Source organism: Stegostoma tigrinum, unplaced genomic scaffold (assembly GCF_030684315.1).
Source record: "Stegostoma tigrinum isolate sSteTig4 unplaced genomic scaffold, sSteTig4.hap1 scaffold_123, whole genome shotgun sequence".
NCBI classification, from domain to species: Eukaryota; Metazoa; Chordata; class Chondrichthyes; order Orectolobiformes; family Stegostomatidae; genus Stegostoma; species Stegostoma tigrinum.
This window is the reverse complement of record NW_026728072.1, coordinates 753834-898012: the sequence shown is the minus strand read 5'-3', so window position 1 is coordinate 898012 and position 144179 is coordinate 753834. Positions and strand designations below refer to the sequence as shown.

General features: G+C 51.8%; 1 long non-coding RNA gene across 1 annotated transcript; it reads right to left on the bottom strand.

Annotated features, from left to right (window-relative positions):
• Positions 1-74006: 74006 nt before the first annotated feature.
• On the bottom strand, positions 74007-129100 carry LOC132207690 (uncharacterized). Its single transcript, XR_009443707.1, has 3 exons — positions 128950-129100; positions 124428-124537; positions 74007-74162 (listed from the first exon to the last, which is right to left on the bottom strand). It is a non-coding gene; the product is annotated as an uncharacterized LOC132207690 (long non-coding RNA).
• Positions 129101-144179: the final 15079 nt, after the last annotated feature.

Genomic DNA, 144179 nt, shown 5'->3' with positions numbered 1-144179 from the left:
CTATTATTTTCTTCACAGTTGATCACCACATATTTCCAACAATAGATGTTAGGCTGGTTCGGTTGTAGTTATCTTCTTTTTGCCTCTCTCCTTTTTAAATAGGAATGTCACATCAGCATTTTTCCAGCCCTCAGATGCTACTCTCGAATCTAAAACTTTTTGGGAAATTACAATCAATGCATACACCGACTCTGAAGCTCATTGTTCAGAATCTTAGAAAGTAAACCATCACGGCAAAGAGTCTAATCTGCTTTTACTCCATTAGATTGTCTACTACAACTTCTCTCATGGTAGTGATGGTGTGGTAGTGATGTGTTTAATTCCTCCCTGTATTCTTTAGTAATAAGGGGATCCTTGAAGTATCTTCCGCTGTAAAGACTACCCTTTTCTCATTGTCGTTGTTCCTTGATTTAACAATTAACCTGGCCATCTCAGCCGAGCATATAATTAATGGCATTACCTCTAAAACCTTCTCTGCCAAAGTGTTCAATAGATTGCTACAACCTGAAAGAAGTAATTCTTCCCCTAAATTAATAGGCAACCAATTTGAAAATGTGGCCTCTGGTCGTAAAATCTTTCACAATGGGAGTAATCTCTACGGATATACACTATCAAGCCTCTTAAGCATCTTAAATGTTGAAAAAATAAGATTTGTTTCAATCTTATAAACTCCAATGAATGTCGTCCCAGCCCGCCCAGCTTTCCTAAGCATGGCAATCCCCTACGCCATTTCCGAAATCAACCCAGTCAACATGAGGTGTATGGCATCCGCGGCATTCGCTCTGTGGCCGTACATGACTTGTCAGTTACCATCTTGCTGCTACGACTCTACTTCTATGTACGATGCAGTCCTCTGTCCATCCTAACATACTACGCTTGAACACGTGGGCTCTTTTCTTTTGAGACACCTTATGAGCTGTACCTTATCAAATGCTTTGTTGAAATCTCAATGTACGACATCAACTGGTGGTCCTTCGTCAGTAATGTTTGTTTCCTTCTCAAAGCACTGTAGCAAGTTTGTCAAGTATTATTTCCCCTTTCTGAAAGGATGTTAACTCTGTAGGATGTTATAGCACACTCAGTACCCTGTTATTTCATCTTTCATTGCCGGCATGAACATCTTCCCAGGTTGACCTAAATTGGCAATACTTGCTCACTATTTTATTGAAGTATCTTTGTAATAAAGGTGTTATGTTCACAATCTTTCAATCCTCTGAGAATTTTCCACGATCTAAGGATTCTTGGAAGATTATCATCAGTGCCTCCATTGTATCTGTAGTTGCATTGTTCAACATGAGAGGATACAACTCATCATACCCCTTGGATATTTTCTCTACTGATTGGAGTCATGTTTGGAATTCTGTGCAGTGACATTCACTTTTAACAGTTTGCTAAATACTACCAGGAACAGAAATTGTGATCCAGCTGCAACGAAGCTAAAGCTTTCAGCACAGAAGAAAGTCTTTGAATTCATTTTGACCCAAATAACTCCTGAAAAGGGCAATACAATTTGCCTCAGTCCATAAATGTTCTTTCTCCAACATCCTGAGATGCATTATCTGTATTTCTTCAAATTTACCACAGAATCTGTTTCAATCACCCTTTCAGCAATACGCATGACAACAATTCGGCATTCTTAGTCCCCCTGTAGCCTCCGTTGCACATGTGCATTGTTAGCTGATTATTTGTTTGTGTGCCTGCTTTTTTGCTCAAATGGATCAAGTTAAGTTCGTGTTCTTTTGTCATCAGAACTCTTGCCTCCTCACTCTCATCTTCCTTGTTTTATCCCTCTGCTGGAATATTTAATTTGTCGACATATCTGAAATATGTTGTCGAATGGATTGGGTTTTGTGCCATTGCATTCCCCATAGCCCATCTACCCATCCTGTTGCTTGTTCTAACAGTTATTATCTTGCAGAGTGGAAAATGCAGTTTGAAAGCAATGGAACATTATTGATGAACAAGTTGATGCATCAATTGCTGCGATCTTCCAAACTACAAACTCACCTTCGATTCTTTCTCGGTCAGAGCATTATGCCAGCGCACATGAATCGTGTTCTCAATGGGACTTCCAAAACCATGGAATTGAATTTGCATGTTGATTTCTTCTTCCCTCTTCAGAAATGCAAAGTAGTATCGTGGTGAAGCTTCCAAGGCAATGATTGTGTCCTTCAATGAAGGGAAAAGTGACTTTTAGATTCATGGAAGTATTTCAGTACTTCCACATACATGAAATGCAAACATTCTCCCTGCATGCTGACCCAACTCCGCAAGAGTAGGGCATGACCCAGTCTCATTTTATCGAATCTTTCTGATTTTACATGCCACGGGATAATCATTGCAGTGTAACAGAAATGTTGATCATGGAAATTTATCAGTGTTTTAATAAATAATGGCAAATTTTCAACATCTTGCAAGTGCATGAAGGCTCAATCTCATGACACCTTGCCTGCTGCACAAAGACATTCTTACACTGCTTTGAATGTTAGGACTCAAACAAAACACAATCATTACACAAATGCATCAACACGCTACTTTCAATAGGATCTGGCGCAGGCTTGGAGGGCCGAAGCCCCTGTTCCTGTGCTGTAATTTTCTTTGTTCTTTGACCAGATAAAAAGGAATAGGGAGGTGTATAACAGTCATCAAGGGAACAAGAGTCCCTGTCGACGCACGAACGTCAACCAGGCCAACATCCCCAGCACTGAGGCACTGACCATCCTCGATCAGCTACAATGGGCTGGACACTTCATCTGTATGACTGACACGAGACTCTCCCCATGTTCTCATCCCAGCTTGAAAAAAGCAGGCGAGACCCAGATGTGCAGAGGAAGCACTCGGTGATAAACTCAAGTCCTCAATGGTGAAGTGCGACATTCCTGCAGACACCTGGGAATCGCCGGCCTAAGACGGCCCAAAGCCTGAAGAGCACCTGGGAAGGCATCAAACACTTTGCGGCTTGCCTTTGGAAGCAGCGGAAGCCATGCAGCCACACCAACACCTCCCTCACCCCTTCCCACGACTGCCTTCTGCCCCGAGTGCAACAGAGCCGACGGTAGCTGCATCGGTCTGTGCAGCCGGCGGTCAATTCAGCCTGAGAGTGGGAGAGTGTCATCCATATCTGCGAGAAACCACCATGATGATGATGATGTATAGTGTGCAGGGGCATCTCGTCACAGCAAATCAGAGAACAAATACAGGGCAACAGAACACTGGTGACCAAGATTAGGATGAGGGAGAATCTCAAAATCTTCTACAAATGTCTCAGAGGGAAAGAGAAAACCCAGGGAAAACCAGGTCTCATTAGGGATGAAGAGGCAAATGAACGGTTTGAACTGGAGGGCAATGTCAGGTGTTAAACGAGAATTTCACATCAGCTTTTACATGTGAGAAGGAGCACACAATTCTCGGACAGAATTAACAGAGACTGGGGAGATGTTAGGTGTTTTGGTGAATTTAAAATTGGACAAATCCCAGGTTTGGATGAGGTGTATGCCACGATGCCCAGGGAGATGAGAGAAAAAATTCCACTCGCCCTCATACAGAGCTTTCAAAAGTACCAAAGGACTGGAGAACAGGTAACATAGTTCCACTTATCAAAATGCGTGACAAACAAAAAGCAGAGTATTACAGACCGGTGAGTATCACATCAGTAGATAGGAAAATATTGGAGAAAATTCTGAACGGCAGACGTAATTTCCATTTCAAGAAGTGGGGTCTGATCAGCGACCGTCAGCATAGCTTTGTCAGAGGGAGGTCACGCCTCACAAACTTAGATGATTCTTTCAAAGAGGTGACAGAGTGTGCAGATGGGAGTTGATGTCGTGAAAATAGATTTCAGCAAAGACTTGGACAGGGTCCCAAATGGGAGCGTGGCAAAGAAGGTAAAGCTCGGGGGGTCCAGGAAAATACAGCAAGTTGAATCCAAAGTTACAGATTGGTCAAATGGGCAGGTCAACGGTAGATGGAATGTTAACCCTGATCAAGAAGGCAATTTGGACAAACTAACAAGGCAAGGAATCATTCAAAGAAATGCCAGGACACTAGGAAGATCAGAGGAATGGTGTGATCTTGGGGTGCTTGTCCACAGATTCCTGAACATGGAATGGCAGCTTAAAGGGACAGTTCAGAAAGCATCTGGCTCAAGAGCTGTACAGGACTTTTGTTAGGCCCCAGCTGAAGTGCTCAGTGCAGTTCTGGTCTCTCCATTATAGAAAGGAGGTGTTTGCATTTGAGCATGTGTGGAGGACATTCATCAGGATGTTCTGAGGGGGTGAAGCATTTTAACTCTTTGGAGAGTCTGGATAAGTTTGCGTTAGCAATAACTGCCAATGCTGAAGTCTGAGATCACACAGTGTGGAGCTGGAGGAACACTGCAGGCCAGGCAGCATCACTGTTGCCGATCTCTGATTAAAGGTCTAGGCCTGAAACATCAGCTTTTGTGCTCCCGAGATGCTGCTTGGCCTGCTGTGTCCAGCCAGCTCCACACTTTGTTCTCTTGGATTCTCCAGCATCTGCAGTTCCCATTGTCTCTAGCATCACTGTTTTATCTGGATAAGGTTGGATTGTTTTCTTTCGAGTAGAGAAGGTTGAAGGAGGTCCTGAAAAAATTGTTTAGATTAATATGGGTAGGGGCGAGGTAAAAAGAAGGTCCATAATGGGGTCGGTCGGGGGGCGGTGGTGGTAGAGGAAGAGATACATACATTTAAGCTAAAAGCTCAGAAGGAATTTCAGGAAAGAAAAGACACCCAGAAGGTGCTGGGGGGTTGGAATTCATTGTCTGGGACTTCAGTTGAGGTGAATAATCTTTTCACATGAAAGAAAAAGGGTTGGTACAGCACGTAAAATGAAATAACATTCAAGGCAATAGGCCTATTGCTAGAACATGAGCCGAATGTGAACTTAGTGTGGCTTCAGTGGTTACAGACACAATGGAATGAAGTGCTTGTTCAATTCTGTAGAATTCTCTGATTCTATGATTCTGGAGCAGGGGACAGTGAGTGGACAGCACGGGACAGTTCACCTATCTTCTACTTTCTCCATCTTCTGTCTGCCTCCCAACTTCTCACTATTTTTTACAGAATCCCCTTCTCCTCCCCCATTTTTGAAGAAGGGTCTCGATCTGAAACGTCAGCTTTCTTGCTTCTCTGATGCTGCTCGGCCCGCTGTGTTCATCCAGTTCGACACCTTGCTCTCTCAGATTCTCCAGCATTGGCAAGTTCCTACTATCTCTTGAGGAAACTTACTTGTTTTTGCACCCAACCTGTGGTGAGAATGTGGAACGCGCCGACTGTGTGGGTGGTAGAGGCAGAAACCGTGATAACATTTAACAAGTCTGTGATTGGGCATTTGCGATGCCAAGGCATACAAGGCTCTGGGTCGAGTGCTGGGAAATGTGATGAGAATAGTTCGGGACTTGCATCTTGTGAGGGCACATACAATTTGCTGAAGGGTCTGTTCCATTGCCATAGCACTCTATTATGCTGTCCCTCAATGATCCTGTGACAAGCAAGTGAAGGTTTACAGAAACAGGCACTTTTCAAGGACAATGCCAAAAGGAAAAGTGATGCGCAGGCAAAGTGCATGTAAGAATTTAACCAAGGATTAACACCATTGAAGAACTGGAATTTGTGCCAATGCACCAAACCTGCAGATGAAAATGCAGTGTCCAGTTTGATTGCAAACTGCAACAACCACCAGTTCGTAACATGATCAATGGAAATATCTGAATGCCTGTTGTTGTGATCTCAAGCATTTACCTGCGTCGAGTGAAATCCACCACCATAGTTCTGTTGCATCGTTAGCCACCTCGCAATCGGTGTTGCATAGTCAATATCATTCCTTGACAATGCTTGAAGCAAGGCATAAGCAGTGGTTTCCACAGTCATCGCAGAAGCCTGTGCTGCTTCAAGTGGATACGGCTTCTCGTCCTCCAACAATGGAGGCTTTCCAGGAACCAACATCAGAATCTGTCATTTGAGAAAGGGATTGGCTGAGAATAAAGTTTACATCATATAGATTTTTGTTTGCATTTCACCAACACAACAATGGTTTTCTGGTCAAGATCCACCATTGTCTCACCACTGATGTCAATAACATGCTCCATACTTCCCACTCAGTGATGGGTCCTTTTGTTTGGGAAAAATAGGCACCTTCGAATGCAAATGAATCAAGGTGAGCTTTAGTTTCTCATCAGGCTACATGGCAGTTATTACAAGATGTTACGAACAAAAGGTGAAGAGGCAGATGAAACCATTCAGAGCATCAGTCTGGATGATCTTCTTGCCCTCATCCTGAGGAGGCATCACAGATCTTAACTTACACGCAATTCAAGTTATTTCACGCAATGACAAGACTGAATGTTCTGGATACTGCAAATGCCATGGCGCCTGGCAGCATCCGACAAACTGTACTGGAACAATGTGCCCCAAGGTCAGCACACCAACAGTAAATGTTTTCCAGTACATTTTTAAACACTTGCGACACTCACATTTCAGAGAAAGATGACCTATCATGTAATAGTCAGACAAATTGTGCTGACCAATTATGGCCTCAATGTATTCTCAATCATCAGCAAAGTAATGCAACATCTGGATGACAGTGCTGTCAAACAGTTGCACACTAAGGCTCAGTTTACTTTTCGTCAGGCTCACACTTCTCATAACCTCATTCAGGATTTACCACAAATACGATCAGAGATCCTGAGCTTGAAAAGGAAGGAAACTGCAATCTGTCATTTCCACCAAGCCAACTTCTGATTGAATGTGGTGTGAAGCAGACGAATAGAAAATTGAGTCAGTGGCATTCACTGGATACCTGCACTGGTTGAAGTCATGTCTTCATTTGAACCAAAGTGAAGACATGAATGTTCATTGAATATTGTCCAGGTGTCCAGCAGAATTCATGACTTTTCCAACAGTGAAATCAACGATGAGAAAATACAGTGAGACTTGCACAACGATCAGGCTTGGCCTGATAAACGATAAGTAACATTTGCACCACACAAGTGCTAAGCAGCAATCAGCTCCAACAAGAGAGAATATGACCACATGACAAAATTCCATGTCCTTACCTGAACATCATCCTTACATTTTTGTTTTAAATGTACAAGTGCTATCCAAGCCATGCAAGGCTATGCGCCAGGTGTTGGAAATGAGGTTAGAAAAATTCACTGCTTCTCTTTGACTGTCACAGAATCCGTGAGCTTAAGAATTTAATTAAGTCTATCCAAGAGAGTTTCTTGACACAGTATATGGATAGAAGATGGGCCATGCTGGACTTTGTCCTGGTCAGGTAACTGGTGAGAAGTGTGGGAAAGCATTTTGGAAATAGTGATCACAACTCCTTCAATTTTAAGATTGCTATGAAGAAGGATAAGTCAGGACCTTGGGGGAGAGTAAATTATATCAATTTTAGGTAGGAACTGGGGAGTGTTAATTGGGGGGAGCTGTCACATTTGCCATATGGGAATTGTTTAAAGGCCTGCTTATGAGTTTAGGATCAGGAAGGAGGAAGGACAAGGATGGCGAGGTAAAGACCCTTGGATAATTGGGGAGGTTGTGAAGTTAGTCAAAAGGGACAAAAACAGAAATATGTCAGGTTTAGGAAACTAAAATCGAACAGGCTCGACATTAGAAAAAGCAGAAAAAGAAAGGGCGATGAAATGACCTTGGCAAGGAGGGTTGAAGGAAATCCCAAGGCATTCTGTGCATACATCAAAAACAAGGGGATAAATAGTGAGAAAGTAGGATCATTCAGGATAAAGGAGGGAACTTGTGTACGGAAGCAGAGGATATGGGCAAGATCCGAAATGAGTACTGTGCATCACTATTCACTCAGGCGAAGGGTGTGGAGGATAGTGGGATTTGTGTGGAGCATGCTCATACGATAACAGCATTTTGAGATCAAGAAAGAGCATTAAGGTGGATAAGTCCTCAGGACCCAATGGTATCTACTCAAGGATTTTGAGCGAGGTGAGAGAGGAGATTGTCGGGGCATTCAGCAATATCTTTGTATCCTTGGTAACCACTGGAGGGGTACTGGAGGACGAGCAAGTTGCTAAATGTTCTTCTTCTGTTCAAGAAGGTAAATCGGGTCAATCCAGGAAACTATAGACTAGAGAGTCTCTCATCGTTCATTGGGAAGCTATTGGACAGAATTCTTAGGGATTGTATTTATCTGTATTTGGAACAGCATGGCCCAATTAGGGACAGTCAGCATGGCTTTGTGCAGGGCAGGTCATGTCTTACTAAATTGATTGAATTTTTTGAGGAGGTAACTAATGTGATCATTGAAGATAGAGTGGTGGATATTGTTGACATGGATGTTAGCAAGGCTTAAAACAAGGCGCTTCACCGTAGGATCATCCAGAAGATTAAGATCCATGGGGTCCGTGGTCACTTAGCTGCTTGGATTCACAACTGGCTTGCCCAGAGAAGGCAGAGGGTGGTGGTGGAAACGTGCTTTTTAGGCTGCAGATCCAGGACTATTGTGTTCTGCAGGGATCTGTACTGGGACCTCTGCTGTTGTGGTATATATATAAAATGACTGAGGTGACAAGATAGATGGATGGGTTAGTAAGTTTTTAGACGATAGAATGATTGGTAGAGTGGTAGTTAGGGTAGAAAGTCATAAAAGGATACAGAAGGATACAGATCCATTGCAGAAATGGCAAGTGAATTTTAATCCATTAAGTGTGAAGTGCTCCACTTTGGGAAATTAAATGTTAAGGAAAAATATACAGTTAATGGCAGGACCCTGAGCAGCATTTGTGGACACAGGGATCTTGGGATTCAGTTCATAGCTCCCCGAAAGGGGCCACACAAGTTGATAGAGTGGCAAAGAAGACGCATGGCATGCTTGCCTTTATTAGTTCGGGAATCGAGCACAAGAATCAGGATGTCATGTTCCAGCTTTAGAACACTTTGGTTCGGCCTTAAGTATTGCACTCTTAAGAATTGTATCCAATTCTGGTCGTCATGTTACAGGAAGGACGTGGAGGTTTTGAATAGGGTGCAAAAGAGGTTGCCTGGGTTTGAGGGCTTGAGCTAGAAAGGAGAGGCTGGAAAGACTCAGGCTGTTTTCTCTGCAGTGGCAGAGGTTGAGGGAAGACTTGATAGAGGTTTACAAATTTATGACATGCATAGACAGATTCTGACTGTAACCCTTCTCCCAGATTTGAAATGTCTAAAACTGGGGGCATGTATTTAACGTGAGAGCAGGAAAGTTCAAAGGAGATGTCAGAGACAATTCTTATATACAGAGAGTGGTAGGAGTCTGAAAAGCACTGCCGGGGTGGCTGTGGAAGCAGATACAATAGGGCCGTTTAAGACACTTTTATATACGTACATGAATATACAAGGAATGTAGGGATATGAATCAAGGACATTCAGAAGGCTTTAGCTAAATTTGGCATCATGTTTAGCACAACATTGCATGCCAAAGGGCCTGTTCCTCTGCTGAAGTGTTCTTGGATCTATGTTAATCAATGTGACTGGAACCGTAGATCAGAGACAATAGGTTCTACAGCAAGTAGACTTCTCAACATCTGTCCACTGCCGATAAACTCCAAATCCGGGTGTCAATGAAATACTCTTCACTCAGCTGAACGAGTGCGACTCCGACAACACTATCGATAAACGACAGCAATGCAGTCAAATCATCCCACTGATTGATCCCCCTTCTTACGTAAGGTTATAGGAAAACAAGTCAGCCATTCAACCCTTCAAACACTTTCTACCATCCAATGAGGTTATAACTTAATTGTGGCCTACCTCCATATTGCCTTTGGTCCATATCCCTCAATACTGTTTTTCCTTTCGGTCGAACTGAAAATTTACAATTAACAATGGATCTAGAATGAACTGTTGTTTGAGATGGGGAGTTACAATGAGACAATGCACCAATTCATCAAACTCCTTCCACAGTACCTGATAATTGTGTGAACCCTACCACCCAAAAATATTTAAACAGCAGCTCCAGAATCTGCATGTTCCCTGTCAAAATCAGCAGAATCCTGATCTGGAACTGTATGACTGTTACTTCATTTCCACTGAGTAAAAGCAATTCATCTCCTGTCCTCAGTAGTTCATTAATATATTCATACCACGTGCATTGCAGCTAATCAACAGGCCAATTCTCCACAACCTTCTCAACAGCAATTCTGGATGGATAGCAAATGCAGCCCAAGAAAGCAACATCAATGACATGCTCGTGAATTTTAAAAATTATCATGACAATATTTGCGGATTATAACAAATCTCCGACTTCATGACGTCTCAAATCCATTCTCACCCTCTCCCCACTGCTTGGATGTGCATTCATGATTGTGATTTACAAAGAACAGCAACTAATTTGAAACAATTCACTTGCAAAAATAGAACAGAAATCTAGTTTTGTGCAAAACCGATGCAAAACAGATAGTAGCGGATAGCGAAGGGGACTGTTGGAGAATGCAGAATATAGACAGATTGGAGAGTTAGGTGGAGAAATGGCAGATGGAGTTCAATCCGGGCAAATGCGAGGTGATGCATTTTGGAAGATCCAATTCAAGAGCGAACTGTACGGGAAATGGAAAAGCCCTGGGGAAAATTGATGCACAGAGAGATCTGGGTGTTCAGGTCCATTGCACCCAGACGGTGGCAACGCAGGTCAATACAGTGGTCAAGAAGGCATACGGCATGCTTTCATTCATCAGACGGGGTATCAAGTATAAGAGTTGGCATGTCATGTTGCAGTTTTATAGGACTTTGATTCACATTTGGAATACGGCGTACAGTTCTGGTCGCCACATTACCAATAGGACGTGAATACTTTGGAGATGGTGCAGAGGAGGTTCACCAGGATGTTACCTGGTATGGAGGGCACTAGCTCTGAACAGAGGTTGAGTAGATTGGGATTATTTACATGAGAAACACGGAGGTTGAAGGGGGGGACCTGATTGATGTCGACAAAATCATGAGAGGTATCGGCAGGGTGGATAGCAAGAAGCTTTCCATCTCAGAGTGGGGGGATTACTAGACGTCACAATTTCAAGGTGAGAGGGGAAAAGTTTAAGGTATATGAGTGGAAAGTTCTTTATACAGAGAGTCGTGGGTGCCTGAAACGCGTTGTCAACGCAGGCGTTCGAGGCGGGCACAATAGCGTCATTTAAGATGTATCTAGACAGAAACATGAATGGGCAGGGAGCAAAGGGAACAGATCCTTGGAAAACAGGCGACAGGTTTACATAAAGGATCTGGAACGGCGCATGCTTGGAGGGCCAAAGGGCCTGTTCCTGTGCTGTAATTTTCTTTGTTCTTTTCCTCTTTGAAACACTTTGAAGGCTGGCTATCAGCTAGACAACAGCAGCGAAACCTGGGATTCGTCATTAGAAACATGAAGGAGTTTCCAACATCAATTGGAGAGAGAGCGTACTTGAAGATTCAAGTCACTATTTCATCTACAACTTTCCACTCACACCGGTGAAATGCCCTTTCAGAACTACAGTGCACGTTAGTCCAGAACATGCTGCACTCAAGCCACTTCCATTTTTCCACTTCCTGAACTACAATTTGATCCCTTCATTTCCTGGTTTGTTTGCTTTTAATGTTTTTCTCGTCTTGAAGATTTCTACAGTACAAATTTACAGTTGCCCTATTTTAGAAGGATATTATTAAGCAAGAGTGGGCACAGAAGAAATTTACCAGATTGTTGCTGAGCATGGAAGGTTTCAGTGATAAAGGAAGGTTGGGTCAGCTGGAACTTTTTTCACTGGAGCAAAGGGGATAAAAGGTGACCTGATCGAGGTTTATAAATAGGACAAGGCTGAAGGGATATGGGCCACGAAGAGGCAGTTGGGACTAGTTTAGTTTGGGATTATGTTGGACCTAAGGGCCCATTTCCACGCTGTACGACTATGACTCTATAAAATAGGCTGACAAGGTCAAGTAACACATACCGTACCAAAACGAGAAAAAAAAAGCACAGCATCCCCTTCAAATTACATCTCACCACAGGACAAGTTAAGGCCAGGCTACTACATAGAACAAACATCAACACTGCATCTCAAACCTCCAGTGGAATTGAATAGTTTTGCATTTATCTTGATAAGTCAAACCACATTCTGTTCTCCAACCCTCTGGTACTTCCCTTGTGAGAGGAATTGAAAAACTGGTCAGGGCCACTGAGATTTTCTTTGAGGTAACAAGGTGTACAGCTGGACGAAAACAGCCGGCCAAGCAGCATCAGAGCAACAGGAAGGCTGACGTTTCAGGCCTAGACACTTCTTCAGAAATGGAGGAGGGAGAGGGGGTTCTGAAATAAATAGGGAGAGAGCGGGAGGTGGATAGAAGTTGGTTAAAGGAAAAGATAGGTGGACAGGAGACAGGCAGGTCAAAGAAGCATGGATGGAGTGCAGGTGGGAAGTTAGGGAGCAGACAGGGCAGTCCAGAGAGGACGAACAGGTCAAGGGGGCGGGAAGAGGCTAGTAGGTAGGAGGTGGGGGTGGGGCTTGAGGTGGCAGGATGGAATAGGTGGGTTGGTTTTGGGTTGCGGGAGCAGGAGGGCAGATTTTGAAGCTTGTCAAGTCCACATTGATACCACTGAGCTGCAGGGTTCCCAAGCGGAATATGAGGTGCTGCTCCTGCAATCTTCTGGTGGCACTGCAGGAGACCCAGGATGGACATATAATCTGAGGATTGGGAGGGAGAGTTGAAACGGTTCGCAACTGGTAGGTGCAGTTCTTTCGTGCATTAGTGACTTGCAAAGGTCCCGAAGCCTCCGCTTGGTTTCCCCGATGTAGAGGCGGCTACAATGGGAACAGCGAATACAGTATATCACATTAGCAGGTGTGCAGGTGAACATGTGCTTGATGTGGAAATTTCTTCTTGGCCCCTGGGATGGGGGTGAGGGGGGAGGTATCGAGACAGGTGAAGCACTTCCTGCAGTTGCAGGGAAAAGTGCCGCGTGTACGGGGTGCTGGAGGGGAGTGTGGAGTGCATAAGGGAGTCACCTAAGGGTGGCGAGGGAAAAAATGTCTTCGGTGGTAGGGTCAGAGTGCAGATGGCAGAAGTGTCGGCGATGATGCATTGAATCCGAAGGTTGGTGGGGTGGTACGTGAGGGCGAGGAGGACTCTGTTTTGGTTGTTGTTACGGGGAGCGGGTGTGAGGGGTGAGTTGTGGGAAATGTGGGTGACCCGGTCTAGGGTGTTTTCGACCACTGCGGGGGGGTGGGGGGTAGTTGCGGTCCTTGAAAACTAAAACTTCTCTTTCAAATCCTCCCACCTCCTACAGGCAAAGTGGGTGGCCAGGGTATCCACATGGGCCCAAGCTATGCCTGCCTCTTTGCAGGTTACATGGAACGATCCCTCTTCCATACCTACACTGGCCCTAAACCCCATCTCTTCCTCCGTTATATTGATGACCGTATCGGCGCCACTAATGTGGTATGCTGCAAAATGTGCTATGTGGTAATCCTTTCACCATGTATATTTCGTAATCAAACAACAAACTAAAGGAAGACAACAAAATGTGGGGCTGGATGAACACAGCAGGCCCAGCAGCATCTCAGGAGCACAAAAGCTGACGTTTCGGGCCTAGACCCTTCATCAGAGAGGGGGATGGGGAGAGGGCTCTGGAATACATAGGGAGAGAGGGGGAGGCGGACCGAAGATGGAGAGAAAATAATATAGGTGGAGAGGAGAGTATAGGTGGGGAGGTAGGGAGGTGATAGGCCAGTCCAGGGAAGACGGACAGGTCAAGGAGGTGGGATGAGGTTCAGAGGCAGAAAATGGAGGTGCGGCTTGAGGTGGGAGGAAGGGATGGGTGAGAGGAAGAACAGGTTAGGGAGGCAGAGACAGGCTGGGCTGGTTGTGTGATGCAGTGGGGGGAGGGGACGAACTGGGCTGGTTTTGGGATGCGGTGGGGGAAGGGGAGATTTTGAAGCTGGTGAAGTCCACATTGATACCATTGGGCTTCAGGGTTCCCAAGCGGAATACGAGTTGCTGTTCCTGCAACCTTCGGGTGGTATCATTGTGGTATTGCAGGAGGCCCAGGATGGACATGTCGTCTGAGGAACGGGAGGGGGAGTTAAAATGGTTCGCGACTGGGAGTTGCAGTTGTTTATTGTGAACCGAGCGGAGGTGTTCTGCAAAGCGGTCCCCAAGCCTCCGCTTGGTTTCCCCAATGTAGAGGAAGCCACACAGGGTACAATGGATACAGTATACCAACTGCACCTCCCAGTCGCGAACCAATTTAACTCCCCCTCCCGTTCCTCAGACGACATGTCCATCCTGGGCCTCCTGCAGTGCCACAATAATGCCACCCCAAGGTTGTAGTAACAGCAACTCATATTCCGCTTGGGAACCCTGCAGCCCAATGGAATCAACGTGGACTTCACCAGCTTCAAAATCTCCTCTTCCCCCACCGCATCCCAAAAGCAGCCCAGCTCATCCCCTCCCCCCACTGCAACCCAAAACCAGTCCAGCCGGTCTCCGCTTCCCTAGCCTGTTCTTGCTCTCACCCATCCCTTCCTCCTACCTCAAGCCGCACCTCCATTTCCTACCTACTACCTCATCCCGCCTCCTTGACCTGTCCGTCTTCCCTGGACTGACCTATCCCCTCCCTACCTCCCCACCTATACTCTCCTCTCCACCTATCTTCTTTTCTCTCCATCTTCGGTCCGCCTCCCCCTCTCCCCCTATTCATTCCCGAACCCTCTCCCCATCCCCCTCTCTGATGAAGGGTCTACACCTGAAACGTCAGTTTTTGTGCTCCCGAGATGCTGCTCGGCCTGCTGTGTTCATCCAGCTTCACACTTTATTATCTTGGATTCTCCAGCATCTGCAGTTCCCATTATCTCCTGGGGGTTACCACTGACTAGAAACTCAACTAGGCTTGGCACACAAATAGATTGGCTACAAGAGCACATCAGAGGCGAGGAATACTGTGGTGAATAATTTACCTCTTGACTCCCTAAAGCCTGTGCATCGTCGACAAGACACAAGTCAGGAATATGATGGAATACACCCTTCTCGCCTGGACAGGTGCAGCTCCAACATTCAAGAAACTTGACACCTTCCAGGACAAAGCGGCATGCTTGATTGGTCCCATATCCTTTCCCACGACTACTGACACTCAGTAGCAGCACTCTGTACTATCTACAAGATGCACTGCAGAAATTCACCAAAGACTCTCAGACAGCACCTTCCAAATCCACTACCAATTCCATCTAGGACAAGCACAGCAAATACATGGGAACACCACCACATGCCTGTTCCCCTCCGAGCCACTCAGCATCCTGACTTGGAAATATATCACTGTTTTTTTTCCACTGTTGCTAGGTCAAAAGCCTGGAATTCCCTCCCTAACAGCATTGTGGGTCAACCTACAGCATGCGGATTGCAGTGGTTCAAGAAGGCAGCTCACCACCACCTTCCCAAGGGCAACCAGGGACGGGCAATAATGCTGACCCAGATAGTGATGGCCCACGTCCCACAACTGAATAAAAATAAACATAAGAACACACACACAGTAACATGACAACGACTAGAAAATCTGTTTTTTTTTGTTTGCTTTCATGATACTTATTGTGGGAATAAATCCCAGCCAGATTAGCAAGAAGAATGTCCATGATTACATGTGGGATTTTTTGCATCGAGCTGAGAGGGTTAATGTTTCATCTTAATTACAATACCTCAGGCAGTGTAGCACTCTATATGTCGTCCCCTGCTGTGGGATTTGAACCCCTGAACTACCAGGCAATATATCTCATAAATTTCACTTCTGAGGGTAGGAGATAATAACTTGCAGAAACTATCCTGATGTATCAATGGATTTCCCCTTAGACACAGAACCTTTTCATCATGTTTGTGCAGAAATGACCAAGTTTCTGCATTCAAAGGACAAGCAACAGCTAACACTGCTGGAGAGACTCAGAGAGAGAGAGAGAGAGAGAGAGAGAGAGAGAGCACCAAAAGATGAAAGCGCCATGCGAAGAAATTTCAGTGAGAAATGCAAAAACGTTCCAAATGAAAATTCAAACACAGAAAGCACAATTGCAGTATTATACTGAACGCTGAATTTAATGGAAGTGATGGACATTAGGCGAAGAAAAAAATCAACACTGAACGGTTTGTGTCTTGTATTTTATAGCTGTACTAGCATGATAGATTTTCATACAGCTCCTGGTCCATTATTAATTGGTGGGTTTTCAGTGATGGTAGCTATACCCATATTTAAAGCCCACCTCTAGCTGCCCGCAGTGAATTGTATTGAATTATTTATTGTCACTTGCAGTGAATAATACGGTAAGATACAGTGAAAAGCTCCAACTGTTTCCGCAATACAGTGCCATTATGGACGGTCTGAGAATAAAAAGAGTAAAAAGAAAGTTTTTGTTCCACTGCCTCCAGGATGACTCTGAGCCGGCTCACCAAAGACATCTGCACTGCCAGCCCTCTTGCGCCGTCTTGCACCATCTGTGCCAGGTCCACCAACATAGGTGTCGCCACTCTTCAGGAGCCTTGCCACGGGGCTCACATCACTGTCACCAAGTCCCGTGCTCAACACATAATCGCCCCACATACGGGAATTCCCGATTGCAATCCGTCGCCACCTTGCCAATAACCAGGGGTCCCTGCTCCAGGCCTGCAATCAGCGGTGCCTGCCCGCACTGCCACCTTGATGATGCCAGGAGTTCCCACTCTAGGCCCACCACATCCAGGAGTCCCTGGCTCTGCTGGCGACCACCTCGCCAAGAGCCTCGCTCTGGCTGCCTTCACCCAAGGTGTTCTCTTGCCGGTGCCGCCATCTTGAAGCGTGCACAGCAGCTGCTGGCCCCACGTGAGGACGTCCCTGATGCCATTGCCATGGTTTCTGACTGCCAGGAAGCAGCTGCCAGTCTTCACGTGGCCCGTGCTCACTGCAATGTCAATCCGGGTGACTCACACGTCAAAAAGATAATCCAGGAAAAAAAAGCAGAAATAAAAAGAATAAAAAGTGAAAGAAAACAGATGGGAGTGGGTGAGCCCCAGGCAAGAGCCCAGACACAACCCTGCTACTCCCTCCTGGAAGCAGTGCAGTGGTTTCAGGCACTTGAAGAGTTTGAGTAACAGGCTGAGGTCCAGTTCCTGTTCCTATCTCAGCCAGAGATAACAAGGTGTAGAGTTGGATGAACACAGCAGGCCAAGCAGCATCATAGGAGCAGGGAAGCTGACGTTTTGGGCCTAGGCCCTTCTTCAGAAATTTATGAAGAAGGGCCTAGGCCCGAAACATCAGGTCTCCTGCTCCTATGATGCTGCTTGGCCTGCAGTGTTCATCCAGCTCTACACCTTGTTATCTCAGATTCTCCACCATCTGCAGTTCCTACTGCTTATGTCAACCATCTTGTGTGGAAATGTTGTTCACTGCAGAAAATACAACAAATGCAGACTAGCGTGGTGGCTTGCCTGACAGATATCAGGATGCCATTTAGGAGTTTGCGACAAACCAAAAGCTTTTGTCGTCATTTCCTGATGCCAGTCTGTTGTTTCCAGCATGCACTGAGAGACCACTTACTTACTGATTTTCAATCATGAAGGAGCCACGGGTTTCCATGAAAGACACTTGGAACATTGAAGGCAATGCCAGAGGCTCATGTCTTTGGAGTGTTCTGCCAGTCATGTCTAAAATAGACCAGCAGGTGAAGCAAAGTGATAATGGGAACTGCAGATGCTGGAGAATCCAAGATCATAAAATGTGAGGCTGGATGAACACAGCAGGCCCAAGCAGCATCCTGAGATGCTGCTGGGTCTGCTGTGTTCATCCAGCCTCACATTTTATTATTAAGGTGAAGCAAAGGGCAGTTTTCAACCTTAAAAGCTCCAACACGCAGCCACAATCAGCAGCTCTCACTGCACAATGGACGGTTCCTGCTTATTATTTCACGTTTGGAGTGCGCTCTAATGAGTACAGTTCATTTTTAATACACGAATTATTTCAAACATCAATTCAGAATGCGTAAACATTTTTGCATTAATTCAGCTTTAATTGGCCAATTTGCTCTCATAACAAGCATTGTTGCAAAACAATCTGACCCAGATCTGAAAGATTAAAACATCCTGTAAAAGCCAACACATGAGAATTGTTAAGAATGATATTTACTCGTTCACATCACCCATTTGGATCTTTGCAGCTCTTAAAAAGGTGAATCCTGCTCTCTGTGTTTAAATAGGTTTCCAGTGGATGCTTCTGTTGCTGGTCATGAATGCCTCTGTTGGCATTGCAGAGATTTGACTGCTCTGCGCTAACCCTCTACTAATTTTGCATTTATGGGCCTTATATCATACTAATGTACCTATCACAGCAACTTTATTCAGAACTGCAGATCATCCAGCTTGTTTAAATCTGAGCAAGGTGAAGAACTTTGAATATGGGAAAAGAAAAGCATACTTTGTGTATCATTGTCAGCTGTTTATCTCTAGCATTAGAAAGTTAGGCAGTTCTGAACAGTTTGATTAGAAAAGTAGGTCAATCATAATTTCTATTTAAAAAATGGACCGAAAGAGTGGGCACTGCAGGGGATAGGGTGCTTTATTTCCCCATGAGAAGAAAGAAAGCAAAAAGGGGAAAAAATCTCGGCAGTTATGATTCCATTATTTCCCACTCCCAGACTTAGAGTTCCACTGCCTTGAATCAGTATTCAACAACCTTTTGTCATCCAACCATCCTGAGAGACTAATTGGAACAGTCTTAAAGAAAAACTGCATTAGTGCAATGCTTTTCACAAGTTCAGGGCATCTCAAAGCAATCAAAGCCAACGAAATACTTTCTGAATTGTAGTCACCACTGTAAAGTAGAAAACAGCAAACTACTGCAAGCAACAATGTAACCATGTTTTGGCCATGAAAACACAAATTTTGATTGTATTATGATAACTGTTGAGCTCAATGACATTCAAAAAGAAAGCCAGAATTCCATTTAATAGTTAAAAACAGTAACACTACTGAAACTTATATTTTAAAACCTGTACTGCAACAGATGACCAAAACACCATTGATTAAGCATTATTATGAAAGACAACTTAGATTTTGAACTACAAAAAGGATCATTTGCCTTTTAAACTTACCCACACATTGCACATTCCATGCACATTGTAAACCATATGCAGTAGCTCCAACCCTACAATGGATTTGTATTTCCATGTTTTACATTCTAGCAGCTTCAAGTGGCCCTCTCCAGGTACTTCCCTCAATTTTTATAGTTTCCTAATCCACCAGGAGTAGTAAAGTCTATCTCAATGGATTTTCTTCCCCGACCATGTCGAGACAAATCTCCTGCAATCTTTATATCTCTATGCCTATGAAATGCATCTCTTCAACTAGAGTTGGTCTCATACCACAGCCAGTTCACAAAGTCAAGTGATAATGGGAACTGCAGATGTTGGAGAATCCAAGATCATAAAATGTGAGACTGGATGAACACAGCAGGCCCAGCAGCATCTCCGGAGCACAAAAGCTGACGCTTTGGGCCTAGACCCTTCATCAGAGAGGGGGATGGGGTGAGGGTTCTGGAATAAATAGGGAGAGAGGGGGAGGCACACCGAAGATGGAGAGAAAAGAAAATAAGTGGAGAGGAGAGTATAGGTGGGGAGTTAGGGAGGGGATAGGTCAGTCCAGGGAAGACAGACAGGTCAAGGAAGTGGGATGAGGTAAGTAGGTAGGAGATGGAGGTGTGGCTTGGGGTGGGAGGAAGGGATGGGTGTGGTGCAGTCGGTGGAGGGGACGACCTGGGCCCAGTTCGTCCCCTCCCCCCACTGCACCACACAACCAGCCCAGCTCTTCCCCTTCACCCACTGCATCCCAAAAGTTTAGGGAGGCAGAGACGGGCTGGACTGGTTTTGGGATGCAGTGGGTGGAGGGGAAGAGCTGGGCTGGTTGTGTCGTGCAGTGGGGGGAGGGGACGAACTGAACTGGTTTTGGGATGCGGTGGGGAACTAAAAAAAAATTATACAGGTTTTAATCAAACAGAGACACAAAAAAGGAGTGGGTTGGAGGTGACGTTGGTGGTAGGAAAGAGCTCAGAGGGGCAAAATCAAATGATGTTACAAAAGGGGGAATTGGGCAGGTCTGACTCTACGTTGTGGATAAGTGATTGGAAGCTCATCTCAGAGTCACATATGACACCACCGAATGCGCAAACAGGCTCCAGCCTCTGACAGATGCCAGGAAAAGGAATCTGTGGCCAGGAAGCGTAGTTTGTTTTGGGTTTGAAAATAATGGTTTGCAATACAGAATAGAATCACGACAAAAGGGAGATGAAAAATCGAGCACAATATCGGATTCCTCATATAACGAAAATCTCATAACAATGACGTGATTGCAAGCTTTTAGGATCTCTGCCATATATTCATTAAGTGGTCATGGAAAACAATGTTGCATTGTTTGGATACAAGTGCATTTTTACAGTAGAAACATTAGAAAAAAAATTATACTGCAATATAGACAGATTAGAGAGAAGTTAAAAATAGTCTTCTGAACTTAAGTTGATGAAAGCTCCGTTAAGCCGATGGTTATGGATCTGTGCCGTTCTTTGCATTAAATCTGTCAGTGCTGGAATTTCACAGAATCTCAAACAGGGCTTTGGGTCAGCTTGGATTGAGGTGAAGTCCAAGACAAATATACAGCTATTATCACAATTCTCCAGCACAAAATAGCCACAAAACATTTGGAAGCAAACAAGACCCCATTTTCTGTTGTCAAAATTGGTTCTGCACCAACAGAATATACAGATGCAAAGACGGCATTCTGAAAAGATTCAACACTGACCAGTGGGCCGTCTAAAAACTGGATTGAGGCCATTGGCTGTTGTGTGTGAACAGTCCTTCCACCTCTCTGGAAGAAACTTGTGAAAATGGCAAAGGAAATGAGAATGCTTCTTGGCCTGTAGCAATGTAGAACCAATGAGATAAAGGAGAAAAATTGGGTTTCTGATATACAGCGGAAGGGGCAGTATGGTGACTCAGTGGTTAGGCCTCAAGTGCCAGAGACCCAGGTTCGCAGATGAGTGTCTGTGTGCAGTTTGCACGTTCTCCCTCTGTCTGTGTAGGTTTCCTCCAGGTGCTTTGGTTTTCTCCACAGTTCAAACAAGTGCAGGTTAGGTGGATTGGCCATGCTAAATTGTCCATAGTGTCCAGGGATGCGCAAGCTGGGTGGGTTAACCATGGGAAATGCAGGGTGACGGTGATAGGGGGTTGGGTTTGGGTGGGATACTCTTTGGAAGGTCAGTGTGAGCTCAATGGGTCGCATGGTCTGCTTCCATTCTGTGGGGATTCTACGAACTGAATTATCAGTGAGGAGGACCTGATCTTCAAACTTTACATGAGACAAATCAAAATATCTTCCAGCCACACTCTGATAAATGAGCGCATATTAGAAATCAGCATTTAGCATACAAGAGCAGCTACAGCTAAATGCATTGTTACTGTTGATTACTGGCTTTAGATATGTAGAAGTAGTACATCCAACAGATTTTCATGTAGGCAGTGTGGTATTCTGCAAAGCTGCATTTGGTCAGTTGATGAGGACACTACTTCTACAACCTCCTCTTAAACAAGCAGATCTCTGATCTCCTACAACTCAGGCCTTGTGTGCAAGCCTTACTCCTTTGACCCATTGCTGGTCAAGCATTTAGCCATTTCCAACCTGAGGTTTGGAATTCATTCCAGAGACCTCTTTATCCCTGTCTCCTCCTATAAGATACTTCTCAAACACTTTCTTTCACTCAGTATGGCTCCCTGTTTGATTCTGCTCCTCTGACATGCCTTGGGGCTTGGTAGCTATGGCAAAGGCACTATACAAATGCAACTTTGATTACAGATGACAAGTGAATGTGAAGTGTACAGAATCTGTTAGTTCGTGCCAGTTTTAGCAGCTCTGCTGATAGGTTCCTAAAGATTAGCCCTTAGGATCATCCAGACACTTGACTGCATTTACTTAATCCTGGAAAGCATCATTTTGGTCCACTTATCAATAACATTCACACTCGGAGAGAAACAAAAAATGTTGCCAAACCAGAAGTTTGTTGATTTAACAAAACAGAAATAAATCAAGAGTTAAAGAAAAATCTGCTCTCATAAAGACAGATCAGAATATCTGTTTATTTGACAATCATCCAGGACACTAAGGGCAGAGATCTTCACCTCGTCATTGAGCTAGCTAGGAAAACACATTGCATTGAACGGAACTAATTACAATGGGAAACAAAAACACTTGTCAATAGAAGGGTGACAACTGATAGTCGGCATGTGACATTGCTGTGTTGCTGTTGCCAGGTCTATTTAAGTCACCGTAAACCTTTAGGCTCCTTGTGTCTTAGAAACAGCAGCAGCTTTCCTGAATAAAATACTATATCAAAGTCATTAGATTTCTGACAGCCTGGAACAGTAGCAAGGCCAGATTTGAAACAATAGCTGGTTGAAAATAGGCCACATAACAATCTATGCATGAGGTTTTTCTGTACTTGGGATGAAAATCTAATGTCTCATTTAGTTAAAGAACTAAGCAAAACAAAGGTCATTTTAAAAAATTTAAAAATGCAATCAAAGTTCAACAATGAAGAGAAGGAACACTTGCACTCAAACAGGGAAGTTGGTGCTTAATCGTACAAATTGATTGCTTTGGTTTTGTGTGAATTATAATGGCACTTTTACTTCACACTTAATTTTCAACCTTTTGACTGAGGCGGTCAGTCATATCCAGGAAAGTTGAGTTGTGTGTGCACGTGCTCTGTTTTATCTGTCCAGAAAATAAGAACAGGAGGCCATTCAGTCCTTGAACTTCTTCCACTGTTCAATTACATCATGACTGTTCTCTGATTTAACTCCAAAAGCCCAACTTGCTTCAATAAGACTCTTATAAAATCTCAATCACCTTCCAAACTGGTGATCACTACTATTTAGATAAACAAGGAGAACTGACTCATGGGAGCACCACCTTAAAATCACTCACTATACGTACTTGGAACTATATCGCTGCTTCTTTGCTGCTGAGTCAGATCCTTCAAACTCCCTCCCTGACAACACTGTGATGTCCTACACCACATCAAAAGCAGACGTTCAAGAAGGCAGTTCATGACCTTTTTCTCAAGCGCAGATAGGGATGAACAATAAATATGCATTCCAAACTCAAACAGACAAAAAGGATTGATCTCCCACCTCGATAGGTTTTGAGGGGAAGAGCTTTCCAATGCTTTCAGCAACCTTTGTTCAAGAAGTACGTCTGGAACAGCCTAGCTCTGATTTCAAGGTTACACGCTCCTTGAGCTGCAATAGGATGAAACTGACATTGAGGGTCCTGAGCTCGCTGGGCCTGACATCAGTGAGTTCCAGCTGGTTTCAGAGCTCCATGTGTAGAAATTGCATTGTAAATGCATGTTTTGCAATGAGTTCGGAAACCACCCCATCTATCAGCATCACTGAGAGCACTTTCACTGCACAAACTGCCAGCAATTCAGCAAGGCAGCCCCTTTCGCAAGTTCAATAAACAATGATCAGCAAATGTCGACTTTGTCACCAACATCCCATGAGTTATTTTTTTACAAAAACACATTGCAAAACATTGAAATTTCTTTTACCAAGATAAAGATCTTTTACCGCATGACTGTCAACCGGAATTGCCACAGAACATATTCTTGGACTATAATCACACAAGATGTCCAAGTACTGGACTGTTTTCCTCTATTTCCAAAATTTGTTTAATTAAGAAATTGAAGTATTTAAAGAAACACCATTTTCAACGTCCCTGGATTTTTCTCTCACAATCTTCAATCCTCAAGGAATTCCAGAGAAATCCGAGAAGGTTGGAAATCCTACTCTAAGCCATGTTGATTACAGTTCAGCCACATGAAGACCCACAGCAGAAATTTGCAATCCTGAGTAGACATCATCCTCAAATGCAGGGATAGCTGATGATGGTGACTAACAATGGTGGGCTTACAATGGAAGTTAGACAAGTACATGAATAAAAAAGGAGCAGAAGGACGTGCTGATAAAGTGAAGATGAGCAAGGTATGAGGACTCATACGAAGTATAAATAGCAGCTTACCCTAGTTGAGCAGAATGGCCTGTTTCTGTGCTGTCAATTCAACATAATTCTACACAGGAGTCAGGAAATATATCCTACACGATGAAACATTGAGAAGGCCATGATGAGACTGAGCTGGCAAAAACCAATTCTATCATACTCCCATATTAAAAAAACCTGAAGAGTTCTGAGGAATGGTCACTGGACCCGAAACATTAACTCTGTTTTTCCCTTTGCACATGCTGCCAGACCTGCTGAGCTTTTCCAGCATCTTTGTTTTTGTTCTATTATACCCTTTCTGGATAGAAACACAAAAAAATAGGAATAGGAGTAGGCCATTCAGCCCTTTGAGCCAGCTCTGCCATTATGATCGTGCTGGTCATCCAACTCAAGTACCCTGTTCCCTCTTTTAACTATACTGTCTCATCCCTTTCACTGCAGGAACTATGCTTGTCTCCTTCTTGAAAATATTCAATGTATTGGCCCCAGCTGATTTCTTTGGCAGTGAATTCCACAGGCTCACCACTCTCTGCGTGAAGGAATCTCTCCTCATCTAAGTCCTAAATGGCCTACCCATATCTTTACATTATCATTCCTGGTTCTGAACTCCCCACTCCTCAGAAATATCCTTTCTTGGGTTTACTCTGCCTATTCCAGTTAGAATTTTACAGGTGTTTCGGACGCACCCCTCCCCCCCCCCACCCCCAATCTGCTGAACAGCACTGAATACAGTTCTAATTGATCTTGACTCTCTTCATACAACAATCCTGCCATCCCAGGAATCAGTCAATTTCAACCTCAACATTGGATTGAATATTTCATGGTATTATTTCAAGAAATTCAGTAGCAGTGCCCAAGTTTGAATACAGTGTAGGTCAATATTTTTCTCTCAGCTTTGCTTAACAATTCCAGATTATCAGAGGGTATTTGGGATGTTTTTGTCTGCACAATGATATTGGGGCTACAAGAGTTAAAGTGTGGGGCAGGCTGCAAAAACTTGGCTTAATTCCCAAATTTAGAAGATTAGGGAGTTTACAAATTGATCTGCTTAAAATGATTTGATGAGGTATATGAAGAGAAACTATTTTTTTCTGGTCATACAGTCTGAAATAAGGGAATATAATGTTAAACTTAGAGCTAGGCTGTTCAGGCTGATGTCAGAAAGCATTTCTTCACCCACTGCAGAGTTGAATCCTGAAATTGGGACCTCACCCCGACCAACTCAAACCCCCTCAAAAAGCTGTTAAATGTGAGGATCAACTGAAAATCTCAAATCTGAGTTTATTTATTTAGGTAAGGGTAGTAAGGAATACAGAATCAAGTTAGGAAATCTATTTTTTTAAAATTCATTCACGGGACCTGGGAATCTCTGGCTACATTAACATTGATTGTTCATCGATAATCACCTTTGACTACCAGCGAAGGTAGTGAGAAGCATTTTTTGAATCACTGCATGTTCTGAAATGTAGAAACACCACATGAAAGGAATTTCCAGGATTTTGCCCCAGTTGACAGTGAAGGAATAATGATAAATATTTCTGAGTCAGGATTATGTGTGACTCGGAGGGGAACCTGCAGGTGGTGGTGATCCTATGTATCTACTGGCCCAATCCTTCGAGCTGGGAGAGGTCGCAGATTTGGAAGGTACTGTCAAAGGAGCTATAGAGAGTATTTCACTGCTTTTTCCACATGGTAGCTGTCACTGTCCATCCTGTGGTTGGAGGGCATGACTGTTGAAGTTGGTGGATGGGGTACCAATCAAGTGGGTTGTTTTAGCTGGGCTGGAGTCACACTGCTCAAGTATTGTCGGGGTTATACTAATCAAGACAGTGGCCCCAGTTTGCTGTTAGCTGTTTGGATGTGCTGGGAAAGCAGGGCTTAGAGCTGATTTGTTTCTGGGCTGACCTTAGCTCTGTCTATCACTGAATGGCATGCAAGTAGTCCCATGTTGTGGCTTCATCAGGTTGACACCTCATTTTTAGCTATGTCTGGCATTGCTTCTAGCATGTCCTCCTGCCCTTTTCACGGAAGAAGGGTTGTTGCCCTAGTTTGATGGTAAGGGTAGAGTGGGGGATATGTCTGGATGTGATTATGTAAGAGTAAAATTCCGCTGCTGTTGATGCCCCTTCTGAATGCCCAATCTTGAGCTGATGCCCCTTCTGAATGCCCAGTCTTAAGCTGATGCCCTTTTGGAATGCCCAGTCTTGAGCTGCTAGATGTGTTTGAAGCCTGTCCCATCTACCATGGTGTTAGTGCCACATGACAAAATGGAGGGTACACTCAAAGCCAAAACAAGACTTTGTCTCCGCAAAGACTGTGCAGTGGTCTCTCTCACCAATACAATCAGGGACAGACACCTCTTGGTGAGAACAAGATCAAATAGATTTTTCCCTCTTGTTGGTTCTTTCAGCACCTGCCGCAGATCCAGTCAAGCAGGCTCATCCTTTCAGACTTGACCAATTCGATCAGTAGGGTACTTAATGAAACAGTCCAGAGCAGAGTTAGTAGTGAAGTCCGTCACCCAGAGAGCCCTGTGTGCCTTTAACACCCTCAATGCCACCTCCAAGTGATGTTCAACATGGAGCAGCTGTGGAGAAAGGGTGAGGAGTGGTTGTAGGGAGTAATCAGTGGGATGTTTCCTTGCTCATGTTTGATTTGACGCCATCAGACTTCATATGGGCTAGAATCAAAACCAGGGACTCGCAGGGTAATTGCTTCTTGGCTGTAGTTTCTGTGCTACCATCTCTGTCAGGTCTGTCCTGTTGGACCGGGCACACCCAGGGTGGTAATGGTGGTGTCTGGGTTATTGTCTGTCCGCTATGACTCAGTGAGCATGAGAATGACAGGTTGTTGATTGCCTCGTTTGTGGAACAGCTCTCCCTATTTTGGTGCAGATGTTAATAAGGAAGGCTTTGCAGCGTCAGGGGGGGTTAGGTTTACCATTGGTTTGACGCTGACCAGTCAATCTACTTTAGTCCCTTTGTATGGGCTTTGTAGTAGTTTGACTGGCTTGCCGAGCCATTTCAGGGGGCAGTCAAGAGTGAACCATATTGCAATGGGTCTGGAGTCACATGTAAGCCAGTCCAGGTAAAGACAGCAGATGTCGTATCCTAAAGGACACTGGCAAACCAGCTGAATTTTCATGACAATTAGCAATAATTTGATTGCTGCCATTAGTCTCTTTTTTATCTCCAGATTTTATTGAATTAAAATTTCACCATCTGCTGCCTTGGGATTTAAGGCCAATCAACCTTAATCTAACTGCATAATAGCACCAGCTTTAGAATGATGTGTCTTCTAGATATGATATGGTCTGAGTGCTGTCCTATATGTTAGCTCACATAACATATACCACAAAGACTGGGTACTCCTTGAGACAGATGTCTTGAAGTTCATTAACAACACTAACTATTTACACTGCTATAGCATCTCGTACTCATAGTCTGGTTTCAGTGCTTATTGATGTTACTACAAATTACATGCACGTAGCTGACTGAACATGCCAGACTGACCTAATTGTCTGAGAGCTTGACTGAAGGTGAGGTGGGTATCTTTATGCAAGAGTGTTACACATGATGTCAAGTAACTGTTTTAAAGGTACACTGCCTGTCTGCGCTGGAATCTCTGTAATAACAAACAGAAAAGCTGATTGGCCTACACCAGTTCATATGTCAGACAAGGAAAGGCAGCAAGTTAGCCATGATTTGAGGTTTTTTAGTCAATATGCATCTAGCAGTGCAGTGTAGGCACAGCCATTATACAAAAGCAGTGTTGCACTCCAGTATCCCACAAAGTCTTTAACAGGCTGGTAGAGCTTATAGGCACCACTGCAAAGTATTTAATTTCCATCAGATGGTGTCCTTTCAAGTGCAAGAATTTGTTTGCAGACCATCAGTCAAACCTGGCTGTTAAAATTATCCCCATTACTACAAAACACCAATTCTGCAACACTCTTTAAAAGAACTGCTGAGGTGGGAGATCAGCATTTATTCATAGTGATAATGGGAACTGCAGATGCTGGAGAATCCAAGATAATAAAATGTGAGGCTGGATGAACACAGCAGGCCAAGCAGCATCTCAGGAGCACAAAAGCTGACGTTTCGGGCCTAGACCCTTCATCAGAGAGCATTTATTCATACATCTGTTTAAGGTCACGAGTGAGCCGAGCCGAAAAACATCAGGCTCCAAGGTTGGGTACACATAATTCTATGTTTCTTCCCAAATCTGTCCTCCCCGCTACGTCTGCAAAACTATAATTATTCTTGGCATTTAAAAGCCGGAAGAAAAGAGTGGTGTTTAGAAAGGTGGGGGGACGGGGGGGAGAAAGAGGGAGAGCTGCACATCTGATTTGTCATGAAAGGAGAAGCTTCAATTTGTAATTAGATTCAGTGACAGCAGTCGCAAATATGACCATTCTTATCAACAACTCCTCAAGTCAATTAGCTGTAGAGAGCTCTTTTCCAATCGAGTGCTGGAGAGAAAGAGTGATAAAAAGCTGCTTCATTAAAAAAAAGACAGAATTTTAATAGCCTGCCAGAGAAGAGTGGACTCACCTCTTAAAGGAACAATGGCAAACATGGACAGATGATTTTTTTTCAGGCAACTTTAGTTCGTGGGAGTTGTCATGTATTAGAGTGTCATCCCAAACCCTGCAGTAGGTACATTTTTGTTTATTTAAAAATATAATGCTGCTTTATTTGAAATGAAATGTCTGTGTGGATTTCCTCCAGGTGCTCCAATTTCCTTCCACAAGATGTGCAGGTTAGGTGGACTGGCTATTCTACGTTGCCCATAGTGTCCAGGGGTGTGTGGGCTAGCCATGGGAAATGCAGGGTTATAGGGATAGGATGAATTGGGTGGGATGCTCTTTGGAAAGTCGGTGCAGATTCACTAGGCAGAATCTTGTAGGGATTCTATGATTCTAGGAAATTCCAACAAAAGTGAAGTTGTGGTTGATCTGAAGTCAAGGACAATGATGTTGTTGTCAGCAAATATGGCTGCAAGAGAAGTCACCCTTTAAAATGAAATAGCCTTTCTGCCAGCATGAAGCTTATTTCTGAATAGAACAATTAAAACTAATAGCAAACTTGCATAAGTATTGCTTAAGAATGTATTTCTTCAGGAGGGAAGTTTCAAATTGACAGTGTACTTGGCAACATTTCTCAGAAATTATTATGTTTTCTATATGCCAGGATGTCTCAGCTGAGAAAAGGAAAGGCTTTCCAGACCTTGCATCTTGTACCAATATCAAGCACTCCTAGGTCAGGTAGAATATGGGTTGATAGTAGGGAATTGGTCCCATACTGAAAATGTATGACATTATCCATCACATGAACTATTGTTTTAGAGATTCTAAGACTGCCAATGCCGTGCCAAGTAATTCCAAATCAGAATTACAGCAGCAATGGTTTACTTTATGTGGACCAATGAATAATCTAATTGCATATATTTGGTGGTTTTCACCACTGTTCTTTTTCAACTAGCATCCTATCCTCCCCATCTGAAATAAGCATCAACCAAATGCACCAAAATGGACCACATCAGCTGAATAGTTAGTTTCTATGCTGTAAAAATCTATGTAAATGTTAAATCACTCCATTCCCTATTTGTGGGATCTTTCTGTGCATGGGTAGCCACCAGCTTTGTCTACGAATTGTCATTGTACTGTAAGATGATCTACTCTAAGAGTTACTTTGAAGGATTTCTGAGGGCTAGGCATGTTTTTTTTTCTTTCGAAACTGGCTGGCTCGATGGAAGACATTGGAACATATTCATTGGCTTCCATCATTGTAAAAGATTTCTGACTTCCCGTTGCTCACTGAGGACAACTAGTGGCAGAAACTCAGTGCTGCAGCTTTAGCACAGCACTCCATGTGATCTTTCCCAAAATGATCTGAAATGTTGAGGCCACAAGTTCTGAGGTAGGAATGATATTCACAAAGTTCTGACCATGTTCTATCAACTGTGTGCCTATTCTAACAGTTTCCTGTTCTCACAGGCCACCCAACAACTCACAACTTCCCCCAATGACCCGCACCCATACATGCCTCACAGAGGGGATGCAAGATGTTTTAGGCCTCAAAATGGGTCACAGTGGCAAGATGTTTAAGGAGCACTGGCTCATTGGATCCTAACTCAGTTCCCAGTGTGTACACCAGCCACAGACTCCAGTTTTAGACAAATGTGGCTATCTGACATCACTATTAATATGGCACAGTGGCTCAGTGGTTCGCACTGCTGCCTCACAGCACCAGGGACCCAGTTCAATTCTAACCTCTGGCAAATGTCTGTGTGGAGTTTGCACATTCTGCCCTTTGTCTGCGTGGGCTTCCTCTAGGTGCCCCAGCTTCCTCCCACAGTCCAAAGATGTGCAGGTCGGGTGGATTGGCCATGGTAAATTAAGACCGTAAGACCATAAGACATAGGAGTGGAAGTAAGGCCATTCGACCCATCAAGTCCACTCCGCCATTTAAATCATGGCTGATGGGCATTTCACCTCCACTTCCCTGCACTTTCCCCGTAGCCCTTGATTCCTTCTGAGATCAAGAATTTGTCGATCTCTGCCTTGAAGGCATCCAACGTCCTGGCCTCCACTGCACTCCGTGGCAATGAATTCCACAAGCCCACCACTCTCTGGCTGAAGAAATGTCGTCTCATTTCAGTTTTAATTTTACCCCCTCTAAGTTTAAGGCTGTGCCCACCGGTCCTAGTCTCCCCACCTAACGGAAACAACTTCCTAGCGTCCACCCCTTCTAAACCACACACTATCTTGTAAGTTTCTATCAGATCTCCCCTCAACCTTCTAAACTCTAATGAGCACAATCCCAGGATCCTTAGCCGTTCACCATCTGTTAAACCTACCATTCCAGGGATGATCCGTGTGAATCTCCGCTGGACACGCTCCAGGGCTAGTATGTCCTTCCTGAGGTGTGGGGGCCAAATTGACTGTCGTGTCCAGAGATGAGCAGGCTTCGTAAATGCTGGGTTACAGGGATAAGGCAGGTGCGATACTCTGCAAAGAGTTGGTGCTGACCTGATGGGCTGAATAGCCTCTATCAGTACCGTAGGGATTCTGTGGTATCAATTACAAAACTTACACTTCTAAGGGGTTAAGTACAGTAGCTATCTTGAGTTGGACAAGGGACTGAAATTTTGTGCCGTTCTATTTTCAAGGAACTGCCAGAAAACCAGCCCCATTTTACCTCAGTACCAATCACAGACATTAATGCTTTGCTCTGACGTGTTGAAAGAACAAATCAAGTCCTGCTCGGCCCTCTGCAAGTATAGGCAGAATGGTTTTGATCCAGATAGGGAGACCCAGAAACAGTCCAGGGTTCGTTGTTTTGACCATACAGTGGTCTATTCTTTTCTTTAGGTTTTGTCAAATTTTGATGTAACTGGGTGCCTTGCTAAGCCACCCCAGAGAGCAGGCACCCATCGCTGTGGGTATCAAGTCACAAGCAGGGGGCAAGTGACCAGCTAAGAATAGCAGTTAAAGGGTACTAGTGAACCAAATGAGTTTTCACAACATTCAACGTGGTTGCCACTAATTCCATTTCAGTTACTGCCATGGCAGGGTTTGAACCAACGACCTCAGTACATTGCCCTCGTCCTCGGGACTCCTCAGACAGTAAGACTGTCTTCGCCTTGGCGCCTCCCCATTTTCTCAGCACTTCTGTATGATGATGCTTGGCATAAAGGATCCCATGGCTGCTGTTGTCAAGTTTTTCCTGGTATCCTTGCTATTACTGGGATCTTGCTGTGTGCAGCCCTGTCAACCTACATTTCCTCCATCACAACCGCACCTACACTTCAGAAGTGTCTCTTAGGTTGTAACACATCCCAAAATAATGAAATATGCCAAATAAATGCAAGAATTGTCATTTTTTCATCTTTTTGTACAAGGCTAAAACCATGATAAAAGTAAAAGTAGAGGCAAGCTCAAATTAACTTAACTACAAAAGGTTCTGACTACGAGAAGCCACATTGATGCATTGATTAAAATGAATAGCTAGGTCATCAAGCAATAAGGTGAAACACACAAGAATCATGGAGCCAATTAAATTTGTGTTGCATGTGTGACAGGGTCACGGGATCATAACACACTCCTTTACAATGGGCACGTATTTCACAGAATGTTACCCGATCAAAATAAGTCAATTTTTTCTCAGATTGATGCTGCATATAATTAACACAATGGTTTCCATCTGGAAGTGTTTTAACACATGAACATTCTATTTTAATATGGGACGGGAGACAAGAACTTCAATAAAGCCAGTCCATACTGGATGTAAATGCTGTTAAATACAACAAGAATAACTTGTTAATAAAATGTGAGACTGGATGAACACAGCAGGCCCAGCAGCATCTCAGGAGCACAAAAGCTGATGTTTCGGGCCTAGACCCTCCTGAGATGCTGCTGGGCCTGCTGTGTTCATCCAGCCTCACATTTTATTATCTTGGATTCTCCAGCATCTGCAGTTCCCATGATCACTCAAGAATAACTTGTTAATATGTAGTGTTTTTAGAGTCCCAAGTTGCTTCACGAGAAGTCATTGGGTAATTTTTTACATTGAGCTACATCGTGATATATTAGGACAAGTGACCAAAAGGTGAGCACTTTAAGTGAGCAGAAACAGATAGTGGAGATTCAGAGAGAGGTTTGTGAGGGAATTACAATGGTAAGGCAGTAGGAACCTGAAGCTAAAACTGCTGGAACAGTGAAGACAAAGCAAAGTTAAGTACATTTAAGACGTCATTGGACAAGCATATGGAATAGTGTAGGTTAGATGGGCTTCAGATTGGTCTGGCTGGTCGGCACAACATCAAGGGCCGAAGGGCCTCTACTGTGCTGTAATGTTCTATGTTATATTCTATGAAATTAAGGATGTGGAAGAAGCCAGATTTGAAGGAATGAAAGAATCACAGAGAGTTTTAGATTTGGAGGGATTGACCAAGATAAGGAGGAATGGGGCCAAGGAGGGCCTTGGACTGTGTAGCCAAAGACCCGAGTAATATTCTGGGCACCTGGATTCATATCCTGCCGTGACAGACGGTGGAATTTGAATGTAATTTAAAAATCTGGAATTAAGAGTCTAAACAATGACCACGAATCCATCGTTGATTGTCGGAAAAAGCCGTCTGGTTCACAAATGTCATTTAGGGAAGGAAACTGCTTTCCTTACCTGGTCTGGCCTACACGTGACTTCAGACCCACAGCAACATGGTTGACTCTTAACTGGCCTCTGGGCAAATAGGGAAGGGCAATAAATACTGGCTTAACCAGCAACGCCCCCACCCTGTGAATGAATAAATAAAAATTTTGTTTCCCGAATCCTTCAGTTCTCTGATCTTTCTTTGTGTTTCCTTCACTGCTTCATAGGAGGCACAGAGTGACCAGTTCACAAATTACAAAGTCTTTGGCTTATCGGTTAAAAGCAACAGCTTACAACAAGTGTTGAGCGAAACAACTGGTTTTCTTTTAGTTCCAAGTATTATTTACTGCAGAGACAAAGAGAGACTCTACCTTCCATTTCTGAGGCCTGAAGGCTTCCACGGTATCATTCACACCCACAAGCTGTTCACTTTCCCAGGAACCAGAGAGCTGTCGTCAGGCTGATGACCTGTAGCATCCACAACTAGTCACAATTCCACAAACCAATCAGCAACCACAGCATGTACTGCATGATACGGCCCAGGCCATAAGCAGCAGGAGGCTGACTTGGGTTTTCAACTTGTGAAAGAAATAGAAAACTGGGAAAGCTAAAGACAATTTCATTGCATTGAAGAGGGAGTGAATTAGCTGAGAGAATGTGTTTTGAACTTAAATTTCAAAAAGAGGCAAATTATTCCACAAGTAAGTCCATGTAATGGACATAACATTACAGGTTCAATATCTGCCTCAGTTTCGAATACCTTCTACCCCAAGGTACCAACTTGAGGCAAGACATTTTGCTGAGGGGAATCAACAGATCTCCCATTGCTTCCTGGTATGTATGGTGATTAAAGCACTCTATTGGGTAGACAGGGGAAAATGAAATAATTGAATAGGCTAATGGCCTTACTAGAATGCAACAGGATAGAAATCATGCTTCAGTGATATGAAGCTCCAGACAGACCACATCTCAAGAGGAGTTTTGGACACCATGTCTTAGAAAGGATATTCTAACCTTGTAAATGTAGGTTTATCAGAATAATACTTCTAAAAACCGACAAGGGTGAAATAATGAAGAGAGATTACACAAACAAGGGCTGTACCTGCTACAATTCAAAAATATTAAGGCATAAATTGATTGAAGATTTTAAAATAATAAGGGGAAAAGTCGTAAAAAGATGTTTCTGCTCATTTGAAAGTCTACGGCGGCGAGCGTCTTCAAAAAATTTGAGTCAGGCCTTTCAGGAATAATTGTTTTTTACAAAGGGTGGCTGCATTTAGACCTTACTTCACAATTGTCAATTTTTTTTAAAAAATGATTGATTTATTTTTGTTAGCTGAGGGTATCAAAGAACATAGAGCAAAGGTGGCTATACAGAGTTGGGTCACATATTGGCTATGATCTCACAAAGTGGCAGAACAGGCTTGAGAGACTAAATGGCCTCTTCCTGTTCCAATGTTCCGGCTGTTTCATTTGGTTTGGGAATTCTGAACAACACAGCATAAACGTAACATCAGGGCTAGGCCGATCTTGGGCACCGTCAGGAAGCAGCGTTGTACACAGTGTGATGGAAATCTGGAACTCTGACATCCAAAAAGGTTAAATTTCAATTGAAAGTTTCAGAACTGAGAGACTGGTAGATTTTCATTTGGCAAAATGAAGCAATATGGAATCAGGGCAGGTCAATGGAGTTCGGATTCAGTTTGTCCGTTATCTAAGTTAAAGGTAGAATAAGCTTAAGGAGCTGTAAGGCCTCCCATGATACAGAAACACCAGTTTGTGTGTGTCTGAGCAGTTTGCCTTCCTGCCATGACCTGTTCAATTGATTCAGTGATCCACTGGGGTTTAAATGAACAGAGAACAGTAAAATAATGTGAGAATTCATAGTGATAAGGAGATAGAGCCTTACAGTCATTACAAATGAGGGGGGCGTTCCATCAATAGTACTTAATCATCATCCATGAGTAATTCCTTCAATCTATATAAATATCATACTGAACAACAGTTAGATTGTCCTATTCCTATTAATAAAATATAATACTTGAGGCATTTGGAGCCTGAAGAGCATATGAAGCAGACACAGGGCACACAGTAATTCCATCAGAATTATAAAGCAATCAAATAGAGAGAAAATAACATCTAAAATCCAGGTTCACCTATTTTAGTTCTACTGTAAAAATTTGGCCCAATATAATTTTAAAAATTAATATCACGAAAAGCATCATATTAAGTTGTCAAAACATAGTCTTTGAAATTAACCTCGAGCTACAGCTTTGAGAGGTTGACTGAGCTCGGTCTCTTTTCATTGGAGAAAAGGAGGAGGAGAGGGGACCTAATTGAGGTATACAAGATAATGAGAGGCATAGATAGAGTTGAAAGCCAGAGACTATTTCCCAGGGCAGAAATGGCTAGCACGAGGGGTCATAGTTTTAAGCTGGTTGGTGGAAAGTATAGAGGGGATGTCAGAGGCAGGTTCTTTACGCAGAGAGTTGTGAGAGCATGGAATGCGTTGCCAGCAGCAGTTGTGGAAGCAAGGTCATTGGGGTCATTTAAGAGACTGCTGGACATGTATATGGTCACAGAAATTTGAGGGTGCATACATGAGGATCAATGGTCGGCACAACATTGTGGGCTGAAGGGCCTGTTCTGTGCTGTACTGTTCTATGTTCTATGTTCTATGTTCTACAGGGACAATTTGGCAATATTCTACAGTGGTGTACGAATAATATGTTTTCCAGGAGCAAAGCAGAGTCCTCCCACTGAAATACTAATGCACACCTTTATTTTTATCTTTTCTGAATAAAGGCAAAAGTCTATGGTATTTGCATGCAAGAGAAAACACCCTGACCTCTGTATCGTACACACATTGTTTGTGCATCTTATATCATTAAAAAACAAATACTTTATTCTTCCTGTAATTTAAGGTATTATAACGGGCACCCTTGCATTTAGTCTTCACATCGTCAACTTTTTCACTCCTCACCAGTGATTTCTTTGCTGACATTTACAGTAGCATGTAGATGTCCTTTGGTTTCCTACTAATCGGAAACAAAGGCACCAAATGACATGAATCAGTTTCAATTGTGGGTTGACTGTTGATCACAAGTTTTATTGACCATAACTGATATGTGTCAGAGTCGTCAGTTCATCTTATGTCCGTTGAGATTATCGTGGGTTTCATATCACATTGATGTTGCCAATTGAAAATACTATTGTATCTGAGCCCGAGTACATACTGAGTTAATTTGGTTACATTGCTTTATTTTAAAGTTCTGTCTTTCTCAGTTTGAAGAGATTAAAGCAAGACATCATCACCTTGAAACCTCTATGTGATGTACACGCTTCACAAATAATGTTCATTAAAACATTCAAATAGGCCGGCTCCATCATTCAATTGGATTATTGATGATCCCAGCTCAACTTCATCTTCCCACGCTTTGCTCTAAATTCCTTCAAAACCTCACTGAACAAAAGAAAACTATCAGAAAATTTATACAGAGATAGTAGGAACTGCCGATGCTGGAGAATCTGCTGTGTTCATTCAGCTTCACACCATGTTATCAGAAAATTTAAAATGATGCACAAACACAGCCTTCTGGAGAGAATTTCAGATTTCCCCTGTCTTCTGTATAGACAGCTGCTCCTGCTCAGCTTGGGTTCCAATATTAAGTATTAATCTTTTGTTCTGGATTCACCCCAAGAGGAAACAGTTCCTCTATATTTATCCTAATGAATCTATTCATCATGTTAAATATTTTGTTGAGATCAATGTGGACCATCTAAACTGAAGAGATAAGCTATGTCCAGACAACCTGTCTCCATAACTTAACTCTTTAAGCCCTGCTATCATTCTGGTGAATCTACAATTTACCTCCTCAAAAGGCCTTCTCTGAGGCATGCTGACCAAAACTGAACATTGAATTCCAGATGCAGTCTGGCTAAGCTTCATGAATTTGAACTGCCTTGAGATAAAAGCAATCTTTTCTACTTGAAATCTATCCTGTAATGGTCTGTTTGTCTTGACACACCAATCTTTTAAAGCTCCTGGTCTCATCATTAAGGAGATCGGCCTCAGACTTGTCCACATTGCGATGCTTTGACCCATTCCCCTTCTTTTTGTTTCTGCGCTGTATCCTCCTGACTTTTGAAGAGATAACTCGGTGAAAATGCAGAATTTCCTATTGACAGCTTTGTTTTTTCAAATATTATTGAAATTACAACTTCTCCCTGGCATACAGTCCTTCACGGTAAACTCAGCCGGTACAAGAATCGGACTCACACGATTGGTATCATTTTGCATCCCAAACCAGCAATCCAGCCAACTCAGCTAACCAACCAAGTATATGCTGAAATATTTCAAGTTGAATGTTATGGAAAGTGCATTAGAATTCAACTTTCCTCCTTACAACATATTCCGCTCTGAGGCATCTCAGAGAGCAATTTCCGTACTATTAGTATTTACTGCATACATACCATGCCAAACGTACAACCTTCGGGAATCTATGTCGTTTTGGCCACTAGGGTAGAATAGCTAAATGGCTATGGTGATCCTTCCCCAGTACCATCTTTATTTTATATCCACCAAAGGCTCAGGCAGTACAAAAACTGTCTGGTTTGGAACTGAATGACACAGACCAGTCTGTGATATGTTATCTGATCTAAGTGATGAAGAAGACATTACTAGTAATCTCTGCATGCCAGATTAAAGGAAGGAATGGGAATCAGAGCTACCCACAACCGCTGCTCATAAGTGATATCTCTTTTCAAAAGGTTGCTATGCACAGTCACTCGGAGATATCAAGAGCTGCAGATGTTGGAGTCAGAGTCAACACAGTGTGGAGCTGGAGGAACATGACAGGTCGGGCAGCATAAGAGGAGCAGAAAAATTGACGTTTCAGATTTACAGCCCTGATAGAATGTATGGTCACTATTCTGTGCCCTGTGATGCTCCCACTGAGAACAAGTCAATTCTTGGTCTCATGACACTCCTGCAAATAGTGGGTGCTCAATTGGAGAACCAAATCCTGGCAGCTGGTGTTCTTTCTCAAATGTTGGCCTCATATAAGATGTGTGAAAGATATGTGAGCCCTCCGATGTTTGCTGGATGATTGTGCATTCTGCTACATTCAAATACCATGCCTCTTAACCTTAATCTTGAATAGCTTATACAAAGGAATAATGCAATGATGCACATTAGTATTTAAGACTGCAGACTCAGCTTTACTCGTGAAAAAATACATTGCTCATACTTTGCAGTACTGCCTCATTTTAGTTTGTAATTTAATTGTAAAAGGCTACGTTTTGACTAATCATCGTTTCTTAACATAGAACTTCTATTTCACTCCACAAGAAAGGATCTTCAATGCAGCTGAAAGCTGGGTGAACTTCGCTTTGAAATGGTATTATTTCTCTGTCATTTGATAGTGATTGGTTCATCATGAACCACAGCTCTGGTAAATGCCAGTGTCTTCAGTCAGGGAAAAGGATTGGTTTTGTGCCTTCATACATGTGTTCCAATATGGTTATGAAATGCAATTGCGATATTAAAAAGAAACATCCACCAGCTCTGACTATTGGATGTCACAGTCATTCAAATTCACTCACAAGTAATTGGCTACAGCCAGTCATCAAGCATCAATGGGCAGGAGTCTCTTGCTTCTGTCAGGGAGGATCATTCACTCTTCAAACACCAATAAAACATGTCACTCAATGATACAAACTCATCTGATGTTTGTCTGATAGTTCAATAGAATAAAGCACTTTGTTTTCTTTGCCAGAAATTCTTCACTGAACTATAACCCACATTAACCATCAGGATTGTGAGAGTGTGGGGTAGAAATTACATGTAATTCATTCATTTTATTACAGCATCTGGTACTTTCATAACTTTTCTTTCCACTGGTAGATAGGTCAACACATTGAAATATCAAGCACTACTCTGGTTTGATAAGCTCCAGGCTTCTGGAAATAATAATAAATACAGATAAAATAAGGCCAGCCTCCTCCTCCCATCCAATCGCCACTCCAAATACAATGAGCATCTCTGTATTTTAGATCATAGGAGGACTCTGTAAAGCTGCACCTACTCATCCAAATTACACTTAACTGCTCGATGTACCCCACATTATTAAAAAGCACCTAATTTGTATTATCATGACTTCTGCAAAGTGAAGCATGGTGTTTAGTTATTAAATATGGTTGTAATCTCATCATTTTTCTAAATGAAATTATACTATGTCCAATATTATAGAAGCCACTGGAGAATCCTCATGCAACAGAATTCCTCTTCTTTCGTTTTTAAAAAGATGAACAATACATAGTGCCTTATAGTGCATCAAACATTTCAGGAATAGATTGTAAAATTTGAAAGTTACGAATATTAGCTTCAAATCACACAGAAGAATGAGCTGTTGAGAAAATATAACTGGAGCCAACTCTCCGACAGAAATCCACAAATAACTTGCCTTTATATAATCTCTCTCTGAGCTTCAGGACATCTCCAAAGCATTTTTTTCAGCCAAATAAGTACAATATTTGGTGAAGGCCAAACCTTAACTTAATTTCTCACCCAATAAAAAGTACCTCTGACATTGCAGCACTCCTTCAATACTGCAGTGAAACGTGCTCATATCTCTAGAAAGTGACTGAATCCACAACCTTTTGACTCAATGGTGATATTTCTACTAAGCCAATACAGTAACAATGGAATCTGTCATGTACCTTCACATCACAGCTATTTCTTTTCTCCGTGACTTCATCTTGATTGGCAGCTTGTAAAAGTCAGCACCATGCAATACTAGCATAGTAAGTGGCTCCCTACACTCAGAATAGAGAATCTCGAATGAGGATGCAAGTAGATGCCTTAAAGTGGATGCTCCAACTGGAATCTACAAGATACAGTGCAGTAACGCAACAACATTTCTTCAAAGGTTTCTCCAGAACCCACAACATCTACCAACCAGCAGGGCAAGGACAGCAGGCACATGGGGGCATCACTTCTCAGTTTCCCTCCAATCTTCGGATGTACACACAATCCTGACATGAAAATGTTGCCATTCCATCATCTTTACTGATTGAGAATTCTGCAGCTCCCTCCTTATCATCGCTTTGGGAATACTGTGGTTTTGGAAGGCAGCTCAGGAGCATCTGCTCATGAGCAATTAATGATGCCCACATTCAATAAATAAATAATATTTTAAAAAGAGGCATTCAGAATGAATCACCTCTCTTGCCACCTACTTTGCCAATAGTGTTTCTAGGGCAACCCAAGCAGCACAATGAAAGCAAGATGCTCTGAGGCAGGAGGAATGAAGTAGTTTAAAATGGGAAATATTTGCAGTGGTGCAGAGAAAAGACTGGCAAGTGGGGCAGATCAGAAATCTCTTTCCGCCAGTCAACCCAGGCATAATGGATTGAATGGACTCATTCTGTGCTGTACAATTTAATGATTTTAACCATTGTGGGAAGTGGATGGCAAAGCACAAAGCCATCTATACAAAGTCTAAGTGCTTCAACAAGCAGCTAGGCTGCCACATTACTTTCTGATTTATTGTGCAATTCCATTTCTTTGGTTTAATAGCTTTTTTAAAAAATAAATCTGTATGTACTTACAATGTGTTCTGCAAAACCCACAGCAATTGCTATTCTCCTTCCTTGAAGTTATAAGCAGTTTTACGACAAGGTACGAGAGGCAAGCAAAATCAATAAGGCCATACAAAGCAACCAATTCTGTTCAGGCCAGCATTCATTTCCTCAATCTGAATACACCTTTTACTTTCCCTCACCATGATACAGTACATTCCACATGCACCCACAAAAAAACTATTCATTTCCTGAGTTAGATGCTATAACACTTAAAAGACACTTAGAATCGTACATGAACAGGAAAGATTTGGAGAGTTATGGACCAGGAGCAGGCAGGTGGGACTAGTTTAGCTCGAAAATATGTTTGGCACGGGCTGGTTTGACTGAAGAATCTGTTTCCATGCTGTATGATTCTATGACTCTGTTTCTCAAGCAGTTCTCAGAAATATTATAAAAAGATTGAATCTAAAATGAGAAGAACAAAAGGTACTCACATACTCCTTTTTCCTCTCTCCAAGTTTAATAAGTGACACCCAGAAAAAAAGAGTCACAACTTTGGCTATTTGATCTGAGCTTACAAGCTAAGAGATTCTGGACAGCAGCAGGAAGAGGGGTCAACCTATGTGCAGTTGGATGATGGATGTTAGAACGGAATATAGGAACATGTCATTTGAGAGCAACAGAAAGCCATTCAGCCCTTTAACTCTGCTCCACCATTCAGTGGCTGATCTGCTTGTGGACTCAAGCCCCTCTGTCCCTTTTCCCCAAGCCTTCGTCTCCCACATCTATCAAAAAACCATCTAACTCAACCTAGAATAAAGTCAATGGTACAGCCGCCAATACTTTTTGGGGAAGAGAATTCCACAGACCCATACCCCTCTGATGGAAATCCTCCTCGTCTCCATCATAGAAAGAAGACCTCCTGTTCTTAAATTGTACCCCCTTTTTTGAGATTCCCTCACAAGAGGAAACATTTTCCCTGTACACAATGTATCAAGTCCCCTCAGGATTTTATATATTGCCATAGGGTCAATTCTCATTCTTCTAAGTTCCAACCGGTACAGATCCGATCATTCCTCACAGGAGAACCCTATCTTCCCAGGAACAGGTCACAGAGTGGTGTCACAGAATGGCTGCCAACAAACCACAACCGATGTATGAGGGTGGCATAAGACAGACAGAATTGGCACACCATGACAGCAGGTCTCCTGGCAGGAGCGGCTACAAGCAGCAGCTCAATAAGAAGGTGCACTCACAATCTACTGGCAAGTTTCTGAAAATTTGCTCCGAGTGAGTGAATGAGAGCAGGCTGCACAGTGTGGTGTTTACACCATTTTCCTTTCACTCACTATACAGATCAATCATTGGATATTAGCTGCAGCTCAGTGGGTTTCACTCCAACCGTTAAGACAGAATGTCATTGTTCAAGTCAGGATCTATAGACCTGAGAAGAAAATCTCGGCTAACATACCCAGTGCTCCATTGTTGGAGGTGCTGACCTTTGGATGATACCATTCGAACCAACACTCTACCCTTGGAAATTGTGGCTTCAGGTGTCTAGTTGTTCAATACTCGTATTCCCTCTCAGGTAATATAATGCCTCTGTTGTCAAGCAGAGTTATCCTGGTGTTTTGGTCAATACTAAGCTCTGAACTGATATTACTGAAGGGGTTTTCTGGTCACTGTGATGTTGCCGTTTGTGAGATCTCACTGTGCACAAATGGACTGCCATGTTTCCACATTACGACAGTGACTCCAATTCTCAACTATTCTCTTGGCCAGAAGTTGTTTGGGATATCCTAAAGCTGTGAAATGCACAATGTTAAGAAAGAAAGCCTTCTCTTTCTTCCCTTTCATGACCTCAGGACATTCCAAAGCACTTTACAGCCAATGAAGTATTTTGGCAGTAATCAGTTGGTAATACAGAACTTGAAAAATATACATTTTGTTTATCCTTTTCATCTTGCACTTATTGGGGCAATTTGCAAGAAGTGAAGGGAAAAGCTGTACACAAAGAGAGTGCTGATTCATTTGGAAGTGGAACCACATCAATATTTAGGAACAGGTACAGCAAATGGTTGAAGTAAAGATGAATAAAGCAATTACAGTGGACTCTGAGGTGTTTCCACAGGGAAAACACCAGGACTCACTTCTTATTTACTATAATAGTTGATCCTTTTACATTGTATTTGATGTGAATTGTCCTGTTAAGTGCAAGTTGAAAAACTGGAGCAATATATGCCTTTTCTCAGCAGTATTCATATTTTGGAAGTGTAGTCACTATTGCAATGTCAGGAAATGCAGCAGTCAATTTAGGCACAGCAAGCCGCTACAGTTAACAAAGCAATAGCGAGAAAAATTCATTCCCTCCACCAGTGATGGGAAGTAGCAGCTGTGCACATCATCTACAAAATCCCCTGCATAAATTCACCAAGGCTCTTTAGAAACCAACACTTTCATAAATACTACCATCTAGAAGGATAAGGGCAGCAAATTTATGGGAATACCACCACCTGCAAGTTGCCCTCCAAGCCATGGTTCAAGAAGGCAGCTCACCAACACCTTGTCAAGGGCAGCTATGAGTGGGCAATAAATACTGGCCAGCCAGCAGCAGCTCCATTCTAAGAATGAATACAAAAAAACCCCAGGTAATTTATTCAGTGCCAGTTCTTCCTTTCTTTAATGACTATTTAAAGTCTCTATTGATGGTATAACTAAAGCAGCACAAGCCCTTGTTTCCAACTGCTGCATCAAACACATAGAGTTCAAAACGTGCAACCAGAATTAATGACTGAACAGGCAGCCAAGTCAATATTTAGGAATAGGTTAAGCAAGTGGTCAAAGTAAGGATGAATAAACCATTCACTGGAACAGAGTGGGCACATGGGATTAAGACTCATGTCCACGTAGAGGGTAAAATCTTTATACAAAAACGTTGGTTAGAGTGAGTGGCAACTGTTTGCCTTTATTCACGTCTTTAATGGATTCTAAGGCATGTCTCAGAAACTGATACTGCAATAACAAGTAGATAGTAGCAAGGGGAAGAGGGAGGTTTTCATCAGACTGATGTTCTATGTCATGAGCGAACTTCTGGAAGAGCTTTACATTCTACTTCAATATTCAAAGGGGAGATCAAAACCTCTCCAAAGTAACGCCACTGATTATATCAAATGATTATATCAAATATCACAAGGTATACACACACACACACACACACACACACACACACACACAGTATCCATATTGTAATTTCCACGTCATTTTCATTGTGATTGTGTTGAAGGTCAAAAGGCATGGAATTGTCACAGCAAACCTCAAACTGCTGAAGTCTGGCAGAAATCCAAGAATCATCCCAACTGAAATAAAATGCACCTTTCAATCTGTAAAGACATGTCACAGCACAGGAGTTGACATAGGTGCAGTTGGAATTTTGAGTTTTATCATTAAGAGCATAAAAATGTCTCATCATTTTAATTTGTCAATCACTGTATCCGATTTCGATCAGTCACTGCGCGCATTTCCCTCAGTCACTGCATCTCATTTCACTCATTCACTGCATCCCATTTCACGCAGTCACTGCTTCCCATTCCACTCAGTCACTGCATCCCATTTCCCTCAGTCACTGCATCCCATTGCCCTCAGTCACTGCATCCCATTGTCCTCAGTCACTGCATCCCATTGTCCTCAGTCACTGCATCCCATTTCACTCAGTCACTGCATCCCATTTCACTCAGTCACTGCATCCCATTTCATTCAGTCAGTGCGTCACATTTCACTCAGGCACTGTATCCCATTTCCCTAAGTTACTGCACCCCAAGCCCGCTTGGGCACTGCATCCCTATTAACTCAGTCACTCCTTCCCAGTACCTCCGTCACTGCATCCCATTTCACTCAGTCACTGCTTCCATTTCCATCAGTCACTGCATCCCATTACCCTCAGTCCCAGCAGCCATTTCCCACAGACACTGCATTTCATTTCCACCAGACACTGCATCTTATTTCCACCAGTCACTGCATCCCATTTCATTCCCCACTGCATCTCATTTCACGCAGTCACTGCATCGCATTTCACTCAGTCACTGCATCCCATTCCACTCAGTCACTGCATCCCATTCCACTCAGTCACTGCATCCCATTCCACTCAGTCAGTGCATCACATTTCCCTCAGTCACTGCATCCTATTTCCTCAGTCAATGCATCTCCTTTCCACAGTCACGGCAATTCCATTTCACTCAGTCACTGCGTCCCATTTCACTCAGCCACTGCGTCCCATTTCACTCAGTCACTGCGTCCCATTTCCATCAGTCACTGCATCCCATTTCCCACTGTCACTGCATCCCATTTCCCAGTCACTGCATCCCATTTCCCTCAGTCACTGCATCCCATTTCACTCAGCCACTGCATCCCAGTTCACATAGTCACCGCATCCCAGTTCACACAGTCACCACATCCCAGTACACAAAGTTACCGCATCCCATTTCCTTGAGTCACTGCATCCCAGTTCCAACAATCACTGTATCCGATTTCTATCAGTCACTGCGCGCATTTCCCTCAGTCACTGCATCTCATTTCACTCATTCACTGCATCCCATTTCACGCAGTCACTGCTTCCCATTCCACTCAGTCACTGCATCCCATTACCCTCAGTCACTGCATCCCATTAACTTCAGTCGCAGGATCCCATTTCAAACAGACACTGCATCCCATCTCAGTCAGTCACTGCATCCCATTTCCCTCAGTCACTGCATACCATTTCCATCAGACACTGCATCTCATTTCACTCAGTCACTGCATCCCATTTCCGTCAGTCACTGCATCCCTATTAACTCAGTCACTCCTTCCCAGTACCTCAGTCACTGCATCGCATTTCACTCAGTCACTGCATCCCATTTCACTCAGTCACTGCATCCATTTCCATCAGTCACTGCATCCCATTACCCTCAGTCGCAGCATCCCATTTCCCACAGACACTGCATTTCCTTTCCCTTCGTCACTGCATCTCATTTCCACCAGTCACTGCATCCCATTTCACTCCGCACTGCATCCCATTTCACTCAGCCACTGCATCCCATTTCACTCAGCCACTGCATCCCAGTTCACATAGTCACCGCATCCCAGTTCACACAGTCACCACATCCCAGTTCACACAGTCACCGCATCCCACTTCCGTCAGTCATTGCATCCCAGTTCCATCAGTCACTGTATCCGATTTCTATCAGGCACTGCGCGCATTTCACTCAATCACTGCATCTCATTTCACTCATTCACTGCATCCCATTTCACGCAGTCACTGCATCCCATTTCACTCAGTCACTGCACCCCAAGCCCACTCGGGCACTGCATCCCTATAAACTCAGTCACTCCTTCCCAGTACCTCAGTCACTGCATCGCATTTCACTCAGTCACTGCATCCCATTTTACTCAGTCACTGCATCCATTTCCATCAGTCAGTACATCCCATTACCCTCAGTCACTGCATCCCATTACCCTCAGTCGCAGTATCCCATTTCCCACAGACACTGCAGTTCTTTTCCCTTAGTCATTGCATCTCATTTCCACCAGTCACTGCATCCCATTTCACGCCCCACTGCATCCCATTTCACTCAGTCACTGCATCTCATTTCACTCATTCACTGCATCCCATTTCACGCAGTCACTGCATCGCATTTCACTCAGTCACTGCATCGCATTTCACTCAGTCACTGCATCCCATTTCATTCAGTCAGTGCGTCACATTTCACTCAGGCACTGTATCCCATTTCCCTAAGTTACTGCACCCCAAGCCCGCTCGGGCACTGCATCCCTATTAACTCAGTCACTCCTTCCCAGTACCTCCGTCACTGCATCCCATTTCACTCAGTCACTGCTTCCATTTCCATCAGTCACTGCATCCCATTACCCTCAGTCCCAGCAGCCATTTCCCACAGACACTGCATTTCATTTCCACCAGACACTGCATCTTATTTCCACCAGTCACTGCATCCCATTTCATTCCCCACTGCATCTCATTTCACGCAGTCACTGCATCACATTTCACTCAGTCACTGCATCCCATTTCACGCAGTCACTGCATCCCATTCCACTCAGTCACTGCATCCCATTCCACTCAGTCACTGCATCCCATTCCACTCAGTCACTGCATCCCATTTCACTCAGTCAGTGCATCACATTTCCCTCAGTCACTGCATCCTATTTCCTCAGTCAATGCATCTCCTTTCCACAGTCACGGCAATTCCATTTCACTCAGCCACTGCGTCCCATTTCACTCAGCCACTGCGTCCCATTTCACTCAGTCACTGCGTCCCATTTCCATCAGTCACTGCGTCCCATTTCCATCAGTCACTGCGTCCCATTTCCCACTGTCACTGCATCCCATTTCCCAGTCACTGCATCCCATTTCCCTCAGTCACTGCATCCCATTTCCCTCAGTCACTGCATCCCATTGCCCTCAGTCACTGCATCCCATTGTCCTCAGTCACTGCATCCCATTGTCCTCAGTCACTGCATCCCATTACCCTCAGTCACTGCATCCCATTAACTTCAGTCGCAGGATCCCATTTCAAACAGACACTGCATCCCATTTCCGTCAGTCACTGCATCCCATTTCCCACAGTCACTGCATACCATTTCCATCAGTCACTGCATCTCATTTCACTCAGTCACTGCATCCCATTTCGCTCAGTCACTGCATCCCATTTCCCTCAGTCACTGCATCCCATTTCCCTCAGTCACTGCATCCCATTTCCCTCAGTCACTGCATCCCACTTCCCTCAGTCAGTGCATCCCATTTCAATCAGTCACTGCATCCCATTTCAATCAGTCACTGCATCCCATTTCGCTCAGACACTGCATCCCATTTCCGTCAGTCACTCCATCCCATTTCGCTCAGACACTGCATCCCATTTTCGTCAGTCACTCCATCCCATTTCCCTCAGTCGCAGCATCCTATATCCGACAGACACTGCATTTCCATTCCTTAAGTCACTGCATCGCATTTCACTCAGTCACTGCACCCCAAGCCCGCTCGGGCACTGCATCTCTACTAGCTCAGTCACTCCTTCCCAGTACCTCAGTCACTGCATCGCATTTCACTCAGTCACTGCATCCATTTTCACTCAGTCACTGCATCCCATTACCCTCAGTCACTGCATCCCATTACCCTCAGCCACTGCATCCCATTTCCCACAGACACTGCATTTCCTTTCCCTAAGTCACTGCATCTCATTTCCACCAGTCACTGCATCCCATTTCACTCCCCACTGCATCCCATTTCACTCAGCCACTGCATCCCATTTCACTCAGCCACTGCATCCCAGTTCACAAAGTCACCACATCCCAGTTCCGTCAGTCACTGCATCCCAGTTCCATCAGTCACTGTATCCGATTTCTATCAGTCACTGCGCGCATTTCACTCATTCACTGCATCCCATTTCACTCCCCACTGCATCTCATTGCACTCAGTCACTGCATCCCATTCCACTCAGTCACTGCATCCCATTCCACTCAGTCACTGCATCCCATTCCACTCAGGCACTGTATCCCATTTCCCTAAGTCACTGCACGCCAAGCCTGCTCGGGCACTGCATCCCTCTTAATTCAAACACTCCTTCCCAGTACCTGAGTCACTGCATCGCATTTCACTCAGCCACTGCATCCCAGTACACACAGTCACCGTGTCCCAGTTCACACAGCCCCTGCATCCCATTTCAAACAGTCACTGCATCTCATTTCACACATTCAATGCTTCACATTCCACTCAGTCACTGCTTCCCATTTCCCACAATCAGTGCATCTCCTTTCCTCAGTCACTGCATCCCATTTCACTCAGTTACTGCAGGCCATTTCTCTCAGTCACTGCATCCCATGACCATCAGTCACTACATCCCATTACCCTCAGTCACTGCATCACAGTACGCTCAGTAACAGCATCCCATTTCAATCAGTCACTGCATCCCATTACCCTCAGTCACTGCATCCCATTTCACTCAGTCACTGCATCCCATTTCCCGTAGTCACTGCATCTCCTTTCCACAGTCACAGTATCCCATTTCACTCAGTCACTGCATCCCATTCCCCTCAGTCACTACATCCCATTTCACTCAGTCACTGCATCCCATTTCACTCAGTCACCGCATCCCACTTCCGTCAGTCATTGCATCCCAGTTCCATCAGTCACTGTATCCGATTTCTATCAGGCACTGCGCGCATTTCACTCAATCACTGCATCTCATTTCACTCATTCACTGCATCCCATTTCACGCAGTCACTGCATCCCATTTCACTCAGTCACTGCACCCCAAGCCCACTCGGGCACTGCATCCCTATAAACTCAGTCACTCCTTCCCAGTACCTCAGTCACTGCATCGCATTTCACTCAGTCACTGCATCCCATTTTACTCAGTCACTGCATCCATTTCCATCAGTCAGTACATCCCATTACCCTCAGTCACTGCATCCCATTACCCTCAGTCGCAGTATCCCATTTCCCACAGACACTGCAGTTCCTTTCCCTTAGTCATTGCATCTCATTTCCACCAGTCACTGCATCCCATTTCACGCCCCACTGCATCCCATTTCACTCAGTCACTGCATCTCATTTCACTCATTCACTGCATCCCATTTCACGCAGTCACTGCATCGCATTTCACTCAGTCACTGCATCGCATTTCACTCAGTCACTGCATCCCATTTCATTCAGTCAGTGCGTCACATTTCACTCAGGCACTGTATCCCATTTCCCTAAGTTACTGCACCCCAAGCCCGCTCGGGCACTGCATCCCTATTAACTCAGTCACTCCTTCCCAGTACCTCCGTCACTGCATCCCATTTCACTCAGTCACTGCTTCCATTTCCATCAGTCACTGCATCCCATTACCCTCAGTCCCAGCAGCCATTTCCCACAGACACTGCATTTCATTTCCACCAGACACTGCATCTTATTTCCACCAGTCACTGCATCCCATTTCATTCCCCACTGCATCTCATTTCACGCAGTCACTGCATCGCATTTCACTCAGTCACTGCATCCCATTTCACTCAGTCACTGCATCCCATTCCACTCAGTCACTGCATCCCATTCCACTCAGTCACTGCATCCCATTTCACTCAGTCAGTGCATCACATTTCCCTCAGTCACTGCATCCTATTTCCTCAGTCAATGCATCTCCTTTCCACAGTCACGGCAATTCCATTTCACTCAGTCACTGCGTCCCATTTCACTCAGCCACTGCGTCCCATTTCACTCAGTCACTGCGTCCCATTTCCATCAGTCACTGCATCCCATTTCCCACTGTCACTGCATCCCATTTCCCAGTCACTGCATCCCATTTCCCTCAGTCACTGCATCCCATTTCCCTCAGTCACTGCATCCCATTGCCCTCAGTCACTGCATCCCATTGTCCTCAGTCACTGCATCCCATTGTCCTCAGTCACTGCATCCCATTACCCTCAGTCACTGCATCCCATTAACTTCAGTCGCAGGATCCCATTTCAAACAGACACTGCATCCCATTTCCGTCAGTCACTGCATCCCATTTCCCACAGTCACTGCATACCATTTCCATCAGTCACTGCATCTCATTTCACTCAGTCACTGCATCCCATTTCCCTCAGTCACTGCATCCCATTTCCCTCAGTCACTGCATCCCATTTCCCTCAGTCACTGCATCCCATTTCCCTCAGTCACTGCATCCCACTTCCCTCAGTCAGTGCATCCCATTTCAATCAGTCACTGCATCCCATTTCAATCAGTCACTGCATCCCATTTCGCTCAGTCACTGCATCCCATTTCGCTCAGACACTGCATCGCATTTCACTCAGTCACTCCATCCCATTTCCCTCAGTCGCAGCATCCTATATCCGACAGACACTGCATTTCCATTCCTTAAGTCACTGCATCGCATTTCACTCAGTCACTGCACCCCAAGCCCGCTCGGGCACTGCATCTCTACTAGCTCAGTCACTCCTTCCCAGTACCTCAGTCACTGCATCGCATTTCACTCAGTCACTGCATCCATTTTCACTCAGTCACTGCATCCCATTACCCTCAGTCACTGCATCCCATTACCCTCAGCCACTGCATCCCATTTCCCACAGACACTGCATTTCCTTTCCCTAAGTCACTGCATCTCATTTCCACCAGTCACTGCATCCCATTTCACTCCCCACTGCATCCCATTTCACTCAGCCACTGCATCCCATTTCACTCAGCCACTGCATCCCAGTTCACAAAGTCACCACATCCCAGTTCCGTCAGTCACTGCATCCCAGTTCCATCAGTCACTGTATCCGATTTCTATCAGTCACTGCGCGCATTTCACTCATTCACTGCATCCCATTTCACTCCCCACTGCATCTCATTGCACTCAGTCACTGCATCCCATTCCACTCAGTCACTGCATCCCATTCCACTCAGTCACTGCATCCCATTCCACTCAGGCACTGTATCCCATTTCCCTAAGTCACTGCACGCCAAGCCTGCTCGGGCACTGCATCCCTCTTAATTCAAACACTCCTTCCCAGTACCTGAGTCACTGCATCGCATTTCACTCAGCCACTGCATCCCAGTACACACAGTCACCGTGTCCCAGTTCACACAGCCCCTGCATCCCATTTCAAACAGTCACTGCATCTCATTTCACACATTCAATGCTTCACATTCCACTCAGTCACTGCTTCCCATTTCCCACAATCAGTGCATCTCCTTTCCTCAGTCACTGCATCCCATTTCACTCAGTTACTGCAGGCCATTTCTCTCAGTCACTGCATCCCATGACCATCAGTCACTACATCCCATTACCCTCAGTCACTGCATCACAGTACGCTCAGTAACAGCATCCCATTTCAATCAGTCACTGCATCCCATTACCCTCAGTCACTGCATCCCATTTCACTCAGTCACTGCATCCCATTTCCCGTTGTCACTGCATCTCCTTTCCACAGTCACAGTATCCCATTTCACTCAGTCACTGCATCCCATTCCCCTCAGTCACTACATCCCATTACCCTGAGTCACTGCATCCCATTTCCCACACTCACTGCATCCCATTTCCAACAGTGACTGCATCCCATTGCCAACAGTCACTGCAATCCATTTCCAACAGTCACTGCATCCCATTTCCAAGAGTCAGAGCATCCCATTTCACTCAGCCACTGCATCTCATTTCCCTCAGTCACTGCATCCCACATCACTCAATCACTGCCGGCCATTTCACTCATTGACTGCATCCTATTTCACTCTGACACTGCGTCCCATTTCCCTCAGTCACTGCAACCCATTACCATCCGTCACTCCATCCAATTACTGTTAGTCACTGCATCCCATTTCGATCAGTCACAGCATCCCATTTCCACCAGTTACTGCATCCCATTTCACTCAGCCACTGCATCCCATTTCACGAAGACAGTGCATCCCATTTCTCTCAGCCACTGTATCCCATTTCCCTCAGTCACTGTACTCCAAGCCCGCTCGGGCACTGCCTCCCCATTAACTCAGTCACTCCTTCCCAGGACCTCAGTCACTGCATCCCATGTCCCACAAAAACTGCATCCCATTTCCATCAGGCACTGCAGGTCATGTCACTCTGTCACTGCATTCAATTTCCATCAGTCACTGCATCCCATTTCACTCATTAACTGCATCCCATTTCAATCAGACACTGCATCCCATTTCACTCAGTCAGTGCATCCCATTCCACTCAGTCACTGCATCCCATTCCATTCAGTCACTGCATCCCATTTCACTCAGTCAGTGCATCACATTTCACTCAGGCACTGTATCCCATTTCCCTAAGTCACTGCACCGCAAGCCCGCTCGGGCACTTCATCCCTATTAATTCAGTCACTGCTTCCCAGTACCTGAGTCACTGCATCGCATTTCACTCAGCCACTGCATCCCAGTTAACACAGTCACCGCATCCCAGTTCACACAGCCACTGCATCCCATTTCTAACAGTCACTGCATCTCATTTCACTCATTCAATGCTTCACATTCCACTCAGTCACCGCTTCCCATTTCCCACAGTCACTGCATCTCCTTTCCTCAGACACTGCAACCCATTTCACTCAGTCACTGCAGGCTATTTCCCTCAGTCACTGCATCCCATTACCATCAGTCACTACATCCCATTACCCTCAGTCACTGCATCCCAGTACGCTCAGTCACAGCATCCCATTTCCCTCAGACACTGCATCCCATTTCCATCAGTCACTGCATCTCATTTCACTCAGTCACTGCATCCCATTTCCCACATTCACTGCATCCCATTTCCCTCAGTCACTGCATCCCACTTCCCTCAGTCAGTGCATCCCATTTCACTCAGTCACTGCATCCCATTTCACTCAGTCACTGCAACCTATTTCACTCAGTCACTGCATCCCATTTCGTTCAGTCACTGCATCCCATTTCCGTCAGTCACTCCATCCCATTTCCCTCAGTCGCAGCATCCCATTTCCCACAGACACTGCATTTCCATTCCTTAAGTCACTGCATCCCATTTCACTCAGTCACTGCACCCCAAGCCCGCTCGGGCACTGCATCCCGATTAATTCAGTCACTCCTTCCCAGTACCTCAGTCACTGCATCCCTTTTCACTCAGTCACTGCATCCGTTTCCATCAGTCACTGCATCCCATTACTCTCAGTCGCAGCATCCCATTTCCCACAGACACTGCATTTCCTTTCCCTAAGTCACTGCATCTCATTTCCACCAGTCACTGCATCCCATTTCACTCCCCACTGCATCCCATTTCACTCAGCCACTGCATCCCATTTCACTCAGCCACTGCATCCCAGTTCACATAGTCACCGCATCCCAGTTCACATAGTCACCGCATCCCAGTTCACACAGCCACTGCATCCCATTTCACTCAATGCTTCACTTTACACTCAGTCAGGGCATCCCATTTCCATCTGTCACTGCGTCCCATTTCCTCAGTCACTGCATCTCCTTTCCACAGTCACGGCAATCCAATTTCACTCAGTCACTGCATCCCATTGCCCGCCGTCACTGCATCCCATTGTCCTCATTCACTGCATCTGATTCCCCTCAGTCACTGCATCCATTTTCACAAAGTCACTGCATCCCATTCCCCTCAGTCACTGCATCCCATTACCCTCAGTCACTGTATCCCATTACCCTCAGTCACTGCATCCCATTACCCTCAGTCACTGCATCCCATTTCCCTCAGACACTGCATCCCATTTCCCTCAGACACTGCATCTGATTTCCATCAGTCACTGCATCCCATTTCCCTCAGTCATTGCATCCAATTTCCCACATTCACTGCATCTCCTATCCCTCATTCACTGCATCCCATTAACCACAGTCACTGCATCGCGTTGCCCTCAGTCACTGCATCACATTACCCACAGTCAGAGCATCCCATTTCCCACATTCACTGCATCTCCTTTCCCTCAGTCAATGCGTCACATTCCACTGAGTCACTGCATCCCATTACCCTGAGTCACAGTATGCCATTTCCCACAGTCACTGCATCTCCTTTCCCTCATTCACTGCATCCCATTTCCATCAGTCACTGCATCCCATTTATCTCAGTCACTGAATCCCATTTATCTCAGTCACTGAATCCCATTTCCCTCAGTCACTGCATCCCATTCCCCACAATCACTGAATCCCATTTCCCTCATTCACTGCATCCCATTTCACTTAGTCACTGCATGTCATTTCACTCAGTGACTGCATCCCATTTCCCTCAGTCACTGCATCCCATTTCACTCAGAGACTGCATCCCATTTCACTCAGAGACTGCATCCCATTTCACTCAGTCACTGCATCACATTTCACTCAGTCACTGCATCACATTTCACTCAGTCACTGCATTCCATTTCCCTCGGTCACTGTTTCCCGTATCTCACAGGCGCTGCATTCAATTTCCCACACTCACTGCATCCCATTTCCCATAGGCACAGCATCTCCTTTCCCTCAGTCTCTGCATCGCATTTCACTCAGTCAATGCTTCCCATTTCCCTCAGTCACTGCATCTCATTTCACTCAGTCACTGCATCTCATTTCACTCAGTCACTGCATCCCATTTCACTCAGGCACTGCATCCCATTTCACTCAGGCACTGTATCCCATTTCCCTCACGCACTGCACCCCAAGTCCGCTCGGGCACTGCATCCCCATGAACTCAGTCACTCCTTCCCAGGACCTCAGTCACTGCATCCCATTTCCCTCAGTCACTGCATCTCCTTCACCACAGTCACTGCATCCCATTCCCCACAGTCACTGAATCCCATTTCCCTCATTCACTGCATCCCATTTCCATCAGTCACTGCATCCCATTTATCTCAGTCACTGCATCTCATTCCCCACAGTCGCTGCACCCCATTCCCCACAGTCACTGCATCCCTTTCCCCACAGACACGGCATCCCATTCACTTGAGTCGCAGCATCCCATTTCAAACAGACACTGCATCTCCTTTCCCTCAGTCACTGCATCCCTATTCACACAGCCACTGCATCCCAGTTCACACAGCCACTGCATCCCATTTCACACAGCCACTGCATCCCATTTCACACAGCCACTGCATCCCATTTCACACAGCCACTGCATCCCATTTCACTCCATGCTTCACCTTACACTCAGTCAGGGCATCCCATTTCCATCCGTCACGGCAATCCCATTTCACTCAGTCACTGCATCCCATTACCTTCAGTCGCAGGATCCCATTTCCCTCAGTCACTGCATCCCATTTCCCTCAGTCACTGCATCTCCTTTCCACAGTCACGGCAATCCTATTTCACTCAGTCACTGCATCCCATTTCACTCAGTCACTGCATCCCATTTCACAGAGTCACTGCATCTCCTTTCCATCAGTCACTGCGTCCCATTTCACTTCGTCACTGCGTCCCATTTCCATCAATCACTGCATCCCATTTCCCAGTCACTGCATCCCATTACCATCAGTCACTACATCCCATTACCCTCAGTCACTGCATCACAGTACGCTCAGTCACAGCATCCCATTTCCCTCAGACACTGCATCACATTCCCATCAGTCACTGCATCCCATTTCCATCAGTCACTGCATCCCATTTCACTCAGTCACTGCATCCCATTTCACTCAGTCACTGCATCTCCTTTCCTCAGTCACAGTATCCCATTTCACTCAGTCACTGCATCCTATTCCCCTCAGTCACTGCATCCCATTACCCTGAGTCACAGTATGCCATTTCCCACAGTCACTGCATCTCCTTTCCCTCAGTCACTGCATCCCATTTCCCATAGTCACTGCATCCCATTTCCAACAGTCACTGCATCCCATTTCCAAGAGTCAGTGCATCCCATTTCCAAGAGTCAGTGCATCCCATTTCACTCAGCCACTGCATCCCATTTCCCTCAGTCACTGCATCCCACTTCACTCAATCACTGCAGGACATTTCACTCATTGACTGCATCCTATTTCACTCTGACACTGCGTCCCGTTTCCCTCAGTCACTGCATCCCATTACCGTCCGTCAATCCATCCAATTACTGTCAGTCACCGCATCCCATTTCCCACAGTCACTGCATCCCATTTCCACCAATTACTGCATCCCATTTCACTCAGCCACTGCATCCCATTTCACTCAGCCACTGCATCCCATTTCACTCAGCCACTGCACCCCATTTCACTTGGCCACTGCATCCTAGATCACACAGTGACTGCATTACAGTTCGCACAGACACTGCAGCCCATTTCACACAGTCACTGCATCCCGTTTCACACAGTCACTGCATCCCATTACCCTCAGTCAGAGCATCCATTTCCCTCAGTCACTGCAGCCCATTTCACTCAGTCACTGCATCTCCGTTCCCTCAGTCACAGCATCCCATTTCCATGAGTCACTGCATCGCATTCCCCTCAGTCACTACATCGCATTCCCCTCAGTCACTACATCGCATTCCCCTCAGTCACTACATCGCATTTCCATCAGTCATGCATCCCATTTAGCTCAGTCACTGCATCCCATTTCACTCAGTTACTGCATCCCAGGTCACTCAGTCACTGCATCCCAGGTCACTCAGTCACTGCGTCCCATTTCAGACAGTCACTGCATCTCCTTTCCTCAGTCACTGCATCCCATTTCACCAAGTCACTGCTGCCCGTTTCACTCAGTCACTGCGGCCCATTTAACAGTCACTGCATCCCATTTCCACAGTCACTACATCCCATTACCCTCAGTCACTGCATCACAGTACGCTCAGTCACAGCATCCCATTTCCCTCAGACACTGCATCACATTCCCATCAGTCACTGCATCCCATTTCCATCAGTCACTGCATCCCATTTCACTCAGTCACTGCATGCCATTTCCCATAGTCACTGCATCTCCTTTCCTCAGTCACAGTATCCCATTTCACTCAGTCACTGCATCCTATTCCCCTCAGTCACTGCATCCCATTACCCTGAGTCACAGTATGCCATTTCCCACAGGGACTGCATCTCCTTTCCCTCAGTCACTGCATCCCATTTCCCATAGTCACTGCATCCCATTGCCAACAGTCACTGCAATCCATTTCCAACAGTCACTGCATCCCATTTCCAAGAGTCAGTGCATCCCATTTCACTCAGCCACTGCATCCCATTTCCCTCAGTCACTGCATCCCACTTCACTCAATCACTGCAGGACATTTCACTCATTGACTGCATCCTATTTCACTCTGACACTGCGTCCCGTTTCCCTCAGTCACTGCATCCCATTACCGTCCGTCACTCCATCCAATTACTGTCAGTCACCGCATCCCTTTTCCCACAGTCACTGCATCCCATTTCCACCAATTACTGCATCCCATTTCACTCAGCCACTGCATCCCATTTCACTCAGCCACTGCATCCCATTTCACTCAGCCACTGCACCCCATATCACTTGGCCACCGCATCCTAGATCACACAGTGACTGCATTACAGTTCGCACAGACACTGCAGCCCATTTCACACAGTCACTGCATCCCATTTCACACAGTCACTGCAACCATTTCCCTCAGTCACTGCAGCCTATTTCACTCAGTCACTGCATCTCCGTTCCCTCAGTCACAGCATCCCATTTCCATGAGTCACTGCATCGCATTCCCCTCAGTCACTACATCGCATTCCCCTCAGTCACTGCATCCCATTTCCATCAGTCATGCATCCCATTTAGCTCAGTCACTGCATCCCATTTCACTCAGTTACTGCATCCCAGGTCACTCAGTCACTGCGTCCCATTTCAGACAGTCACTGCATCTCCTTTCCTCAGTCACTGCATCCCATTTCACCAAGTCACTGCTGCCCATTTCACTCAGTCACTGCGGCCCATTTAACAGTCACTGCATCCCATTTCCACAGTCACTGCATCCCATTCCCCTCAGACACAGCATGCTATTTCCCACAGTCACCGCATCGCCTTTCCTCCGTTACTGCATCCCATTGCACTCATTCACTGCATCCCATTGCACTCAGTCACTGCAACCCATTTCGCACAGTCACTGCAGCCCACTTCACGCAGTCACTGCATCCCATTTAAGAGTCACTGCATCCCAAAACCGTCAGTCACAGCATGCCATTTCTCTCAGTCACAGCATGCCATTTCCCACAGTCACTGCATCTCCTTTCCCTCAGTCACTGCATCCCATTAACCTCAGTCACTGCATCCCATTAACCTCAGTCACAGCATCCCATTTCACTCAGTCACTGCATTCCATCTCCCACCGTCACTGCATCCCATTCGCCACAGTCACCGCATCCCATTTCCCAAATACACAGAATCACCTTTCCCTCAGTCACTGCCTCCCATTACCCTCAGTCACAGCATCCCATTTCACTCAGTCACAGCATCCCATCTCCATCAGTCACTGCATCCCAGTTCACACATTCACTGCAGCCCATTTCACTCAGTCACTGCATCCCATTTCACTCAGACACTGCAACCCATTTCCCACAGTCACTGGATCCCATTTCCCTCAGTCACTGCATCCCATTAGACATAGTCACAGCATCCCCGTTTACTCAGTCACTGCAACCCAGTTCAATCAGTCTCGGCATCCCATTCCCCTCAGTCACTGCATCCCATTACCCTCAGACACAGCATGCCATTTCCCACAGTCACTGCATCTCCTTTCCATCAGTCAACGCATCCCATTTCCATCAGTCACTGCATCCCATTTCCATCAGTCACTGTATCCCATTTCCCTCAGTGACTACAACCCATTTCCCGCAGTCACTACAACCCATTTCCCGCAGTCACTGTATCCTATTTCACTCAGTCACTGCATCTAATTACCCTCAGTCACTGCATCCCAGTTCACACAGTCACTGCATCCAATTTCACTGAGTCACTGCATCCCGTTTCACTGAGTCACTGAATCGCATTTGTTGTTCTCACTTGAATGCAATGGTCATGAATCTCCTCCAATGGCTGGTCATGTATTTCCAATGTAAAATTTTACCAAGTTTTGATTTTCAATTTTGATTACATGTGTCTCCTCTATTCTATAAGATGCTGCAATAAACTCAAATTTGACGAATCATAATTCAACCACCATTACCGACAGAGTTAATTTCATCAAACAGATCCAATTAGAATTGTCACATTCCCAAATCCTGATTCAAGTTTTTCTAATTATGGGCCACGTGGTTAAGAAAAAAGACACTTAGAATCAGAGAGATGTACAGTCGGGAAACAGATCCTTTGGCCCAATTTGTCTATGTTGATCAGATATCCTAAATTAATTTAGTCCCATTTGCCAGCATTTGGCCCATATTCCTCTCAACCCATCCTATTCATATACCCATCCACATGCCTTTTAAACGTACAAGCCTCCACCACTTCCTCTGGCAGCTCACTCCATACATGCATCACTATGAAAAAAATCCGGTCCATTTTAAATCTTCCCTCTCTCATTTTTAACCTATTCCCTCCAGTTTTGGATTCCAGCAACCCGGGGAAAAGATCTTGGCTGTTCGCTCTATCCACGTCCCTCGTAATTGTATAAACTTCTATATGGTCAGCCCTGAACTCCAAAGTTCCTAGAAATAGCTGCCTGTTCAAGCCCACGCTATACCTTCAACCTCCGATGCTCATAACATCCTTGTAGATCTTCTCTGAACCCTTTCAAGTTTACAACATACAAGAATACAGCGCAGAACAGGCCCTTCGGCCCTCAATGGTGCGCCGACATCCTTCCTCTCGCAAGGAGACCAAAATCGATTGCGGTATTCCAAAAGCAGCCGAACCAACGTCCTATATGGCTGCTAAGTGATCTACCAACTCCTATTCTCAATGCACTGACCGATAAAGGCGAGCACACCAAATGTCTCCTTCATATCCTTTCTACCGGTGGCTGTACTTTGATGGAACTACGAAACTGCACTCCAGTGTCTCTTTATTAAGCAACACTCCCCACAACCTTCAGTGTATACGTGCTGCCCTGATTTGCCTTTCCAAAATGGAGCACCTCACATTTGTCTAACCTCAACACCATCTGCCATTCCTCAGTTTATTGGCCCTTGTCAATGTCCCATTGTATTCTGAGGTGACCTTCTTGGCTGGCTACTACACCTTCAATCATTGGGAAACTTACTAACCACACCTTCTATTTTCATATCCAAATCATTGCATCACTTCAACTCCCCCTCCCACTCCCTGAATGACATGTCCATCCTGGGCCTCTTCCAGTGTCACAACCAGACCACCCAGAAACTGGAGGAGCAGCACCTCACATTCCGCCTCGGGAGCTTCCAACTCAATAGCCTCAATGTGGACTTGGCCACCCTCAAAATCTCCCCACCCGCCAAGCCTCATCCCAAGACTAGTTCCTCCCCTCATCCCCGCCTCCATGACCTGTCTGCCTTCTTTCCCACCTATCCACTCCTCCCACCTCACTGACCTACTCCCACCACTGCTTGGAATTATTCTTCTTTTCACACTTCATCAGCTCGACGTTATTTCTAAAATCTATTTTCCAATTGTTGGAAAAAGTGAGATAAAGAGAAGTAAAAGAAGTTACATTCTTACCACTCGGGAAATCTCTGAATATTCTTCTGTTGAAAGGCCGCCAAGGAACGATGCAATTCTTTTGTCACAAACGCTGTGAGGGAGACATCTTTTTCGGTTCCACTAACTCCACCCTAAGGAAGACAAACCCATGTAACATATCTAGTGACTTAAAGCATACTCTATTGTTGCCCAAGGTGGAGAGCTGGATGAACACAGCAGGCCAAGCAGCATCAGAGAAGCAAGAAAGCTGATGTTTCGGGACGAGACCCGACTTCAGAAAATTGGCGCTGGAGAATCTGAGATAACAAGGTGTAGAAACGGATGATACTGCTTGGCCTGCTGTGTTCATCCAGCTTTACACCTTCTTATCTCAGATTCTCCAGCATCTGCAGTTCCTACTACCTCTATTGTTGCCCTTTCACTTTACTGAACTAATATGAGCCAGTAGTTTTGTTTAGGCTCGTGTAATCTTACGGTTATTGGTCTGTACAAAATCCTGAATTAATTTTGATCGACTGACGGGAGGGGAGATGAATTTTATAGAAATTTTTGTTTTCTACCAATTTGCAGAGGGCATCGTGGGCGATTGAAGGACAGTGTTATTATCCTCCAGGTCTGTGGACTGCATCATTACCAACTTGACCATTTGCATATACATACAGTATTCATTATGTACCAATGAAACATAATAAACCAATACTGTGTACTAAAAACAACCCTCACATATCAATGGAAATTTAAATATTTATCATAGAGTTTGAAGAATTGAATTCAATGATACAAAGCAAAAACCAGTGAAGATGAGTGCAGTTGGTCAGCACTTTTGCCACTAAGTGGAGGTTGGCAATTTGAGGCCACCCAGGAACAAGCAAGCTCTGTCTAACTCCAAGGGCAGCACGGTGGCTCAGTGGTTAGCACTGCTGACTCACAGCGCCAGGGACCCAGGTTCGATCCCACCGTTGGGCGATCTTCTGTGCGGAGTTTGTACATTCTGCCCATGCCTGCATGGGTTCCTGCTGGGTGCTCTGGTTTCCTCCCACAGTCCAAAGATGCGCAGGCTCAATGTATGGGCCATGCCAAACTTGCCCATTGTGTTTAGGGATGTGTAGATTAGGTGTGTTAGTCATGGGAAATGTAGGGTTACTGAGGAAAGGGTCGGGGGATGAGTCAGGGTGAGACGCTCTTTGGAGGGTGACCGTGGACTTCTTGGGTCAAAAGGGGCTTGTTTCCACACCGTAGGGATTCTATGATATGGAAGTATCTTTTGAAGTGGACATTCATGGGTATGCTACAACAGAGACCTTGAAATACTGCACAACAAATATTTGGAACTAGACTGTCAATTCAGACAGAGCATCAAAAAAGGTCATGGAAGTTGTCACTGATATAAAGCAGGATTGATGAAAATCCAGCAGGAAATGGTGTCAAAAGGCACAGTATCTTTTATTCATCTCCAGTTATTTTGTCCAAGGCACTGGATGCTGGCAGGATTGAAACATTTAAGAAATGCTTCACAAATCACATATAAGGACCTGCACATCTTTGAACAATGGGAGGAAACTGCAGCACCATGCAGAAGCCCCTCGCAGACGCGGGGAGGACATGTCAATTCCACACAGATAGTTACCCAAGACTGGAATCTCAATTGGCTCCCCAGTGCATGAGCAGCTCTGACCACTGAGCAACTACCTTGCCCAGAAGGGGTTTTATAAGCGCATACATTATTTCCATTCAGAGTTGGGGTAAGACAGATCCAATCCTCTATGTCCAATCAAAATAACATATTGTAGATATCATGACAACAATCACAAATGATTTTGAACAAGTAAATCAAAAAACTTGAAATAGTTTCCAAGCCTAAATACTAGATATGTTGCAGTTAAGATGAATAGCACAACAACAAAAAGGCCATATTTTATGTGACGATCGGTAACACTTGAAAACTTGCAACAATTTGTCTCCAGTAGTGCTCTGAAGTGGCTTGATGGTGCACGCCTTCATTCACTGGAATGAAACTTCAAAGATCACAAATTCTCCTTCAATACCGTGTTTTAACAGTGACTGCATCAACCTGTGTTTATGCGCCTGACTGGAAACCCACACAACATGCATAAGCAAAAAAAAATCTAAGGTGATAGGAGAAAAAAATGTATGTATGCAACGTCTTTGAAAAGCAATTATTTGTAGCAGCTGCAAGCCCATAAGGAATCTCGTTTCGCAGATTATATTCATTTGCACTGCAGGTCATGCCAGTCAGAATCAGTTTTCGTTTCATGACAGATAACTAAAATGTCCATTACAATGAACTTTGGTTGATCAGAAGATTTTAAGTATGGGCTATGTCTTGTGTGAGCTGATGGCATTAGGGGATGGAGAAGGTACATGCACTGCTGGCATCTTGACACCATTGAATGAGCAAGCGTGGACGCAAAGGTTGTAACAGGTAACAATTGGACAGGCAATATCTTTTGAGCTCCTTCCCAGCAGGCCTGTAATACTCTAAAGCTGTGCTAGACCCTCACTTCCTCCACCTTACGTACGCTGCCTTTTCTTTTTGACAAGAAGCACCTCTGTACCCGTCATCCAAGGCTCCTTAATCTTACCCCTTCTACCCTGTCTCAGAGGAACAAATTTATACATCACTCGCAACAACTGCTCCTTGAACAGCCTCCACATGTCTGCTGCGCCCTTTCTGTGGAACAATTGCTCCCAATCTGTACTTCCCAACTCCTGTCTGACAGCATCATAGTTTCCTTGACCCCAGTGAAAGATCTTCCCCTGGTAACTGCTCCTTTCCCTTTCCATGGCGATGGTAAATGGGAGGCTCTTGCGGTCACTGTCGCCAAAGTGTTCTCCCACCACGAGATCTGACACCTGTCCTGGCTCATCCCCAGCACCAAATCCAAAATGGCCTCCCCCCTCGTCGGCCTGTCCACATACTGAGTCAGGAAACCCTCCTGAACACACCTGACAAAAACGGCTCCATCCAAACCATCTGCACTAAGGAGGTTTCGATCTATATTGGGAAAGTTGAAGTCACCCATAACAACAACCCTGATACGTTTGCACTTTTCAACAATCTGCCGGCCAATGAGTTCTTCGATCTCCCAACTGCTATTTGGGGTCTGTAGAAAACCCCCAGTGAAGTGACTGCTGCCTTGCTGTTCCGAACTTCCACCCACACTGACTCAGTCGACAAACCTTCCTTGGCAACCTCAGCCCATACAACCGCAGTAGACGAGTCCTCAAAGGTTCTTTCAGCCGCCGTTATACTGTCCTTGACCAACAAAGCCACACCTCCCCCTCTTTTACCACCTTCCCAGACCTTAATGAAAGATCTAAACCCGAGAACCTGCAACATCCATTCCTGACCCTGCTCTATCCATGCCTCCGAAATGGCCACAACATCGAAGTCCCAGGTACCTATCCAAGCTGCAAGCTCACCTACATTATTCCGGATACTCCCGGCATTAAAGTCGTCACACTTCAATCCAGCTTGCTGTCTGCCAGCACACTTCTGTGACAGTGAGGTCCTGACCATGTCCTCCCTATGCTCATCCTCCTGTGTACTAGGACTACACCTCAGTTTCCCATCCCCCTTCTGAGCTCGTTTAAATCCAACCGAATGACACGAGCCAATTTCCCACCCAGGATATTCGTGACATCACAGACCCTGGCACCTGGTAGGCAACACACCAATCGTGAGTCTCTTTCGTTCCCGGCAAATCTTCTATCAGTGCCTCTAACTATTGAGTCCCCAATGACTATCACTCTCTTCCTATCCCCGCTTCCCTTCTGTGCAAGAGGGACAGACTCTGTGCCAGAGACCTGCACCCTACTGCATACCCCTGCTAAGTCATCCCCCGGAACAGTATCCAAAATGGTATAGTTGTTTTTCAGGGGAGCTACTGCAGGGGATTTCAGGGGAACGACCACAGGGGAAGGTTAGTCAAGCTACACCGAGTAAACGTGCATTTTTGGCTGAAGAAACATGTGTTTCAATGTGAGCTAATGGAAGAAGCCATGGAGTCAATGCTAAACATTTCGACAATAAGACAACCATTCTTGAAAGCAGCATACAGCGTGAAAAAGAAATGAGCTGCTTTAATATCCACTTAAAATTTATGTGGAATATCAGATGGAATTTTCTTATTGACTCCATTGTGCAATCATGTCAATCTAAAAATGTTAACTGCATTAATTAATACTAACCAGAAACGGACTTTGTAGTAAAGGGTTTGACGATTTTCTGTATCTGGAACATCCCTTTTCCTTCTCCAACGAAGATCGTACCAACCTATGGTACCAAACTGTGAGTCAAACGGATGGGACACATAATCTTTAAATTCCTCATCAAAACAGTCTAATCGTATGGTTCTGTGCAATAAAAGAGAAAGAATAAACATGTTTCCCACAATTTTGCTGATGTGTACGAACAGAACGCTCAAATTCAAAAAGTTTGGGCTGGCATGTCTGCTTCCTCCAGCCTGTTTAAACTGTTCCATTCAATGTGAAATTTGTGCTAAGTTTTAGCACACAGGTCTATGTGATCTGCGCCACCACCTTCTATTAGTCATACATGCTTTCCCCCTCTTCCTGTAATACATTCCTTGAAGTGTTCAATGAGATTTTGATTTTAAATCTTATTGTCATATTCTTTTGATTCTCAAGCATCAATGAATCTGATGTTGCCGCCATTCCATGCAGTGCACAGCACGTCAAACAGGAGTCTTACTGTTGCCATGAGCACTGAGGTAGTATGGGGTCACAACTGTCTCATAGTTCGGAATGAAATTCTACATATAGGGCTATGAAGAGTCATGCAGTTAATTTTATTTGACATGCTATTTCTTTTCTTCACAAATATGCTGGATTTAAAGTGATCTTCACACTCATTTAAAATGAATTCAATATCCAACCATCTGTAAAACTAGCATATCCAAATTTTAATTTGAGTTCAGTGTTACACAAATATATGACTTTTTTAAAAATTATGTTCGAGTCAACATTAACATTTCATTCCCTGACAGCGGGTGAACTTACTTTTAAACTCCAATTTTCCTTCGGCATTAATGGAGAGATGAGCCTTTTTGCAAGCACCGAAAGTCTCCACCAGTTTAAGCTAAAACTTGCGAAACTGTAAGTTTCACAAATATGTTCCTATTAAACACTAATTCCTATTGAAGCAGTATGAGCTAAATTCATTCAACTGGACAGCAAAAACGGTCAAGATTTTAAAAGCAAGCAACTATTTTGAAGTCACTCTTCGAACTAAATTCCATCTTGGTGTGTGAGAGTCCATAGGTTCCTCACTCTCAACGAACCATTCAACTGTCATGCAATTACTGAAACACACAGACAAAAAACATCAACGTTAACAGTCACTAAGATTTTGAGAGTGATTTGGAATTCGTATTCAATACCCCCTGGGGAAAATCTGTTCCAATCTGGATAGTACTCACTTATTACCATCCCACCTACCTTCCCCAGCACCTCCTCCCACTCCACGCTATTTGTTTCTGAGCTCCCTTCCACCCTCCATTTCTCAGGAAGGGTCCTGATCCAAAACCTCAACTTTCTTGAGCCTCTGATGCTGCCTGCCCTGCTGTGTTCCTCCAGCTCCACAATGTGTTATCTCAGACACCAACATTGGCAGTTCTTACTATCTGGATAACTCATTCTCACCTTGTCACAAGTGAGTTATACTCATTATCTTTTCAGATTACGCATGTACATGTATATACATAAATATACATATCACACTTTTATGCCTGAACCACTAACCTAGAGGATATTTTAAAAGAGTCTCTTCATATCTGCATGAAAGAGAAATCATCAAGGTCATAACTTTCATTTCAGGAATAACTCGAACATTCAAAGTACTCACAGTCAGTGTCCCATTTCCTTGACCAGTCAATTTGATGTGAATCTTTCTTCCAAGTGGAAACTATAACAGCAATTATATTTGAGAATCAAACTCTTCATTGCATCACCAATATTTCCTTGTCTGTTTGAAACATAAGATAATGAAATAATCATGGACAGATTGGCCAACAGTGTAATTTAATGTGTGTTATGGCAACTCAAAATCACAACCATTGAAGTGATCTTTAAAAAGCTGTTGTTATACAACAGAGCACTTTTTGAGATGCAGTGATGAACATACTTCCTGAGATGCAAATAATATATGCCAAATTAATTCCAAAGAATACCTTTACAATTAAAAAGAAGCTAAAAATCTCTTTACATTGCGAAGCTTGACAGATTGCTATTAGTCAATGGAAATCGTTCAGAACAATTATTTATTCCCAGATGAAAAGGAAGTGTATACATTTCATGACAACAAAATGTGAGGCTGGATGAACACAGCAGGCCAAGCAGCATCTCAGGAGCACTTTTGTCCTCCTGAGATGCTGCTTGGCCTGCTGTGTTCATCCAGCCTCACATTTTGTTGTCTTGGATTCTCCAGCATCTGCAGTTCCCATTATCTCGTATACATTTCATTTTCACATCTTATCCAAGAGAGAAAAAAAAAACACCTTCATGAATGCATTGTCAAACAAGAAGACTCACAAAAAAAGCCATTTGGCCCATTGAATATTCCTCCATCATTCGGTGAGATCATGGTTGATCTCATTACATTTATCATGACACAGCACTTCCACCAAACCCTCCTTATAGCTAATACATTCCGATCCAAGTAACATCCCGGTAAATCTCTGTTTCTGGGCCATGCCTTGTCTTTCTAAATATTTTTTCAGTCATCTGCAAATTTAGCCACAGCACATGCACCTCTTTCCTCCAAGTCATTAATAAACAAGCACAAGAGCTGTGGTTCCTTCAGCGCGACCTCATTTCTTACTGACAAGCCAACCCTGGCATCTCTGTCCATTTGTATCGGAGATAATGGGAACTGCAGATGCTTCAGAATCCAAGATAACAAAGTGTGGATCAGGATGAACACACAGAAGTAGAAGGGTCTCGGCACAAAACGTCAGCTTTTACGCTCCTGAGATGCTGCTTGGCCTGCTGTGCTCATCCAGCTCCACACTTTGTTATCTCTGTTCATTTGCCTGTTCTTTCTATCGGACATGAATCATTGGCTATTTCGTTCCCAACACTTATCCCCTAACAACCACCTCTCTGTGATACCCAGAGTGATGTATCTGTCAATTTCAATCTGCACCACAAACTCATTCACTTTGTTTCATACACTCCCTGCAATTCAATACAAGATCTTCAGTCCGGCATTTACAGCCACCCTTCTTATCTGCTGCAGCTGAAGTGAGACTCCTGACCATTTCCAAACTTTTTGTCCTATTACTTGCTCTGGAAACTTTGCTGAGCACTTACCAGCTTCTAACTTTTTCCACAATTTTCCATGCAACTGCGCTCACCCACTCCACACTTTTTATTTTTACGCCCTAGCCCCAGGCCTAGCTCTGTATTTTGCGAGGATACTTGTCCCAATATGATTCTCGTCGAGCCTATAACACCAGAACGACTCCCTCCTTCCCCGTACCGATGCCAATGTCCCATGAATTCAAACACATTTCTGCCATGCCACCATTTGAACAATGTACATCTATAATTATGTTCACACCGTGCCAAATTGCTCAGATAATAATCCAGAGATTATTACCATTCTGGTTCTGCTTTCTCACCTCAGCACCTCGGTGCTCATAATCCCTCAGGAGAACCTCTTTCCTCTTTCTTCCATATCAATGGTACCTGTGTGGACCACGATAGCTGGATTTCTACTCCTCGCACTTCAAGTTCCTTTGTAGCCGAGATGGAATCTCCTGAACCTGGGCACCAGGCAGGCAACACTACTTTCGAGACTCTCGATCCTGGTCACAACGAACAGTGTTCATTCCCCTAACTATACTACCTCTGATTATAACTACATTTCACTTTTTATCCCCTCCTGAATGTCCCACCTATACCACAGTGCTACAGTCAGTTTACTCATCTTCCCTATACCCTGCACTCTCATTCACACACGAAGAAAGAATCTCAAACCTGTTCGATAAGATCAAAGGCCAAGGTTCCTTCTGCACTACATCCTGGATCCTTCCACCTGCCCTGTTCTGTGTCATTGGCCACTGACCGAGTTTCAGCTAGTTAATCTAAGGTGTGTGACTGCCTCCTGAAGCACAGCATTCCCTGGTAACTCTGCCCCACATGATTTGTTGATTGGTCAAAACTGAGATTCCAGTTCATCAACCCTGAGCTGGAGTATGGGGCCTGACCACTCGCCCGTCATGTAGGTACAAATCATCATCTGGCCTGGCATCTCCATTTCAATTACTTCGATCTTAATTTGATTTGAAAACATTCTGGTCTTTTAGTTTGTAGCCTGTAAATATTTCTCCGATTTACTTTCAATCTGAAAGCTACCGATAATAGATTCTTAAACCAGTAGCGATCACCAACCAATGAACCTGGTTCACCCTCTCGGTCCCTGATTCTGGCTTCAATTCACCCTGTCTCAAAAAAAAATGCTTATGAACTATCAGGCAAAAAAAGCAAGCAAATGGCACCTCTTACACTCTGCACTGACTTACCGCATTGCCACCAAGTTCCCCAAAATATATATTCACTTGGTGCATTTCACTCGAGATGTGATCTCTTCTTCCAGAACATGCAAAGCATACTGATCCATAGCAATATACTACATTCAAAACCTCAGCTCTTAGCTTATTACTTTTGTGTACATTCTCAATGCTTTCTCCAAGTCCAAACACAACACATTTACTGGTTTTCCTCTGTTAATTCTCCTCCCAAAACTTCCTCCAAAAACCCAAACAAATTAGCCAGACATAATTTCTCTTTCATCAGGCTATGGTGATTCTGTTTGATTAGATTATGATTTTCCAAATGTCCTGCTATTATTCTCTTCATAGTTGATTGCCACACATTTCCAACAATATTAGACTGGTTCGGTTGTAGTTATCTTCTTTTTGCCTCTCTCCTTTTTAAATAGGGACATCACATCAGCATTTTTCCAGCCCTCAGATGCTTCTCGAGAATCTGAACCTTTTTGGGAAATTACAGTCAATGCATATACCGACTCTGAAGCTCATTGTTTAGAATCTTAGAAAGTCAACCATCACGGCGAAGAGTCCAATCTGCTTTCACTCCATTAGATTGTCTACTACAACTTCTCTCATGGTAGTGATGGTGTGGTAGTGATGTGTTTAATTCCTCCCTGTATTCTTTAGTAATAAGGGGATCCTTGAAGTATCTTCCACTGTAAAGGCTACCCTTTTCTCATTGTCGTTGTTCCTTGATTTAAAAATTAACCTGGCCATCTCAGCCGAGCATATAATTAATGGCATTACCTCTAAAACCTTCTCTGCTAAAGTGTTCAATAGATTGCTACAACCTGAAAGAAGTAATTCTTCCCCTAAATTAATTGGCAACCAATTTGAAAATGTGGCCTCTGGTCGTAAAATCTTTCACAATATTAAGGGAGTGCTGCACTGTCACTGGAGGCCCCAAACCCCACCTCTTCCTCCGGTACATTGATGACTGTATCGGTGCCGCCTCTTGCTCCCCAGAGGAGCTCAAACAGTTCATCCACTTCACCAACACCTTCCACCCCAACCTTCAGTTCACCTGGGCCATCTCCAGCACATCCCTCACCTTCCTGGACCTCTCAGTCTCCATTTCAGGCAACCAGCTTGTAACTGATGTCCATTTCAAGCCCACCGACTCCCACAGCTACCCAGAATACACCTCCTCCCACCCACCATCCTGCAAAAATTCCATCCCCTATTCCCAATTCCTCCGCCTCCGCCGCTTCTGCTCCCACGATAAGACATTCCACTCCCGCACATCCCAGATGTCCAAGTTCTTCAAGGACCGCAACTTGCCCCCCACAGTGATCGAGAACGCCCTTGACCGCATCTCCCATATTTCCCGCAACACATCCCTCACACCCCGCCCCCACCACAACCGCCCCAAGAGGATCCCCCTCGTTCTCACACACCACCCCACCAACCTCCGGATACAACGCATCATCCTCTGACACTTCCGCCATCTACAATCCGACCTCACCACCCAAGGCATTTTTCCATCCCCACCCCTGTCTGCTTTCCGGAGAGACCACTCTCTCCGTGACTCCCTTGTTCGCTCCACACTGCCCTCCAACCCCACCACACCCGACACTTTCCCCTGCAACCGCAGGAAAGGCTACACTTGCCCCCACACCACCTCCCTCACCCCTATCCCAGGCCCCAAGATGACATTCCACATTAAGCAGAGGTTCATCTGCACATCTGCCAATGTGGTATACTGCATCCACTGTACCCGGTGTGGTTTCCTCAACATTGGGGAAACCAAGCGGAGGCTTGGGGACCGCTTTGCAGAACACCTCCGCTCAGTTCGCAACAAACAACTGCACCTCCCAGTCGCAAACCATTTCCACTCCCCCTCCCATTCTTTAGATAACATGGCCATCATGGGCCTCCTGCAGTGCCACAATGATGCCACCCCAAGGTTGCAGGAACAGCAACTCATATTCCGCCTGGGAACCCTGCAGCATAATGGTATCAACGTGGACTTCACCAGTTTCAAAATCTCTCCCACCACATCCCTAAACCAGCCCAATTCGTCCCCTCCCCCCACTGCACCACACAACCAGCCCAGCTCTTCCCCTTCACCCACTGCATCCCAAAACCAGTCCAACCTGTCTCTGCCACCCTAATCTGTTCTTCCTCTCACCCATCCCTTCTCCCACCCCTAGCCGCACCCCCATCTACCTACTAACCTCATCCCACCTCCTTGACCTGTCCGTCTTCCCTGGACTGACCTATCCCCTCCCTACCTCCCCACCTATACTCTCTCCACCTATCTTCTTTTCTCTCCATCTTCAGTCCGCCTCCCCCTCTCTCCCTATTTATTCCAGAACCCTCACCCCATCCCCCTCTCTGATGAAGGGTCTAGGCCCGAAACGTCAGCTTTTGTGCTCCTGAGATGCTGCTTGGCCTGCTGTGTTCATCCAGCCTCACATTTTGTCATCTTGGATTCTCCAGCATCTGCAGTTCCCATTATCTATGGTGATTCTGTTTGATTAGATTCTGATTTTCCAAATGCCCTGCTATTATTTTCTCCATAGTTGATTGCCACATATTTCCAACAATTGATGTTACGTTGTTTCGGTTGTAGTTATCTTCTTTTTGCCTCTCTCCTTTTTAAATAGGTATGTCACATCGGCAGTTTTCCAGCCCTCAGATGCTTCTCTGGAATCTAAACCTTTTTGGGAAATTACAATCAACGCAGACACCGACTCTGAAGCTCATTGTTGAGAATCTTAGAAAGTCAACCATCACGGCAAAGAGTCTAATCTGCTTTCACTCCATTAGATTGTCTACTGCTACTTCTCTAATGGTAGTGATGGTGTGGTAGTGATGTGTTTAATTCCTCCCTGTATTCTTTAGTAATAAGGGGATCCTTGAAGTATCTTCCACTGTAAAGACTACCCTTTTCTCATTATCACTGATAATGGGAAGCTCAGATGCTGGAGAATCCAAGATAACCAAGTGTGAAGCTGGATGAACACAGCAGGCCAAGCAGCATCTCAGGAGCACAAAAGCTGACGTTTCAGGCCTCGACCCTTTTCTCATTATCATTGTTTCTTGATTTAAAAATTAACCTGGCCGTTACAGCCTAGCATATGATTAATGGCATTACCTCGAAAACCTTCTTGGCTAAAGTGTTCAATAGAGTGCCACAACCTGAAAGAAGTAATTCTTCCCTGAATTAATAGGCAACCAATTTGAAAATGTGGCCTCTGGTCGTAAAATCTTTCACAAATGGGAGTAATCTCTACGGATATACACTATCAAGCCTCTTAAGAATCTTACATGTTGAAAAAATAAGATTTTTTCAATCTTATAAACGCCAATGAACGTAGTCCCAGCCTGCCCAACTTTCCTAAGCATAGCAATCCCCTACGCCATTTCCGAAATCAACCCAGTCAACATGAGGTGTATGGCATCCGCGGCATTCGCTCTGTGGCCGTACATGACTTGTCAGTTACCATCCTGCTGCTACGACTCTACTTCTATTTACGATGCAGTCCTCTGTCCATCCGAACAAACTACCCTTGAACACATGGGCTCTTTTCATTTGAGACACCTTATGAGCTGTACCTTATCAAATGCTTTGTTGAAATCTCAATGTACTACATCAACTGGTGGTCCTTCATCAGTAATGTTTGTTTCCTTCTCAAAGCACTGTAGCAAGTTTGTCAAGTATTATTTCCCCTTTATAAAAGGATGTTAACTCTGTAGGATGTTATAGCACACTAAGTACCCTGTTATTTCATCTTTCATTGCCGGCATGAACATCTACCCAGGTTGACCTAAATTGGCAATACTGGCTTGCTATTTTGTCGAAGTATCTTTGTAATAATGGTGTTATGTTCACAATCTTTCAATCCTCTGAGAATTTTCCACAATCTAAGGATTCTTGGAAGATTATCATCAGTGCCTCCATTGTATCTGTAGCTGCATTGTTCAACATGAGAGGATACAACTCATCATACCCCTTGGATATTTTCTCTACTGATTAGAGTCATGTTTGGAATTCTGTGCAGTGACATTCACTTTTAACAGTTTGCTAAATACTACCAGGAACAGAAATTGTCATCCAGCTGCAACTAAACTAAAGCTTTCAGCACAGAAGGAAGTCTTTCAATTCATTATGAACCTAATAACTCCTGTAAAGGGCAATACAATTTGCCTCAGTCCATAAATGTTCTTCCTCCAACATCCTGAGATGCATCATCTGTATTTCTTCAAATTTACCACAGATTCTGTTTCAATCATCCTTTCAGCAATACGCATGACAACAATTCGGCATTCTTAGTCCCCCTGTAGCCTCCGTTGCACACGTGCATTGTTAGATGATTATTTATTTGTGTTCCTGCTTTTTTGCTCGAATGGATAAAGATAAATTTCTGTTCTTTTGTCATCAGAGCTATTGCCTCCTCACTCTCATCTTCCTTGTTTTATCCTGTGCTGGAATATTTAATTTGTTGACATATCTGAAATATGTGGTTGAATGGATTGGGTTTTGTAACATTGCATTCCCCATAGACCATCTACCGATACTGTTGCTTGTTCTAACAGTTATTATCTTGCAGAGTGGAAAATGCAGTTTGAAAGCAATGGAACATTATCGATGAAGAAGTTGATGCATAAATTGCTGCGATCTTCCAAACTACAAACTCACCTTCAATTCTTTCTCGGTCAGAGCATTGTGCCGGCGCAAATGAATCGTGTTCTCAATGGGACTTCCAAAACCATGGAATTGAATTTGCATGTTGATTTCTTCTTCCCTCTTCAGAAATGCAAAGTAGTATCGTGATGAAGCTTCCAAGGCGATGATTGTGTCCTTCAATGAACGGAAAAGTGACTCTTAGATTCATGGAAATATTTCACTACTTCTATAGACATGAAAGGCAAACATTCTCCCTGCATATGACCCAGTCTCATTTTATCGTATCTTTCTGATTTTACATGCCACGGGATAATCATTGCAGTGTAACAGAAATGTTGATCATGGAAATTTATCACTGTTTTCATAAATAATGGCAAATTTTCAACATCTTGCAATTGTATGAAGGCTCAGTCTCATCACAACTCGCCTGCTGCACAAAGACATTCTTGCACTGCTTTGAATGTTAGGGCTGAAACAAAACACAATCATGACACAAATGCATCAACACCCCACTTTCAACAGGATCTGATATCCTTGCCAGGCACTGGAGGGGTTGCGGAGACTGGTGAGTGGATAAAGTCGTTCCTCTGTTCAAGCAGGAAAACAGGAACTTTCCAGGAAACTACAGACTGGTGAGTGTCTCATGTCTCAAAGGTATGGCTAATAAGGGACAGCCAGCATGGCATTATGCGGGGCAGGTTATGTCTAACCAAGTCAGTTGAAGTTTTCAAGGAGGTGACAAGGGTGATCAATTAGGGCAGAACAGTTGATAACATATACATGGATTTTACGAAGGTTTTCAACAAGGTCCCTCATGGTATGCTCATCCAGAAGATTAAGATCCATGAGATCCGTGGTGACTTGGCCTGCCCATATAAGGCAGACGGTAGCGGTGGAAGGCTAACAAAGAGAACACAGCAGGCCAGGCAGCATCAACAATGTCAGCTTTCCTGTTCCTCTGATGCAGCCTGACCTGCTGCGTTCCTCAAGCTCCACACTTGGTTATCTCTGATTCCAGCATCTACAGTTCTTGCCGTCTCAGTGGTGGAAAGCTGTTTTTCTGGCTGCAGCTCAGTGACGAGTGGTGTTCCGCATCGATGTGACTTCTGCTGTTTGTGATATATGTAAATGACTTGGTTGCAAATGTAGATGGGGGATTCGTAAGTTTGCAGATGATATAAGGACCAGTGGACTTGTGGACAGCATGGAAGGTTGTCAAAGGACACAGCAAGATACAGACCAATTGCAAACACGAGCGGAGAAATGGCCGATGGAATTTAATCTGGGCAGGCATGAGGTGTTGCATTTTAGGAGACCAAGTGTTAAGGAAAGGGATACACAGTTAACGGCAGGACCCCAAACAGCAGTGATGTCCAGAGGGATCTTGGGGTCCTAGACCATAACTCCCTGACAGTAGCCACACAAGTAGATAGGGTGGTCAAGAAGGCATATCGCATGCTTGCCTTTATTCATAGGGGAACTCAGTGCAAGAGTCAGGATGTCACATTGCAGCTTTACAAGACTTTGGTGAGACCACACAGAGTATTGCATTCAATTCTGGCCGCCACATTACACTAAGGACGTGCAGGCTTTGGACAGGGTGCAGAAGAGATTTACCAGCATGCTGACTGGAATAGAGGGTATGAACGAGAGGGAGAAGCTGGAAAAACTCTTCGTTTTCTCTGGAGCAGTAGAAGCTGAGGGCAGGCTTGATAGAAGTCTACAAAATTAGGAGATACATAAATACAGCTAACGGTCAGAAAATTTCTCCCCCGGAGTTGAAGTGTCCACTATTAGGGGGCATGCATTTAAGCTGAGAGGGGGGGAAGTTCAAAAGAGATGTGAGGGGCAAATATTTCACACTGAGCATGTTAAAAGTGTGGAATACATTGCCCGGGGTGGTAGTGGATGCAGATACGATGAAAGCATTTAAAAGGGACTTTTAGTTAAGTGCACGAATATGCAAGGAATGGAGGACTATGGATCAAGGACAGGCAGAAGGGATTATTTCATTTGTTGTCATGTTTGGCCCAACATGGTGGGCCAAAGGGCACATTCCTGTTGCTGTCGTGTTCCAAGTTTTATGCTCACCTGTGTCATGATTGCAAAAAGTAGGATTGGGAAGAATTTTTGAGAAGCGTTTGTGAACATTATTTCATGTAAGGACAAATGGGATAAGGATTAGGTGACACAGCACAATCAGATCTTGGAGCCCATGATGAATCATAGGGACCTCACAAGCACCAATGATCAGAGGGATCTCAGGATCTTGATGTGCATGCCTGTTGATCCCCCAATGTAATGGACCAGGTCGTTGAAGTGGTTTGGAAGGCAGATTGGATACTTGTCTTTATTAGACTTAATATTAAGTGGTAGAGTTTCAGAATAGGCAGGGTATGTACAACACTGTTGGGCCGAACCAACATTAAGTCAACGATGAGAAAATACAGTGAGACTTGGACAACGATCAGGCTTGGCCTGATAAAGGATAAGTTACATTTGCACCATACAAGTGCTAAGCAGCAATCAGCTCCAACAAGAGAGAATATGACCATATCAAAAAAATTCCATGTCCTTACCCTCACATCATCGTTACATTTATTTTTTTTTGATGTGCAAGTGCAATCCAAGCCATGCAAGGCTACGGGCCAGGTGTTGGAAATGAGGTCAGAACAATTCAGTGCTTGTTCTTGACTGTCACAGAATCTGTCAGCTTATAATGTATTTCTCCTGTATTGTAGACTACTGAGGTGCTTGGCTATCCACTAAACCAAGGTTAACACTGATCTAAAACTAAACTGGGTCAGTTATATAATCAGCAGTAGCCAGGTCCATAGTACAAACCACCCTGCTGTGGGACAGAGTAAGGCAAATCCAAGTGAGCGAACGTGGTTGGAGACTCATTCGTTGGGGGCATAGATTCTGTTGCCACATTTGAGACACAAGGGCCGCGTGTTGCTTCCCTGGTGCCAAGGTCAAGGACATCTCTGAGTGGTTGCAACAAATTCTTAAAGGGGAGGGTGAGCAGCCAGAGGCCACGGGGCACGTTGGTACCAATGACATAGGCCGAAAGAGGGATGACATCCTGCGGACTATGTGCAAGGAGTTAGCAAAGAGGCTGAAAGGCAGGACCGAGAGGGTAATAATTTATGGGTTGCCATGAGTGCCACATGTTAGTGAGCTAAGTCATAGAAAGATAGGTGAGATGAATGCATGGTTAAGGAGCTGGCACAGGGGGCAGGGTTTCCGGTTCATGGATAATTGGGACCGTTTCTGAGCAAGGGGTGACCTGTCTAAGAGGGATGGGAGGCAAGACGCTGTCAGCGGGTCAGGACAGAGGGGGCAAGTCGTTGTGAGCGGGTCACGACGGAGGGAACAAGTGCCTGTGAGCAGGACAGGAAGGAGGGGCAAGTCGCTGTGAGCAGGTCAGGGCTGCGGGGGCAAGTCCCTGTCAGCGGGACAGGTCTGCGGGGGCCAGTCCCTGTCAGCGGGAGAGGGCTGCGGGGGTCAGTCCCTGTCAGCGGGAGAGGGCTGCGGGGGCCAGTACCACTGAGCGCGACAGGACTGCAGGGGGCAAATCGCTGTGAGCGGGTCAGGGATTGGGAGCCAGTCCCTCTGAGCGGGTCAGGACTGCAGGGGGCAAATTGCTGTGAGCGGGTCGGGGCTGCGGGGGCCAGCCGCTGTGAGTGGACAGGGCTACGGAGGCCAATCCCTGTGAGCGGGACAGGGCTGCGGGGGCCAGTCCCTGTGAGCGGGTCAGGGCTGCGGGGGGGCAGTCCCTGTGAGCGGGTCAGGGCTGTGGGGGCCAGTCCCTGCGAGCGGGTCAGGACTGCGGGGGCCAGAGCCTGTGAGCGGGTCAGGGCTGCGGGGGAAAATCGCTGTGACCGAGAGGGCTGCAGGGGACAGTCCCTGTGAGCAGGTAATGGCTGCGGGGGCCAGTGCCTGTGAGAGGGTCGGGGCTGCGGGGGCCAGTGCTTGTGAGCGGGTCAGGGCTGCGGGTCCAGACCGTCTGAGCGGGTCAGGGCTGCAGGGGGCCAGCCCCTGTGAGCGGGTCAGGGATGTGGGGGCGAGCCCCTGTGAGCGGGTCAGGGCTGCGAGGGCAAGTCCCTGTCAGCGGGACAGGACTGCGGGGTAAATCGCTGTGAGCGGATAAGGGCTGTGGGGGCCAGTCCCTGTGAGCGGGTCAGGACTGCAGGGGGACTGTCCCTGTCAGCGGGACAGGACTGCAGGGGGCAAATCGCTGTGAGCGGGTCAGGGCTGCAGGACCCAGTCCCTGTGTGCGGGTCAGGGCTGCGGGGGCCAGAGCCTGTGAGCGGGTCAGGGCTGCGGGGGGCCAGTCCCTGTGAGCGCGAAAGGACTGCAGGGGGCAAATCACTGCGAGCGGGACAGGGCTGCGGGGGCCAGTTCATGTGAGCGGGTCTGACTGCAGGGGGCCAGTCCCTGTGAGCGGGTCAGGGCTGCGGGGGCCAGTAACTGTGAGGGGGTCAGGGGTGCGGGAGAAAATCGCTGTGACCGGGAGAGGCCTGCGGGGGACAGTCCCTGTGAGCAGGTCATGGCTGCGGGGGCCAGTTCCTGTGAGCGGGTCAGGGCTGCGGGGGCCAGTGCCTGTGAGCGGGTCGGGGCTGCGATGGGCCAGTGCTTGTGAGCGGGTCAGGGCTGCGGGTCCAGTCCCTGTGAGCGGGTCAGGGCTGCAGGGGGCCTGCCCCTGTGAGCGGGTCAGGGATGTGGGGGCGAGTCCCTGTGAGCGGGTCAGGGCAGTGGGGGCCAGTCCCTGTGAGCAGGTCAGGGCTGCGGGGGCCAGACCCTGTGAGAGGGTCAGGGCAGCGGGGGCGAGACCCTGTGAGCGCGAAAGGACTGCAGGGGGAAAATCACTGCGAGCGGGTCAGGGCTGTGGGGCGAACCCCTGTGAGCGGGTCAGGGCTGCGGGGGCCAGTCCCTGTCAGCGGGACAGGTCTGCGGGGGCCAGTCCCTGTCAGCGGGAGAGGGCTGCGGGGGTCAGTCCCTGTCAGCGGGAGAGGGCTGCGGGGACCAGTACCACTGAGCGCGACAGGACTGCAGGGGGCAAATCGCTGTGAGCGGGTCAGGGATCGGGGGCCAGTCCCTCTGAGCGGGTCAGGACTGCAGGGGGCAAATCGCTGTGAGCGGGTCGGGGCTGCGGGGGCCAGCTGCTGTGAGTGGACAGGGCTACGGAGGCCAATCCCTGTGAGCGGGACAGGGCTGCGGGGGCCAGTCCCTGTGAGCGGGTCAGGGCTGCGGGGGGGCAGTCCCTGTGAGCGGGTCAGGGCTGTGGGGGCCAGCCGCTGTGAGAGTGACAGGAATGCAGGGGCCAGTCGCTGTGAGCGGGTCAGGGCTGCAGGGGCCAGTCGCTGTGAGCGGGTCAGGGCTGCGGGGGCCAGTCCCTGTGAGGAGGTCAGGGCTGCGGGGGCCAGTCCCTGTCAGCGGGACAGGACTGCAGGGGGCAAATCCCTGTTAGCGGGTCAGGGCTGTGGGGGCCAGTAACTGTGAGGGCGTCAGGGGTGCAGGGGAAAATCGCTGTGACCGGGAGAGGGCTGCAGGGGACAGTCCCTGTGAGCAGGTAATGGCTGCGGGGGCCAGTGCCTGTGAGAGGGTCGGGGCTGCGGGGGCCAGTGCTTGTGAGCGGGTCAGGGCTGCGGGTCCAGTCCCTCTGAGCGGATCAGGGCTGCAGGGGGCCAGCCCCTGTGAGCGGGTCAGGGCTGCGAGGGCAAGTCCCTGTCAGTGGGACAGGACTGCGGGGTAAATCGCTGTGAGCGGATCAGGGCTGTGGGGGCCAGTCCCTGTGAGCGGGTCAGGACTGCGGGGGCCAGTCCCTGTGAGCGGGTCAGGGCTGCGGGGGCCAGTCCCTGTGAGCGGGTCAGAGCTGCGGGGGCAAGTCACTGGGAGCGGATCAGGGCTGTGGGGGCCAGTCCCTGTGAGCGGGTCAGGACTGCGGGGGCCAGTCCCTGTGAGCGGGTCAGGGCTGCGGGGGCCAGTCCATGTGAGTGGGTCAGAGCTGCGGGGGCAAGTCACTGGGAGCGGATCAGGGCTGCGGGGGCCAGTCCCTGTGAGCGGGTCAGGGCTGCGGGGGCCAATCCCTGTGAGCGGGTCAGGGCTGCGGGGGAAAGTCCCTGGGAGCGGGTCAGGGCTGCGGGGGAAAGTCCCTGTCAGCGGGACAGGACTGCGGGGTAAATCGCTGTGAGCGGATCAGGGCTGCGGGGGCCATGCCCTGTCAGCGGGACAGGGCTGCGGGGGCCAGTCATTGTCAGCGGGACAGGGCTGCGGGGGCCAGTCCCTGTCAGCGGGAATGGACTGCAGGGGGCAAATCACTGTGAGCGGGTCAGGGCTGCAGGGGGCAAGTCGCTGTGAGCGGGTCTGGGCTGCGTGGGCCAGTCCCTGTGAGCGGGTCAGGGCTGCGGCAGCCAGTCCCTGTGAGCGGGTCAGGGCTGCGGGGGCAAGGCCCTGTGAGCGGGTCAGGGCTGCAGGGGGCAAGTCGCTGTGAGCGGGTCTGGGCTGCGGGGGGAAGTCCCTGCGAGCGGGTCAGGACTGCGGGGGCCAGTCCCTGTGAGCGGGTCAGGGCTGCGGGGGCAAGGCCCTGCGAGCGGGTCAGGGCTGCGGGGGCCAGTCCCTGTGAGCGGGTCAGGGCTGCGGGAGCCAGAGCCTGTGAGCGGGTCAGGGCTGCGGGGGCCAGTCCCTGTGAGAGGGTCAGGGCAGCGGGGGCCAGTCCCTGTGAGAGGGTCAGGGCAGCGGGGCCAAGTCACTGTGAGCGGGAAAGGACTGCGGGGGACAGTTCATGTGAGCGGGTCTGACTGCAGGGGGCCAGTAACTGTGAGGGGGTCAGGGGTGCGGGGGCCAGTCCCTGTGAGCGGGTCAGGGCTGCGGGGGCCAGTGCTTGTGAGCGGGTCAGGGCAGCGGGGGCCAGTCCCTGTGAGCGGGTCAGGGCTGCGGGGGCAAGTCGCTGTGAGCGGGTCAGAGCTGCGGGGGGCAAGTCGCTGTGAGCGGGTCAGGGCTGCGGGGGCCATTCGCTGTGAGCGGGTCAGGGCTGCGGGGGCCATTCCCTGTCAGCGGGACAGGGCTGCGGGGGCCAGTCACTGTCAGCGGGACAGGGTTGCGGGAGCCAGTCCCTGTCAGCGGGACAGGGCTGAGGGGGCCAGTTGCTGTCAGCTGGACAGGGCTACAGCGGCCAGTCCCTGAGAGCGCGACAGGACTGCAGGGGGCAAATCGCTGTGAGCCGGTCAGGCCTGCGGGGGCCAGCCGCTGTGAGAGCGACAGGAATGCGGGGGCCAGTCCCTGTGAGCGGATCAGGGCTACAGCGGCAAGTCGCTGTCAGAGGGACAGGGCTGCAGGGGGCAAGTTGCTGTGAGCGGGTCTGGGCTGCTTGGGCCAGTCCCTGTGAGCGCCAAAGGACTGCAGTGGGCAAATCGCTGTGAGCGGAACAGGGCTGCGGGGGGCAAGTCCCGTGCGCGGGTCAGGGCTGCGGGGTCAGTCCCTTTGAGCGGGTCAGGGCTGCGGGGGCCAGTTCCTGTGTGCGGGTCAGGGCTGCGGGGGCCAGAGCCTGTGAGCGGGTCAGGGCTGCGGGGGCCAGTAACTGTGAGGGGGGCAGGGGTGTGGGGGAAAATCGCTGTGACCGGGAGAGGGCTGCGGGGGACAGTGCCTGTGAGCAGGTCATGGCTGTGGGGGCCAGTGCCTGTGAGCGGGTCGGGGCTGCGGGGGCCAGTTCCTCTGAGCGGGTCAGGGCTGCAGGGGGCCAGCCCCTGTGAGCGGGTCAGGGATGTGGGGGCGAGCCCCTGTGAGCGGGTCAGGGCTGCGAGGGCAAGTCCCTGTCAGCGGGACAGGACTGCGGGGTAAATTGCTGTGAGCGGATCAGGGCTGTGGGGGCCAGTCCCTGTGAGCGGGTCAGGACTGCAGGGGGACTGTCCCTGTCAGCGGGACAGGACTGCAGGGGGCAAATCGCTGTGAGCGGGTCAGGGCTGCAGGACCCAGTCCCTGTGTGCGGGTCAGGGCTGCGGGGGCCAGTTCATGTGAGCGGGTCGGACTGCAGGGGGCCAGTCCCTGTGAGCGGGTCAGGGATGTGGGGGCGAGTCCCTGTGAGCGGATCAGGGCTGCGGGGACCAGTCCCTGTGAGCGCGAAAGGACTGCAGGGGGCACATCGCTGTGAGCAGAATAGGGCTGCGGGGGCCAGTCCCTGTGAGCGGGTCATGGCCGCGGGGGGCCAGTCCCTGTGAGCGGGTCAGGGCTGCGGGGGCCAGTGCCTGTGAGCGGGTCGGGGCAGTGGGGGCCAGTGCCTGTGAGCGGGCCGGGGCTGCGGGTCCAGTCCCTGTGAGCGGGTCAGGGCTGCAGGGGGCCAGCCCCTGTGAGCGGGTCAGGGCTGTGGGGGCGAGCCCCTGTGAGTGTGTCAGGGCTGTGGGGGCCAGTCCCTGTGAGCGGGTCAGGGCTGCGGGGGCCAGTCCCTGTGAGTGGGTCAGGGCTGCGGGGGCAAGTCCCTGTGAGCGGGTCAGGGCTGCGAGGGCAAGTCCCTGTCAGCGGGACAGGACTGCAAGGGGCAGGTCCCTGTCAGCGGGACAGGACTGCGGGGGGCAAGTTGCAGTGAGCGGGTCAGGTCTGCGGGGGGCAAGTCACTGTGAGCGGGTCAGGGCTGCAGGGGGCAAGACGCAGTGAGCAGGTCAGGGCTGCGGGGGCAAGTCCCTGTCAGCGGGACAGGACTGCGGGGGGCAAGCCGCAGTGAGCGGGTCAGGGCTGTGGGGGCCAGTCCCTGTCACCGGGTCAGGGCTGCGGGGGCCAGTCCCTGTGAGTGGGTCAGGGCTGCGGGGGCAAGTCCCTGGGAGCGGGTCAGGGCTGCGAGGGCAAGTCCCTGTCAGCGGGACAGGACTGCGGGGGGCAAGTCGCAGTGAGCGGGTCAGGGCTGCGGGGGCAAGTCGCAGTGAGCGGGTCAGGGCTGCGGGGGCCAGTCCCTGTGAGCGGGTCAGGTCTGCGGGGGCCAGTCCCTGTTAGCGTGTCAGGGTTGCGGCGGGCCAATCCCTGTGAGCGGGTCAGGGCTGCGGGGGGCATGTTGCAGTGAGCGGGTCAGGGCTGCAGGGGCCAGTCCCTCTGAGGGGGTCAGGACTGCGGGGGCAAAGTCGCACTGAGTGGGTCAGGACTGCGGGGGGCCAGTTCCTGTGAGCAGGTCAGGGCTGCGGAGGACAGTTCCTGTGAGCGGGTCAGGGTGTGGGGACCAGTCCCTGTGAGTGGGTCAGGGCTGCGGGGGAAAAGTCGCAGTGAGTGGGTCAGGGCTGCGGGGGGCAGTGTCGCAGTGAGCTGGTCAGGGCTGCGGGGGGCCAGTCCCCGTGAGCGGGTCTGGGCTGCGGGGGCAGGTCGCAGTGAGCTGTTCAGGGCTGCGGGGGGCAGGTCGCAGTGAGCGGGTCAGGGCTGCGGGGGGCCAGTCGCAGAGAGCGGGTCAGGGCTGCGGGGGCAAGTCCCAGTCAGCGGGACAGGACTGCGGGGGTCAAGTCGCAGTGAGCGGGTCAGGGCTGCGGGGCCAGTCGCAGTGAGCGGGTCAGGGCTGCGGGGGCCAGTCGCAGTGAGCGGGTCAGGGCTGCGGGGGCAAGTCAATGTGAGCGGGACAGGACTGCGGGGGCAATTCCCCATGAGCGGGTCAGGGCTGCAGGGTGCAAGTCGCAGTGAGCGGGTCAGGGCTGCGGGGGCCAGTCCCTGTGAGCAGGTCACGGCTGCGGGGGCCAGTCACTGTGAGCAGGTCACGGCTGCGGGGGCCAATCCCTGAGAGCAGGTCAGGGATGCGGGGGCCAGTCCCGGTGAGCGGGTCAGGGATGCGGGGGCATGTCCCTGTCAGCGGGACAGGACTGCAGGGGGGCAGGTCCCCGTCAGCGGGACAGGACTGCAGCGGGGCAGGTCGCAGTGAGCGGTTCAGGGCTGCGGGGGCCAGTCCCTGTGAGCGAGTCAGGGCTGCGGCTGAGAGTCCCTGTGAGCGGGTCAGGGCTGCGGCGGGCCAGTTCCTGTGAGCGAGTCAGGGCTGCGGCTGAGAGTCCCTGTGAGCGGGTCAGGGCTGCGGCGGGCCAGTTCCTGTGAGCGGGTCAGGGCTGCGGGGTGCAAGTCGCAGTCAGCGGGTCAGGGCTGCGGGGTGAAAGTCGCAGTGAGCGGGTCAGGGCTGCGGGGGGAAAGTCGCAGTGAGCAGGACAGGGCTGCAGGGGCAAGTCCCTGTCAGTGGGACAGGACTGCGGGGGGCAAGTCGCAGTGAGGGGGTCAGGGCTGCGGGGTGCAGTGTCGCAGTGAGCGGGTCAGGGCTGCAGGGGCAAGTCCCTGTCAGTGGGACAGGACTGCGGGGGGCAAGTCGCAGTGAGGGGGTCAGGGCTGCGGGGTGCAGTGTCGCAGTGAGCGGGTCAGGGCTGCAGGGGCAAGTCCCTGTCAGTGGGACAGGACTGCGGGGGGCAAGTCCCCGTCAGCGGGTCAGGGCTGCGGGGTGCAAGTCGCAGTGAGCGGGTCAGGGCTGCGGTGCCAAGTCCCTGTCAGCGGGACAGGACTGCGGGGGGCAAGTCGCAGTGAGCGGGTCAGGGCTGCAGGGGGCAGTGTCGTAGTGAGCTGGTCAGGGCTCTGGGGGGCAAGTCGCAGTGAGTTGGTCAGGGCTGCGGGGGGGCCAGTCGCAGTAGGCGGGTCAGGGCTGTGGGGGCCAGTCCCTGTGAGCTGGTCAGAGCTGCGGGGGCCAGTCCCTTTCACCGGGTTAGGGCTGCGGGGGGCAGTGTCGCAGTGATGCGGTCAGGGCTGCAGGGGCAAGTCCCTGTCAGCGGGTCAGGGCTGCGGGGGGCAAGTTGCAGTGAGCAGGTCAGGGCTGCGAGTGGCAGTGTCGCAGTGAGCGGGTCAGGGCAGCGGGGGGCAAGGCCCCGTGAGCGGATCAGGGCTGCGGGGTGCGAGTCGCAGTGAGCGGGTCAGGGCTGCGGGGGGGCCAGTCACAGTTAGCGGGTCAGGGCTGCGGGGGGCCAGTCGCAGTAGGCGGGTCAGGGCTGTGGGGGCCAGTCCCTGTGAGCTGGTCAGAGCTGCGGGGGCCAGCCCCTTTCACCGGGTTAGGGCTGCGGGGGGCAAGTCGCAGTGAGCGGGTCAGGGCTTGGGGGACCGGTCCCCGTAAGCGGGTCAGCGCTGCGGGGGGCCGGTCCCCCTGAGCGGGTCAGGGATGCGGGGGGAAGGTCGCAGTGAGCGGGGAGGTCTGCGGGGGGCAAGTCGCAGTGAGCGGGTCAGGGCTGCGGGGGGCAGTGTCACAGTGAGCGGGCCAGGGCTGCGGAGGCCAGAACCTGTGAGCGGGTCAGGGTGCGGTGACCAGACCCGGTGAGTGGGTCAGGGCTGCGGGGAGAAAGTCGCAGTGAGTGGGTCAGGGCTGCGGGGGCCAGGTCGCAGTGAGCGGGTCAGTGCTGCGGGGGACCAGTGGCAGTGAGCGGTCAGGTCTGCGGGGGGCCAGTCGCAGTGAGCGGGTCAGGTCTGCGGGGGGCCAGTCGCAGTGAGCGGGTCAGGGCTGCGGGGGGCATTGTCGCAGTGAGCGGGTCATGGCTGCTGGGGGCAAGTCGCAGTGAGCGGGTCAGGGCTGCGGGCGGCAAGTCGCAGTGAAATGGGTCAGGTCTGCGGGGGGCAAGTCGCAGTGAGCGGGTCAGGTCTGCGGGGGCTCGTCCCTGTGAGCGGGTCAGGGGTGCGGCGGGCCAGTCCCTGTGAGCGGGTCAGGGCTGCAGGGGCCAGTCGCTGTTAGTGGGTCACAGCTGCGGGGGCCAGGGCTGCGGGGGCCAGTAACTGTGAGGGGGTCAGGGGTGCGGGGGAAAATCGCTGTGACCGGGAGAGGGCTGCGGGGGACAGTGCCTGTGAGCAGGTCATGGCTGCGGGGGCCAGTGCCTGTGAGCGGGTTGGGGCTGCGGGTCCAGTTCCTCTGAGCGGGTCAGGGCTGCAGGGGGCCAGCCCCTGTGAGCGGGTCAGGGATGTGGGGGCGAGTCCCTGTGAGCGGATCAGGGCTGCGGGGACCAGTCCATGTGAGTGGGTCAGGGCTGCGGGGGCCAGTGCCTGTGAGCGGGTCGGGGCTGTGGGGGCCAGTGCCTGTGAGCGGGTCGGGGCTGCGGGTCCAGTCCCTGTGAGCGGGTCAGGACTGCAGGGGGCCAGCCCCTGTGAGCGGGTCAGGGCTGTGGGGGCGACCCCCTGTGAGCGTGTCAGGGCTGCGGGGACCAGTCCCTGTGAGTGGGTCAGGACTGCAGGGGGACAGTCCCTGTCAGCGGGACAGGACTGCAGGGGGCAAATCGCTGTGAACGGGTCAGGGCTGCAGGGCCCAATCCCTCTGAGCGGGAGAGGGCTGCTGGGGCCAGTCCGTGTGAGCGGGTCAGGGCTGCGGAGGCCAGGCCCTGTGAGCGGGTCAGGGCTGCGGGGGCCAGCCGCTGTGAGCGGGGCAGGGCTGCGGGGCCAGTCCCTGTGAGCGGGAGAGGGCTGCTGGGGCCAGACCGTGTGAGCGGGTCAGGGCTGCGGGGGCCAGGCCCTGTGAGCGGGTCAGGGCTGCGGGGGCCAGCCGCTGTGAGCGGGGCAGGGCTGCGGGGCCAGTCCCTGTGAGCGGGAGAGGGCTGCTGGGGCCAGACCGTGTGAGCGGGTCAGGGCAGCGGAGGCAAGGCCCTGTGAGCGGGTCAGGGCTGCGGGCGCCAGTCCCTGTGAGCGGGGGTCAGGGCGGCGCGGGCAAGTCCCTGTGAGTGGGTCAGGGCTGCGGGGGAAAGTCCCTGGGAGCGGGTCAGGGCTGCGAGGGCAAGTCCCTGTTAGCGGGACAGGACTGCGGGGTAAATCGCTGTGAGCGGATCAGGGCAGTGGGGGCCAGTCCCTGTGAGCGGGTCAGGACTGCAGGGGGACAGTCCCTGTCAGCGGGACAGGACTGCAGGGGGCAAATCGCCATGAGCGGGTCAGGGCTGCAGGGCCCTATCCCTGTGAGCGGGTCAGGGCTGCGGGGGCCAGTCCGTGTGAGCGGGTCAGGGCTGCGGGGGCAAATCGCTGTGAGCGGGTCAGGGCTGCGAGGGCCAGGCCCTGTGAGCGCGAAAGGACTGCAGGGGGCAAATCGCTGTGAGCAGAATAGGGCTGCGGGGGCCAGTCCCTGTGAGCGGGTCATGGCCGCGGGGGGCCAGTCCCTGTGAGCGGGTCAGGGCTGCGGGGGCCAGTGCCTGTGAGCGGGCCGGGGCTGCGGGTCCAGTCCCTGTGAGCGGGTCAGGGCTGCAGGGGGCCAGCCCCTGTGAGCGGGTCAGGGCTGTGGGGGCGAGCCCCTGTGAGCGTGTCAGGGCTGTGGGGGCCAGTCCCTGTGAGCGGGTCAGGGCTGCGGGGGCCAGTCCCTGTGAGCGGGTCAGGGCTGCGGGGGCAAGTCCCTGTCAGCGGGACAGGACTGCAAGGGGCAGGTCCCTGTCAGCGGGACAGGACTGCGGGGGGCAAGTTGCAGTGAGCGGGTCAGGTCTGCGGGGGGCAAGTCACTGTGAGCGGGTCAGGGCTGCAGGGGGCAAGACGCAGTGAGCAGGTCAGGGCTGCGGGGGCAAGTCCCTGTCAGCGGGACAGGACTGCGGGGGGCAAGCCGCAGTGAGCGGGTCAGGGCTGTGGGGGCCAGTCCCTGTCACCGGGTCAGGGCTGCGGGGGCAAGTCTCTGGGAGCGGGTCAGGGCTGCAGGGGGCCAGCCCCTGTGAGCGGGTCAGGGCTGTGGGGGCGAGCCCCTGTGAGCGTGTCAGGGCTGTGGGGGCCAGTCCCTGTGAGCGGGTCAGGGCTGCGGGGGCCAGTCCCTGTGAGCGGGTCAGGGCTGCGGGGGCAAGTCCCTGTCAGCGGGACAGGACTGCAAGGGGCAGGTCCCTGTCAGCGGGACAGGACTGCGGGGGGCAAGTTGCAGTGAGCGGGTCAGGTCTGCGGGGGGCAAGTCACTGTGAGCGGGTCAGGGCTGCAGGGGGCAAGACGCAGTGAGCAGGTCAGGGCTGCGGGGGCAAGTCCCTGTCAGCGGGACAGGACTGCGGGGGGCAAGCCGCAGTGAGCGGGTCAGGGCTGTGGGGGCCAGTCCCTGTCACCGGGTCAGGGCTGCGGGGGCAAGTCTCTGGGAGCGGGTCAGGGCTGCAGGGGGCCAGCCCCTGTGAGCGGGTCAGGGCTGTGGGGGCGAGCCCCTGTGAGCGTGTCAGGGCTGTGGGGGCCAGTCCCTGTGAGCGGGTCAGGGCTGCGGGGGCCAGTCCCTGTGAGCGGGTCAGGGCTGCGGGGGCAAGTCCCTGTCAGCGGGACAGGACTGCGGGGGGCAAGCCGCAGTGAGCGGGTCAGGGCTGTGGGGGCCAGTCCCTGTCACCGGGTCAGGGCTGCGGGGGCAAGTCTCTGGGAGCGGGTCAGGGCTGCAGGGGGCCAGCCCCTGTGAGCGGGTCAGGGCTGTGGGGGCGAGCCCCTGTGAGCGTGTCAGGGCTGTGGGGGCCAGTCCCTGTGAGCGGGTCAGGGCTGCGGGGGCCAGTCCCTGTGAGCGGGTCAGGGCTGCGGGGGCAAGTCCCTGTCAGCGGGACAGGACTGCAAGGGGCAGGTCCCTGTCAGCGGGACAGGACTGCGGGGGGCAAGTTGCAGTGAGCGGGTCAGGTCTGCGGGGGGCAAGTCACTGTGAGCGGGTCAGGGCTGCAGGGGGCAAGACGCAGTGAGCAGGTCAGGGCTGCGGGGGCAAGTCCCTGTCAGCGGGACAGGACTGCGGGGGGCAAGCCGCAGTGAGCGGGTCAGGGCTGTGGGGGCCAGTCCCTGTCACCGGGTCAGGGCTGCGGGGGCAAGTCTCTGGGAGCGGGTCAGGGCTGCAGGGGGCCAGCCCCTGTGAGCGGGTCAGGGCTGTGGGGGCGAGCCCCTGTGAGCGTGTCAGGGCTGTGGGGGCCAGTCCCTGTGAGCGGGTCAGGGCTGCGGGGGCCAGTCCCTGTGAGCGGGTCAGGGCTGCGGGGGCAAGTCCCTGTCAGCGGGACAGGACTGCAAGGGGCAGGTCCCTGTCAGCGGGACAGGACTGCGGGGGGCAAGTCGCAGTGAGCGGGTCAGGGCTGCGGGGGCAAGTCGCAGTGAGCGGGTCAGGGCTGCGGGGGCCAGTCCCTGTGAGCGGGTCAGGTCTGCGGGGGCCAGTCCCTGTGAGCGTGTCAGGGTTGCGGCAGGCCAATCCCTGTGAGCGGGTCAGGGCTGCGGGGGGCATGTTGCAGTGAGCGGGTCAGGGCTGCAGGGGCCAGTCCCTCTGAGGGGGTCAGGACTGCGGGGGCAAAGTCGCACTGAGTGGGTCAGGACTGCGGGGGGCCAGTTCCTGTGAGCGGGTCAGGGCTGCGGAGGACAGTTCCTGTGAGCGGGTCAGGGTGTGGGGACCAGTCCCTGTGAGTGGGTCAGGGATGCGGGGGAAAAGTCGCAGTGAGTGGGTCAGGGCTGCGGGGGGCAGTGTCGCAGTGAGCTGGTCAGGGCTGCGGGGGGCCAGTCCCCGTGAGCGGGTCTGGGCTGCGGGGGCAGGTCGCAGTGAGCGGTTCAGGGCTGCGGGGGGCAGGTCGCAGTGAGCGGGTCAGGGCTGCGGGGGCAAGTCAATGTGAGCGGGACAGGACTGCAGGGGCAATTCCCCATGAGCGGGTCAGGGCTGCAGGGTGCAAGTCGCAGTGAGCGGGTCAGGGCTGCGGGGGCCAGTCCCTGTGAGCAGGTCACGGCTGCGGGGGCCAGTCACTGTGAGCAGGTCACGGCTGCGGGGGCCAATCCCTGAGAGCAGGTCAGGGATGCGGGGGCCAGTCCCGGTGAGCGGGTCAGGGCTTCGAGGGCATGTCCCTGTCAGCGGGACAGGACTGCAGGGGGGCAGGTCCCCGTCAGCGGGACAGGACTGCAGCGGGGCAGGTCGCAGTGAGCGGTTCAGGGCTGCGGGGGCCAGTCCCTGTGAGCGAGTCAGGGCTGCGGCTGAGAGTCCCTGTGAGCGGGTCAGGGCTGCGGCGGGCCAGTTCCTGTGAGCGGGTCAGGGCTGCGGGGTGCAAGTCGCAGTCAGCGGGTCAGGGCTGCGGGGTGAAAGTCGCAGTGAGCGGGTCAGGGCTGCGGGGGGAAAGTCGCAGTGAGCAGGACAGGGCTGCAGGGGCAAGTCCCTGTCAGTGGGACAGGACTGCGGGGGGCAAGTCGCAGTGAGGGGGTCAGGGCTGCGGGGTACAGTGTCGCAGTGAGCGGGTCAGGGCTGCAGGGGCAAGTCCCTGTCAGTGGGACAGGACTGCGGGGGGCAAGTCGCAGTGAGGGGGTCAGGGCTGCGGGGTGCAGTGTCGCAGTGAGCGGGTCAGGGCTGCAGGGGCAAGTCCCTGTCAGTGGGACAGGACTGCGGGGGGCAAGTCGCAGTGAGCGGGTCAGGGCTGCGGTGCCAAGTCCCTGTCAGCGGGACAGGACTGCGGGGGGCAAGTCGCAGTGAGCGGGTCAGGGCTGCAGGGGGCAGTGTCGTAGTGAGCGGGTCAGGGCTGCGGTGCCAAGTCCCTGTCAGCGGGACAGGACTGCGGGGGGCCAGTCACAGTTAGCGGGTCAGGGCTGCGGGGGGCCAGTCGCAGTAGGCGGGTCAGGGCTGTGGGGGCCAGTCCCTGTGTGCTGGTCAGAGCTGCGGGGGCCAGCCCCTTTCACCGGGTTAGGGCTGCGGGGGGCAAGTCGCAGTGAGCGGGTCAGGGCTTGGGGGACCGGTCCCCGTAAGCGGGTCAGCGCTGCGGGGGGCCGGTCCCCCTGAGCGGGTCAGGGATGCGGGGGGAAGGTCGCAGTGAGCGGGGAGGTCTGCGGGGGGCAAGTCGCAGTGAGCGGGTCAGGGCTGCGGGGGGCAGTGTCACAGTGAGCGGGCCAGGGCTGCGGAGGCCAGAACCTGTGAGCGGGTCAGGGTGCGGTGACCAGACCCGGTGAGTGGGTCAGGGCTGCGGGGAGAAAGTCGCAGTGAGTGGGTCAGGGCTGCGGGGGCCAGGTCGCAGTGAGCGGGTCAGTGCTGCGGGGGACCAGTGGCAGTGAGCGGTCAGGTCTGCGGGGGGCCAGTCGCAGTGAGCGGGTCAGGTCTGCGGGGGGCCAGTCGCAGTGAGCGGGTCAGGGCTGCGGGGGGCATTGTCGCAGTGAGCGGGTCATGGCTGCTGGGGGCAAGTCGCAGTGAGCGGGTCAGGGCTGCGGGCGGCAAGTCGCAGTGAAATGGGTCAGGTCTGCCGGGGGCAAGTCGCAGTGAGCGGGTCAGGTCTGCGGGGGCTCGTCCCTGTGAGCGGGTCAGGGGTGCAGGGGCCAGTCCGTGTTAGTGGGTCACAGCTGCGGGGGCCAGTCCCTGTGAGCGGGTCAGGGCTGCGGGGGCCAGTCCTTGTGAGCGGGTCAGGGCTGCGGGGGGCAAGTTGCAGTGAGCGGGTCGGGGCTGCAGGGGACAGTCCCTCTGAGGGGGTCAGGGCTGCGGGGGGCAAGTCGCAGTGAACGGGTCAGGGCTGCGGAGGACAGTTCCTGTGAGCGGGTCAGGGCTGCGGGGGAAAGTCGCAGTGAGCGGGTCAGGGCTGCGGGGGCAAGTCCCTGTCAGCGGGACAGGACTGCGGGGGTCAAGTCGCAGTGAGCAGGTCAGGGCTGCGGGAGGGCATTGTCACAGTGAGCGGGTCAGGGCTGCGGGGGCCAGTCGCAGTGAGCGGGTCAGGGCTGCGGGGGCAAGTCAATGTGAGCGGGACAGGACTGCGGGGGCAAATCCCCATGAGCGGGTCAGGGCTGCGGGGTGCAAGTCGCAGTGAGCGGGTCAGGGCTGCGGGGGGGGCCAGTCGCAGTGAGCGGGTCAGGGCTGCGGGGGCAAGTCCCTGTCAGCGGGACAGGGCTGCGGGGTGCAAGTCGCAGTGAGCGGGTCAGGGCTGCGGGGGCCAGTCGCTGTGAGCGGATCAGGGCTGCGGGGGGCAAGTCGCAGTGAGCAGGTCAGGTCTGCGGGAGGCAAGTCGCAGTGAATTGGGTCAGGGCAGCGGGGGGCAAGGCCCCGTGAGCGGATCAGGGCTGCGGGGTGCGAGTCGCAGTGAGCGGGTCAGGGCTGCGGGGGGGCCAGTCACAGTTAGCGGGTCAGGGCTGCGGGGGGCCAGTCGCAGTAGGCGGGTCAGGGCTGTGGGGGCCAGTCCCTGTGAGCTGGTCAGAGCTGCGGGGGCCAGCCCCTTTCACCGGGTTAGGGCTGCGGGGGGCAAGTCGCAGTGAGCGGGTCAGGGCTTGGGGGACCGGTCCCCGTAAGCGGGTCAGCGCTGCGGGGGGCCGGTCCCCCTGAGCGGGTCAGGGATGCGGGGGGAAGGTCGCAGTGAGCGGGGAGGTCTGCGGGGGGCAAGTCGCAGTGAGCGGGTCAGGGCTGCGGGGGGCAGTGTCACAGTGAGCGGGCCAGGGCTGCGGAGGCCAGAACCTGTGAGCGGGTCAGGGTGCGGTGACCAGACCCGGTGAGTGGGTCAGGGCTGCGGGGAGAAAGTCGCAGTGAGTGGGTCAGGGCTGCGGGGGCCAGGTCGCAGTGAGCGGGTCAGTGCTGCGGGGGACCAGTGGCAGTGAGCGGTCAGGTCTGCGGGGGGCCAGTCGCAGTGAGCGGGTCAGGTCTGCGGGGGGCCAGTCGCAGTGAGCGGGTCAGGGCTGCGGGGGGCATTGTCGCAGTGAGCGGGTCATGGCTGCTGGGGGCAAGTCGCAGTGAGCGGGTCAGGGCTGCGGGCGGCAAGTCGCAGTGAAATGGGTCAGGTCTGCGGGGGGCAAGTCGCAGTGAGCGGGTCAGGTCTGCGGGGGCTCGTCCCTGTGAGCGGGTCAGGGGTGCGGCGGGCCAGTCCCTGTGAGCGGGTCAGGGCTGCAGGGGCCAGTCGCTGTTAGTGGGTCACAGCTGCGGGGGCCAGGGCTGCGGGGGCCAGTAACTGTGAGGGGGTCAGGGGTGCGGGGGAAAATCGCTGTGACCGGGAGAGGGCTGCGGGGGACAGTGCCTGTGAGCAGGTCATGGCTGCGGGGGCCAGTGCCTGTGAGCGGGTTGGGGCTGCGGGTCCAGTTCCTCTGAGCGGGTCAGGGCTGCAGGGGGCCAGCCCCTGTGAGCGGGTCAGGGATGTGGGGGCGAGTCCCTGTGAGCGGATCAGGGCTGCGGGGACCAGTCCATGTGAGTGGGTCAGGGCTGCGGGGGCCAGTGCCTGTGAGCGGGTCGGGGCTGTGGGGGCCAGTGCCTGTGAGCGGGTCGGGGCTGCGGGTCCAGTCCCTGTGAGCGGGTCAGGACTGCAGGGGGCCAGCCCCTGTGAGCGGGTCAGGGCTGTGGGGGCGACCCCCTGTGAGCGTGTCAGGGCTGCGGGGACCAGTCCCTGTGAGTGGGTCAGGACTGCAGGGGGACAGTCCCTGTCAGCGGGACAGGACTGCAGGGGGCAAATCGCTGTGAACGGGTCAGGGCTGCAGGGCCCAATCCCTCTGAGCGGGAGAGGGCTGCTGGGGCCAGTCCGTGTGAGCGGGTCAGGGCTGCGGAGGCCAGGCCCTGTGAGCGGGTCAGGGCTGCGGGGGCCAGCCGCTGTGAGCGGGGCAGGGCTGCGGGGCCAGTCCCTGTGAGCGGGAGAGGGCTGCTGGGGCCAGACCGTGTGAGCGGGTCAGGGCTGCGGGGGCCAGGCCCTGTGAGCGGGTCAGGGCTGCGGGGGCCAGCCGCTGTGAGCGGGGCAGGGCTGCGGGGCCAGTCCCTGTGAGCGGGAGAGGGCTGCTGGGGCCAGACCGTGTGAGCGGGTCAGGGCAGCGGAGGCAAGGCCCTGTGAGCGGGTCAGGGCTGCGGGCGCCAGTCCCTGTGAGCGGGGGTCAGGGCGGCGCGGGCAAGTCCCTGTGAGTGGGTCAGGGCTGCGGGGGAAAGTCCCTGGGAGCGGGTCAGGGCTGCGAGGGCAAGTCCCTGTTAGCGGGACAGGACTGCGGGGTAAATCGCTGTGAGCGGATCAGGGCAGTGGGGGCCAGTCCCTGTGAGCGGGTCAGGACTGCAGGGGGACAGTCCCTGTCAGCGGGACAGGACTGCAGGGGGCAAATCGCCATGAGCGGGTCAGGGCTGCAGGGCCCTATCCCTGTGAGCGGGTCAGGGCTGCGGGGGCCAGTCCGTGTGAGCGGGTCAGGGCTGCGGGGGCAAATCGCTGTGAGCGGGTCAGGGCTGCGAGGGCCAGGCCCTGTGAGCGCGAAAGGACTGCAGGGGGCAAATCGCTGTGAGCAGAATAGGGCTGCGGGGGCCAGTCCCTGTGAGCGGGTCATGGCCGCGGGGGGCCAGTCCCTGTGAGCGGGTCAGGGCTGCGGGGGCCAGTGCCTGTGAGCGGGCCGGGGCTGCGGGTCCAGTCCCTGTGAGCGGGTCAGGGCTGCAGGGGGCCAGCCCCTGTGAGCGGGTCAGGGCTGTGGGGGCGAGCCCCTGTGAGCGTGTCAGGGCTGTGGGGGCCAGTCCCTGTGAGCGGGTCAGGGCTGCGGGGGCCAGTCCCTGTGAGCGGGTCAGGGCTGCGGGGGCAAGTCCCTGTCAGCGGGACAGGACTGCAAGGGGCAGGTCCCTGTCAGCGGGACAGGACTGCGGGGGGCAAGTTGCAGTGAGCGGGTCAGGTCTGCGGGGGGCAAGTCACTGTGAGCGGGTCAGGGCTGCAGGGGGCAAGACGCAGTGAGCAGGTCAGGGCTGCGGGGGCAAGTCCCTGTCAGCGGGACAGGACTGCGGGGGGCAAGCCGCAGTGAGCGGGTCAGGGCTGTGGGGGCCAGTCCCTGTCACCGGGTCAGGGCTGCGGGGGCAAGTCTCTGGGAGCGGGTCAGGGCTGCAGGGGGCCAGCCCCTGTGAGCGGGTCAGGGCTGTGGGGGCGAGCCCCTGTGAGCGTGTCAGGGCTGTGGGGGCCAGTCCCTGTGAGCGGGTCAGGGCTGCGGGGGCCAGTCCCTGTGAGCGGGTCAGGGCTGCGGGGGCAAGTCCCTGTCAGCGGGACAGGACTGCAAGGGGCAGGTCCCTGTCAGCGGGACAGGACTGCGGGGGGCAAGTTGCAGTGAGCGGGTCAGGTCTGCGGGGGGCAAGTCACTGTGAGCGGGTCAGGGCTGCAGGGGGCAAGACGCAGTGAGCAGGTCAGGGCTGCGGGGGCAAGTCCCTGTCAGCGGGACAGGACTGCGGGGGGCAAGCCGCAGTGAGCGGGTCAGGGCTGTGGGGGCCAGTCCCTGTCACCGGGTCAGGGCTGCGGGGGCAAGTCTCTGGGAGCGGGTCAGGGCTGCAGGGGGCCAGCCCCTGTGAGCGGGTCAGGGCTGTGGGGGCGAGCCCCTGTGAGCGTGTCAGGGCTGTGGGGGCCAGTCCCTGTGAGCGGGTCAGGGCTGCGGGGGCCAGTCCCTGTGAGCGGGTCAGGGCTGCGGGGGCAAGTCCCTGTCAGCGGGACAGGACTGCGGGGGGCAAGCCGCAGTGAGCGGGTCAGGGCTGTGGGGGCCAGTCCCTGTCACCGGGTCAGGGCTGCGGGGGCAAGTCTCTGGGAGCGGGTCAGGGCTGCAGGGGGCCAGCCCCTGTGAGCGGGTCAGGGCTGTGGGGGCGAGCCCCTGTGAGCGTGTCAGGGCTGTGGGGGCCAGTCCCTGTGAGCGGGTCAGGGCTGCGGGGGCCAGTCCCTGTGAGCGGGTCAGGGCTGCGGGGGCAAGTCCCTGTCAGCGGGACAGGACTGCAAGGGGCAGGTCCCTGTCAGCGGGACAGGACTGCGGGGGGCAAGTTGCAGTGAGCGGGTCAGGTCTGCGGGGGGCAAGTCACTGTGAGCGGGTCAGGGCTGCAGGGGGCAAGACGCAGTGAGCAGGTCAGGGCTGCGGGGGCAAGTCCCTGTCAGCGGGACAGGACTGCGGGGGGCAAGCCGCAGTGAGCGGGTCAGGGCTGTGGGGGCCAGTCCCTGTCACCGGGTCAGGGCTGCGGGGGCAAGTCTCTGGGAGCGGGTCAGGGCTGCAGGGGGCCAGCCCCTGTGAGCGGGTCAGGGCTGTGGGGGCGAGCCCCTGTGAGCGTGTCAGGGCTGTGGGGGCCAGTCCCTGTGAGCGGGTCAGGGCTGCGGGGGCCAGTCCCTGTGAGCGGGTCAGGGCTGCGGGGGCAAGTCCCTGTCAGCGGGACAGGACTGCAAGGGGCAGGTCCCTGTCAGCGGGACAGGACTGCGGGGGGCAAGTCGCAGTGAGCGGGTCAGGGCTGCGGGGGCAAGTCGCAGTGAGCGGGTCAGGGCTGCGGGGGCCAGTCCCTGTGAGCGGGTCAGGTCTGCGGGGGCCAGTCCCTGTGAGCGTGTCAGGGTTGCGGCAGGCCAATCCCTGTGAGCGGGTCAGGGCTGCGGGGGGCATGTTGCAGTGAGCGGGTCAGGGCTGCAGGGGCCAGTCCCTCTGAGGGGGTCAGGACTGCGGGGGCAAAGTCGCACTGAGTGGGTCAGGACTGCGGGGGGCCAGTTCCTGTGAGCGGGTCAGGGCTGCGGAGGACAGTTCCTGTGAGCGGGTCAGGGTGTGGGGACCAGTCCCTGTGAGTGGGTCAGGGATGCGGGGGAAAAGTCGCAGTGAGTGGGTCAGGGCTGCGGGGGGCAGTGTCGCAGTGAGCTGGTCAGGGCTGCGGGGGGCCAGTCCCCGTGAGCGGGTCTGGGCTGCGGGGGCAGGTCGCAGTGAGCGGTTCAGGGCTGCGGGGGGCAGGTCGCAGTGAGCGGGTCAGGGCTGCGGGGGCAAGTCCCAGTCAGCGGGACAGGACTGCGGGGGTCAAGTCGCAGTGAGCGGGTCAGGGCTGCGGGGCCAGTCGCAGTGAGCGGGTCAGGGCTGCGGGGGCCAGTCGCAGTGAGCGGGTCAGGGCTGCGGGGGCAAGTCAATGTGAGCGGGACAGGACTGCAGGGGCAATTCCCCATGAGCGGGTCAGGGCTGCAGGGTGCAAGTCGCAGTGAGCGGGTCAGGGCTGCGGGGGCCAGTCCCTGTGAGCAGGTCACGGCTGCGGGGGCCAGTCACTGTGAGCAGGTCACGGCTGCGGGGGCCAATCCCTGAGAGCAGGTCAGGGATGCGGGGGCCAGTCCCGGTGAGCGGGTCAGGGCTTCGAGGGCATGTCCCTGTCAGCGGGACAGGACTGCAGGGGGGCAGGTCCCCGTCAGCGGGACAGGACTGCAGCGGGGCAGGTCGCAGTGAGCGGTTCAGGGCTGCGGGGGCCAGTCCCTGTGAGCGAGTCAGGGCTGCGGCTGAGAGTCCCTGTGAGCGGGTCAGGGCTGCGGCGGGCCAGTTCCTGTGAGCGGGTCAGGGCTGCGGGGTGCAAGTCGCAGTCAGCGGGTCAGGGCTGCGGGGTGAAAGTCGCAGTGAGCGGGTCAGGGCTGCGGGGGGAAAGTCGCAGTGAGCAGGACAGGGCTGCAGGGGCAAGTCCCTGTCAGTGGGACAGGACTGCGGGGGGCAAGTCGCAGTGAGGGGGTCAGGGCTGCGGGGTACAGTGTCGCAGTGAGCGGGTCAGGGCTGCAGGGGCAAGTCCCTGTCAGTGGGACAGGACTGCGGGGGGCAAGTCGCAGTGAGGGGGTCAGGGCTGCGGGGTGCAGTGTCGCAGTGAGCGGGTCAGGGCTGCAGGGGCAAGTCCCTGTCAGTGGGACAGGACTGCGGGGGGCAAGTCGCAGTGAGCGGGTCAGGGCTGCGGTGCCAAGTCCCTGTCAGCGGGACAGGACTGCGGGGGGCAAGTCGCAGTGAGCGGGTCAGGGCTGCAGGGGGCAGTGTCGTAGTGAGCGGGTCAGGGCTGCGGTGCCAAGTCCCTGTCAGCGGGACAGGACTGCGGGGGGCCAGTCACAGTTAGCGGGTCAGGGCTGCGGGGGGCCAGTCGCAGTAGGCGGGTCAGGGCTGTGGGGGCCAGTCCCTGTGTGCTGGTCAGAGCTGCGGGGGCCAGCCCCTTTCACCGGGTTAGGGCTGCGGGGGGCAAGTCGCAGTGAGCGGGTCAGGGCTTGGGGGACCGGTCCCCGTAAGCGGGTCAGCGCTGCGGGGGGCCGGTCCCCCTGAGCGGGTCAGGGATGCGGGGGGAAGGTCGCAGTGAGCGGGGAGGTCTGCGGGGGGCAAGTCGCAGTGAGCGGGTCAGGGCTGCGGGGGGCAGTGTCACAGTGAGCGGGCCAGGGCTGCGGAGGCCAGAACCTGTGAGCGGGTCAGGGTGCGGTGACCAGACCCGGTGAGTGGGTCAGGGCTGCGGGGAGAAAGTCGCAGTGAGTGGGTCAGGGCTGCGGGGGCCAGGTCGCAGTGAGCGGGTCAGTGCTGCGGGGGACCAGTGGCAGTGAGCGGTCAGGTCTGCGGGGGGCCAGTCGCAGTGAGCGGGTCAGGTCTGCGGGGGGCCAGTCGCAGTGAGCGGGTCAGGGCTGCGGGGGGCATTGTCGCAGTGAGCGGGTCATGGCTGCTGGGGGCAAGTCGCAGTGAGCGGGTCAGGGCTGCGGGCGGCAAGTCGCAGTGAAATGGGTCAGGTCTGCCGGGGGCAAGTCGCAGTGAGCGGGTCAGGTCTGCGGGGGCTCGTCCCTGTGAGCGGGTCAGGGGTGCAGGGGCCAGTCCGTGTTAGTGGGTCACAGCTGCGGGGGCCAGTCCCTGTGAGCGGGTCAGGGCTGCGGGGGCCAGTCCTTGTGAGCGGGTCAGGGCTGCGGGGGGCAAGTTGCAGTGAGCGGGTCGGGGCTGCAGGGGACAGTCCCTCTGAGGGGGTCAGGGCTGCGGGGGGCAAGTCGCAGTGAACGGGTCAGGGCTGCGGAGGACAGTTCCTGTGAGCGGGTCAGGGCTGCGGGGGAAAGTCGCAGTGAGCGGGTCAGGGCTGCGGGGGCAAGTCCCTGTCAGCGGGACAGGACTGCGGGGGTCAAGTCGCAGTGAGCAGGTCAGGGCTGCGGGAGGGCATTGTCACAGTGAGCGGGTCAGGGCTGCGGGGGCCAGTCGCAGTGAGCGGGTCAGGGCTGCGGGGGCAAGTCAATGTGAGCGGGACAGGACTGCGGGGGCAAATCCCCATGAGCGGGTCAGGGCTGCGGGGTGCAAGTCGCAGTGAGCGGGTCAGGGCTGCGGGGGGGGCCAGTCGCAGTGAGCGGGTCAGGGCTGCGGGGGCAAGTCCCTGTCAGCGGGACAGGGCTGCGGGGTGCAAGTCGCAGTGAGCGGGTCAGGGCTGCGGGGGCCAGTCGCTGTGAGCGGATCAGGGCTGCGGGGGGCAAGTCGCAGTGAGCAGGTCAGGTCTGCGGGAGGCAAGTCGCAGTGAATTGGGTCAGGTCTGCGGGGGGCAAGTCGCAGTGAGCGGGTCAGGTCTGCGGGGGCCAGTCCCTGTGAGCGGGTCAGGGCTGCGGCAGGCCAGTCCCTGTTAGCGGGTCACGGCTGCGGGGGCCAGTCCCTGTGAGCGGGTCAGGGCTGCGGGGGGAAAGTTGCAGTGAGTGGGTCAGGGCTGCAGGGGGCAAGTCGCAGTGAGCGGGTCTGGGCTGCAGGGGCAAGTCGCAATGAGCAGGTCAGGGCTGCGGGGGGCCAGTCCCTCTGAGCAGGTAAGGGATGCGGGGGCCAGTCCCTGTGAGTGGGTCAGGGCTGCGGGGGCATGTCCCTGTCAGCGGGACAGGACTGCCGGGGGGCCAGTCCCTGTGAGCGAGTCAGGGCTGCAGCAGGCCAGTCCCTGTGAGCGGGTCAGGGCTGCGGGGGGCAAGTCGCAGTCAGCGGGTCAGGGCTGAGGGGGGCAAGTCGAAGTGAGTGGGTCACGGCTGCGGGGGGCGAGTCCCTGTGAGCGAGTCAGGGCTGCGGCGGCCAGTACCCGTGAGCGGGTCAGGGCTGCGGGGGGCAAGTCGCAGTGAGCGGGTCAGGGCAGCGGGGGCAAGTCCCTGTCAGCGGGACAGGACTGCAAGGGGCAGGTCCCTGTCAGCGGGTGAGGACTGCGGGGGGCAAGTCGAAGTGAGCAGGTCAGGGCTGCGGGGGACAAGTCGCAGTGAGCAGGTCAGGGCTGCGGGGGGCCAATCGCAGTGAGCGGGTCAGGGCTGCGGGGGGCCAGTCCCTGTGAGCGAGTCAGGGCTGCGGCGGAGAGTCCCTGTGAGCAGGTCAGGGCTGCGGCGGCCAGTCCCTCTGAGCGGGTCAGGGCTGCGGGGGACAGTCACTCTGAGCGGGTCAGGGCTGCGGGGGCCAAGTCCTCTGAGCGGGTCAGGGCTGCGGGGGCCAAGTCCTCTGAGCGGGTCAGGGCTGCGGGGAACAGTCCCACTGAGCGGGTCAGGGCTGCGGGGGGCAGTGTCGCAGTGAGCGGGTCAGGGCTGCGGGGGCCAGTCCCTGTCAGCGGGACAGGGCTGCGGGGGGCAAGTCCCAGTCAGCGGGACACGACTGCGGGGGGCAAGTCACAGTGAGCAGGTCAGGGCTGTGGGGGGCAAGTTGCAGGGAGCGGGTCACGGCTGCGGGGGGGCAGTGTCGCACTGAGCGGGTCAGGGCTGCGGGGGGCAAGTGGGGGACAGTCCCTCTGAGCGGGTCAGGGCTGCGGGGGACAGTCCCTCTGAGCGGGTCAGGGCTGCGGGGGCCAATCCCTCTGAGCGGGTCAGGGCTGCGGGGGCCAGTCCATCTCAGCGGGTCAGGGTTGCGGCGGCCAGTCCCTCTGAGCGGGTCAGACCTGCGGGGGCATGTCCCTGTCAGCAGGACAGGACTGCGGGGGGGCAAGTCCCTGTCAGCGGGACACGACTGCGGGGGGAAAGTCGCAGTGAGCGGGTCAGGGCTGCGGGCGGCCAGTCGCAGTGAGCGGGTCAGGGCTGCGGGCGGCAAGTCCCTGTCAGCGGGACAGGACTGCGGGGGGCAAGTCGCAGTGAGCGGGTCAGGCCTGCGGGGGACAAGTCGCAGTGAGCGGGTCAGGGCTGCGGGGGGCCAGTCCCTGTGAGCGGGTCTGGGCTGCGGGGGGCAAGTTGCAGTGAGCAGGTCAGGACTGCGGGGGGCAAGTCACAGAGAGTGGGTCAGGGCTGCTGGGGGCCAGTCCCTGTGAGCGGGTCTGGGCTGCGGGGACCAGTCCCTGTGAGCGGGTCAGGGCTGCGGGGGGCCAGTCCCTGTGAGCGGGTCAGGGCTGCGGGGGGCAAGTGACAGTGAGTGGGACAGGACTGCGGGGGGCAAGTCCCTGTCAGCGGGTCAGGACTGCGGGGGGCAAGTCGCAGTGAGCGGGTCAGGGCTGCGGGGGGCAAGTCGCAGTGAGCGGGTCAGGGCTGCGGGGGGCAAGTCGCAGTGAGCCGGTCAGGGCTGCGGGCGGCCAGTCCCTGTGAGCGGGTCTGGGCTGCGGGGGGCAAGTTGCAGTGAGCAGGTCAGGACTGCGGGGGGCAAGTCACAGAGAGTGGGTCAGGGCTGCTGGGGGCCAGTCCCTGTGAGCGGGTCTGGGCTGCGGGGACCAGTCCCTGTGAGCGGGTCAGGGCTGCGGGGGGGCCAGTCCCTGTGAGCGGGTCAGGGCTGCGGGGGGCAAGTGACAGTGAGTGGGACAGGACTGCGCGGGGCAAGTCCCTGTCAGCGGGTCAGGACTGCGGGGGGCAAGTCGCAGTGAGCGGGTCAGGGCTGCGGGGGGCAAGTCGCAGTGAGCGGGTCAGGGCTGCGGGGGGCAAGTCGCAGTGAGCCGGTCAGGGCTGCGGGCGGCCAGTCCGCGTGAGCGGGTCAGGGCTGCGGGGGGCAGTGTTGCAGTGAGCGGGTCAGGTCTGCGGGGGCAAGTCCCTGTCAGCGGGACAGGACTGCAAGGGGGAAGTCCCTGTCAGCGGGTCAGGTCTGCGGGGGGCAAGTTGCAGTGAGCGGGTCAGGACTGCAGGGGGCAAGTCGCAGTGAGCGGGTCAGGACTGCAGGGGGCAAGTCGCAGTGAGCGGGTCAGGGCTGCGGGGGCTAGTCCCTCTGAGCGGATCTGGCTGCGGGGGCCAGTCCCTCTGAGCGGGTCAGGGCTGCGGGGGCCAGTCCCTCTGAGCGGGTCAGGGCGGCGGGGGCCAGGCCCTCTGAGCGGGTCAGGGCTGCGGGGGCCAGTCCCTCGGAGCAGGAGACAGTGACACCTGTCCAAGTCAGGCAGGGAATCCACTTCCATCAGTCACCACACCCTATTCCCCACAGTCACTGCATCCCATTTCAGTCAGTCACTGCATCCCATTACACTCAGTCACTGCATCCCATTTCACTCAGTCACTGCATCCCATTTCACTCAGTCACTGCATCCCTTTTCTCTCAGTCACTGCATCCCTTTTCCCTCAGTCACTGCATCCCATTTCATGGAGACAGTGAATCCTATTCAACTGTGACAGTGAATCCATTTCCATCAGTCACCGCACCCTATTCCCCACAGTCACGGCATCACATTACACTCAGTCACTGCATCCTATTTCACTCAGTCACTGCGTCCCATTTCACTCAGTCACTGCGTCCCATTTCCCTCAGTCACTGTATCCCGTTTCTCACTGACGCTGCATTCAATTTCCGTCAGGTACTGCAACCCATTTCCTCAGTCACTGCCTCCCATTTTCCACATTCACTGGATCTCCTTTCCCACATTCACTGCATCTCCTTTCCCTCACTCACCGCATCGCATTTCGCTCAGGCACTGCATCGCGTTTCCCTCAGTCACTGCATCCCATTTCCCTCCGTCACTGCGTCCCATTTCACTCCGTCAGTGCGTCCCATTACCCTCAGTCACTGCGTCCCATTTCACTCAGTCACGGCATCACATTTCACTCAGTCACTGCCTGCAATTTCCTCAGTCACTGCCTCCTATTTCACTCAGTCACTGCCTCCCATTTCACTCAGTCACTGCCTCCCATTTCACTCAGTCACTGCCTCCCATTTCACTCAGTCACTCCGTCCCATTTCAGTCAGTCACTCCCATTTCAGTCAGTCACTGCATCCCATTTCACGCAGTCACTGCATCCCATATCCCATAGTCACTGCATCTCCTTTCGTCAGTCACTGCATCCTATGTCACTCAGTCACTGCATCACATTTCCCACGTTCACTGCATTTCCTTTCCCTCAGTCACTGCATCCCAATTCACTCAGCCACTGCATCCCATTTTACTCAGCCACTGCATCCCATTTCACCCAGCCACTGCATCCCATTTCACTCAGCCACTGCATCCCATTTCACTCAGCCACTGCATCCCATTACCCCAGTCACTGCATCCCATTATCCCAGTCACTGCATCCCATGTCCCCACAGTCACTGCATCTCATTTCCCTCAGTCACTGCATCCCATTTCAATCAGTCACTGCCTCCCATTTCACTCAGTCACTGCCTCCCATTTCACTCAGTCACTGTTTCCCATTTAACAGAGACAGTGAATCCTATCCAAGTGAGACAGTGAATCCATTTCCAACAGTCACCGCACCCTATTCCCCACAGTCACGGCATCACATTTCCCTCAGTCACTGCGTCCCATTTAACTGAGACAGTGAATCTCATTGAACTGAGACAGTGCATCCCATTACCCTCAGTCACTGCATCTCTTTTCCCTCAGTCACTGCATCTCTTTTCCCTCAGTCACTGCATCTCATTTTCCTCAGCCACTGCATCCCATTTCACTCAGCCACTGCATCCCATTTTACTCAGCCACTGCATCACATTTCACTCAGCCACTGCATCCCATTTCACTCAGCCACTGCATCCCATTTCACTCAGCCACTGCATCCCATTACCCCAGTCACTGCATCCCATTATCCCAGTCACTGCATCCCATGTCCCCACAGTCACTGCATCTCATTTCCCTCAGTCACTGCATCCCATTTCAATCAGTCACTGCCTCCCATTTCACTCAGTCACTGCCTCCCATTTCACTCAGTCACTGCCTCCCATTTAACAGAGACAGTGAATCCTATCCAAGTGAGACAGTGAATCCATTTCCAACAGTCACCGCACCCTATTCCCCACAGTCACGGCATCACATTTCCCTCAGTCACTGCGTCCCATTTAACTGAGACAGTGAATCTCATTGAACTGAGACAGTGCATCCCATTACCCTCAGTCACTGCATCTCTTTTCCCTCAGTCACTGCATCTCTTTTCCCTCAGTCACTGCATCTCATTTTCCTCAGCCACTGCATCCCATTTCACTCAGCCACTGCATCCCATTTCACTCAGCCACTGCATCCCATTTCACTCAGCCACTGCATTACATTACCCTCAGTCACAGCATCCCAATTCACTCAGTCACTGCCTCCCATTTCACTCAGTCACTGCATCCCCTTACCCACAGTCACTGCATCACATTACCCTCAGTCACAGTATCCCATTTCCATCAGTCACAGTATCCCATTTCCATCAGTCACAGCATCCCATTTCACGCAGTCACTGCCTCCCACTTCACGCAGTCACTGCCTCCCACTTCACGCAGTCACTGCCTCCCACTTCACGCAGTCACTGCCTCCCACTTCACGCAGTCACTGCATCTCCTTTTGCCATTAACTGCATCGCATTTCACTCAGTCACTGCATTACATTACCCTCAGTCACAGCATCCCAATTCACTCAGTCACTGCCTCCCATTTCACTCAGTCACTCCCTCCCATTTCAGTCAGTCACTCCCTCCCATTTCAGTCAGTCACTCCCTCCCATTTCCCTCAGTCACTGCATCCAATTTCCCACATTCACTGCATGTCCTTTCCCTCAGTCACTGCAGCCCATTTAACGGAGACAGTGAACACTATTCAGCTGAGACAGAGCATCCGTTTCCGTCAGTCACCGCACCCTATTCCCCACAGTCACCGCATTCCATTTCCCTGGTCACTGCTTCCCATTTCACTCACTCACTGCATCCCATTTCACTCTGTCACTGCACCCATTTCAGTCAGTCACTCCCTCCCATTTCAGTCAGTCACTCCCTCCCATTTCCCTCAGTCACTGCATCCAATTTCCCACATTCACTGCATGTCCGTTCCCTCAGTCACTGCAGCCCATTTAACGGAGACAGTGAACACTATTCAGCTGAGACAGAGCATCCGTTTCCGTCAGTCACCGCACCCTATTCCCCACAGTCACCGCATTCCATTTCCCTGGTCACTGCTTCCCATTTCACTCACTCACTGCATCCCATTTCACTCTGTCACTGCACCCATTTCAGTCAGTCACTGCATCCCATTTCAGTCAGTCACTGCATCCCATTTCAGTCAGTCACTGCATCCCATTTCAGTCAGTCACTGCATCCCATTTCACTCAGTCACTGCATCCCATTTCACTCAGTCACGGCATCCCATTTCACTCAGTCACGGCATCCCATTTCACTCAGTGACTGCGTCCCATTTCACTCAGTGACTGCGTCCCATTTCACTCAGCCACTGCCTCCCATTTCACTCAGCCACTGCCTCCCATTTCACTCAGTCACTGCCTCCCATTTCACTCAGTCACTGTATCACATTACCCTCAGTCACAGTATCCCATTTCCATCAGTCACAGCATCCCATTTCACTCAGTGAGTGCATCCCATTTCACTCAGTCACTGCCACCCATTTCACTCAGTCACTGCCTCGCACTTGACTCAGTCACTGCATCTCCTTTTACCATTAACTGCATCGCATTTCACTCAGTCACTGCATTACATTACCCTCAGTCACACCATCCCAATTCACTCAGTCACTGCCTCCCATTTCAGTCAGTCACTCCCTCCCATTTCAGTCAGTCACTCCCTCCCATTTCAGTCAGTCACTCCCTCCCATTTCCCTCAGTCACTGCATCCCATTTCCCTCAGTCACTGCATCCCATTTCCCTCAGTCACTGCATCCCATTTAACGAAGACAGTGAACACTATTCAGCTGAGACAGTGCATCCGTTTCCGTTAGTCACCACACACTATTCCCCACAGTCACCGCATTCCATTTCCCTCGGTCACTGCTTCCCATTTCACTCAGTCACTGCATCCCATTACCATCCATCACTGCATCCCATTTCACTCAGTGACTGCATCCCATTTCACTCAGTCACTGCATCACATTTCACTCAGTCACTGCTTCCCATTTCACTCAGTCACTGCTTCCCATTTCACTCAGCCACGGCATCCCATTTCACTCAGCCACGGCATCCCATTTCACTCAGCCACGGCATCCCATTTCACTCAGCCACGGCATCCCATTTCACTCAGCCACGGCATCCCATTTCACTCAGCCACTGCATCCCATTTACATCAGTCACTGCATCCTATTTCACGCTGTCACTGCATCCCATTTCACGCAGTCACTGAATCCCATTTCCCTCAGTCACTGCATCACATTCCCCACAGTCACCGCATCCCGTTTCCCATAGACACGGGATCCCACTTCACTCAGCCACTGCGTCCCATTTCCCTCCGTCATTGCATCCCATTTCCCACAGTCACTGCATCTCCTTTCCTCAGTCACAGCTTGCCATTTCTCACAGTCACTGAATCACCTTTCCCTCAGTCACTGCATCCCATTCCACTGAGGCACAGCATCCCATTTCACTCAGTCACTGCATCCCATTTCACTCAGCCACTGCATCCCATTCCACTCAATCACTGCTCCCTATTTCACTCAATCACTGCAACCCGTTTCCAAAAGTCACTGCGTCTCCTTTCCTTCAGCCACTGCATCCCAATTCCCTCAGTCACTGCATCCCATTTCACGCAGTCACTGCATCCCATTTCACTCAGTCACTGCATCCCATTTTACTCAGTCACTGCATCCCATTTCACTCAGTCACTGCATCCCATTTCACTCAGTCACTGCATCCCATTTCACTCAGTCACTGACTCCCATTTCACTCACTCACTGACTCCCATTTCACTCAGTCACTGACTCCCATTTCACTCAGTCACTCCCTCCCATTTCAGTCAGTCACTCCCTCCCATTTCCCTCAGTCACTGCATCCAATTTCCCACATTCACTGCATGTCCTTTCCCTCAGTCACTGCAGCCCATTTAACGGAGACAGTGAACACTATTCAGCTGAGACAGAGCATCCGTTTCCGTCAGTCACCGCACCCTATTCCCCACAGTCACCGCATTCCATTTCCCTGGTCACTGCTTCCCATTTCACTCACTCACTGCATCCCATTTCACTCTGTCACTGCACCCATTTCAGTCAGTCACTGCATCCCATTTCAGTCAGTCACTGCATCCCATTTCAGTCAGTCACTGCATCCCATTTCACTCAGTCACGGCGTCCCATTTCACTCAGTCACGGCATCCCATTTCACTCAGTCACGGCATCCCATTTCACTCAGTCACGGCATCCCATTTCACTCAGTGACTGCGTCCCATTTCACTCAGTGACTGCGTCCCATTTCACTCAGCCACTGCCTCCCATTTCACTCAGTCACTGCCTCCCATTTCACTCAGTCACTGCATCCCATTTCACTCAGTCACTGCATCACATTACCCGCAGTCACAGTATCCCATTTCCATCAGTCACAGCATCCCATTTCACTCAGTGAGTGCATCCCATTTCACTCAGTCACTGCCACCCATTTCACTCAGTCACTGCCTCGCACTTGACTCAGTCACTGCATCTCCTTCTAACATTAACTGCATCGCATTTCACTCAGTCACTGCATTACATTACCCTCAGTCACACCATCCCAATTCACTCAGTCACTGCCTCCCATTTCAGTCAGTCACTCCCTCCCATTTCAGTCAGTCACTCCCTCCCATTTCCCTCAGTCACTGCATCCCATTTCCCTCAGTCACTGCATCCCATTTAACGAAGACAGTGAGCACTATTCAGCTGAGACAGTGCATCCGTTTCCGTTAGTCACCACACACTATTCCCCACAGTCACCGCATTCCATTTCCCTCGGTCACTGCTTCCCATTTCACTCACTCACTGCATACCATTTCAGTCAGTCACTGCATCCCATTTCACTCAGTCACTGCATCCCATTACCATCCATCACTGCATCCCATTTCACTCAGTGACTGCATCCCATTTCACTCAGTCACTGCTTCCCATTTCACTCAGTCACTGCTTCCCATTTCACTCAGTCACTGCTTCCCATTTCACTCAGCCACGGCATCCCATTTCACTCAGCCACGGCATCCCATTTCACTCAGCCACTGCATCCCATTTACATCAGTCACTGCATCCTATTTCACGCTGTCACTGCATCCCATTTCACGCAGTCACTGAATCCCATTTCCCTCAGTCACTGCATCACATTCCCCACAGTCACCGCATCCCGTTTCCCATAGACACGGGATCCCACTTCACTCAGCCACTGCGTCCCATTTCCCTCCGTCATTGCATCCCATTTCCCACAGTCACTGCATCTCCTTTCCTCAGTCACAGCTTGCCATTTCTCACAGTCACTGAATCACCTTTCCCTCAGTCACTGCATCCCATTCCACTGAGGCACAGCATCCCATTTCAGTCAGTCACTCCCTCCCATTTCCCTCAGTCACTGCATCCCATTTCCCTCAGTCACTGCATCCCATTTAACGAAGACAGTGAACACTATTCAGCTGAGACAGTGCATCCGTTTCCGTTAGTCACCACACACTATTCCCCACAGTCACCGCATTCCATTTCCCTCGGTCACTGCTTCCCATTTCACTCACTCACTGCATACCATTTCAGTCAGTCACTGCATCCCATTTCACTCAGTCACTGCATCCCATTACCATCCATCACTGCATCCCATTTCACTCAGTGACTGCATCACATTTCACTCAGTCACTGCATCACATTTCACTCAGTCACTGCATCACATTTCACTCAGTCACTGCATCACATTTCACTCAGCCACGGCATCCCATTTCACTCAGCCACGGCATCCCATTTCACTCAGCCACTGCATCCCATTTACATCAGTCACTGCATCCTATTTCACGCTGTCACTGCATCCCATTTCACGCAGTCACTGAATCCCATTTCCCTCAGTCACTGCATCACATTCCCCACAGTCACCGCATCCCGTTTCCCATAGACACGGGATCCCACTTCACTCAGCCACTGCGTCTCATTTCCCTCCGTCATTGCATCCCATTTCCCACAGTCACTGCATCTCCTTTCCTCAGTCACAGCTTGCCATTTCTCACAGTCACTGAATCACCTTTCCCTCAGTCACTGCATCCCATTCCACTGAGGCACAGCATCCCATTTCACTCAGTCACTGCATCCCATTTCACTCAGCCACTGCATCCCATTCCACTCAATCACTGCTACCTATTTCACTCAATCACTGCAACCCGTTTCTAAAAGTCACTGCGTCTCCTTTCCTTCAGCCACTGCATCCCAATTCCCTCAGTCACTGCATCCCATTTCACGCAGTCACTGCATCACATTTTACTCAGTCACTGCATCCCATTTTACTCAGTCACTGCATCCCATTTCACTCAGTCACTGCATCCCATTTCACTCAGTCACTGCATCCCATTTCACTCAGTCACTGCATCCCATTTCACTCAGTCACTGCCTCCCATTTCACTCAGTCACTGCCTCCCATTTCACTCAGTCACTGCCTCCCATTTCACTCAGTCACTGCCTCCCATTTCACTCAGTCACTGACTCCCATTTCACTCAGTCACTCCCTCCCATTTCAGTCAGTCACTCCCTCCCATTTCAGTCAGTCACTCCCTCCCATTTCAGTCAGTCACTCCCTCCCATTTCCCTCAGTCACTGCATCCAATTTCCCACATTCACTGCATGTCCTTTCCCTCAGTCACTGCGGCCCATTTAACGGAGACAGTGAACACTATTCAGTTGAGACAGAGCATCCGTTTCCGTCAGTCACCGCACCCTATTCCCCACAGTCACCGCATTCCATTTCCCTGGTCACTGCTTCCCATTTCACTCACTCACTGCATCCCATTTCACTCTGTCACTGCACCCATTTCAGTCAGTCACTCCCTCCCATTTCAGTCAGTCACTCCCTCCCATTTCCCTCAGTCACTGCATCCAATTTCCCACATTCACTGCATGTCCGTTCCCTCAGTCACTGCAGCCCATTTAACGGAGACAGTGAACACTATTCAGCTGAGACAGAGCATCCGTTTCCGTCAGTCACCGCACCCTATTCCCCACAGTCACCGCATTCCATTTCCCTGGTCACTGCTTCCCATTTCACTCACTCACTGCATCCCATTTCACTCTGTCACTGCACCCATTTCAGTCAGTCACTGCATCCCATTTCAGTCAGTCACTGCATCCCATTTCAGTCAGTCACTGCATCCCATTTCAGTCAGTCACTGCATCCCATTTCACTCAGTCACGGCATCCCATTTCACTCAGTCACGGCATCCCATTTCACTCAGTCACGGCATCCCATTTCACTCAGTCACGGCATCCCATTTCACTCAGTGACTGCGTCCCATTTCACTCAGTGACTGCGTCCCATTTCACTCAGCCACTGCCTCCCATTTCACTCAGCCACTGCCTCCCATTTCACTCAGTCACTGCCTCCCATTTCACTCAGTCACTGTATCACATTACCCTCAGTCACAGTATCCCATTTCCATCAGTCACAGCATCCCATTTCACTCAGTGAGTGCATCCCATTTCACTCAGTCACTGCCACCCATTTCACTCAGTCACTGCCTCGCACTTGACTCAGTCACTGCATCTCCTTTTACCATTAACTGCATCGCATTTCACTCAGTCACTGCATTACATTACCCTCAGTCACACCATCCCAATTCACTCAGTCACTGCCTCCCATTTCAGTCAGTCACTCCCTCCCATTTCAGTCAGTCACTCCCTCCCATTTCAGTCAGTCACTCCCTCCCATTTCCCTCAGTCACTGCATCCCATTTCCCTCAGTCACTGCATCCCATTTCCCTCAGTCACTGCATCCCATTTAACGAAGACAGTGAACACTATTCAGCTGAGACAGTGCATCCGTTTCCGTTAGTCACCACACACTATTCCCCACAGTCACCGCATTCCATTTCCCTCGGTCACTGCTTCCCATTTCACTCAGTCACTGCATCCCATTACCATCCATCACTGCATCCCATTTCACTCAGTGACTGCATCCCATTTCACTCAGTCACTGCATCACATTTCACTCAGTCACTGCTTCCCATTTCACTCAGTCACTGCTTCCCATTTCACTCAGCCACGGCATCCCATTTCACTCAGCCACGGCATCCCATTTCACTCAGCCACGGCATCCCATTTCACTCAGCCACGGCATCCCATTTCACTCAGCCACGGCATCCCATTTCACTCAGCCACTGCATCCCATTTACATCAGTCACTGCATCCTATTTCACGCTGTCACTGCATCCCATTTCACGCAGTCACTGAATCCCATTTCCCTCAGTCACTGCATCACATTCCCCACAGTCACCGCATCCCGTTTCCCATAGACACGGGATCCCACTTCACTCAGCCACTGCGTCCCATTTCCCTCCGTCATTGCATCCCATTTCCCACAGTCACTGCATCTCCTTTCCTCAGTCACAGCTTGCCATTTCTCACAGTCACTGAATCACCTTTCCCTCAGTCACTGCATCCCATTCCACTGAGGCACAGCATCCCATTTCACTCAGTCACTGCATCCCATTTCACTCAGCCACTGCATCCCATTCCACTCAATCACTGCTCCCTATTTCACTCAATCACTGCAACCCGTTTCCAAAAGTCACTGCGTCTCCTTTCCTTCAGCCACTGCATCCCAATTCCCTCAGTCACTGCATCCCATTTCACGCAGTCACTGCATCCCATTTCACTCAGTCACTGCATCCCATTTTACTCAGTCACTGCATCCCATTTCACTCAGTCACTGCATCCCATTTCACTCAGTCACTGACTCCCATTTCACTCAGTCACTGACTCCCATTTCACTCAGTCACTGACTCCCATTTCACTCAGTCACTGACTCCCATTTCACTCAGTCACTCCCTCCCATTTCAGTCAGTCACTCCCTCCCATTTCCCTCAGTCACTGCATCCAATTTCCCACATTCACTGCATGTCCTTTCCCTCAGTCACTGCAGCCCATTTAACGGAGACAGTGAACACTATTCAGCTGAGACAGAGCATCCGTTTCCGTCAGTCACCGCACCCTATTCCCCACAGTCACCGCATTCCATTTCCCTGGTCACTGCTTCCCATTTCACTCACTCACTGCATCCCATTTCACTCTGTCACTGCACCCATTTCAGTCAGTCACTGCATCCCATTTCAGTCAGTCACTGCATCCCATTTCAGTCAGTCACTGCATCCCATTTCACTCAGTCACGGCGTCCCATTTCACTCAGTCACGGCATCCCATTTCACTCAGTCACGGCATCCCATTTCACTCAGTCACGGCATCCCATTTCACTCAGTGACTGCGTCCCATTTCACTCAGTGACTGCGTCCCATTTCACTCAGCCACTGCCTCCCATTTCACTCAGTCACTGCCTCCCATTTCACTCAGTCACTGCATCCCATTTCACTCAGTCACTGCATCACATTACCCGCAGTCACAGTATCCCATTTCCATTAGTCACAGCATCCCATTTCACTCAGTGAGTGCATCCCATTTCACTCAGTCACTGCCACCCATTTCACTCAGTCACTGCCTCGCACTTGACTCAGTCACTGCATCTCCTTCTAACATTAACTGCATCGCATTTCACTCAGTCACTGCATTACATTACCCTCAGTCACACCATCCCAATTCACTCAGTCACTGCCTCCCATTTCAGTCAGTCACTCCCTCCCATTTCAGTCAGTCACTCCCTCCCATTTCCCTCAGTCACTGCATCCCATTTCCCTCAGTCACTGCATCCCATTTAACGAAGACAGTGAGCACTATTCAGCTGAGACAGTGCATCCGTTTCCGTTAGTCACCACACACTATTCCCCACAGTCACCGCATTCCATTTCCCTCGGTCACTGCTTCCCATTTCACTCACTCACTGCATACCATTTCAGTCAGTCACTGCATCCCATTTCACTCAGTCACTGCATCCCATTACCATCCATCACTGCATCCCATTTCACTCAGTGACTGCATCCCATTTCACTCAGTCACTGCTTCCCATTTCACTCAGTCACTGCTTCCCATTTCACTCAGTCACTGCTTCCCATTTCACTCAGCCACGGCATCCCATTTCACTCAGCCACGGCATCCCATTTCACTCAGCCACTGCATCCCATTTACATCAGTCACTGCATCCTATTTCACGCTGTCACTGCATCCCATTTCACGCAGTCACTGAATCCCATTTCCCTCAGTCACTGCATCACATTCCCCACAGTCACCGCATCCCGTTTCCCATAGACACGGGATCCCACTTCACTCAGCCACTGCGTCCCATTTCCCTCCGTCATTGCATCCCATTTCCCACAGTCACTGCATCTCCTTTCCTCAGTCACAGCTTGCCATTTCTCACAGTCACTGAATCACCTTTCCCTCAGTCACTGCATCCCATTCCACTGAGGCACAGCATCCCATTTCAGTCAGTCACTCCCTCCCATTTCCCTCAGTCACTGCATCCAATTTCCCTCAGTCACTGCATCCCATTTAACGAAGACAGTGAACACTATTCAGCTGAGACAGTGCATCCGTTTCCGTTAGTCACCACACACTATTCCCCACAGTCACCGCATTCCATTTCCCTCGGTCACTGCTTCCCATTTCACTCACTCACTGCATACCATTTCAGTCAGTCACTGCATCCCATTTCACTCAGTCACTGCATCCCATTACCATCCATCACTGCATCCCATTTCACTCAGTCACTGCATCACATTTCACTCAGTCACTGCATCACATTTCACTCAGTCACTGCATCACATTTCACTCAGTCACTGCATCACATTTCACTCAGCCACGGCATCCCATTTCACTCAGCCACGGCATCCCATTTCACTCAGCCACTGCATCCCATTTACATCAGTCACTGCATCCTATTTCACGCTGTCACTGCATCCCATTTCACGCAGTCACTGAATCCCATTTCCCTCAGTCACTGCATCACATTCCCCACAGTCACCGCATCCCGTTTCCCATAGACACGGGATCCCACTTCACTCAGCCACTGCGTCTCATTTCCCTCCGTCATTGCATCCCATTTCCCACAGTCACTGCATCTCCTTTCCTCAGTCACAGCTTGCCATTTCTCACAGTCACTGAATCACCTTTCCCTCAGTCACTGCATCCCATTCCACTGAGGCACAGCATCCCATTTCACTCAGTCACTGCATCCCATTTCACTCAGCCACTGCATCCCATTCCACTCAATCACTGCTACCTATTTCACTCAATCACTGCAACCCGTTTCTAAAAGTCACTGCGTCTCCTTTCCTTCAGCCACTGCATCCCAATTCCCTCAGTCACTGCATCCCATTTCACGCAGTCACTGCATCCCATTTTACTCAGTCACTGCATCCCATTTTACTCAGTCACTGCATCCCATTTCACTCAGTCACTGCATCCCATTTCACTCAGTCACTGCATCCCATTTCACTCAGTCACTGCCTCCCATTTCACTCAGTCACTGCCTCCCATTTCACTCAGTCACTGCCTCCCATTTCACTCAGTCACTGACTCCCATTTCACTCAGTCACTCCCTCCCATTTCAGTCAGTCACTCCCTCCCATTTCAGTCAGTCACTCCCTCCCATTTCCCTCAGTCACTGCATCCAATTTCCCACATTCACTGCATGTCCTTTCCCTCAGTCACTGCGGCCCATTTAACGGAGACAGTGAACACTATTCAGTTGAGACAGAGCATCCGTTTCCGTCAGTCACCGCACCCTATTCCCCACAGTCACCGCATTCCATTTCCCTGGTCACTGCTTCCCATTTCACTCACTCACTGCATCCCATTTCACTCTGTCACTGCACCCATTTCAGTCAGTCACTCCCTCCCATTTCAGTCAGTCACTCCCTCCCATTTCCCTCAGTCACTGCATCCAATTTCCCACATTCACTGCATGTCCGTTCCCTCAGTCACTGCAGCCCATTTAACGGAGACAGTGAACACTATTCAGCTGAGACAGAGCATCCGTTTCCGTCAGTCACCGCACCCTATTCCCCACAGTCACCGCATTCCATTTCCCTGGTCACTGCTTCCCATTTCACTCACTCACTGCATCCCATTTCACTCTGTCACTGCACCCATTTCAGTCAGTCACTGCATCCCATTTCAGTCAGTCACTGCATCCCATTTCAGTCAGTCACTGCATCCCATTTCACTCAGTCACGGCATCCCATTTCACTCAGTCACGGCATCCCATTTCACTCAGTCACGGCATCCCATTTCACTCAGTGACTGCGTCCCATTTCACTCAGTGACTGCGTCCCATTTCACTCAGCCACTGCCTCCCATTTCACTCAGCCACTGCCTCCCATTTCACTCAGTCACTGCCTCCCATTTCACTCAGTCACTGTATCACATTACCCTCAGTCACAGTATCCCATTTCCATCAGTCACAGCATCCCATTTCACTCAGTGAGTGCATCCCATTTCACTCAGTCACTGCCACCCATTTCACTCAGTCACTGCCTCGCACTTGACTCAGTCACTGCATCTCCTTTTACCATTAACTGCATCGCATTTCACTCAGTCACTGCATTACATTACCCTCAGTCACACCATCCCAATTCACTCAGTCACTGCCTCCCATTTCAGTCAGTCACTCCCTCCCATTTCAGTCAGTCACTCCCTCCCATTTCAGTCAGTCACTCCCTCCCATTTCCCTCAGTCACTGCATCCCATTTCCCTCAGTCACTGCATCCCATTTCCCTCAGTCACTGCATCCCATTTAACGAAGACAGTGAACACTATTCAGCTGAGACAGTGCATCCGTTTCCGTTAGTCACCACACACTATTCCCCACAGTCACCGCATTCCATTTCCCTCGGTCACTGCTTCCCATTTCACTCAGTCACTGCATCCCATTACCATCCATCACTGCATCCCATTTCACTCAGTGACTGCATCCCATTTCACTCAGTCACTGCATCACATTTCACTCAGTCACTGCTTCCCATTTCACTCAGTCACTGCTTCCCATTTCACTCAGCCACGGCATCCCATTTCACTCAGCCACGGCATCCCATTTCACTCAGCCACGGCATCCCATTTCACTCAGCCACGGCATCCCATTTCACTCAGCCACGGCATCCCATTTCACTGAGCCACTGCATCCCATTTACATCAGTCACTGCATCCTATTTCACGCTGTCACTGCATCCCATTTCACTCAGCCACGGCATCCCATTTCACTGAGCCACTGCATCCCATTTACATCAGTCACTGCATCCTATTTCACGCTGTCACTGCATCCCATTTCACGCAGTCACTGAATCCCATTTCCCACAGTCACTGCATCTCCTTTCCTCAGTCACAGCTTGCCATTTCTCACAGTCACTGAATCACCTTTCCCTCAGTCACTGCATCCCATTCCACTGAGGCACAGCATCCCATTTCACTCAGTCACTGCATCCCATTTCACTCAGCCACTGCATCCCATTCCACTCAATCACTGCTCCCTATTTCACTCAATCACTGCAACCCGTTTCCAAAAGTCACTGCGTCTCCTTTCCTTCAGCCACTGCATCCCAATTCCCTCAGTCACTGCATCCCATTTCACGCAGTCACTGCATCCCATTTCACTCAGTCACTGCATCCCATTTTACTCAGTCACTGCATCCCATTTCACTCAGTCACTGCATCCCATTTCACTCAGTCACTGCATCCCATTTCACTCAGTCACTGACTCCCATTTCACTCAGTCACTGACTCCCATTTCACTCAGTCACTGACTCCCATTTCACTCAGTCACTCCCTCCCATTTCAGTCAGTCACTCCCTCCCATTTCAGTCAGTCACTCCCTCCCATTTCAGTCAGTCACTCCCTCCCATTTCCCTCAGTCACTGCATCCAATTTCCCACATTCACTGCATGTCCTTTCCCTCAGTCACTGCAGCCCATTTAACGGAGACAGTGAACACTATTCAGCTGAGACAGAGCATCCGTTTCCGTCAGTCACCGCACCCTATTCCCCACAGTCACCGCATTCCATTTCCCTGGTCACTGCTTCCCATTTCACTCACTCACTGCATCCCATTTCACTCTGTCACTGCACCCATTTCAGTCAGTCACTGCATCCCATTTCAGTCAGTCACTGCATCCCATTTCAGTCAGTCACTGCATCCCATTTCACTCAGTCACGGCATCCCATTTCACTCAGTCACGGCATCCCATTTCACTCAGTGACTGCGTCCCATTTCACTCAGTGACTGCGTCCCATTTCACTCAGCCACTGCCTCCCATTTCACTCAGTCACTGCCTCCCATTTCACTCAGTCACTGCATCCCATTTCACTCAGTCACTGCATCACATTACCCGCAGTCACAGTATCCCATTTCCATCAGTCACAGCATCCCATTTCACTCAGTGAGTGCATCCCATTTCACTCAGTCACTGCCACCCATTTCACTCAGTCACTGCCTCGCACTTGACTCAGTCACTGCATCTCCTTCTAACATTAACTGCATCGCATTTCACTCAGTCACTGCATTACATTACCCTCAGTCACACCATCCCAATTCACTCAGTCACTGCCTCCCATTTCAGTCAGTCACTCCCTCCCATTTCAGTCAGTCACTCCCTCCCATTTCCCTCAGTCACTGCATCCCATTTCCCTCAGTCACTGCATCCCATTTAACGAAGACAGTGAGCACTATTCAGCTGAGACAGTGCATCCGTTTCCGTTAGTCACCACACACTATTCCCCACAGTCACCGCATTCCATTTCCCTCGGTCACTGCTTCCCATTTCACTCACTCACTGCATACCATTTCAGTCAGTCACTGCATCCCATTTCACTCAGTCACTGCATCCCATTACCATCCATCACTGCATCCCATTTCACTCAGTGACTGCATCCCATTTCACTCAGTCACTGCTTCCCATTTCACTCAGTCACTGCTTCCCATTTCACTCAGTCACTGCTTCCCATTTCACTCAGTCACTGCTTCCCATTTCACTCAGCCACGGCATCCCATTTCACTCAGCCACGGCATCCCATTTCACTCAGCCACTGCATCCCATTTACATCAGTCACTGCATCCTATTTCACGCTGTCACTGCATCCCATTTCACGCAGTCACTGAATCCCATTTCCCTCAGTCACTGCATCACATTCCCCACAGTCACCGCATCCCGTTTCCCATAGACACGGGATCCCACTTCACTCAGCCACTGCGTCCCATTTCCCTCCGTCATTGCATCCCATTTCCCACAGTCACTGCATCTCCTTTCCTCAGTCACAGCTTGCCATTTCTCACAGTCACTGAATCACCTTTCCCTCAGTCACTGCATCCCATTCCACTGAGGCACAGCATCCCATTTCAGTCAGTCACTCCCTCCCATTTCCCTCAGTCACTGCATCCCATTTCCCTCAGTCACTGCATCCCATTTAACGAAGACAGTGAACACTATTCAGCTGAGACAGTGCATCCGTTTCCGTTAGTCACCACACACTATTCCCCACAGTCACCGCATTCCATTTCCCTCGGTCACTGCTTCCCATTTCACTCACTCACTGCATACCATTTCAGTCAGTCACTGCATCCCATTTCACTCAGTCACTGCATCCCATTACCATCCATCACTGCATCCCATTTCACTCAGTGACTGCATCACATTTCACTCAGTCACTGCATCACATTTCACTCAGTCACTGCATCACATTTCACTCAGTCACTGCATCACATTTCACTCAGCCACGGCATCCCATTTCACTCAGCCACGGCATCCCATTTCACTCAGCCACTGCATCCCATTTACATCAGTCACTGCATCCTATTTCACGCTGTCACTGCATCCCATTTCACGCAGTCACTGAATCCCATTTCCCTCAGTCACTGCATCACATTCCACACAGTCACCGCATCCCGTTTCCCATAGACACGGGATCCCACTTCACTCAGCCACTGCGTCTCATTTCCCTCCGTCATTGCATCCCATTTCCCACAGTCACTGCATCTCCTTTCCTCAGTCACAGCTTGCCATTTCTCACAGTCACTGAATCACCTTTCCCTCAGTCACTGCATCCCATTCCACTGAGGCACAGCATCCCATTTCACTCAGTCACTGCATCCCATTTCACTCAGCCACTGCATCCCATTCCACTCAATCACTGCTACCTATTTCACTCAATCACTGCAACCCGTTTCTAAAAGTCACTGCGTCTCCTTTCCTTCAGCCACTGCATCCCAATTCCCTCAGTCACTGCATCCCATTTCACGCAGTCACTGCATCCCATTTTACTCAGTCACTGCATCCCATTTTACTCAGTCACTGCATCCCATTTCACTCAGTCACTGCATCCCATTTCACTCAGTCACTGCATCCCATTTCACTCAGTCACTGCCTCCCATTTCACTCAGTCACTGCCTCCCATTTCACTCAGTCACTGCCTCCCATTTCACTCAGTCACTGCCTCCCATTTCACTCAGTCACTGCCTCCCATTTCACTCAGTCACTCCCTCCCATTTCAGTCAGTCACTCCCTCCCATTTCAGTCAGTCACTCCCTCCCATTTCCCTCAGTCACTGCATCCAATTTCCCACATTCACTGCATGTCCTTTCCCTCAGTCACTGCAGCCCATTTAACGGAGACAGTGAACACTATTCAGCTGAGACAGAGCATCCGTTTCCGTCAGTCACCGCACCCTATTCCCCACAGTCACCGCATTCCATTTCCCTGGTCACTGCTTCCCATTTCACTCACTCACTGCATCCCATTTCACTCTGTCACTGCACCCATTTCAGTCAGTCACTGCATCCCATTTCAGTCAGTCACTGCATCCCATTTCACTCAGTCACTGCGTCCCATTTCACTCAGCCACTGCCTCCCATTTCACTCAGCCACTGCCTCCCATTTCACTCAGCCACTGCCTCCCATTTCACTCAGTCACTGCCTCCCATTTCACTCAGTCACTGCATCCCATTTCACTCAGTCACTGCATCACATTACCCTCAGTCACAGTATCCCATTTCCATCAGTCACAGCATCCCATTTCACTCAGTGAGTGCATCCCATTTCACTCAGTCACTGCATCCCATTTCACTCAGTCACTGCATCACATTACCCTCAGTCACAGTATCCCATTTCCATCAGTCACAGCATCCCATTTCACTCAGTGAGTGCATCCCATTTCACTCAGTGACTGCCACCCATTTCACTCAGTCACTGCCTCCCACTTCACTCAGTCACTGCCTCCCAATTCACTCAGTCACTGCCTCCCACTTCACTCAGTCACTGCCACCCATTTTACTCAGTCACTGCATCTCCTTTTGCCATTAACTGCATCTCATTTCCCTCAGTCACTGCATCCCATTTCCATCAGTCACTGAATCCCATTTCCCTCAGTCACTGCATCACATTCCCCACAGTCACCGCATCCCGTTTCCCATAGACACGGGATCCCACTTCACTCAGCCACTGCGTCTCATTTCCCTCCGTCATTGCATCCCATTTCCCACAGTCACTGCATCTCCTTTCCTCAGTCACAGCTCGCCATTTCTCACAGTCACTGAATCACCTTTCCCTCAGTCACTGCATCCCATTCCACTGAGGCACAGCATCCCATTTCACTCAGTCACTGCATCCCATTTCACTCAGCCACTGCATCCCATTCCACTCAATCACTGCTACCTATTTCACTCAATCACTGCAACCCGTTTCTAAAAGTCACTGCGTCTCCTTTCCTTCAGCCACTGCATCCCAATTCCCTCAGTCACTGCATCCCATTTCACGCAGTCACTGCATCCCATTTCACTCAGTCACTGCATCCCATTTTACTCAGTCACTGCATCCCATTTCACTCAGTCACTGCATCCCATTTCACTCAGTCACTGCATCCCATTTCACTCAGTCACTGCATCCCATTTCACTCAGTCACTGACTCCCATTTCACTCAGTCACTGACTCCCATTTCACTCAGTCACTCCCTCCCATTTCAGTCAGTCACTCCCTCCCATTTCAGTCAGTCACTCCCTCCCATTTCAGTCAGTCACTCCCTCCCATTTCAGTCAGTCACTCCCTCCCATTTCCCTCAGTCACTGCATCCAATTTCCCACATTCACTGCATGTCCTTTCCCTCAGTCACTGCGGCCCATTTAACGGAGACAGTGAACACTATTCAGTTGAGACAGAGCATCCGTTTCCGTCAGTCACCGCACCCTATTCCCCACAGTCACCGCATTCCATTTCCCTGGTCACTGCTTCCCATTTCACTCACTCACTGCATCCCATTTCACTCTGTCACTGCACCCATTTCAGTCAGTCACTCCCTCCCATTTCAGTCAGTCACTCCCTCCCATTTCCCTCAGTCACTGCATCCAATTTCCCAAATTCACTGCATGTCCTTTCCCTCAGTCACTGCAGCCCATTTAACGGAGACAGTGAACACTATTCAGCTGAGACAGAGCATCCGTTTCCGTCAGTCACCGCACCCTATTCCCCACAGTCACCGCATTCCATTTCCCTGGTCACTGCTTCCCATTTCACTCACTCACTGCATCCCATTTCACTCTGTCACTGCACCCATTTCAGTCAGTCACTGCATCCCATTTCAGTCAGTCACTGCATCCCATTTCAGTCAGTCACTGCATCCCATTTCACTCAGTCACGGCGTCCCATTTCACTCAGTCACGGCGTCCCATTTCACTCAGTGACTGCGTCCCATTTCACTCAGCCACTGCCTCCCATTTCACTCAGCCACTGCCTCCCATTTCACTCAGCCACTGCCTCCCATTTCACTCAGTCACTGCCTCCCATTTCACTCAGTCACTGCATCCCATTTCACTCAGTCACTGCATCACATTACCCTCAGTCACAGTATCCCATTTCCATCAGTCACAGCATCCCATTTCACTCAGTGAGTGCATCCCATTTCACTCAGTCACTGCATCCCATTTCACTCAGTCACTGCATCACATTACCCTCAGTCACAGTATCCCATTTCCATCAGTCACAGCATCCCATTTCACTCAGTGAGTGCATCCCATTTCACTCAGTGACTGCCACCCATTTCACTCAGTCACTGCCTCCCACTTCACTCAGTCACTGCCTCCCACTTCACTCAGTCACTGCCTCCCACTTCACTCAGTCACTGCCACCCATTTTACTCAGTCACTGCATCTCCTTTTGCCATTAACTGCATCTCATTTCCCTCAGTCACTGCATCCCATTTCCATCAGTCACTGCATCCCATTTCCATCAGTCACTGCATCCCAGTTCACTCAGTCACTGCATCCCAGTTCACTCAGTCACTGCATCCCAGTTCACTCAGTCACTGCATCCCATTAACTTCAGTCGCAGGATCCCATTTCAAACAGACACTGCGTCCCAGTTCACAGTCACTGCATCCCATTTCACACAGCCACTGCATCCCATTTCACTCAGTCACTGCAGCTCATTTCACTCAGTCACTGCATCCCATTCCCATCAGTCACTGCATCCCATTACCCTCAGTCACTGCATCCCATTACCCTCAGTCACTGCATCCCATTTCCCGCAGTCACTGCATCCCATTTCCCGCAGTCACTGCATCCCATTTCCCGCAGTCACTGCATCCCAGTTCACTCAGTCACTACATCTCCTTTCCATCAGCCACTGCATCCCATTGCCCACAGTCACTGCATCCCATTTCCCTCAGTCACTGCATCCCATTTCCATCGGTCACTGCCCCCATTTCCTTCAATCACTGCATCCCATTCCACTCAGTCACTGCATCCCATCTCACTCAGTCACTGCATCTCCTTTCCCTCAGTCAGTGCATCTCCTTTCTCGCAGTCACTGCATCTCCTTTCCTGCAGTCACTGCATCTCATTACCCTCAGTCACTGCATCCCATTACCCTCAGTCACTGCATCCCATTACCCTCAGTCACTGCATCCCAGTACCAAGAGTCACTGCATCCCATTTCCCACAGTCAGTGAATCTCCTTTCCCTCAGTCACTGCATCCCATTTCCCTCAGTCAGTGCATCCCATTTCCATAAGTCACTGCATCCCATCTCCACAAGCCACTGCATCCCATTTCACTGAGTCACTACATCCCGTTTCACAGAGTCACTGAATCGCATTTGGTGTTCTCACTTGAATGCAATGGTCATGAATCTCCTCCAATGGCTGGTCATGTATTTCCAATGCAAAATTTTACCAAGTTTTGACTTTCAATTTTGATTACATGTGTCTCCTCTATTCTATAAGATGCTGCAATAAACTCAAATTTGATAAATCATAATTCAACCACCACTACCTACAGAGTTAATTTCATCAAACAGATCCAATTAGAATTGTCACATTCCCAAATCCTGATTCAAGTTTTTCTAATTATGGGCCACGTGGTTCAGAAAAAAGACACTGAGAATCAGAGAGATGTACAGTCGGGAAACAGATCCTTTGGCCCAATTTGTCTATGTTGACCAGATATCCTAAATTAATTTAGTCCCATTTGCCAGCATTTGGCCCATGTTCCTCTCAACCCGTCTTATTCATATACCCATCCACATGCCTTTTAAACGTACAAGCCTCCACCACTTCCTCTGGCAGCTCATTCCATAACTGCACCACTATGAAAAAAATCCGGTCCATTTTAAATCTTCCCTCTCTCATTTTTAACCTATTCCCTCCAGTTTTGGATTCCAGCAACCCGGGGAAAAGATCTTGGCTGTTTGCTCTATCCACGTCCCTCGTAATTGTATAAACTTCGATATAGTCAGCCCTGAACTCCAAAGTTCCAAGAAATAGCTGCCTGTTCAAGCCCACGGTATACCTCCAACCTCCGATGCTGGTAACATCCTTGTAAATCTTCTCTGAACCCTTTCAAGTTTACAACAGACAACAATACAGCGCACAACAGGCCTTCGGCCCTCAATGTTGCGCCGACATCCTTCCTCTCGCAAGGAGACCAAAATCGATTGCAGTATTCCAAAAGCAGCCGAACCAACGTCCTACATGGCTGCTAAGTGATCTCCCAACTCCTATACTCAATGCACTGACGAATAAAGGCGAGCACACCAAATGTCTCCTTCATATCCTTTCTACCGGTGGCTGTACTTTGATGGAACTACGAAACTGCATTCCAGCGTCTCTTTATTAAGCAACACTCCCCACAACCTTCAGTGGAAACGTGCTGCCCTGATTTGCCTTTCCAAAATGTAGCACCTCACATTTAGCTAACCTCAACACCATCTGCCATTCCTCAGTTTATTCGCCCTTGTCAATGTCCCATTGTATTCTGAGGTGACCTTCTTGGCTGGCTACTACACCTTCAATCATTGGGAAACTTATTAAACACACCTTCTATTTTCATATCCAAATCATTGCATCACTTCAACTCCCCCTCCCACTCCCTGAATGACATGTCCATCCTGGGCCTCTTCCAGTGTCACAACCAAACCACCCAGAAACTGGAGGAGCAGCACCTCATATTCTGCCTCGGGAGCTTCCAACTCAATAGCCTCAATATGGACTTGGCCACCCTCAAAATCTCCCCACCCGCCAGCCTCATCCCAAGACTAGTTCCTCCCCTCATCCCCGCCTCCATGACCTGTCCGCCTTCTCTCCCACCTATCCACTCTTCCCACCTCACTGACGAACTCCCACCACTGCTTGGAATTATTTTTCTTTTCACACTTCATCAGCTCGACGTTATTTCTAAAATCTATTTTCCAATTGTTGGAAAAAGTGAGACAAAGAGAAGTAAAAGAAGTTACATTCTTACCACTCGGGAAATCTCTGAATATTCTGTTGAAAGGCCGCCAAGGAACGATGCAATTCTTTTGTCACAAACACTGTGAGGGAGACATCTTTTTCGGTTCCACTAACTCCACCCTAAGGAAGACAAACCCACGTAACATATCTAGTGACTTAAAGCATACTCTATTGTTGCCCAAGGTGGAGAGCTGGATGAACACAGCAGGCCAAGCAGCATCAGAGAAGCAAGAAAGCTGATGTTTCGGGACGAGACCCTACTTCAGAAAATTGGCGCTGGAGAATCTGAGATAACAAGGTGTAGAGCCGGATGATACTGCTTGGCCTGCTGTGTTCATCCAGCTTTACACCTTCTTATCTCAGATTCTCCAGCATCTGCAGTTCCTACTACCTCTATTGTTGCCCTTTCACTTTCCTGAACTAATATGAGCCAGTAGTTTTGTTTAGGCTCGTGTAATCTTACGGTTATTGGTCTGTACAAAATCCTGAATTAATTTTGATCGACTGACGGGAGGAGAGATGAATTTTATAGAAATTTTTGTTTTCTACCAATTTGCAGAGGGCATCGTGGGCGATTGAAGGACAGTGTTATTATCCTCCAGGTCTGCGGACTGCATCATTACCAACTTGACCATTTGCATATACATACAATATTCATTATGTACCAATGAAACATAATAAACCAATACTACGTACTAAAAACAACCCTCACATATCAATGGAAATTTAAATATTTATCATAGAGTTTGAAGGATTGAATTCAATGATACAAAGCAAAAACCAGTGAAGATGAGTGCAGTTGGTCAGCACTTTTGCCACGAAGTGGAGGTTGGCAGTTTGAGGCCACCCAGGAACAAGCAAGCTCTGTCTAACTCCAAGGGCAGCACGGTGGCTCAGTGGTTAGCACTGCTGACTCACAGCGCCAGGGACCCAGGTTCGATCCCACCGTTGGGCGATCTTCTGTGCGGAGTTTGTACATTCTGCCCATGCCTGCATGGGTTCCTGCTGGGTGCTCTGGTTTCCTCCCACAGTCCAAAGATGTGCAGGCTAGGTGTATGGGCCATGCCAAACTTGCCCATTGTGTTTAGGGATGTGCAGATTAGGTGTGTTAGTCATGGGAAATGTAGGGTTACTGAGGAAAGGGTCGGGGGATGAGTCAGGGTGAGATGCTCTTTGGAGGGTGGCTGTGGACTTCTTGGGTCAAAAGGGGCTTGTTTCCACACTGGAGGGATTCTATGATATGGAAGTATCTTTTGAAGTGGACATTCATGGGTATGCTGTAACAGAGACCTTGAAATACTGCACAACAAATATTTGGAACTAGACTGTCAATTCAGACATAGCATCAAAAGAGGTCATGGAAGTTGTCACCGATATAAAGCAGGATTGATGAAAATCCAGCAGGAAATGGTGTCAAAAGGCACAGTATCTTTTATTCATCTCCAGTTATTTTGTCCAAGGCACTGGATGCTGGCAGGATTGAAACATTTAAGAAATGCTTCACAAATCACATATAAGGACCTGCACATCTTTGAACAATGGGAGGAAACTGCAGCACCTGGCAGAAGCCTCTCGCAGACGCGGGGAGGACGTGTCAATTCCACACAGATAGTTACCCAAGACTGGAATCTCAACTGGCTCCCCAGTGCATGAGCAGCTCTAACCAGTGAGCAACTACCTTGCCCAGAAGGGGTTTTATAAGCGCATACATTATTTCCATTAAGACAGATCCAATCCTCTATTTCCAATCAAAATAACATATCGTAGATATCATGACAACAATCAGAAATGATTTTGAATAAGTCAATCAAAAAACTTGAAATAGTTTCCAAGCCGAAATACTAGATATGGTGCAGTTAAGATGAATAGCGCAACAACAAAAAGGCCATATTTTATGTGACCATCGGTAACACTTGAAAACTTGCAACAATTTGTCGCCAGTAGTGCTCTGAAGTGGCTTGATGATGCACTCCTTCATACACTGGAATGAAACTCCAAAGATCACAAATTCTCCTTCAATACCCTGTTGTAACAGTGACTGCATCAACCTGTGTTTATGGGCCTGACTGGAAACCCACACAACATGCAAAAACAAAAAAAAATCGAAGGTAATAGGAGAAAAAAATGTATGTGTGCAACGTCTTTGAAAAGCAATTATTTGTAGCGGCTGCAAGCCCATAAGGAATCTCGTTTCGCAGATGATATTCATTTGCACTGCAGGTCATGCCAGTCAGAATCAGTTTTCGTTTCATGACAGATAACTAAAATGTCCATTACAATGAACTTTGGTTGATCAGAAGATTTTAAGTAAGGACTATGTCTTATGTGAGCTGACAGCATTCGGGGATGGAGAAGGTACACTCACTGCTGGCATCTTGACACCATTGAATGAGCAAGCGTGGACGCAAAGGTTGTAACAGGTCACAATTGTACAGGCAATATCTTTTGAGCTCCTTCCCAGCAGGCCTGTAATACTCTAAAGCTGTGCTAGACCCTCACTTCCTCCACCTTACGTACGCTGCCTTTTCTTTTTGACAAGAAGCACCTCTGTACCCGTCATCCAAGGCTCCTTAATCTTACCCTTTCTTACCTGTCTCAGAGGAACAAATTTATACATCACTCGCAACAACTGCTCCTTGAACAGCCTCCACATGTCTGCCGCGCCCTTTCTGTGGAACAATTGCTCCCAATCTGTACTTCCCAACTCCTGTCTGATAGTATCATAATTTCCTTGACCCCAGTGAAATATCTTCCCCTGGTAACTGCTCCTTTCCCTTTCCATGGCTATGGTAAATGTGAGGCTCTTGCGGTCACTGTCGCCAAAGTGTTCTCCCACCACGAGATCTGACACCTGTCCTGGCTCATCGCCGAGCACCAAATCCAAAATGGCCTCCCCCCTCGTCGGCCTGTCCACATACTGAGTCAGGAAACCCTCCTGAACACACCTGACAAAAACGGCTCAATCCAAACCATCTGCACTGAGGAGGTTTCAATCTATATTGGGAAAGTTGAAGTCACCCATAACAACAACCCTGCTACGTTTGCAATTTCCAACAATCTGCCGGCCAATGAGTTCTTCGATCTCCCAACTGCTATTTGGGGTCCGTAGAAAACCCCCAGTGAGGTGACTGCTGCCTTGTTGTTCCGAACTTCCACCCACACTGACTCAGTCGACAAACGTTCCTTGGCAACATCAGCCCATACCGCCTCAGTAGACGAGTCCTCAAAGGTTCTTTCAGCCGCCGTTATACTGTCCTTGACCAACAAAGCCACACCTCCCCCTCTTTTACCACCTTCCCAGACCTTAATGAAAGATCTAAACCCGAGAACCTGCAACATCCATTCCTGACCCTGCTCTATCCATGTCTCCGAAATGGCCACAACATCGAAGTCCGTGGTACCTATCCAAGCTGCAAGCTCACCTACATTATTCCGGATACTCCCGGCATTAAAGTCGTCACACTTCAATCCAGCTTGCTGTCTGCCAGCACACTTCTGTGACAGTGAGGTCCTGACCATGTCCTCCCTACGCTCATCCTCCTGTGTACTGGGACTACACCTCAGTTTCCCATCCCCCTTCTGAGCTCGTTTAAATCCAACCGAATGGCACTGGCCAATTTCCCACCCAGGATATTAGTGCCCCTCTGGTTCAAGTGGATATCGTCCTGTTTGTACAGGTCCCACCTTCCCCAGAATGAACCCCAATTGTCCATGTACCTGAAGCCCTCCCACCTGCACCATCCCTGCAGCCACGTCTTCAGCTGAAATCTCTCCCTGTTCTTTGCCTCGCTATCACGTGGTACGGTGACAAACTAGTGACGACCACTCTGTTTGTTCTCGCTCTCAACTTCCACCCTCGCTCCCTGAAATCCTGCCTGACATCCCTATCCCTCTTTCTACCTATGTCGTTGGTGCCTACGTGTCCCACGACTTGGGGCTGGTCAACCTCTCCCCTCAGGACCCTAAACACATGATCCGAGACATCACAGACCCTGGCACCTGGTAGGCAACACACCAATCGTGAGTCTCTTTCGTTCCCGGCAAATCTTCTATCAGTCCCTCTAACTATTGAGTCCCCAATGACTATCACTCTCTTCCTATCCCCGCTTCCCTTCTATGCAAGAGGGACAGACTCTGTGCCAGAGACCTGCACCCTACTGCATACCCACTGCCAACTCGTCCCCCGGAACAGTATCCAAAATGGTATAGTTGTTTTTCAGGGGAGCGACCGCAGGGGATTTCAGGGGAACGACCACAGGGGGAGGTTAGTCAAGCTACACCGGGTAAACGTGCATTTTTGGCTGAAGAAACATATGTTTCAATGTGAGCTAATGGAAGAAGCCATGGAGTCAAAGCTAAACGTTTTGACAATAAGACAACCATTCTTAAAAGCAGCAGACAGTGTGAAAAAGAAATGAGCTGCTTTAATATCCACTTAAAATTTATGTGGAATATCAGATGGAATTTTCTTATTGACTCCATTGTGCAATCATGTCGAGCTAAAAATGTTAACTGCATTAATTAAAACTAACCAGAAACGGACTTTGTCGTAAATGGTTTGACGATTTTCTGTATCTGGAACATCCCTTTTCCTTCTCCAACGAAGATCGTACCAACCTATGGTACCAAACTGTGAGTCAAATGGATGGGACACATAATCTTTCAATTCCTCATCAAAACAGTCTCATCGTATGGTTCTGTGCAATAAAAGAGAAAGAATAAACATGTTTCCCACAATTTTGCTGATGTTTACGAACAGAATGCTCAAATTCAAAAAGTTTGGGCTGGCATGTCTGCTTCCTCCAGCCTGTTTAAACTGTTCCATTCAATGTGAAATTTGTGCTAAGTTTTAGCACACAGGTCTATTTGATCTGCGCCACCACCGTCTATTAGTCATACATGCTTTCCCCCTCTTCCTGTAATACGTTCCTTGAAGTGTTCAATGAGATTTTGATTTTAAATCTTATCGTCATATTCTTTTGATTCTCAAGCATCAATGAATCTGATGTTGCCGCCATTCCATGCAGTGCACAGCACGTCAAACAGGAGTCTTGCTCTTGCCATGAGCACTGAGGTAGTATGGGGTCACAACTGTCTCATAGTTCGGAACGAAATTCTACATATAGGGCTATGAAGAGTCATGCAGTTAATTTTATTTGACATGCTATTTCTTTTCTTAACAAATATGCTGGATTTAAAGTGATCTTCACCCTCATTTAAAATGAATCCAACGTAAAACCAGCAAATCGAAATTTTAATTTGAGTTCAGTGTTACACAAATATATGACTTTTTTAAAAATTATATTCGAGTCAACATTAACATTTAATTCCCTGACACCGGGTGAACTTACTTTTAAATTCGAATTTTCCTTCGGTATTAACGGACAAGTGAGCCTTTTTGCAAGCACCGAAAGGCTGCACCAGTTTATGCTAAAACTTGCGGAACTGTAAGTTTCACAAATATGTTCCTATTAAACACTAATTCCTATTGAAGCAGTATGAAGCCAAATTCATTCAACTGGACAGCAAAAACGGTCAAGATTTTAAAAGCAAGCAACTATTTTGAAGTCACTCTTCGAACTAAATTCCATCTTGGTGTGTGAGAGTCCATAGGTTCCTCACTCTCAACGAACCATTCAACTGTCATGCAATTACTGAAACACACAGACAAAAAACATCAACGTTAACAGTCACTAAGATTTTGAGAGTGATTTGGAATTCGTACTAATTCCCCCCTGGGGAAAATCTGTTCCAATCTGGATAGTACTCACTTATTACCATCCAACCTACCTTCCCCAGCACCTCCTCCCCCTCCACGCTATTTGTTTCTGAGCTCCCTTCCACCCTCCATTTCTCAGGAAGGGTCCTGACCCAAAACCTCAACTTTCCTCAGCCTCTGATGCTGCCTGACAAAACGTCAGCTTTTACGCTCCTGAGATGCTGCTTGGCCTGCTGTGCTCATCCAGCTCCACACTTTGTTATCTCTGTTCATTTGCCTGTTCTTTCTATCGGACATGAATCATTGGATATTTCGTTCCCAACACTTATCCCCTAACAACCACCTCTCTGTGATACCCAGAGTGATGTATCTGTCAATTTCAATCTGCACCACAAAGTCATTCACTTTGTTTCATACACTCCCTGCAATTCAATACAAGATCTTCAGTCTGGCATTTACAGCCACCCTTCTTATCTGCTGCAGCTGAAGTGAGACTCCTGACCATTTCCATACTTTTTGTCCTATTACTTGCTCTGGAAACTTTGCTGAGCACTTACCAGCTTCTAACTTTTTCCACAATTTTCCATGCAACTGAGCTCACCCACTCCACACTTTTTATTTTTACGCCCTAGCCCCAGACCTAGCTCTGTATTTTGCGAGGATACTTGTCCCAATATGATTCTCGTCGAGCCTATAACACCAGAACGACTCCCTCCTTCCCCATACCGATGCCAATGTCCCATGAATTCAAACACATTTCTGCCATGCCACCATTTGAACAATGTACATCTATAATTATGTTCACACCGTGCCAAATTGCTCAGATAATAATCCAGAGATTATTACCATTCTGGTTCTGCTTTCTCACCTCAGCACCTCGGTGCTCATAATCCCTCAGCAGAACCTCTTTCCTCTTTCTTCCATATCAATGGTACCTGTGTGGACCACGATAGCTGGATTTCTACTCCTCCCACTTCAAGTTCCTTTGTAGCCGAGATGGAATATTCTGAACCTGGGCACCAGGCAGGCAACACTACTTTCGAGACTCCCGATCCTGGTCACAACGAACAGTGTTCATTCTCCTAAATATACTACCTCTGATTATAACTACATTTCACTTTTTATCCCCTCCTGAATGTCCCCCCTGTACCACAGTGCTACAGTCAGTTTACTCATCTTCCCTATACCCTGCACTCTCATCCACACACGAAGAAAGAATCTCAAACCTGTTAGATAAGATCAAAGGCCAAGGTTCCTTCTGCACTACATCCTGGATCCTTCCACCTGCCCTGATCTTTGTCATTGGGCACTGACCGAGTTTCAGCTAGTTAATCTAAGGTGTGTGACTGCCTCCTGAAGCACAGCATTCCCTGGTAACTCTGCCCCACATGATTTGTTGATTGGTCAAAACTGAGATTCCAGTTCATCAACCGTAAGCTGGAGTCTGGGGCCTGACCACTCGCCCGTCATGTAGGTACAAATCATCATCTGGCCTGGCATCTCCATTTCAATTACTTCGATCAGCGTGGGCCAGTCGCAGTGAGCGGGTCAGGGCTGCGGGGACAAGTCCCTGTCAGCGGGTCAGGGGTGCGGGGGGCAAGTCGCAGTGAGCGGGTCAGGGGTGCAAGGGGCAGTGTCGCAGTGAGCGGGTCAGGGCTGCGGGGGCAGTGTCGCAGTGAGCGGGTCAGGGCTGCGGGGGGCAAGTCGCAGTGTGCGGGTCAGGGCTGCGGGGGCAAGTCGGAGTGAGCGGGTCAGGGCTGTGGGGGGCCAGTGGCAGTGAGTGGGTCAGGGCTGCGGGGGCAGTGTCGCAGTGAGCGGGTCAGGGCTGCGGGGGACAAGTCGCAGTGAGCGGGTCAGGGCAGCGGGTGCAAGTCCCTGTCAGCGGGACAGGACTGCAAGGGGCAGGTCCCTGTCAGCGGGACAGGACTGCGGGGGGCAAGTCGCAGTGAGCGGGTCAGGTCTGCGGGGGGCAAGTCACACTGAGCGGGTCAGGGCTGCGGGGGGCAAGTCGCAGTGAGCGGGTCAGGGCTGCGGGGGGCCAGTCGCAGAGAGCGGGTCAGGGCAGCGGGTGCAAGTCCCTGTCAGCGGGACAGGACTGCAAGGGGCAGGTCCCTGTCAGCGGGACAGGACTGTGGGGGGCAAGCGGCAGTGAGCGGGTCAGGGCTGTGGGGGCCAGTCCCTGTCACCGGGTCAGGGCTGCGGAGGGCCAAGCCCTGTGAGCGGGTCAGGGCTGCGAGGGGCAGGCCGTCTGAGCGGGTCAGGGCTGCGGGGGGCAAGTCGCAGTGAGCGGGTCAGGGCTGCGGGGGGCCAGTCCCGGTAAGCGGGTCAGGGATGCGGGGGTCAGTCCCTGTGAGCGGGTCAGGGCAGCGGGGGGCAACTCACAGTGAATGGGTCAGGGCTGCGGGGGCAAGTCCCTGTCAGCGGAACAGGACTGCGGGGGGCCAGTCCCTGTGAGCGGGTTAGGGCTGCGGGGGCCAGTCCCTGTGAGCGGGTAACAGCTGCGCGGGCCAGTCCCTGTGAGCGGGTCAGGGCTGTGGGGGGCAAGTCGCAGTGAGCGGGTCAGGGCTGCGGGGGCCAGTGCCCCTGAGCGGGTCAGGTCTGCGGGGGGCAAGTCGCAGTGAGGGGTCAGGGCTGCGGGGTGCAAGTCGCAGTCAGCGGGTCAGGGCTGCGGGGGGAAAGTCGCAGTAAGCGGGACAGGGCTGCAGGGGCAAGTCCCTGTCAGCGGGACAGGACTGCGGGGGGCAAGTCGCAGTGAGGGGGTCAGGGCTGCGGGGTGCAGTGTCGCAGCGAGCAGGTCAGGGCTGCGGGGGCAGGCCCTCTGAGCGGGTCAGGGCTGCGGGGGGCAAGTCGCAGTGAGCGGGTCTAGGGTGCAGGGGGCATTGTCGCGGTGTGAGGGTCAGGGATGCAGGGGCCAGTCCCTGTGAGCGGGTCAGGGCTGCGGCGGCATATCCCAGTCAGCGGGACAGGACGGCAAGGGGGCAGGTCCCTGTCAGCGGGACAGCATTGCAGGGAGGCAGGTCGCAGTGAGCGGGTCAGGTCTGCGGGGGGCAAGTCGCAGTGAGCGGGTCAGGGCTGCGGGGGGCCAGTCCCCCTGAGCGGGTCAGGTCTGCGGGGGGCAAGTCGCAGTGAGCGGGTCAGGGCTGCGGGGGGCAAGTCGCAGTGAGCGGCTCAGGGCTGTGGGGGCCAGTCCCTGTCACCGGGTCAGGGCTGCGGAGGGCCAATCCCTGTGAGCGGGTCAGGGCTGCGAGGGGCAGGCCGTCTGAGCGGGTCAGGGCTGCGGGGGGCAAGTCTCAGTGAGCGGGTCAGGGCTGCGGGGGGCCAGTCCCGGTAAGCGGGTCAGGGATGCGGGGGTCAGTCCCTGTGAGCGGGTCAGGGCTGCGGGCGGCAACTCGCAGTGAGTGGGTCAGAGCTGCGGGGGCAAGTCCCTGTCAGCGGAACAGGACTGCGGGGGGCAAGTCGCAGTGAGCGGGTCAGGGCTGCGGGTGGCCAGTCCCTGTGAGCGCGTCAGGGCTGCGGCGGGCCAGTCCCTGTGAGCGCGTCAGGGCTGCGGGGGCCAGTCCCTGTGAGCGGGTCACAGCTGCGGGGGCCAGTCCCCCTGAGCGGGTCAGGTCTGTGGGGGGCAAGTCGCAGTGAGGGGTCAGGGCTGCGGGGTGCAAGTCGCAGTCAGCGGGTCAGGGCTGCGGGGGGAAAGTCGCAGTAAGCGGGACAGGACTGCGGGGGGGCAAGTCGCAGTAAGCGGGTCAGGGCTGCAGGGGCAAGTCCCTGTCAGCGGGACAGGACTGCGGGGGGCAAGTCGCAGTGAGGGGGTCAAGTCGCAGTGAGGGAGTCAGGGCTGCGGGGTGCAGTGTCGCAGCGAGCGGGTCAGGGCTGCGGGGGCAGGCCCTCTGAGCGGGTCAGGGCTGCGGGGGGCAAGTCGCAGTGAGCGGGTCTGGGGTGCGGGGGGCATTGTCGCGGTGTGAGGGTCAGGGATGCAGGGGCCAGTCCCTGTGAGTGGGTAAGGGCTGCGGGGGCCAGTCCCTGTGAGCGTGTCAGGGCTGCGGCGGCATGTCCCAGTCAGCGGGACAGGACTGCAAGGGGGCAGGTCCCTGTCAGCGGGAGAGCACTGCAGGGGGGCAGGTCGCAGTGAGCGGGTCAGGTCTGCGGGGGGCAAGTCGCAGTGAGGGGTCAGGGCTGCGGGAGGCTGGTCGCAGTGAGCGGGTCAGGTCTGCGGGGGGCAAGTCGCAGTGAGGGGTCAGGGCTGCGGGAGGCTGGTCGCAGTGAGCGGGTCAGCTCTGCGGGGGGCAAGTCGCAGTGAGCGGGTCAGGGCTGCGGGGGGCCAGTCCCCCTGAGCGGGTCAGGTCTGCGGGGGGCAAGTCGCAGTGAGGGGTCAGGGCTGCGGGAGGCTGGTCGCAGTGAGCGGGTCAGCTCTGCGGGGGGCAAGTCGCAGTGAGCGGGTCAGGGCTGCAGGGGCCATTCCCTGTGAGCAGGTCAGGGCTGCGGGGGCAGGCTCTCTGAGCGGGTCAGGGCTGCGTGGGGCAAGTCGCAGTGAGCGGGTCTGGGGAGCGGGGGGCAATGTCGCACTGAGCGGTTCAGGGCTGCGGGGGGCCAGTGCCTGTGAGCGGGTCAGGGCTGCGGGGGCATGTCCTTGTCAGCGGGACAGGACTGCAGGGGGGCCGGTCCCTGTCAGCGGGACAGGACTGCAGGGGGGCAGGTCCCTGTCAGCGGGACAGGACTGCAGGGGAGCAAGTCGCAGTGAGCGCGTCAGGGCTGCGGGGACCCATCGCAGTGAGCGGGTCAGGGCTGCGGGGGACCAGTCCCTGTGAGCGGGTCAGGGCTGCGGGGGCCAGTCCCTGTCAGCGGGACAGGACTGCGGTGGGCAGTGTCGCAGTGAGCGGGTCAGTGCTGCGGGGGCCAGTACCTGTCACCGGGTCAGGGCTGCGGGGGGCAAGTCGCAGTGAGCGGGTCAGGGCTGCGGGGGGCCGGTCCCCCTGAGCGGATCAGGGCTGTGGGGGGCAGTGTCGCAGTGAGCGGGTCAGGGCTGAGGGGGCAAGTCGCAGTGAGGGGGTCAGGGCTGCGGGGGGCAAGTCGCAGTGAGCGGGTCAGGGCTGAGGAGGGCAGTGTCGCAGTGAGCGGGTCAGCTCTGCGGGGGGCAAGTCGCAGTGAGCGGGTCAGGGGTGTGGGGGGCCGGTCCCCCTGAGCGGATCAGGGCTGTGGGGGGCAGTGTCACAGTGAGCGGGTCAGGGCTGCGGGTACCAGTCCCTGTCAGCAGGACAGGACTGCAGGGGGCAAGTCGCAGTGAGCGGGTCAGGGCTGCGGGAGGCAGGGTCGCAGTGAGCGGGTCAGCTCTGCGGGGGGCCAGTCGCAGTGAGCGGGTCAGGGGTGCGGGTACCAGTCCCTGTCAGCAGGACAGGACTGCAGGGGGCAAGTCGCAGTGAGCGGGTCAGGGCTGCGGGGGGCAAGTCGCAGTGAGGGGTCAGGGCTGCGGGAGGCTGGTCGCAGTGAGCGGGTCAGGGCTGCGGGGGGTCAGTACCTGTGAGCGAGTCAGGGCTGCGGCGGCCAGTCCCTGCGAGCGGGTCAGGGCTGGGGGGGGCAGTGTCGCAGTGAGCGGGTCAGGGCTGCGGGGGGCAGGTCGCAGTGAGCGGGTCAGGTCTGTGGGCAACAAGTCGCAGTGAGCGGGTCATGGCTGCGGGGGCCAGTCCATGTGAGCGGGTCGGCGCGGTGGGGGCCAGTCCCTCTGAGCGGGTCAGAGCTGCGGGGCCAAGTCGCAGTGAGCGGATCAGGGCTGTCGGGGGCAGTGTCGCAGTGAGCGGGTCAGGGCTGCGGGGGGTAGTTCGCAGTGAGCGGGTCAGGGCTGCAGGGGGCCATTCGCAGTGAGCGGGACAGGACTGCGGGGGCAAGTCGCAGTGAGCGGGTCAGGACTGCGGGGGGCAAATCGCAGTGAGCGGGTCAGGTCTGCGGGGGGCAAGTCACAGTGAGCGGGTCAGGGCTGCGGGGGGTAGTGTCGCAGTGAGCGTGTCAGGGCTGCGGGGGACCGGTCGCCCTGAGCGGGTCAGGGCTGCCGGGGGCAAGCCGCAGTGAGCGGGTCAGGGCTGCGGGGGGCCAGACGCAATGAGCGGGTCAGGGCTGCGGGGGCAAGTCCCTGTCAGCGGGACAGGACTGCAGGGAGCAAGTCGCAGTGAGCGGGTCAGGGCTGTGGGGGCCAGTCCCTGTGAGCTGGACAGGGCTGCGGGGGCCAGTCCCTGTCACCGGGTCAGGGCTGCGGGGGGCAAGTCGCAGTGAGCGGGTCAGGGCTGTGGGGGGCCGGTCCCCGTGAGCAGGTCAGGGCTGCGGGGGGCCGGTCCCCCTGAGCGGGTCAGGGCTGCGGGGGGCCAGTTCCTGTGAGCGGGTCAGGGCTGCAGGGGCCAGTCCCTGTCACCGGGACAGGACTGCAAGGGGCAGGTGGCAGTGAGCGGGTCAGTGCTGCGGGGTGCCGGTTTGCGTGAGCGGGTGAGGGCTGCGAGGGGCCGGTCCCCCTGAGCGGGTGAGGACTGCGGGGGTCAGTGTCGCAGTGAGCGGGTCAGGGCTGCGGGGGGCAGGTCGCAGTGAGCGGGTCAGGGCTGCGGGGGGCCATTCGCAGTGAGCGGGTCAGGGGTGAGGGGGGCAGTGTTGCAGTGAGCGGGTCAGGACTGCGGGGGGGGCAGGTCGCAGTGAGCGGGTCAGGACTGCAATGGGCATGTCCCTTTCAGCGGGACAGGACTGCGGGGGCAGGTGGCAGTGAGCGGGTCAGGACTGCAAGGGGCAAGTCCCTGTGAGCGGGTCAGGGCTTTGGGGGGCAAGTCGCAGTGAGCAGCTCAGGGATGCGTGGGGCAAGTCGCAGAGAGCGGTTCAGGGCTGCGGGGGCCAGTCCCTGTGAGTGGGTCAGGGCTGCGGGGGCCAGTACCTCTGAGCGGGTCAGGGCTGCCGGGGCAAGTCCCTGTCAGCGGGACAGGACTGCAAGGGGCAGGTCACTGTGAGCGGGTCAGGACTGCGGGGAGCAGGTCGCAGTGCGAGGGTCAGGACTGCAAGGGGCAAGTCCCTGTGAGCGGGTCAGGTCCGCGGGGGTCAAGTTGCAGAGAGCGGGTCAGGGCTGCGGGGGCCATTCCCTGCGAGCGGGTCAGGGCTGCAGGGGCAGGCCCTCATAGCGGGTCAGGGCTGCGGGAGGCAAGTCGCAGTGAGCAGGTCTGGGGTGCGGGGGGCAATGTCGCATTGAGCGGGTCAGGGCTGCGGGGGGCAAGTCAACGTGAGCGGGTCAGGGCTGCGGGGGGCAGTGTCGCAGTGAGCGAGTCAGGGCTGCGTGGGGGCCGGTCCGCGTCAGTGGGTCAGGGCTGCGGGGGGCCGGTCCCCCTGAGCGGGACAGGGCTGCGGGGGGCAAGTCCCTGTCAGCGGGTCAGGGCTGCGGGGGTCAGTCGCAGTGAGCGGAACAGGGCTGCGGGGGGCAAGTCGCAGAGAGCGGGACAGGGCTGAGGCGGGCAGTGTCGCAGTCAGCAGGTCAGGGCTGCGGACGCAAGTCGCAGTGAGCGGGTCAGGGCTGCGGGGGGCAAGTCGCAGTGAGCGGGTCAGGGCTGCGGGGGGCAAGTCGCAGTGAGCAGGTCAGGGCTGCGGGGGGCAAGTCGCAGTGAGCGGGTCAGGGCTGTGGGGCGCCGGGACCCCAGAGCGGGTCAGGGCTGCGGGGGGGCAGGTCGCAGTGAGCGGGTCAGGGCTGTGGGGCGCCGGGACCCCTGAGCGGGTCAGGGCTGCGGGGGGGCAAGTCGCAGTGAGCGGGTCAGGTCTGCGGGGGGCAAGTCGCAGTGAGCGGGTCAGGGCAGTGGGGGGCCAGTCGCTGTGAGCGGGTCAGGGCTGCGGGGTCAAGTCATTGTCAGCGGGACAGGGCTGCGGGGGGCAAGTTGCAGTGAGCGGGTCAGGGCTGCGGGGGGCCGGTCCCATTGAGCGGGTGACGACTGCGTGGGGCAAGTCGCAGTGAGCGGGTTAGGGCTGCGGGGGCAATTCCCCGTCAGCGGGTCAGGGCTGCGGGGGGCAAGTCGCAGTGAGCGGGTTAGGGCTGCGGGGGGGTCGGTCCCCGTGAGTGGGTCAGGGCTGCGGGGGGCCGGTCCCCAAGAGCGGGTCAGGGCTGCAGGGGGCTTGTCGCAGTGAGCGGGTCAGGTCTGCGGGGGGCAAGTCGCAGAGAGCGGGTCAGGGCAGCGGGGGCCAGTCCCTGTCAGCGGTACAGGGCTGCGGGGGCAAGTCCCCGTGAGTTGGTCAGGGCTGCGGGGGGGCAAGTTGCAGTGAGCGGGTCAGTGCTGCGGGGGCCCAGTCCCTGTGAGCGGGTCAGGGCTGTCAGCGGGACAGGACTGCGGGGGGCTAGTCGCTGTGAGCGGGTCAGGGCAGAGGGGGGCCATTCCCTGTGAGCGGGTCAGGGCTGCGGGGGCCAGTCCCTGTGAGCGGGTCAGGGCAGCGGGGGCCAGTCCCTGTCAGCGGGACAGGACTGCGGGGGGCAAGTCGCTGACAGCGGGACAGGGCTGCAGGGGGCTTGTCGCAGTGAGCGGGTCAGGTCTGCGGGGGGCAAGTCGCAGAGAGCGGGTCAGGGCTGCGGGGGGCCAGTCGCAGAGAGCGGGTCAGGGCAGCGGGTGCAAGTCCCTGTCAGCGGGACAGGACTGCGGGGGGCAAGCGGCAGTGAGCGGGTCAGGGCTGTGGGGGCCAGTCCCTGTCACTGGGTCAGGGCTGCGGAGGGCCAATCCCTGTGAGCGGGTCAGGGCTGCGAGGGGCAGGCCGTCTGAGCGGGTCAGGGCTGCGGGGGGCAAGTCCCGGTAAGCGGGTCAGGGAGGCGGGGGTCAGTCCCTGTGAGCAGGTCAGGGCTGCGGGGGCCAGTCCCTGTGAGCGGGTCACAGCTGCGGGGGGCAAGTCGCAGTGAGCGGGTCAGGGCTGCAGGGGCCAGTCCCCCTGAGTGGGTCAGGTCTGCGGGGCGCAAGTCGCAGTGAGGGGTCAGGGCTGCGGGGTGCAAGTCGCAGTCAGCGGGTCAGGGCTGCGGGGGCAAGTCCCTGTCAGCGGGACAGGACTGCGGGGGTCAAGTCGCAGTGAGGGGGTCAGGGCTGCGGGGTGCAGTGTCGCAGCGAGCGGGTCAGGGCTGCGGGTGGCCAGTCCCTGTGAGCGCGTCAGGGCTGCGGCGGTGAGTCCCTGTGAGCAGGTCAGGGCTGCGGGGGACAGTCCCTGTGAGCGGGTCAGGGCTGCGGGGGCCAAGCCCTCTGAGCGGGTCAGGGCTGCGGGGGACAGTCCCTCTGAGCGGGTCAGGGCTGCGGGGGGCCGGTCCCCGTGAGCGGGTCAGGGCTGCAGGGGAACGGTCCCCCTGAGCGGGTCAGGGCTGCGGGGGGCAGGTCGCAGTGAGCGGGTCAGGTCTGTGGGGGGCAGGTCGTACTGAGCGGGTCAGGGCTGCGGGGGCCAGTCCCCGGGAGCGTGTCAGGGCTGCGGGGGCCAGTCCCTCTGAGCGGGCGAGGGCTGCGGGGGCCAATCCCCGGGAGCGGGTCAGGGAGGCAGTCCCTCTGAGCTGGTCAGGGCTGCGGGGGCAAGTCCCTGTCAGTGGGTCAGGGCTGCGGGGGCAAGTCCCTGTCAGCGGGTCAGGGCTGCGGGGGCCAGTCCCTCTGAGCGGGTCAGGGCTGCGGGGGCCAGTCGCTGTCAGAGGGTCAGGGCTGCGGGGGCCAGTTCCTGTGAGCGGGTCAGGGCTGCGGGGGCCAGTCCCTGTCAGCGGGACAGGGCAGCGGGGGAACAGTCCGCGTGAGTGGGTCAGGGCTGCGGGGGGCAGTGTCGCAGTGAGCGGGTCAGGGCTGCGGGGGGCAAGTCGCAGTGAGCGGGACAGGACTGCGGGGGTCAAGTCGCAGTGAGCGGAGTCAGGGCTGCGGGGGCCCAGCCCTCTGAGCGGGTCAGGGCTGCGGGGGCCAGTCCCTCTGAGCGGGTCAGGGCTGCGGGGGCCAGTCCCTCTGAGCGGGTCAGGGCTGCGGGGGACAGTCCCTCTGAGCGGGTCAGGGCGGCGGGGGACAGTCCCTCTGAGCGGGTCAGGGCGGCGGGGGACAGTCCCTCTGAGCGGGTCAGGGCTGCGGCGGCCAGTCCCTCTGAGCGGGTCAGACCTGCGGGGGCATGTCCCTGTCAGCAGGAAAGGACTGCGGGGGGAAAGTCGCAGTGAGCGGGTCAGGGCTGCGGGGGCCAGTCCCTGTGAGCGGGAGAGGACTGCGGGCGGCAAGTCCCTGTCAGCGGGACAGGACTGCGGGGGGCAAGTCGCAGTGAGCGGGTCAGGTCTGCGGGGGCCAGTCCCTGTGAGCGGGTCTGGGCTGCGGGGGCCAGTCCCTGTGAGCGGGTCAGGGCTGCGGGGGGCCAGTCCCTGTCAGCGGGTCAGGGCTGCGGGGGGCCAGTCCCTGTCAGCGGGTCAGGGCTGCGGGGGGCAAGTCGCAGTGAGCGGGTCAGGGCTGCTGGGGCCAGTCCCTGTGAGCGGGTGAGGTCTGCGGGGGGCCAGTCCCTGTCAGCGGGTCAGGGCTGCGGGGGGCAAGTCGCAGTGAGCGGGTCAGGGCTGCGGGGGACAGTCCCTCTGAGCGGGTCTGGGCTGCGGGGGCCAGTCCCTGTGAGCGGGTCAGGTCTGCGGGGGCCAAGTCGCAGTGAGCGGGTCAGGGCTGCGGGGGACAGTCCCTCTGAGCGGGTCAGGGCTGCGGGGGCCAGTCCCTGTGAGCCGGTGAGGTCTGCGGGGGGCCAGTCCCTGTGAGCGGGTCAGGACTGCGGGGGGCAAATCGCAGTGAGCGGGTCAGGGCTTCCGGGGGCCGTGTCGCAGTGAGCGGGTCAGGGCTGCGGGGGGCAAGTCGCAGTGAGCGGGTCAGGGCTGCGGGGGGCAGTGTTGCAGTGAGCGGGTCAGGGCTGCGGGGGGCAAGTCGCAGTGAGCGGGTCAGGTCTGCGGGGGGGCAAGTCGCAGTGAGCGGGTCAGGACTGCAGGGGGCAAGTCGCACTGAGCGGGTCAGGGCAGCGGGGGCTAGTCCCTCTGAGCGGCTCTGGCTGCGGGGGCCAGTCCCTCTGAGCGGGTCAGGGCTGCGGGGGCCAGTCCCTCTGAGCGAGTCAGGGCTGCGGGGGCCAGTCCGTCTGAGCAGGAGACAGTGAATCCTATCCAAGTGAGACAGTGAATCCATTTCCATCAGTCACCGCACCCTATTCCCCAGTCACGGCATCACATTTCCCTCAGTCACTGCGTCCCATTTCACTGAGACAGTGAATATCATTGAACTGAGACGATGCATCTCTTTTCGCTCAGTCACTGCAACTCATTTTCCTCAGTCACTGCATCCCATTTCACTCAGCCACTGTATCCCATTTCACTCAGCCACTGCATCCCATTTCACTCAGCCACTGCATCCCATTTCACTCAGCCACTTCATCATATTCACTCAGTCATTGCATCCCATTTCCTTCAGTCACTGCATCCCATGACCCTCGCTCACTGCATCCCATGACCCTCACTCACTGCTTCCCATTTCACTCAGTCACTGCTTCCCATTTCACTCAGTCACTGCATCCCACTTCACTCAGTCACTGCATCCCATTTCACCGAGTCACTGCCTCCCAATTCAACACAGTCACTGCCTGCCACTTCACACAGTCACTGCCTGCCACTTCACACAGTCGCTGCCACCCATTTCACTCAGTCACTGCCTCCCACTTCACACAGTCGCTGCCACCCATTTCACTCAGTCACTGCCTCCCACTTCACTCAGTCACTGCCTCCCACTTCACTCAGTCACTGCCTCCCACTTCACTCAGCCACAGCATCCCATTGCCCTCAGTCACAGCATTCCATTTCCAAGTCACTGCATCTCTTTTCGCTCAGTCACTGCATCTCATTTCCCTCAGTCACTGCATCTTATTTCCCTCAATCACTGCATCCCATTTCACTCAGTCACTGCATGCCATTTCACTCAGTGACTGCATCCCATTACCGTCAGTCTCAGCCACCTATTTCACTCAGACACTGCATCCCAATTCACTCAGTCACTGCATCCCATTTCACTCAGTCTCAGCACCCCATTTCACTCAGTCACTCCATGTCCCTTCCTCAGTCACAGCATCGCATTTCACTCAGTCACTGCATCACATTATCCTCAGTCACTGCATCTCATTTCCCTCAGTCACTGCATCCCATTTCACTCAGTCACTGCATCCCATTTCACTCAGTCACTGCATCCCATTTCACTCAGTCACTGCATTCCATTACGCTCAGTCACTGCATCCCATTACGCTCAGTCACTGCATCCCATTCCCCTCTGTCACTGCATCCCATTACCCTCAGTCACTGCCTCCCACTTCACTCAGTCACTGCCTCCCACTTCACTCAGTCACTCCCTCTCATTTCACTCAGTCACTACCTCCCATTTCAGTCAGTCACTGCATCTCCTTTCCCTCAGTCACTGCATCACATTTCACTCAGTCTGAGCACCCCATCTCATTCAGTCAGTGCATCCCATTTCCCAGAGTCACTGCCTCCCATTTCCCTCAGTCACTGCTTCCCATTTCCCTCAGTCACTGCCTCCCATTTCACTCAGTCACTGCCTCCCATTTCACTCAGTCACTGCCTCCCATTTCACTCAGTCACTGCCTCCAATTTCACTCAGTCACTGCATCCCATTTAACTGAGACAGTGAATCTCATTGAACTGAGACAGTGCATCCCATTACCCTCAGTCAGAGCAATCCATTTCCCTCAGTAACGGCACCTCCTGTCCCTCAGTCACTGCCTCCCATTTCCCTCAGTCACTGCGTCCCATTTCACTCAGTCACTGCATCCCATTTCACTCAGTCACTGCATTCCATTACGCTCAGTCACTGCATCCCATTACGCTCAGTCACTGCATCCCATTCCCCTCTGTCACTGCATCCCATTACCCTCAGTCACTGCCTCCCACTTCACTCAGTCACTGCCTCCCACTTCACTCAGTCACTCCCTCTCATTTCACTCAGTCACTACCTCCCATTTCAGTCAGTCACTGCATCTCCTTTCCCTCAGTCACTGCATCACATTTCACTCAGTCTGAGCACCCCATCTCATTCAGTCAGTGCATCCCATTTCCCAGAGTCACTGCCTCCCATTTCCCTCAGTCACTGCTTCCCATTTCCCTCAGTCACTGCCTCCCATTTCACTCAGTCACTGCCTCCCATTTCACTCAGTCACTGCCTCCCATTTCACTCAGTCACTGCCTCCCATTTCACTCAGTCACTGCCTCCAATTTCACTCAGTCACTGCATCCCATTTAACTGAGACAGTGAATCTCATTGAACTGAGACAGTGCATCCCATTACCCTCAGTCAGAGCAATCCATTTCCCTCAGTAACGGCACCTCCTGTCCCTCAGTCACTGCCTCCCATTTCCCTCAGTCACTGCGTCCCATTTCACTCAGTCACTGCATCCCATTTCACTCAGGCACTGCATCCCATTTCACACAGGCACTGCATCTCATTTCCCTCAGTCACTGCATCTCCTTTCCCGCAGTCACTGCATCTCATTTCCCTCAGTCACTGCGTCCCATTACCCTCAGTCACTGCGTCCCATTACCCTCAGTCACTGCATCCCTTTTCACTCAGTCACTGCATCCCATTTCACTCAGACACTGCCTCCCTTTTCCCACAGTCACTGCAAACATTTCTCACAGTCACTGCAACCCATTTCCCAATGTCACTGCATCTCCTTTCCCACAGTCACTGCATCTCATTTCCCACAGTCATGGCATCTCCTGTCCCTCAGTCACAGCACGTCCTGTCCCTCAGTCACGGCACCACCTGTCCCTCAGTCACGGCACCACCTGTCCCTCAGTCACTGCATCTCATTTCCCTCTGTCACTGCATCTCATTTCCCTCTGTCACTGCATCTCATTTCCCTCTGTCACTGCATCTCATTTCCCTCAGTCACTGCATCTCAATTCCCTCAGTCACTGCATCCCATTTCCATCAGTCAATGCATCCCATTATCCCTCAGGCACTGCAGCCCATTTGACTCAGGCACTGCAGCCCATTTCACTCAGGCACTGCAGCCCATTTCACTCAGGCACTGCAT